This window comes from Salmo salar, chromosome ssa23 (genome assembly GCF_905237065.1).
Source record: "Salmo salar chromosome ssa23, Ssal_v3.1, whole genome shotgun sequence".
In the NCBI taxonomy this organism is placed as follows: Eukaryota; Metazoa; Chordata; class Actinopteri; order Salmoniformes; family Salmonidae; genus Salmo; species Salmo salar.
In genome coordinates, this window is record NC_059464.1 from 24005140 (window position 1) to 24108303 (window position 103164).

Sequence of the window (103164 nt, forward strand, 5' to 3'; positions counted from 1 at the left end):
TTCGGGCACGACAGCTTGATATGCTGTTCGATTTCACTTACCGGCTTACCAACTGAGCCAGGATCACAGTCAAACGGATTGGGAAGTAGGTCCCAAAGTGCTCTTCCAAGCGTTGGAGGTGAGCAGTCATCACTCATGTGGGACACTTAATTGATTCTGTATTCTGTTAGAAACATGCACAGCAGCTGAGGGAACAGGGCATGGTTCGTTTTTGAAAGACTCTCTCCAATAAATTCTTTCCTCTGAATCCACTGATTTGGTCACTCATCTGTAATGTTTTTGTATATCCCCTGCATGCTTGCATTCAGTTCATTCAGTTCCCCAAATATGTATGTTACATAGGCAAGGAGACACATAGGCAAAGAGCCCATAACTTTAGAATTTTGTAACTTTCCCAGAATGCATGAATTATTGAGTCATTAGTAGTTTTACACTTCAGACATGACTCTGCCATTGTGCTGTAGAATGTGAATTTTTGTATAATAAATTCTATACATAAATGTATACTGAATTAAGAGTACATTTCCGTTAACTGCAATCTCATTATGTTCCTCATGTTCCATCTTGTGCCAATATCAGGTATTTTTAAATCTTGGTTCCAATAGTTTATATTCTTTTCTAAGAGATTATTAGTTGGATAGGCTCTCTGTAAGGTTTTGTATAGCTTGCCTATCACATGAATATAATTTTCTGACTCAAATAGAATTCCCTCAAGATTGTTCTGACGTCCAAAAGATTTCAAATCAAAATTTTGTGATATACGTTGAATTTTAAAATCTCTGTATTGGTCAACCCAAACTTGCTTTTTAAAGCATTCATGGAAATACATTTATTTTCTAAATTAAAAGGGTACAAAATAAACAAAAATAGCTTCTTAGCAAAGAGCAATATTTTGTTTTCTAGGACTGTCTGGGAGTGTTAGGTTTTGATAATGAGGTAGGTGAAGGAGTCAAGCGCAGGAGAGCAGAGTTGTCCAATGAGCGTCTTTTAATAGGCAAGTCCACAACAAAAAAAGACAGGTACAATACCAATGACAACGCCCACAACAAAAAGAGAATACAGTTACTCACGGAAGGAGGAAAAAACAACGCTCCTCAAACTTATACACAATCGGTATATACGTGAAATACACTGAGGCACAACCTCAACGAGCAATCTGAGACAAATAATCCCGCACAACACTAAGCAGGCAACAGGGGTAAAATATACACACAGAAATAAAGCAAATCAAAACCAGGTGTGGAAAAAACCAAAGACAAAACAAACGGAAAAAGAAAAATGGATCGGTGACGGCTAGTAGGCCGGCGACGCCGAGCACCGCCCGAACAGGGAGAGGAACCATCCTCGGTAGAAGTTGTGACAGGGAGTGGTCTGAGTGGGGAGTGGAAAACTGAAAACTAGCTGTTATTGGCAGAGAGGTTTGGAACTTTTTCTTCTTGGTCTATTAACCGCCTGGTGATGTCACTCCATCTCACCAAAACAGGTTGAAATTTCAGGCGGTCTTTTCAAACAGCTCTTACACTAAAAAGGCATTATCATTTTCACAATTTCATAGTATCATTCCAACCACAAAGTGTGGAAATACACATTTGTTTTTTATGCAACATGTAACAATTTAAATGATTTGACAGTTACAGTTCATATAAGGAAATCAGTCATTTGAAATGAATTCATTAGGCCCTAATCTATGGATTTCACATGACCAGGAATTTAGATATGCATCTGTTGGTCACAAAAAAAAGTTAGGAGCGTGGATCAGAAAACCAGTCAGTATCTGGTGTAACCACCATTTTCTTCATGCAGCGTGACACATCTCCTTCGCATAGAGTTGACCAGGCTGTTGATTGTGGCCTGTGGAATTTTGTCCCACTCCTCTTCAATGGCTGTGCGAAGTTGCTGGAAATAATACGGTTTGTCCCTCGAGATGCCGTAGCAACAACATAGCCAGTATACACGTCCTCAAAATAGTCAGAATTAAAAAAGATACATCAAGAAATCTGTAATTTTATTATTATTATTAGCCGTATCGCACCAAACATCTTAGTTATATTGCACGACTAAGACTTCCTCTGCAAAAACATCTAAATTAATGACAGATTTCTTGATTTATCTTAGATTAATTCTGACTATTTTGAGGAAGTGTATACTGGCTATGTTGTTGCTATGGCGTCTCAAGAGGGACAAACGGTAATATTGCAGCTTTTTTCTCATTTTGAGCCAAGGTGTTTTCAGGGAGTATGCTACATGTAGGCACAGACATTTGCGTCACCTAGCTGAGTTCTGCTAGGAGCAAACCGAGCCTTGTATGCGGACACCTTTAAGCCTGTCACATGCTTTCCAGTTAACAGTTCATGCATATATTATGACAACATTTTGACGTTTTGGTTCAGCTATTCGATCACCACACCATTTTTTTTATTGATGAAAGTCAGTAGCTGAAGTATACGCCCCTTCGTCAATGATTGGTCAACAGAACTACTCCTAGTAGGAGTGGGAATTATGGAAGGGATTCTTCAATTAAGTGTTTGTCGTCATTCAACGAGAGGTGACTAGTTTTCATGCAAATGTTTTCCCTTGAGGAAAAACTTCAATGAAATACAGATTTCTTGATTTACAGTGCATTCGGAAAGTATTCAGACCCCTTGATCTTTTTCATATTTTGTTAAGTTAACCTCTAAGGGATCGGTATCCCCACCGCGGAACGGTTGAGCTAACATTCGCTAATGTGATTAGCATAATGTTGTAAGTAACAAGAACATTTCTCAGGACATAGACATGTCTTACATGGGTAGGAAGCTTACATTCTTGTTAATCTAACAATGTACTGGCCAATGTACCGTAGCTATTACAGTGATAAAAATACCATGCTATTGTTTGAGGAGAGTGCACAACAACAAAACACTTATCACGGCAACTGGTTTGATACATTCACCTCTGAAGGTAAATAATGTACGTACTTTCAGTAATCTTGTTCTGATTTGTCATTCTGAGTGTCCTAGAGATAAAATGTAGGATAGTGTTTGATAAAATCCATTTTTATATTCAAATGTAGGAACTGGGTTCTACAGTTTGAACCCCTTCTGTGTCAATCTACACACAATACTCCATAATGACAAAGCAAAAACAGGTATTCAGACCCTTTACTCAGTACTTTGCTGAAGCACCTTTGGCAGTGATTACAGCCTCGTCTTCTTGGGTATGACGCTACAAGCTTAGCACACCTGTATTTGGGGAGTTTCTCCCATTTTTCTCTGCAGAACTTCTCAAGCTCTGTCAGGTTGGATGGGGAGGTCTCTCCAGAGATCAAATTAAATTGTTTTTGTCACATGCGCCGAATACGACAGGTGTAGACCTTATAGTGAAATGCTTACTTACAAGCCCTTAACCAGCAATGTGCAGTTTAAAAAAAGAGTTAAGAAAATATTTACAAAATTAACTAAGGTAAAAAAAAAATGGGGCGGGGGGGGGTCAATGCAAATAGTCTGGGTGGCCATTTAATTGTTCAGCAGTCTTATGGCATCGGGGTAGAAGCTGTTAAGGAACCTTTTGGACCTAGACTTGGCGCTCCAGTACCACTCGCTATGCGGTAGCAGAGAGAACAGTCGATGACTTGGGTGACTGGAGTCTGACCATTTTTTTTGGGCCTTCCTCTGACACCGCCTAGTATATAGGTCCTGGATAGCAGGAAGCTTGGCCCCAGTGATGTGCTGTACGCACTACCCTCTGTAGCGCCTTACGGTCAGACGCCGAGCAGTTGCCATACCAGGCGGTGATGCAACCGGTCAGGATGCTCTCGATGTTCAATACCGGGCTCTGGCTGTTCCACTCAAGGACATTCAGAGACTTGTCCCGAAGCCACTCCTGCATTGTCTTGGCTGTGTGCTTAGGGTCCCACGATTGCTCAGTTTGGCCAGGCGGCCAGCTCTAAGAAGGGTCTTGGTGGTTACAAACTTCTTCCATTTAAGAATGATGAATGCCACTGTGTTCTTGGGGACCTTCAATGCTGCCAAAATTTTTTGGTACCCTTCCCCATATCTGTGCCTCGACGCAATCCTGTCTCAGAGCTCTACGGACAATTCCTTCGACCCCATGGCTTGGTTTTTGATCTGACATGCACTGTCAACTGTGGGACCTTATATAGACAGGTGAGTGCCTTTCAAAATCATGTCCAATCAATTCAATTCACCACAGGTGGATTCCAAGTTGTAGAAACATCTCAAGGATGATCAATGGAAACAGGATGCACCTGAGCTCAATTTCAAGTCTCTTTACAAATAAGGTATTTCTATTTTTTTTTTTTTTAAACCTGTTTACGTTTTGTCATTATGGGGTATTGTGTGTACTGTAGATTGATGGGGAAAAAAAATAAAAAATTTAGAAGGCTGTAACGTAACAAAATGTGGAAAAAGTGAAGGGGTCTGAATACTTTCCGAATGTACTGTATCTTAGATTAATTTGGACTATTTTGAGGGTGTTGCCTTGGCTTCTCGAGGAATTAACAGTATTATTGAAGCTTTTTTTAAATCATTTAGCGAAGTTTTTTTTTAAGGGAGTATGCAAGGCACAGACGTTCTCCTAGTCTAGTATGCGGGCACCTTTAGCCATTTCATCAGCCAGCCAGCCAGCCACCAACCAACCAATCTAGAGATACAGCATCACTGACTAGCTAGCATTAGTTATAGATTGCAGGCCATTGGCCAGTCTCATGTGTGTACCATATTCATTTAGTTGAATTGAATAAGAAAATGTTGTCAGTGAAAATTTGGATATATATGAGTGCAATGATTTAGAGGGACAGTTTGAGCAGAGCATGAACCAGAGAGCCTAGTGTGGCTAACACCTAACTCTTGAAGTCCTCATGACTTCAGAGTCTGGAATGGCTCTTTGATGTGAATGCGTTGCTACTGTAGGAGGCTGTCCTTTTACTGGTTGTCTCCTCTGTCTTTCTCATTCAAACACCCACACACAGTCCCAGAGCGCTGCCCCCTTCCATTAAAATGGTTGGATTTTCAAATCCAAACAACGAGCGGTCTCAACACCCAAGGGAAAAAAAATATGAGAGAGCCAATCAAACCCGGCGCACAATTTCTGAGCGAATATTGCATGACAAACCTAATCCTTTCTAGACCAGTGTGTTCACAGCTCTCCCTGCGCTGTGAGTCTTGTGAGCCAGGCTACCAGAGAGCCTGGAGCTAGAGGATAAGTGCACTAACTCCTGTGCCATAAAGGCTCGGACCTCTTGGCACCATTGTCCTATGGTTTGTGTAGAGCAGCCCTGAGATGAACTGGGACAACCAGCTGAGCTCCATCTTCTCAGCAGCTGATGGCAGCGTGGCCAAGATGAGGGTGAGTAACCAGTAGATGGCACTATAACATAATTATACATACTGAACTTGGCATTATACATCTCTCGTCTCCCCAGCCCTCCACCGCTGTTCTCCCCCTCCGTGATGCAGTGGGCAGACCTGGCAGCCGTCCAATCACAACTGCAGGTCCAGGTCTGTGTGTGCATGCGAGTGTATATGTTTATATAAAATAATAATTTTTATTACATACTTAAAAGGTGCCTAAATAGGAATACATTTTAAGTAATTTCTTCTTCCTCTTCTTCCTGTTGTAATGGTTTCCAGGCCCTAGAGTCTCCGACTCAGTCTTCATGACATGGACAGAGGGAGACACTCAGCAGTGCCACATACAGGCACTACAAGGTACCTATAAATGACAACACTAACAATTATTGCTCACAGGAATATAGCAAGCAATATTAATAGATTTATTGATTGAATATTGCAGATGTGTTATTCTTTTATCTCTCACAGATGAGATTCGCTGGCTGTGAGAGCAGGCGATGGAGAAAGAGCAGGAACGAGAGCGGGATGGAGAGAGAAGGTCAGGGACAGTGAGTCTGGGAGTGGAGAGGAGGAGAGAGCAATGGAGGAGAGAGGAGGGCCGTGAGCTCAGCACTTTAAGAAGGCACATCACCAGAGCCCACTAGGTAACCTGGAAGAGAAGTGATATGTACCCCGACCCAATCCTAAATCAACCATTAGCCCTTAGTGTGGAACCATACCGGTTTGGTGAAAGCTGTCCTTTTCGTTGATCCTTGTCATTTACAGTTTCAGCTCTTTTTATTTTACCCTTATTTTACCGGGTAAGTTGACTGAGAACACGTTCTCATTTACAGAAACGACCTGGGGAATAGTTACAGCGAAGAGGAGGGGGGATGAATCAGCCAATTGTAAGCTGGGATGATTAGGTGGCCATGATGGTACAGTATGAAGACCAGATTGGGAATTTAGCCAGGACACCGGGATTAACACCCCTACTCTTACGATAAGTGCCATTGGCACCACTGCCCTGGGGCATTGGGATAAAAAAAAGAATTTGACCAGAGGAAAGGGTGCCTCCTACTGGCCCTCCAACACCACATCTGAACTGCAAATGGAGGAGTTGGATCATCTGAGGAGAGAGATGGACCCACTCAAACTCTGCTCTCAGGTTGTTTCTGCAGGACTACACATCTCAGACTCAGAGCTGGTCTCTGTATGGAGGGCAAGCACAGTCTTGCTTACTCCTACTCCTTCTCTTTCATCTTACAGTATGCGTGTGACAGGGAGGCATGAGGAGGACATGTTTCTTCAGCAGTCAGAGGCCAAAGAGATGAGGGGCCAGTATGAACGCAGCGGCAAGGTATGAATAAAAGAATGGATGAAGGTAATTTGAGTGACTCCCGACCCCTAAAAAGTATCTTTCCCCAGACACTAGAGGAACTGACAGAGCTACAGAAACCACAGCTTTGACCTGACCAATACAGTCTTTCAATACACACACATTGAGCAGATCAGGTGCGTGTGTAATAATGCCATCTCTGTGTGTCCTGCAGGGCATCTGTATCAGAGCTGAAGGACGAGATCAGGAGTCTGATTCTCAAGGAGAGACAACACCGACTTTTACAACACGCACAGCAGGCAAAATACAAACACACATACTCACCTGAGTGGTTTAACCCTCTGTTTCTCTTTAACCTGCTTTTTGGCAATTCATATATGGAGCTACTAATACAGGGGTGCAAATTAACTACCATTCAACTCAACTCAAATCGAACCACTTGGTTTCAACTATGACTTTAGTCCCGTTGATACAGATGAGTGGCATGACAACTAACCCCTTGACTTGCTGGTCTGCAACCAACAAATCTGTAAACTACAGGGCGGTGTCCCAAGCAGGAACTCTAAGTCAGCTAACTTTGATAAACATTCAGAAATATAAATAACTATTGCTAATTAGTTAAAGGTCAACTTGTATGTGCTGTTGTGAGTGTTGAGTCAGTTAAACCATTACTATTTCTATCTATCTACCAGTATCTTTATGAAGTCCGAAATATGAAGTTATTTCAGAATATTTAGGAGAGTTTTCTGGCTCCCTTTGATCCTGCATTGTGACACACACAGCTAGTCTCCCCAATAAGGTGGGGGTAGGGAAGGAACGTGTAGTGGTGTTCTTCTTTCCTTTGTGTCTCACACACACACACACACACACACACACACACCTCAGTATTCACCTCCCCTGCACATGGACAGGGGAGTATCCTCCATCACATCATCCTAAACAGGGGAAAACGCAACAGGATATCAGCAGGAACACGAGTAAACGCTGAACGGTTAGCACTGATCCAGATGACAGGCGGTGAGTGAAGTAAATGCTAACAATGCCTACTTAGTGTTAGTCTTGTTTTGTGAGCTATTACACTATCACAAGTCTTCAGGTCTCATTACTGTTAAGCGTTACACTAGCTCTTCACCTAACCACTTGTGTTCTACTGTCTCAACATAGGCAGGTCCTGGAGCGTGTGGAACTCAGGCCGCTGGTCCCGTCATTGCAGTTTAATGAAATGGAGCAGGGTGACGATGGCTGCAGTGACGATGAAGGCTGACACTAGTCCAGCTAGGAGAGGGTCCAGGGCAGGAGCGCCATTATGGAACACTGGCTCCCCTGCTGAGGTTAGGGGAACATATACTATATATTCACACACATATACAGTATAACATACATTGAGTGCATAAAACATTAGGTACACCTGCTCTTTTCATGACAGACTGACGAGGTGAAATGATTTTTAAGCCTTGAGACAATTGAGACATGGATTGTGTGTATGTGTGCCATTCAGAGAGTGAATGGGCAAGACAAAATATGTAAGTGCCTTTGAACAGGGTATGGTAGTAGGTGCCAGCTGCACTCGTTTGAGTGTGCGAACTGCAACGTTGCTGGGTTTTTCACACTCAACAATTTCCCGTGTGTATCAAGAATGGTCCACCACCCAAAGGACATCCAGCCAAGTCAACATGGGTCAGGATCCCTGTGGAACGCATTCGACACCTTGTAGTCTATGCCCCGACGAATTGAGGTTGTTCTGAGGGCAAAAGGGGGTGCAACTCAATATTAGGAAGGTGTTCCTATTGTTTTCTACACTCAGTGTACTATATTAACATTAAATATACCATATTCTTTCATATAAACACAAGCTATTAACAAGTTCTACTATAAAGACAACAAGAAGAAAGAACCCCACAGGAGACGCGTCATAATACCCGTAAAACCTACCGGTCAAACACGGAAATGGTTCCAATCTTCTTTCCACTATTCATTTTCACATTGTGGATTTTAGAAACACTTCAAATTAAGTATGTTTCGTATAAGCTTACCTTAAGTTTTGATAACTGTGAAATTCTCTCTCGGACAAGGTGAGCTAATCACTCTATTCGCCTCGATTTGCTCTCAAAAATTCCAAATACTAATTAGCAACAGAGAAGACCTCAGCAAGACTACAAATTCCGGCAGGCAGCTCCTGCATGTCATCTCCAGCCAACACTGTCAGTTACCGTTCACCAGCACGCTATCAGAGACCTTTTGTGCCCAATCCATGATGAATCCATGCGCTGTACTGAAAGTAATTGAATAAAGTTTTGAACTTCTTACGTTCCCTTTCTCTATTTTAGCTCGCCACTGACTACACTTTAGCTAGCTAGTTAGCAGAGCAGTAGATCAAAACATTATTTTGTTATACTTAGCCTAGATAATTGTCTGTAAAGTATGTCAACTTTGGTGTCTAGTTCAAACCTTATGACATTTGTCAAGGATGAGCATAAGAGCGTTAAAAGGAGAGAAGACCACTATAAGTCCCTGTGCCCTCTCTGAATTGTGGTATTGAATGCATTAGCAAGATTCTTTCTCTTCACAACAGGCTACGTGATTATTGCAGCTCAATGGGTGTAACTTTTGTTGACAATTTTGATACCTTCTGGAAACAAAGCACGTTTTATAAGGAGGGTGAGATCCACCCAAAATCATTTGGATTCCTGGATCCTTTCACAGCATTATAAGGCTGCGTTGAGACAATGACTTATCAATGACCCAAGCCCAGCTCAGTTAATACCTACCATTGTGACACATTGTTGTCATAATGCTTCAGCAAATGTACATTACACCAGGGGCGTTGGTAGACACAACGTATGTCCCTCTAACTGTCCTGAATGCCTCACCCTGCACTAAACATAAATAACATGAGCATATCTACTTCTGCTAAGGTTCCCAATAAAGCAATAAAAATAAGCATCCAAGAAGAAAAGTTAACATATGTAGCTTAAGAAACAAGGCTCATGAAATCAATAACTTGCTAGTAACCAATGGCATTCCTATTCTGATCTCTGAAACTCACTTAGATAGTGGTAGAAATGCAAGGTTATAACATGTTCAGAAAATATAGAAATGCCAATGTTGGAGGTGTTGCTGTTTATATTTATAACTATATTTCTGTAAAGATTAGAGAGGATCTCATGTTAAATACTGTTGAAGTAATATGGCTACAGGTTCATGTGCCTCACCTAAAGCACATTCTGGTGGGAAGCTGCTATAGACCAAATGCTAACGGTCAGTATCTGGATAACGTGTGAAATGCTTGATAATATATTTGATATCAACAGAGATATATTTTATGGGTGATTTAAATATTGACTGGCTTTCATCAAGCTGCCCACTCAAGGAAAAGCTTCAAAGGCTGCAACCTGGTTCAGGTTATCAGTCAACCTACCAGGGTAGTTAAACAGCACAGGAATAAACAGCATAGGAATTGTGAGAGCAAAATTGCAAGATTATGTTATAATACTTTTATTGCATCAAATGGTTGTTTTATTCAATGGAATAGAGTATTCTTAACTATTGTGTGTGTGTTCTACTGAGGATGGGCCTCTGGGAGATAACACTGACAGGAGATTTACTATGTCGTTTGGGTGATAAAACCTAAAGCCCATTCCAGAGCATGAGTTAATGTTTCTGTTCTATACCGTACCAGGGAGAGATGGTTCCAGTTTGGAGTCGGAGGGCCAGACACTGGTCTATACAATGAAAACTGTTGACACAGCAGATACTGTCTGCTATGTATTGTAGGTATCTTTCATACAAATCTTAACCTTGTGACCCATTCTATATACCTGTTGTTTGTCATGTAGGTTGAAAGGGGTGTATCTTGGCTATAAAAGACCTTTGTACTTTTGTCTCGGGGCTCTCAACGAATCATCTTAGCGTGATTCGTCAATCAGCCTTCGCTATTGCAAAGCTCTCACTAATAATGATTCAGTTTAAGTATAACACTGAATTGTGTGATAAGTCTCTCCTCATTTGATAATACAGAAATTAACCACCACAGAATAAATTAGACAACATGTAACGATCACATCTTTACTAATGCTGCAGAAACTTGCTTGAAAACAGTATCCACATCCATCGGATGTAGTGATCAAAATATAGTAGCCATATCTAGGAAAACCAAAGTTCCAAAGGCTGGGTCTAATATAGTGGGTCATACAATTCGTTTGGTATTGATTCCTATGGTGTTAATGTAAAGAATATTTGTTTGTTGATGGTGTGTAATGAGGAGCAATGTCACGGTTGTCGTATGATTAAGGAGCGGACCAAAGCGCAGCGTTTGTATCGTTTCACATTTTCTTTATTAAACTGTGAAACTATGCAATACATACAAATAAACTGAATAACAAAAACAACAAACCGTGACGCAGAGGTGAAACATACACTAACTCAAAGACAATCTCCCACAAACCCACAAACCCAGGTGGGAAAACACCTACTTAAGTATGATCTCCAATTAGAGACAAAGATGACCAGCTGCCTCTAATTGGAGATCATCCCAAACAAAACCCAACATAGAAATACAAAACTAGAACATAACATAAAACTAAACTAGAAAACCCCCCTGTCACACCCTGACCTACTCTACCATAGAAAATAACAGCTTTCTATGGTCAGGATGTGACAGTACAGTAGTCGCAGGATTTCATCTGGAGAGAGAGGGGAGAAAGAGGTCAAGGCGTAGGGTAGGTCTGTGTGAGTGGGATCAGTGGACTCAATAGGCTGAGTGAATGAGGAGCAGATGTCGTCAACCTTCTTTTTAAAGTGGTTGACAAAGTCTTCTGTAGAGCGGGAGGGGGTGGAGGATTAATGAGGGAGGAGAAGATGGGGTTAGAGGCAGAAGCGTGACATTTTGAGTGATAGAAAGTGGCTTTCGCACTGGATACAGAGGAAGAGAAGTCAGAGAGGAGGGAGTGGAAGAATGATAGGTCCTCCGAAAGTTTCGTCTTCCTCCATATTAGCTCGGCTGCCCGCAGCCCTGTTCTGTAAGCTCGCAATGAGTCACTCAGCCTTGGAGCAGGAGAGGAGGGCCGAGTGGAAAGGGGACAGTGAGAGTCATAGGATGCGGAAAGGGAGGAGAGTAGGGTTGAAGAGGCAGAATCCGGAGACAGGAGGGAGAAGAATTTAGCAGAAGGGAGAGATGATAGGATAGAAGAGGAGAGAGTAGAGAGAGAGAGAGAGCGAAGATTGCGACAGCACATTACCATCTGGGTAGGGGCTAAGTGGCTAGGGTTGGCGGAAATGGAGACAGAAAAGGAAACTAGTGATCAGAGTCCTGGAGGGGGATTGCAGTGAGCTTAGTAGGTGAACAGCCTCTATTAAAGATGAGAGGGGACTGGGAAAGGTCAAAAGGCAAGGAGGGGAAAAAGAGTTAGAAAGAAATTAATCAAAGGCAGATGTCAGGAGGTTGAAGTCACCAAGTACGAAGAGTGGTGAGCCATCGTCAGGAAATTAGATTATCAAGGTCATTGAGGAACTCTCTAAGGTCACCTGGTGGGTGATAGATGACAACGTTAAGCTTGAGTGGACAAGTGACAGTGACAGCATGGAATTCAAATGAGGAGATGTACAGGTGAGAGGGAGACAAGAGAAAATGTATTTAACTTTTATTTAACCAGGAAAAGCCCATTGAGACCCAGAGTCTCTTTTTCAAGGGAGACCTGGTCAAGAAGCCAGCAACAATCAATATATTACATAATTAAAACATACAATAGAACAACATGATCCAGCCTAAAAAAGCATTTACACTCCTCTGTAACGGAGTCTCCCATCAATATTTTAAATTCATTCAGTGGCACTAACATATCTGGATGAAGCATGGACAGTAGACTATTCCATGCGTCTGGTGCACAAGAACAGAAGGCAGTCTTGCCTAATACTGTGAATGTCCTGGGGACTTTAAGTAGCAACCACCTAGCAGACCGGGTATGGTAACTGCTGCTGGTGAAGGAGACCAGACTACAGAGGTAAAGAGGGAGTTTACCCAAAAGAGCTTTGTAGATGAACACATACAAATGTATCTTTCTGTGCATATAAAGTGAGGACAATGCACAATGGTGGGTGAGTGACTTGGCATTTGTAATAAAGCACAAGGATGCATGATAAACAGAGTCCAGTCTCTGTAAGACAGAGGAGGTTGCATGAATATACAACAAGTCACAATAATCAATTACAGAGAGAAAAGTGGATTGAACAAGCTTCTTTCTAGCCATAAGCGGGAAGCAAGCCTTATTACAAAAATAAAACCCAATTTCAAGTTAAGATTTGTCACAAGATTATCCACATGAACTTTAAAGGACAACTTGTCATCCAACCAAATACCTAGGTATTTGTAGGATGACACTTTTTCAATGGATAAGCTACCAGTTTTTTGTATATTCAAGTCCAGTTTGAGACCATAAAGTGAGGCCTGCAGTAACTGAAAAGCAGTCTGGAGCTCTTCAACAGCCTGAACCAGAGAAGGAGCACATGAATATATGACTATCATCTGCATATAGATGTAACTTTGCTGGTTGCATCCCATTTTCCAAATCCTTAATAAAAATGGAGAACACAGGAGCTAAAATGGAACCCTCGTGCACACCTCTATTAATCTCAAGAAAGATAGACTTGTGATTGTCAGTATATACACATTGTGTTCTGTCAGAAAGATAGTTCCTAAACCAATTTACTGCCCCTTCACTGAGAACAATGTGTCTGAATCTAGCTAGCAACAATTCACAGTCAACTGAGTCAAAGGCCTTTGATAAATCCACAAACAGTGCAGCACAATGTTGCTTTTTATCAAGTGCATTAATGATATCGTTTGCCACTGCCATAGCTGCAGTTGTGGTGCTGTGCCCCAATCTAAAGCCAGACTGAACCCCACTCAGTATGTTCTTTTCAATTAAGAGTTTTTTAACTGAGTTCACTAGGGATTCATAGACTTTGGCCAGGATAGGGAGTTTAGATAGGACGATAGTTATTAGCATCTGAGTGATCTCCACCCTTTAGCAGTGGGAGGACATAAGCTGATTTCCAAATGCTGGGTATGGAATTGGTAAAGAGACTCAAGTTGAAAAAGGTGAGCCACAGGTTCAGTAATAATACCAGCTGCTATCTTTAAGAGGTAGGGGTCCAGGTTGACTGGAACTGCAGACTTTTTAGTGTCTATTGCCTTTAGTGCTTTATAGACCTCAGGATAAGAAACAGGCTCAAAGTTAAAATGGCTCACATGAGGGCCTATATCATAGTTGACTGTAACAGAGCTTACATTAGAGGCCTAGGCACCACCATTATCAAAAACTGAACCAGCAGATATGAAGTGCTTGTTAAAAAACCCTACAATAATCGGCTTTATCCTTCACTTCATTAGAATTAAATGGTCAGGAAGGCCAGAGGATACACTAGAACCTGACACTGATTTGATTAGCTTCCAGAACTTGGTAGGGTTGTTTAGGTTCTCTGTGACTGCATTTAAATAGTAATCTGATTTGGACTACCTGATCAATCCTGTTCATTTGTTTCTTAGCGCTCTGAAGGAGGCCCAGTCAACAGGAGCATGTGTCTAGCTTGAGGCCAAGAGATATTTATTTTTCAAATAAATTCTGCCAAGTTATCTGAAAACCAGGGATTGTCCCTTTCGCTGATTCGAAATTTCTTCACAGGGGCATGCTTATCACATATCGACACAAATTTAATATAAAAATAGTCCCAGGCAGTGTAAAAAAATAGTCCCAACATTGGGAATCAGATTTACTCTGTCAATATTATGGTACAGATCATGTAAGAACGCTTGCTCATCAAACTGTCTAAAATGTCTTAAAAATATAACAGGGTTTTGTTTCAGTACGATATGTTGGATAAAGTAATAAAGACAGACACCAATGTCAAGTTCAATAGCCTTGTTCAAGCATTGTAAAAATCCCTACACGCGGAGTCCAGGGAACAGTCCGGCTAGTCGATTACCTATCAACTAGACTCCGTAACAGGTTTGGCTTTAGTCATTTTTGTATTTCTAACAGAAGCAATTGCACAGTGATCACTGACATCATTACATAATATCCCAGTCGATGTGTATTTGTGAGGGGTATTCGTTAGAATAATGTCCAGTGGCGTTGATTTGTTAGGTGCTCTAGGATTCGGTCTTGTAGGCGCATTAATTAACCTAGCGAGATTCAGTCACACAGTTCTTTAAAAGAGTCTGTTAGGTCGCGTCAATTCGAATCTGGTATCAGAACAAAATAGTCAGCACATAGTAACTTCTGATTTCTTTGTACTTTAATTAATGCAAACACATTTATGGTAAATATGATGTTCGTATATACGGGGTCGCTGTGTCACCACGCAGGGCAGACAGAGAACTGAGTTTCACATCCTTTGCTTTTCATTAAATACTCTGACAGAGATAGTTCCCACTCACTGCTGGCCTGTCAGAGGGAGGATGAGCGTGGTTTAAATTTACTCATCCTATCGTTGGCGTGCAGGTTGGTCCCAACCTCGAGACGCCTCCTGTTGCCGGGCGTAGTTATTATCTTTGGCAGTCGATTTATCTTGTGACTGCACAGTTCTCTAAAACCCCGACACCCCTCTGCATATACATTTCACCCATATCCTGCTGCCCATATCTTTTAACAAGCTCTTCCATATCCCTGATTTACAGCATCTGCATTCTTTCCATATGACTCACCATCCCATGAGCCCCTTCCTCTCACACAGCAGTATGCTCTTATCATATAGAGTATAAACTTATTATAGCATAGCTTCTTTGTTATATTATATAGGTTATGCAAACAAATAGTTGGTCAAACTCTAACAAGTCCGATACAGATGTAAGCTTGTCCCAGTTCAAATCTCCTAAAACAATGAATTCAGGGTCATTTAGCTTGTGTAGAACATCAGAAATATGTTCTCCCGAAGCCGAGGGCAGTCTATAGCAGCGACTAGAGTGATGTGGGAGTCCATATACATGTTCACTTTAACCACAAGCAATTCCAAATATTTGGCTTTGGTAATCGAGAGAATTTCAGAGGTGTTAAACTCAGATTTCACATAAATTGCAACCCCTCCTCCTTTACTCATCCGATCCGTTCTAAAAAAACGTGTACCCATCAATAGAAATCGGGTTATTTGACACAGATTTCTTTAGCCAGGTTTCTAATAAAACCATTACGTTCGCATTTGTCGTTTTGGCCCATATTTTAATCATGTCTATTTTTGGAAATAGACTTCTGACATTTACATGCATGAGGCCAAAACCTGCTCTGTTTTAAAAATCATAGGGAGTCGGTAGAGATTACGTGGTATCTACTGGCCCAGGATTTGGTCGCACATTACCAGAGATGAACAACAAAAGCATAACAATATATCTCAGTTGCCCAATGCGTGAGGACTTGGTTGGACCAGGACAATTGTGAATAAAACGAGTCTTTCGACACAGAAAGAAAGTAATTCAATAGTTTGAGATGTTGGAAGTATGCCATCAAGTGTAGGTCCAGTTGCGTTTGAGAGTGGTACAAATGTAATTGCAGAGAGAGACCAAGTTCGTGGTGATATTGACATGATGGTCTCGTCGGCGTGTTTGCAAACTGTAGGGCATAAAGCGAAGATAATTCACTCACCCATTGATCATTCAGCCTATTTAATCCAGGATGGCATGGAGTAAAGATCAGGCACAGTAACAGATACATGATGCCGGTTTTAGAGGTATTTCAGCACAGGTGTGAAACGACCAATAGACGTTGTGTAGAACAAGGTAGATTTCCCCACCGCCCACGGTGCATCAGGTTTTCCAATTCGATAACCGCTTCTCCGCTCCTAGCCTTCAGTGCGCACCTGCGCTCGCGTAGCAGGCCTTGTGCGCAGACAGACGCTAATGACACGGCGAGCTCCAACTCCAGAAAGGTGTAAAAAAAATTATAAAGGCCTTCTCAATCTGAAATCTTTGTACAAGTAAATTTCGTAAAATAGAGACTGAGATCTAAACATAATAGTTGTTATATATAGCATCCACCTTCACATAAAAAGTATTTGAGCAGCCCCGGACATACCCAGGGTCAGAGGCCAGTCTGATGGGAAGGAGGAAGTAACAGGGAGGTCCTGGCCTGGAGGAGAGAGAATCAGGTAAGGAATTTTGACTTTTAGTTATAACAACAGAATAGGAGTGTTCTTGCTGAAGCAGTATAAGGAAATACATACAATATATTCACAATCTCTGAAATAAGTCCATCTGTGAGTTATGCATTTCTGATGTCAGTTGGTCCTCGTTTTCCAGAAGACTGGCAGATCCATTAAATCCCTTCAGGACCAGTTGGGATAATTTCCTTTGACTCCTCTATTTTTAAAGAAGTGCAGACAGACAATTGATGGTCTACTGAAATAGATGGTAAGGGAGAATAGATGTAACATGTATTATTCAACACAAGTCTGTGTCTGCTAAAAAAAATAGACATGGGGGACCTGCTGATAATCAGATTCAGTTGAATTTTAAAGAAAGACTGCCATCATGGAAAATATGCAATATGCATATTGTAATTTCCATGTAAAAGGAACCATGAGCACCAACATGTGAAGTGTATAGGAGTGAGTATATCCAGCATATCACATTTGGCATCAAATGAAAGCTAAGTGTCTATACAGTGCATTCGGAAAGTATTCAGACCCCTTGACCTTTCCACATATTGTTATGTTACAGCCTTTTTCTAAAATTGATTAATTCATTTTTTCCCTCATCAATCTACACACAATACTCCCTAATGACAAAGCAAAAACAGGGTTTTACTAATTTCACATTTACATACAGTACCAGTCAAAAGTTTGGACACACCTACTCATTCAAGGATTTTTCTTTATTTTTACTATTTTCTACATTGTAGAATAATAGAAGACATCAAAACTATGAAATAACACATATGGAATCATGTAGTAACCCAAAAATATTTTATATCTTATATTCTTTAAAGTAGCCACCCTTTGCCTTGACAGCTTTGCATTCTCTCAACCAGCTTCACCTGGAATGCTTTTCTAACAGTCTTGAAGGAGTTCCCACAAATGCGGAGCACTTGTTGGCTGCCTTTTCTTCACTCAGCAGTCCAACTCGTCCCAAACCATCTCAATTGGGTTGAGGTCGGGTGATTGTGGAGAACAGGTCATCTGATGCAGCACGCCATCAGTCTCCTTCTTGGTCTAATAGCCCTTACACCGCCTGGAGGTGTTGGGTCATTGTCCTGTTGGAAAAACAAATGATAGTCCCACTAAGCGTAAACCAGATGGGATGGCGTATCGCTGCAGAATGCTGTGGTGACCATGCTGGTTGTGTGCCTTGAATTCTAAATAAATCAGAGTGTCAAAAGCAAAGCACCCCCATACAAACACACCTCTTCCTCCATGCTTCACTGTGGGAACCACACATGCAGAGATCATCCGTTCACCTACTCTGCTTCTCACAAAGACCAAAACATCTCAAATTGGGATTCATCAGACCAAAGGACAGGACTGGTCTAATGTCCATTGCTCATGTTTCTTGGCCCAAGCAAGTCTCTTCTTCTTATTGGTGTCCTTAAGTAGTGGTTTCTTTGCAGCAATTCGACCAAGAAGGCCTGATTAACGCAGTCTCTGAACAGCTGATGTTGAGATGTGTCTGTTACTTGAACTCTGAAGCATTTATTTGGGCTGCAATCTGAGGTGCAGTTAACTCTAATGAACTTATCCTTTGCAGCAGAGGTAACTTTGCGTCTTCCTTTCCTGTGGCGGTCCTCATGAGAGCCAGTTTAATCATAGCGCTTGATGGTTTTTGCGACTGCATTTGAAGAAACTTTCAAAGTTCTTGAAATTTTCCGAATTGTCTGACCTTCATGACTGTTGTTTCGCTCTCTACCATGTGAAGTATTTTATTAGGCCTATGTGGTCTAAAAAGGAAGAACAATACAATCACGAAGATCCACTTTTATAGATAATATACAGATGCACTGACAGCGCATTGCGCAAACAACACAACCCCCGCAATATGAACTGTAATTACATGGGTCTATTACTGAACTTTTTGTTGAATAAAAATATTTGAATTGGAATTGACTGTCACTGGCAAACATGGTTACGAGGAGGGGATACTATAATATCATGTTGTTGGGTCGGTAACTTACAACCCTCCTTGTGGAGACACCAGAGCTAATTATAACACACAAAGTAAGAAAAACAATTAAATGCATCATTCTAACATTGCCTAAAATTATGAATAAGACACTAATGAGAGACTTATATAAGCAATATAACAATGCAGATGTACAAACTATGGCATATATTTGACGATAAGCGGTTTGATTAAGACATGAGCGAGCTGAGACGGATGTAGCCTAAATCCCGCCTATTTGTTCAGCACTTTTGATATTGACAGCGACAGAATTCAGAACATGGGCCGTTCTTACAGTATTCTCCCTGTACACCAAGTCAGAACTGTAGGATAAAGAAAGGGGGCAGGTAAGCAGGCAATGAAAACTGTTACAATATTCGATGATTACATTTCTCTAAAACTGGCTATAGGCTAGATGTGCACAACAAAGTCCGAACAGTAGGCTCAATTAACAGGGGAACATAAGCAGACAATGAAAGCTCTTAAAATGGGGGCAGGTAAGCAGGCAATGAAAGCTGTTACAATATTTGATTATAACATTTCTCTAAAACTTGCTATAGGCTAGATGTGCACAACCAAGTCCGAACAGTAAGCTATATGCCTATTCATTCAGCAGTTTTGAAATGGACAGTGACATAATTCAGAACATGGGCCGTTCTTACAGTATTCTCCCTGTACACCAAGTCCGAACATTAGGCTAAATTAACAGGGGAACATAAGCAGACAATGAAAGCACTTACAATGTGGGCAAGTAAGCAGGCAATGAAATCTGTTACAATATTCAAAGATAACGTTTATCTAAAACTGGCTATAGACTAGATGTGCACATCCAAGTCTGAACAGTATGCTAAATTAACAGGGGCACGTAAGCAGACAATGAAAGCTTTTACAATATTCGAAGATGAGATTTCTCTAAAACAGGCTATAGGCCACATGTGCACCACCAAGTCAAAACACTAGGCTAAGCTCTAAAGGGGGAAAGGGACCATATTCTTAGGGTGAGGCACATGGGCTACTAACTGCTTTCTACACAACATACACTTAGTATTACTTTCTTAGCTACAGTATACATATCTCCCTGTCATATTAAATCACTTATGCAGCAGCATACTAGACATATTTAAGGACTCACCATAGTTGTTCTATGCTCACTTGAACACGAAGTTCGCACGGCGGTCCTTCTTGTGGGCAAACTTCTCAATTACTTTGTCATCAAAGTCTGGCATTCTCTGGATGAAGTCATCTTTCCAACAAGTCAGTTCATAACATTTCTACCCTGCTAGAGCTGACCAAGTCAACTGTAAGTGTTGTTATTGTGAATTGAAAACATCTAGGAGCAACAACGGCCCAGCCAAGAACTGTTCGTCGGGAGCTTCATGAAATGGGTTTCAATGGCCGAGCAGCCGCATACAAGCTTAAGATCACCATGCACAATGCCAAGAGTTGGCTGGAGTGATGAATCACGCTTCATCATCTGGCAGGCCAATGGACAAATCTGGGATTAGCGGATGCCAGGAGAACGCTACCTGCCCCAATGCATAGTGCCAACTGTAAAGTTTGGTGGGGGAGGAATAATGGTCTAGGGCTGTTTTTTCATGATTCGGGCTAGGCCCCTTAGTTCCAGTGAAGGGAAATCTTAACGTGACAGCATACAATGACATTCTAGACAATTCTGTGCTTCCAACTTAGTGGAAACAGTTTGGGGAAGGCCCTTTCCTGTTTCAGCATGACAATGCCCCCGTGCACAAAGCGAGGTCCATACAGGTGTCCACATACACTACATGACCAAAAGTATTTCCTAACAACAAACCATGGGTGATCAAAGAATTTTAAGTGGTGCTTAAGAAGAAGAAACAAGTGTTTGCCTCCAGGAATCTAATCGAAAGAAAAGACGTACAGAGAGAGGTTAACAAAGAGATAAAAAGGCGATGTGCCAGTACAAGGATAAGGTGCAACAGACACTGTCACAGGGAGACTGTCTGCCTGGATGGGCATTTAACATAAGTGGTCGTGTCCTGAAACACTGTTCCACTCAGCTAAGCAGTCTTCTGCTCTCTCTTCCAGCAGTCCCCGGATACACTGGAAATTCCATCTCTGTGGAAGAAAATCAATTGCTGTACCTGTCCCAAAAACCTTTCACCCATCCGCATCAAATGACTACAGACCTGTCGCTCTTACCTCCCTCTTGATTAAATCTCTTGAAAAGATAATCAAAGCATACATCATCAACACCACCAAACATCTCCTTGGCCCCCTCCAATTTGCATACCGGTCGGAGAGAAGAACAGATGATGCCATCCTCTCATTCTTAAATCTGGTGTACATGCATTTGCAGAACCGCAAAACCCATGTGCATATCATGATCACAGATTTCAGGGCAGTGTTCTTTCTTTCTTTCAATCACCCATGTGGGTATGACCAATGAGAAGATGGCACGTGGGTACCTGCTTCTATAAGCCAATGAGGAGATGGGAGAGGCAGGACTTTCAGTGCGATCTGCGTCAGAAATAGAAAGGAGTTCTATTTTATCCCTTGGCATTGCAGACGCGTGTTGGCGCGAGCGAGCAGTGTGGGTGCAATAGTTGAATAACATGGATTTCTAAATTTATTTTGCGACGCTCGGGCACGCGACGTGTCCGGTCTGGTCAGCATGTTAGGGTTCCACGATCACAACGCCTGTGTGTGTGTGTGTGTTCAGTTATACATCTGTGTGATATGATCAATCCGTTTATTCCAGTTCAGAATTAAATTATATATTGTATTTTAACAGCAACAGTTCCAACCAAGACAAGTATGTAAGAGTGTTTTTAATTAGGAAAAATAAACATTAAAAGATATTTATGGGTATTTCATTGTTATTTGTTTTTGTCTATATTGCATTTTTTTTAGGCATATGGGCAATGAAATGTATCTGTCACAATTGTGTGTAGAGACGGACCAAGGCGCAGCGTGTTCTGAGTTCCACATAATTTATTTAGTGAAACTTCCCAAAAACAAACCGTGATGACAGCGGTGCTACATGCACTAACTCAAAACAAGATCCCACAAAACCCAGTGGGGAAATGGCTGCCTAAATATGATCCCCAATCAGAGACAACGATAAACAGCTGCCTCTGATTGGGAACCATACCAGGCCAACATAGATATAAAACAACCTAGATAACCCACCCTAGTCACACCCTGACCTAACCAACATAGAGAATGAAAGGCTCTCTATGGTCAGGGCATGACAGTATCTATATTTACGTATAGTTGCATATTTTCCTAAGCTTGGGTCCCAGGAAAACACAGAATTTCTCATTTGGATCCCAGGCTGAAAAAGTTTAATAAGAAGCCCTGCTATAGATTGACAGGATGACACTTCAGTGACAGTATCACTTTAGTGACCTGTTGACAGCATATGCAGCCCACTGCAGGCTTTGCCATTCAACTGCGTTTCCACACTCATTTACCAGCAGAAAACGCCACCCTGTGACTCTGCTATTTCCTTGTTCATTTGAGTTCCAACTTGTAGAACTTGTGACAGCATTGTGCTGCAATAAAACCTTTTCAAATGTCAAACTGTGTGCTTCCCTGTTCTTACTTAGCAACTGTAGACTATACACTCTGCTAAATAGAGCTGAGAAAAAGAAAGAGAGAGAATGTAAGATGGCAAAAAGAAGGATGGATGAGTGAGAAAGATGATAGAGGGAGAGATGAGAGTGAAAGAGAGAAGCATGAGAGGAGAGTTAAGAGCGAGATGTGCCGACAGCTAGACAAGAGTGCAACAGCTACATAAATAACTGATTGTTCCTTAGCCTACTCAGTCCCTCTCCTGCTGAACACATACAGAGAGTGTCACGTCCTGACCAGTATAGAGTATATTTGGTTTTGTAGTTTGGTCAGGACGTGGCAGAGGGTAGTTTATGTATTACGGGGTTTTTTGGTCAATGGTTTATGTTTATATTTCTATGGGTAGGTTCTAGGTTAGTTTTCTATGTGTAGGTTGGGTGCTGGACTCTCAATTGGAGGCAGGTGTTTCTAGTTGCCTCTGATTGGGAGTCCTATAAGTAGGTGTGTGTTTTGTTTGTTCACTTGTGGGTAGTTGATTTTGCACTGCTATATGTGAGTACCTAGCCTGTAAAACTGTCGTTCTCTTTTTGTTTATTGTTTTTTCATGTTCACGTGTATTGAATAAATGATCATGATGAACACGCAACCCGCTGCACCTTGGTCTTCTCTCCAGTACGACAACTGTGACACACACACACACACAGACAGAGAGAGAGGATATTGGACACACAAAACTGTAGCAATCCTTGGTACAATAGGATACAGTGCTTGCCTTGCAACCCAAGGTTCTGGTTTGGGCCTGAATTCGCTATGCTTTGGTTAGAAAGCATGCTTGACATCTTGGAGCCATGGCGGACACACATGGCGTATGTAGGGAACCTTACAGTCTAGGAACTAGGTCTAGAAACTATTTAGGAACTATGAACACACCCAGATGGCCTGCACCCTCCCTTTGTGGTTTGAGAAAACAGATATAATTGGGTGCCTCTCAAGACTCTAGACAGCGTCCTGGGGTACCCCCAGGGGCCGTGGCTGCACATTTTAGTTCCAGCACACCTTTTTGCTCTTGATTAGTTTAATCAGGTAGGTCCCTTCTGCAGGAGGGGGCAGAGGAACACTGGTCAAAGGCAGCTTCCATCCCTCACTTCCTTCATCTGCACCATACAGATAGAACAACACCATGGTAACCAGGGTCCAACCCTACCACACCCCATGTTTGTCCTCAGAAGATGACTGTGTGTGTGTGTGTGTGTGTGTGTGTGTGTGTGTGTGTGTGTGTGTGTGAACTAGCATATATGCTGAACTGTCTGTGAATAACATCTCTGTTCATTTCAGCAGACCAACAAGACAGCCTTTTAGTGACTTATTGCTCCATAAAATAAAATTGTGTTTTTCACATACAACGGGTGTAGACTTTGAAGTGCTTGCTTAGAAACCCTTAATAAAAATGATGGACTAATAGAGAACAGATTCAGAAGAAGTTAAAATGATCATGGTAGGCCTATACCACTTATTAACAGTGTCATAACCTGCATCTCTCACATGCTTCAAAATCTTTACTATGCCTGTGAGTGTCACGATGTGCGCAACTGGTTGAAGGTAAGTCAGGTGCAGGAGAGCAGAGATGGGTGATAACAGGCGCACTTTATTCATGCCCAAGGAAAACAGCGATAACGCCCAAAGTACACAAACGATACAATAAACAAAACACACGGGTCAAACACATACCCGGCGCAAACCAGCCTGATGTGAACTACACGTAACAAACAATTCCACACACAGACATGGGGGGAACAGAGGGATATATACATTTACATTTACATTTCCTGCAGGAATGTCCACCAGAGCTGTTGCCAGAGACTTGAATGTTAATTTCCTCTACCATAAACTGCCTCCAACGTCATTTTAGAGAATTTGACAGTAAGTCCAACCGGCCTCACAACCGCAGACCACGTGAAACCACGCCAGCCCAGGACCTCCACATCCAGCTTAGCATGCCTATTGCACACTCCCTCAAAACTTGAGATATCTGTGGCATTGTGTTGTGTGACAAAACTGCACATTTTAAAGTGGCCTTTTATTGTCCCCTGCACAAGGTGCACCTGTGTAATGATCATGCTGTTTAATCAGCTTCTTGATATGCCACACCTGTCAGGTGGATGGATTATCTTGGCAAAGGAGAAATGCTCACTAACAGGGATATAAACAAATTTATGCTAAACATTTGAGAGAAATAAGATTTTTGTGCATATAGAACATTTATGGAATATTTTATTTCAGCTCATTAAACATGGGACTAGTGGTGGCTATTCAGAGAGACGGGAGGGAAGAGAAGCAGGGAGGGGCAGAGAGACAGAGATGCCCTGAAATTATAATAACGAATACAGTAGATGTATCATAGTCTGTGACAGAAATAGGGAACATATGATTTGTGCAATATTGAGTGCACCCCTTATATGGCATTGCGGAGTTATATGAATTGAGGAGAAGCATGGCAGAGAAGCATTTCTGTTCTGCACAATATTCTAACAATCTACAGAATAAGAGAAATGACAGGAAAAAAATACAATATATATTTGGAAAAACATTTATGAACACCTGACATAGACTTGTTTATGAACCCTTGTTTTTCACCTGTTAAATTCCCTTCAATCAGTGTAGATGAAGGGAAGGAGACAGGTTTAAGAAGGATTTTTAAGCCTTGAGACAATTGAGATGGATTGTATATGTGTGCCATTCAGAGGGTGAATGGGCAAGACAAAATATTTAAGTGCCTTTGAACGGGGTATGGTATTAGGTGCCAGGCGCACCAGTTTGAGTGTACCAAGAACTGCAAAGCGGCTGGATTTTATGCTCAACAGTTTCCTGTGTGTATCAAGAATGGTTCACCACCCAAAGGACATCTAGCCAACAACAGGCCAGTGGTTGAAAACGGGTCATTGATGAAAGAGGACAAAGGAGGTTGGCACAAATTGTGCAGAGCAACGGACGGGCTACAGTTAGTCAATTGACAGTCCAGTGCAACATTGGTCCCCAAAGACCAGTGGTGGAAAAAGTACCCAATTGTCATACTTGCGTAAATGTACATATACCTTAATAGAATGTTACTCAAGTAAAAGTGAAAGTCACCCAGTAAAATACTAATAAAAGTATTTGGTTCTAAACATACTTAAGTATCAAAAGTAAATGTAAATGCTAAAATATGTACGGATAGCCAGGGGTACACTCCAACACTCATTTACAAACGATGCATTTTTGTTTAGTGAGTCTGCCAGTCTGTTATCATTCATTCATTGACTGACAGGAAATGTAGTAATATTGAATAGTAATATTGAAAAATATATATATAATGGATCAACTAAATTGTATATCCCACCGAAGACCTTGAAGGGTACCGTCCTGTCGTCACATAACTGGCTATGACTAGAGAGGAAGAGGAAGAGAGAGGCCAAACTTGACGGAAAATCTGTCTCCCTCCAGCAGGTGGCAGTTTTTCGTTGCAAGGAGCAAGGAGTTTTTGCATGAAGGTCAGAGTGTCGAATTTGGTTAACCAAAAAATGAATGGTTTATTTGCTACGTGAGGTTTATTTGATCCAATAGAAGATTCGTAATGCTTATGTTGTTTCGAGTGTACTGATGTTAATAGGACACGTGATATCCCGGCAGCTTTGGAGAAAACAAAAGCTATATCGGAGTTTTCTCGAGATGGTATGCATATTCATACTATGAGGCCAGCATAGGATCTCTCTCCATTGAATACAGGTGGATGACCTTAACAACCCTCATCGAATATTCAATATAGTATTACAATAATGAGATGTATCCACCAATCCAAATAAAGCATAGGTGGGAGCAAGACAGCCCGCCGTGCTTCCCATTGTTAGGGCGGAGAGACATGTAATCTTGTCAGTATATCCATAATTGTTGCGATGACATAACAGGGCGTTTTACTGTAATAACAATGTATGCAATGTTTTCAAACAGCCCCAAAGAGACAACGTTGCACTGTAAACCAGTCTACAAAGCGACGAGAACAAATAGACTAAGAACCCAATCAACCTCTCGGCTTGCGAATCGCAAGCAACGTCGTATAGGTTGAATTGCCAGAAATAAGTTACCTCTGGTTCGTTCAGCCATCCCTATGGGAAAAAATGATATAGCAGATGGCTATATCAGCCGACAGGGCTATTAAAGGCCCAATGCACTACTTTTGTGGAGGGGGCCACAAAAAAAATTGAACTCATCATGAAGGGTCACAGTTGCCTGCCGGTATGGGCACCCAGATTTATTTTTTTATGTTTTACAGCACATTTTCTTTAATTCTACACATTTTGCCATAGGGTGAAAGGGAAGGGAAAGGGGAGACATGTTTGCAGTTTTTAATATATCTGAGTGGGACTGACTAATAAAATCAATGGGGACCCCCGGCCAGTAATTCGACCATGATAACAAGTTTAGATAGCTGGTCGCTAAAATAACTTAGCAATCTAAATGTTAGCTGACATTGGCTAATTGCTGATGCACAATAACATTTTCAAATTGTACCTTCGGTATTCTACTATTGTAACTTGCAACAGTACGTTGTGTTTTTGTCCTCCGGTGGCTAGCTAGCTAGCAAAAATGGTTCCTTTCCTAAATTAGCCATGGATGGAGATAGGGCTTTGGACATGTGGTTTAACTTAATTCTCTGTACTGGCCAATGATTATAACGGCGATTCTGATCCAACCATAAATTCATACATTGTGCCCCTGGCCTGAGAGGATGGAAGTTCAATATGTAGCTAGATGTAGAAGGCTAATGTTAACTAGCTGGCTAATCCTTGCCCATGAAAGGAAGTTAGGCTAGCGAGTAAGCATTTTAGCCAGGTAGCCTAGGACAACAAAAAATAAAAGCGTGTTTTGTATGACAGAGTCATAGACCGTTTCGGCAACATGAAAGAGCGGAGGATGGCATTGGCATTTCTCTACAAGTAGGGTGAGTCAACATGTTTTTTCTACTTACGCACACACACACACAGAAATTAGTACCATGGACAGTCACATGATATTTAACTTACATGGATTGGACTAAATTGTTTTAGGAACCTTTTAGTTGTCACTGTATTAGACTAAGCATAGGTGATTTGATGATGATGAAATATTGAAGTTGAAATGCTGCTGGAATAGTGGAGTCAGCTCCTGTTGTTTTTGCAACTTGTGGTAACCCTCGGTGCTCTAAATCAATAGTTGTTTAGTAGTCCGAAAATGTCGGAAACATTAACTTGATTGACTATTCTGTAGGTCAAGTAACTGTTTGTTACATGCAATATGCTTTGTGGACTCCACCGGACAGATGTTGCTCTCCGGTTTTGTGATGAAACAAAGGTGTGGTTGAATTTATGCTGCCATTGTGTCTTCTTATTGTCTCAGCCTTAAGCCTATATATCACGGTGGCAAGGCATATGAACTAACAGGTTAAGGAACAAACAATGCAATTATCACAACACATAGGTTGTAATATGGCCTTTCCCCCCCTGGCTTGTTTTCCCCAGTGATTTTACCCACGCACAGCTACTGGTGTGTTAGCTGTGGAAGTGCCCATGGTGCTGGAGATCAGAGGTCTCAGGTGAGAGAAAGGCAGGTTGAGGTTGCCAGAGTCAGAGTAGTACAGAAGGTGTCGTATGCTGAGACAGTGAAGAGAGTAGTAGAGGAAGATCGTTAGAGGGTGAGGGATCCTGAGAGGATCCCTGTGAGTAGGCACGTGGGCCAATAGAGAATGATAGGAATAATATGTGACTCAGTAAGGTGGGTTGCTTCGCATTCATAGCAATGGTTGTCAACTGTACTCCTGAAATGGAACATAAGTCACAGAAAATAGAGGTTGTGGTGGCAGTGGCAGAGAGGTACTTGGGATTTTGAGGTTTTACTGCAGAAGAGTTCCAAAGACTGTTGAGTGGTAGTATTCTGTCCTCCCAGGCCGTTGGCCTGGTGTTGGATTAAATAGTGGAATGGGGGTAGTGTTTTTTAATGAGGGCTAGTAGTTGCCAGGGTAATTTTTCCTTTTCCCCAATTTTGAATCACCAAAGATTTTTTTTAAACCATCACCACGTATAATGGATTGCACAGTAGGTGGCGGCATGCACCTTTCACATTTTTTTGCGGACCGCCATAACTATAGAAGAAGAAGAATATAATTTACATCAGCGTCGCAGCAAAGACACAGCGACTATATACTGGATATTTAGTAACAAATAGCTACCACCAATTTCTTATGCCAACGCATGTTTGGATGTTAATGACTTATATCGTCAGCTAAGGACAGGTTTAGCTAGCTAGGTTGTTTTTACAGATATATTTCCAATCGGGTAGCGAGATGCTAACTAGCTAATGTCATCAAGCCATAAATTGTGACCCCAGACATACAGAAGAATCGGGGCTCACTGAGGCCGGTCAGTCAGCTTGCTAACAGGGTTTTGCTACGGAAGCTAACACAGAATAGCCAGCCATCCAAATCGTGGACAATTGACTAGTACCGCATTCTGTAGCTAGCTTGAGAGACAAACAAGCAGACAGACAGCTAGCTAAAGAAGCGGCTCTGTCATTTATTGACAGACCGGCCGGTTGGGCTAACATGGAGACATCGGGGAGAATAGCAACCACGCCAGACGCCCTCGACTTCACAGTGGAAAACGTGGAGAAGGTAAGAATCTTAGTGTATGGACACATTCTCCAATCAAGCATGGAAAATCACACTAATAATCACAATATCAAATGTGTGTGTAGCCTATGTGGGTCTCTGTAATGTATTTTCTATGGGGTAACGTTAGTTATGATGGTGGCGGGTCTAGCTACAACATACTGTATCATGACGTGAATTAACAGCTACTAGATAGAAAGCTACTTAACAGTGGTGCCACAAACGCGTTGTATTTTGTCCCTGCAGCTGAAAATTCCACAATTAGCAAGTCTGCGTTCTGTCCTTGCTTGCTATTACCCTGACTAATCTAAACCAATGTGACTGGAGGGCTTAATTTACATTTTAGTCATTTAGCAGACGCTCTTATCCAGAGCGACTTACAGTAGTGAATGCATACATTTCATACATTTTTTTCCGTACTGGTCCCCTGTGGGAATCGAACCCACAAACTTGGTGTTGCAAACACCATGCTCTACCAACTGAGCCACACGGGACCATTGTTGTCTCTCTGTGTAGTTGACTGTCAGGACAATACATCCATCCTCTGTCCTCCTCTCACCCGTCTGTGTGAGACACTACATCATCCAAACCACTCTTGAGTCTTAATAAGGTTGTTGTGACCGAATGTAGGCTAGAAGAGAAGGGTGGAGTGTTTTGTGAATATACTGCAGAATATCAAAACAACAGTAGATTTGAAACTATGTGGTCTTTGGTTTAGAGGTCTATAATGGGAATCAGAAGGAGAAGCAAGGCACTCTTCATAGTGTTTGAAATGCATTTATTTCTGACATGAGGTGTTTCAGTGTGGTCTTTGTCAGTGAATGAGACATGGGAAACCATCACAATGTTTTAAATCAATGAAATGTCATTTCTCTGTCATTTCTAGTAGCCTATGTAGTATTACATCTTCCTAACGTCACACACACACACACACTATCCATTCCTCTTCATCTTTAACTGACTGACAAGTGGTAGGATTCATCATCAGTAGCCTATTTTGAAAATCTAAAAGCGGTTTTAATGAATGCACAGAGGCTTGTGTGTGTGTGGTCCGACCGTATATTCCGCCACAGGGAACACCCGGTTTGATAGGCATGATTAACAGTAGCTGGCAGGTCCGACTCGCTTGCTTACAGCTGCACTAGCGTCGGACAGGCTTCCTGTGTAGATTAGGACACCGCGGGGCTGGCAAAAGATAATGGCTTGGAAAACGTACCATTAATCCAGGGATGACAAATGTGTTGTACTTGGAATTGTACCATTATCTCCCTCCTTCACTCAGTTCTTATTTTTGTGTGATTATTTCTGTCATTTTAAGTGTACACCGACCTGCTACTGTGATTTTCACACAATATTATACCACCAGCCACCTGTCTGTGTCCCTCTGCCTGTGTCTAAACTCTGTCCTAATGAGAAAGATAAAATGTGTGTGTGTGTTCCAGTCCATTACTGGCTAACTTCTGTGCAGTAAAAGTCTCAGCTAATGACTAGCCGGCTGGGCTAAGAGTTGTCAGAGAGTGGCCGAGGGGGAGAGAGATATGCAGACTATTCTGATACTGGAGGTCATTATAGCCACCAGCCAACTCTCTCCATCTGTCATCTAAGGTGTTCGTGCGTGCGCAAGGGTCACGTTAGAGTTGAGAAATCTGCATTTTCAAAAAGCAGACCATAAAAAAATATGCTTTTTGCACCATTTCACCTGCATGTTTTTTGCTGTTAGTGCATTTGGAAAGTATTCAGACCCCTCGACTTTTTCCACATTTGGTTACGTTACAGCTTTACTCTAAAATGGATAAAAACAAAAAAATCCTCATCAATCTACACACAATACCCCATAATGACAAAGTGAAAACAGGTTTCTATAAATTTTGTCAAATGTATTAAAAATAAAAACAGATGCCTTATTTACATAAGTATTCAGACCCTTTGCTATGAGACTCGGAATTGAGCTCATGTGCATCCTGTTTCCATTGATCATCTTTGAGATGTTTCTACAACTTGATTGGAGTCCACCTGGGGTAAATTCAATTGATTGGACATGATTTTGAAAGGCACACACGTGTCCATATAAGGTCCCGCAGTTGACGGTGCATGTCAGAGCAAATTCCAAGCAATGAGGTTGAAGGAATTGTCTGTAGAGCTCCGGGACAGGATTGTGTCGAGGCACAGGTCTTGGGAGGCTACCAAAAAATGTCTGCAGCATTGAAGGTCCCCAAGAACACAGTGGTCTCCATCATTCTTAAATGGAAGAAGTTTGGAACCACCAAGACTCTTCCTCGAGCTTGGTCAGGGAGGTGACCAAGAAACCTGATGGTCACTCCGACAGAGCTCCAGAGTTCCTCTGTGGAGATGTGAGAACCTTCCAGAAGGATAACCATCTCTGCAGCACTCCACCAATTAGGCCTTTATGGTAGAATGGCCATACGGAAGCCACTCCTCAGTAAATGGCACATGACAGACCAACTTGGAGTTTGCCAAAAGGCACCCAAAGGACTCTCAGACCATGAGAAACAAGATTCTCAGGTCTGATGAAACCAATATTGAACTCTTTGGATTGAACTCAAAGTACTGAGTAAAGGGTCTGGATACTTATGTAAATTAGATTTTTTTCATTTTATTTTTCATTTCTAAAAACCAGTTTTTGCTTTTTCCTTATTCGGCATTGTGTGTAGATTGATGAGGGGAAAACCCAAACACTATTTGGCTAGCAGCCACACAAGTAAATGAGCTTACAATGAAAACACGAGGTATTTCTTGCAAAAATGATGCATGGCCATCATATTTCTAATGTTTATCATAGAAAGAATGTAGCAATTTCCATTTTTTTTGCTGGGAGTTAATCTTGTTACCAGAGAAGAATTGGTTCCACTGAGAAAAGTACAGGAGAAATGTAGCTACACCGTCAGAGCGCTGTCTGCTGATAGAATGCCCGTTTGTGAATTCTCATCTGAGTAAAGAAGTGCAACTGAAGCACAAAGTTAGTCTCATGCCGAGCAGAAATGACAATGAGGCATCTTAGATCTGCGTTTACAAAAAGCGGTAAGATATTTGTTATGCACTTAATCTTTTTTTTCTGCGTGAGAAATGCAGAATTCTGCGCTAACGTGTGTGTGTGTGTGTGTGTGTGTTAGCAGGCTGTGGCTGACAGGTTTCTGTAATGAATCTCCATGTTGCTGGGTGGCCAGGGATAGGCTTTGGCATTATACTGTCTATCGGGGTATTTAAATAAAAAATTGAATATTTCTAACTACTTTTTAAGTAAATACCTGTCAACTTGTGCAATATGTTAGATGAAAAGAAAAGATTGTTCTTCATTTTACCTGTCACACAATTTGTCCTAATGAAGCTTTCTAGTTGTCCCGTCACGTGGTGATTGTTTAAAAGCGTACAACAACGAGGGACTGGAGACTTGAGTCACTCACTGTTGTGCAGCACACGCCAGGTGATCTAGTTACAGTATGGAATTCACAACTAAATGTTTGCCAGCTAGATATTTTACAACTATTACGTTAACGGTCTAAAGTGTGCTATTTTATTTTTATTTAACCTTTATTTAACTAGGCAAGTCAGTTGCGATGTTTCTTATTTACAATGACGGCCTACCCCGGCCAAACCCGGACGACGCTGGGCCAATTGTGTGCCGCCCTATGGGACTCCCAATCACAGCCGGATGTGATGCAGCCTGGATTCAAACCAGGGACTGCAGTGACGCCTCTTGCACTGAGATGCAGTGCCTTAGACCGCTGCGCCACTCGGCTCAATGCTCTGCTGTTGTGCATTTGGTTTGCTAATTTAGTAGCTAGTTAGCTATCGAGCTTAGGGCTGGGGGCAGTATACCGCATTTTACGATATACCGGTATTGTTGCATTGACCAGTTTGGGTTTTTACTTTACCTTCTATAACGGTATTTTAATGTTTGGTTTGTTAAATGTAATACACCGTGTGCAAAGTCCATTTTTATAGTTTATTATGCTACTTCAGTCATCGCTCTCTCTCTCTCCATGCCGCCATGCAGCTTTCCACATAGACCTAGCCCTGTCACTTAAGGAGCGCATTTGTTGTTCCCTGACCACAAGACACTTGCGTTCAGTCTGCATGGTCAATGCAGCACATGCAACAATGTTGATGACAATGATCCTGTTTTCACTTTGCTTCTTAATATAAATCCACTAGTGTTCTGTAATTACACTGTTTGTTTCTTATATCTGCAAACAGAGTCTATTCTTTACAAGTTGGTCCTAAATCTTGTTACCTCTAATGCTAATCGCTAGTTAGCTGGCTACCAGTGATGGTGTAGCGCTAAATCAGCATGTTTGTGCAACAGTATCTTCTAAATCAAAGAGGAATACGCAAATTATGAAAATGTTAGCTACATGATGTAGCTAAGAGAGAACATTCAATGTAGCCAAAGATTATAGTGTCCCACAGGAAACACAACACTGGTTCCTACCCTGTTATAATAACTCCTCCCTGGCATTTTCTTCCATTGTCATGTCAAACAACACTGTATTCAAAGTGCCCACTGTTATATTCTAACTATGAATTAGAATAATCATTCTATTTCTATTAATCCAAGTATTTTGAGCTAAATCAGAAGTCAAATTGCAATTGCAACAATGGTGCCCCTTTTCACGAAACTAGGCGTATGTCGCGGGTCACGATTTCACAGGAGAGCCGTTTGAACGTAAAAAATGTTTTTATCGAAACGCGTTTTTTGAGGAGAAATGCCTTTTCGAACGTGTGAACTTTCACGTGCTTTAACCTCTATGGGCTAGGTGGGACGCTAGCGTGCCACCCGTGGTGCACTCCATCAACAGCAGGTGCATTTCAAGAGCGGCAAATTTGAATCCAAATAAATGTCAAAATTCAAATTTTTCAAACATACAACTATTTTACACCCTTTGAAAGATAAACATCTCCTTAATCTAACCACGTTTTACGATTTCAAAAAGGTTTTACGGCGAAAGCATAAATTTAGAGTATGTTAGGACAGTACATTTACAAGAGTTGTGTGTAATGTTTTGTCAAGTCAAAGACAGGGTCACCAAAACCATAAAACCAGCTAAAATGATGCACTAACCTTTTACAATCTCCATCAGATGACACTCCTAGGACATTATGTTAGACAATGCATGCATTTTTAGTTCTATCAAGTTCATATTTATATCCAAAAACAGCGTTTTACTATGGCATTGATGTTGAGGAAATCGTTTCCCTCCAATAACCGGCAGTCAAGTCAGCGTCACAAATTAAATAATTAAAATTAGAAAACATTGGTAAAATATTATATTGTCATTTAAAGAATTATAGATTTACATCTCTTGAACGCAATCAACTTGCCAGATTTAAAAATAACCTTACTGGGAAATCACACTTTGCAATAATCTGAGCACTGCGCCCAGAAAAATACGCGTTGCGATACAGACTAGACGTCATGTTGGGGAGATCTAAAATCGAAAATACTATGTAAATAATCCATTACCTTTGATTCTCTTCATCAGATGTCACTTCCAGGTGGAAGTGACATCTGGTCCATAACGAATGTAGTTTTGTTCAAAAAAGCTCATCATTTATGTCCAAAAATCTCCGTCTTGTTAGCACATGATCTAAGCCAGCCGGACTTCTCGTCATGAACGAGGGGAAAAATATATATTTACGTTCGTTCAAACATGTCAAACGTTGTATAGCATAAATCATTAGGGCCTTTTTTAACCAGAACATGAATAATATTCAAGGTGGACGAATGCATACTCTTTTATAACGTATTGGAACGAGGGTACCCAACATGAACTCGCGCGCCAGGTGTCTAATGGGACATCATCGTTCCATGGCTCTTGTTCGGTCAGATCTCCCTCCAGAAGACTCAAAACACTTTGTAAAGGCTTGTGACATCTAGTGGAAGCAATAGGAAGTGCCAAAATATTCCTCAGCCCCTGTGTTTTTCAATGGGATAGGTTTAAAGTCAATACAACACATCAGGTATCCACTTCCTGTCAGAAAATGTCTCAGGGTTTTGCCTGCCAAATGAGTTCTGTTATACTCACAGACACCATTCAAACAGTTTTAGAAACTTTAGAGTGTTTTCTATCCATATATAATAAGTATATGCATATTCTAGTTACTGGGTAGGATTAGTAACCAGATTAAATCGGGTACATTTTTTTTATCCAGACGTGCAAATGCTGCCCCCTAGCCCTAACAGGTTAATAACAAACGTGTATGCCATCTGTAAATACGAATACAATTGTTAAATTACGAGCCTAGTTGGGTTAGCCACAGAAAAAGACAGCAACCTTCCCGCTAGCCATGGTTGGCTGAGATAGTGAGTGGGCTGGACATATGAGTTTGGATTGGTCTGCCATATAGCATGCTTCTGTCTATTTGAGCTGGTCAGTATGTCTAGGTAATCCTGTCTAATGTAGCTTTTTTTTAAAAGTTATTGTGTATTAAAACTGCATAAGTGTTGCTTTCCACTTTCTGGAGGACTGAGTTTTGAAATCAGTGGAATTCGAGTATGATAGCTTTCGGATTACATCTTCAAACTAAGGGCAACCATGAATGATGTGTACGGGTAAGATAGTCAGGCTAGCTACATTATCAGATATTACATGTTTCTATTTTTGACAAAGAGCCATTTACTTGGCTAGTTAGCTAACATTAAACCTAGTTGGTTAGCTACCTGCAGATTTATGCAGGGTAGTAACGTCATGAGTTGTGATTATGGTTCATTGTTTATCTAGCTAGCTACATGTCTTAACAAAAGACTACTATGCAAGGAACCATTTCGGGTGCGTTCGTAAATTCAGTCTGGCCGTCTCCTCCGATTTTTAGAGCACTCTCGTCTGTGTGCCAGAGAGCTCAGAATAACTGATGAATTTATGAACGCTCAACACCTGTTGAATATGGCCAGTGTCAGTAAACTCATCGGCCAGAGCGTCCGCTGTGCGCTCTGAATGCGAAACGCTCTGAATTTACGAACAGACGATCTGACAGCACAGTTGCAGTCACCAACGCTCTGGTTAACATAACAGCCTAAACAGCTCTGCTAGGATGAGTAATAATCAGTGAGCTGTTCTCTCTCACTTAGATGTCTGGAAGTAGCTAGCAAGTTAGCTTGGGTGCTTGACTGCTGTTAGTACATTTCGGATCAACCCTTAAAGAGATGGTTGGGGCTAAAGCTTAAGAGGGTGTGAACGATGCTGAATGGGTGTAGACAAAGAAGGGCTCTCCAATAGTAGTACCAAAACATTCAAAGGCCATTTTCTCAAAAGTGAGTTTATCAACTTTCTAAGCAAAATGATTTTCCCATTGTTCCTCAACTGTAGTAGTGTATGCTATACCATTTTGTATCTCTGAACCTCTACTTTTATCCAATGTACAAAAAACACAATTTCAAATTTTGCTACTTAAGACCGATTTTTGAGCCGATCGGTCGGTCACATTGGGTAAAAAAAAAAAAATGACTAGATTGGTTTCCTATATCGTGCAGTCCTATATCGTGCAGTCCTATGTGGCAGTGTGGAAATGATCTCAAATGAGTGCAGAAATTGCTGGAAATTATTTTTGTTTGTTTTATACTGTTTAATTAAACTTCAATCAGAATGGAGAAAGACCCATTGAAATCACTTGGGATGTATGTGTTGCCACCCTAGGGTCACGCACTACTCATTAAGCAAATGTAGAACTTATTTTTATACCGTGATATGATATGTAGTCCATATCGCTCAGCCCTAATCTAGCTAAGTGCTTAGATTCTTGCAAAATCAAGCTTCGCTTGGTAACAGGAGAGGATCCCCCTCCTGGATCAAGAGCCTAGCTGTGTAATATTTGTTTTGTTTGTGCAGGAAACTGTGAGCAGCATTTTGAGTTACTTGTATAACTATGAGCTGGGATGTCTTGTCATGCAAATACTGTTTAGGTGAGAGACCTAACTTTTACTTGTTAGAATTGCTAACCTTCGGATCTCAGATGCTCAGTGGGGATGGAAAATAGCGGCCCTTTTTGTTCTGTGCCGGTATTACCACATGTTTCAAGGTTAGTATGAAGGTATGACATTCTGAATACCGTCCAAGCTTAGCCAGTGACCAGCACCAGAGGAGAGGGGGGATGGTGGAGGGAAGATGGGATGGGTGAGACGGAGAGAAGAAGCTGTTGCTTCAGAGATGAGGTGATGAGCTGGAGGACGGGACGGGGGGGACGGGGGGGGGGTAGTGTCTGTGACACTGACGGTAAAGTAGGGAGGATGGGAGGTGCAGGGGAAATGGCTTTTCCCTGATAGAACACAGATGACGGGGGTGAGGGGGGGAGAGGAAGAAAGGTGTGTCTAAATAGATGCTGGTGGCACCTTATCATTGGTTTTGTCTGTTTCACACAATTTTAAAGCTAGTGTCAATAATTGTTGTAGCATCCTCTCTTTGTCTCCTCACCATCCTCTCATTGTCTACTCCTTTATCTGCTCTGAATAGGGATAAATAGAAAGGTGAAAGCCAAGTCGTTGGCCGGAGAGCGAGAGAGGGACTCTCTCTGTAGGCTGCTCAGATATATACCTTGTCCCCCAGTACATAACTCTATTAGCCGAGTTCACCGCACATGCAAACATCTCGTTAGTGTCCTAAAGCTAAATTGTGCTTCCAATAAGTGGATAAGGAGCGTGCGTGTCATGGAGAGGTTGGTTCCTGGCTCTGTCTTGGTTCCAGCAGTACAATACACAGTTAGGAAAAAGGATATGTGCCTAGCACAATCCCTTTGTCCTCCTGACTGTGTGTACATCTGAGCACCTGTGTGATTGTAAAATCTATATATTTTTTTATACATAAGAGCACTCTAGCCGGCGACATGCGAGGAGGGTGGTGGAATATGAAACTAAAAGGAGTCGTTGAGGAGAGGAATGAACAATATGCATCTTCTAGTGATCTATTGATAGGACAGGGTCCTATCAGTCACAAAATGAGTGATGACCGGGAAACATAGTCTGCTGTCTGTCCCGCCTCCTGGTACAACTTGTGTGCGCTGTGGTTGGTTGCGGTCTTATTTCTTTACGTGGTGGAGGGAGAGACCATGATGATTGTGAATTTGCAGCTCTGGCTGGGTCACTCAAGGACATTCAGAGACTTGACCAGAAGCCACGCTTGCGTTGTGAACCTTCGCCCCCCAGTCTGAGGTCCTGAGCGCTCTGGAGCAGGTTTTCATCAAGGATATCTCTGTACTTTGTTACATTCATCTTTCATGACTTGATCCTGACTAGTCTCCCAGTCCCTGCTGCTGAAAAACATCCCCACAGCATGATGCTGCCACCACCATGCTTCACCGTAGGGATGGTATTGGCCAGGTGATGAGCGGTGCCTGGCTTCCTCCAGACGTGATGCTTGGCATTAAGGCCAAAGGGTTACATTTTGGTTTCATCAGACCAGAGAATCTTGCTTCTCATGGTCTGTGAGTCCTTTAGGTGCTTTTTGGCAAACTCCAAGTGGGCTCTTATGTGCCTTTTACTGAGGAGTGGCTTCCGTTTGGCCACTCTACCATAAAGGCCTGAATTTACCCCAATCAAGGTGTAGGAACATCTCAAGGATGATCATTGGAAACAGGATGCGCCTGAGCTTAATTTCGAGTCTCATATACAAGGCTGCTATACTAAGCCCACTAATGATAATGACATTACTTATTATAGTGATGATGATCATAGTAATAATAATAATAGGGAGATCTAGAAAAAGAAGGGTTATTATTTGGAAAACTGTAAATAAACTCTAAATAATACCAAATTAAGTGTAAAGCCTTTATTACAAGTGACAAATTTGTTGAATTGTTTATCTGACATGTGGTTGCGTGAGGCTTGGCGCTCACGGAATCAGTAGGCTTATTAAACAGTCAAACAGGCAACAGGAGCTTTCTTATTTCGGTAGATATATATGAGTGTTTATAAAGCCAGGCACATTTAACAGTTAGGCTATTGATTATAGACCTAATTAAGTTGGTTTCCTCTGTCCTCACTTTTCTTAGACAATTAAGGCAAGGGCTGTTTTCAAATTCAAACTGCTGCTGCCTCCATCGCATTGTTCACAACACCAATATGCTGGTAAACTTTGCTATTATGCACATAGCAACATGGTCTAGGAAAAGGCATCAATTCAACAGCGCACTGATGTGTTTCAGGGCAGCGACCACTATCCAACACGGGAGAAAGCGCATCTGTTATATAATATTGTTTTTATTGGTGTTGCACTATTGTTCCTACATAATATAACTGTATACAACTTCATGTCTTAGACTGATGGACTGTGCCACCCCCACAGCCTCCACAATGGATTAGTCCACTCTGACAGACACGTTTTAGACAGTTGTCTTGTACACCATCATTATTTTGTTTTGCTACTGCTCGACTAAATAAATCTCGGTCGACCAACAGCCTTTTGACCAAACAGTCGACTAAATGGGGTTAGCCTTAATATAATTTCATCCCTGGTATAACCAGTGCACAGGCCAGTAGGCTTTGCAAGTTCACTGTCACGCAGCAGTGCCCGAGAGGAAAGACGGCTTCACGACAGGCAGGCATGCATGCACCTTTAAAGCAAAGAAAAAACGGTTTGTCTCTACCTCAAATGGTTAAAAAAATCTGAACTATACAAGCTACCTTTTTTTCTTCCTGTGGATTTGAAATAATTTCACAAACCATGTCGCTGGCCATTTTTAAACTAATCCCGGGCCGATAATTATGGTTTGATAACATCACTGAGCGACCTAGTTTGTTACCTAGCTAGCTAACAATCTAGTAACTTGACAGTAAGACTAGGCAAATTTGATTGGCACTGGAAGAAAGGAAAAGTGTCTTCTGATGTTCTTTTAAAGGTAGGATTCATATAGGCCTAATGTAAGCCTAAACTATATCAGAAATCTATCTTTCTGGTGCTTCTTACGTTCTGTTTGGTGCCTAACGGTTTAAAAGAAAGAAGAAAAAAGATAAACATTTACCATAGGCAGTAAAGAAAACGACATCAACTTTAGTATATAATCATGTTGGTATCTTGACAACACTAAATGTAACTGTATTGACCCCCCCCAACCAAAATTGAGCTCTTCAGCCAAAAATGTTGAACCCTTGGGATCTGGCTACTTCTTCTTAGTGGTGTAAAGTACTTAATTAAAAATACTTTAAAGTACTACTTAAGTCGTTTTTCGGATTATCTGTACTTTTTATATTTTTGACAACTTTTACTCCACTACATTCCTAAAGACAATGATGTACTTTTTACTCCTTACATTTTCCCTGACACCCAAAAGTACTCATTACATTTTGAATGCTAATTAGGACAGGAAAATGGTCTAATTCACACACTTATCAAGAGAACATCCCTTGTCATCTCTACTGCCTCTGATCTGGCAGACTCACTAAACATTTGGAAATTAAGTCTGAGTGTTGAACTGTGCCCCTGGCTATCCGTAATTTAAAGAAATTGTCTGGTTTGCTTAATATAAGACATTTTAAATGATTTTTACTTTTGAAACTTAACATTTAAAACCAAATGCTTTTAGACTTTTACTCAAATAGTATTTTACTAGGTGACTTACTTTTACTTGAGTCATTTTCTATTAAGGTATCTTTACTTTTACTCAAGTATAGAGGTCGACCGATTATGATTTTTCAACGCCGATAACGATTATTGGAGGACAAAAAAAAGCCGATACCGTTTAATCAGCCGTTATTATTATTATTATTATTATTATTATTTATTTGCAATAATGACAATTACAACAATACTGAATGAACACTTATTTTAACTTAATATAATACATCAATACTATCAATTTAGCCTCAAATAAATAATGAAACATGTTCAATTTGGTTTAAATAATGCAAAAACAAAGTGTTGGAGAAGAAAGTAAAAGTGCAATATGTGCCATGTAAGAAAGCTAACGTTTAAGTTCCTTGCTCAGAACATGAGAACATATGAAAGCTGGTGGTTCCTTTTAACATTAGGCTTCAATATTCCCAGGTAAGAAGTTTTAGGGTGTAGTTATTATAGGAATTATAGGACTATTTCTCTCTCTACGATTTGTATTTCATATACCTTTGACTATTGGATGTTCTTACAGGCACTTTAGTATTGCCAGTGTAACAGTATAGCTTCCGTCCCTCTCCTCGCTCCTACCTGGGCTCGAACCAGGAACACATCAACAACAGCCACCCTCGAAGCAGCGTTACCCATGTAGAGCAAGGGGAACAACCACTCCCAAGTCTCAGAGCGAGTGACTTTGAAACTCTATTAGCGCGCACCTGCTAACTAGCTAGCCATTTCACATGAGTTACACTAGCCTAATCTTGGGAGTTGATAGGCTTGAAGTCATAAACAGCGCAATGCTTGAAGCACTGCGAAGAGCTGCTGGCAAAACGCACAAAGGTGCTGTTTGAATGAATGCTTACGAGCCTGCTGCTGCCTACCATCGCTCAGTCAGAATGCTATATCAAATCATAGACTTAATTATAACATAATAACACACAGAAATACGAGCCTTTGGTCATTAATATGGTCGAATCCGGAAACTATCATCTCGAAAACAAAACGTTTATTTCAGTGAAATACGGAACCGTTCTGTATTTTATCTAACGGGTGGCATCCCTAAGTCTAAATATTCCTGTTACATTGCACAACCTTCAATGTTATGTCATAATTATGTACAATTATGGCAAATTAATTACGGCCTTTGTTAGGAATAAATGGACTTCACACAGTTCGCAATGAGCCAGGCGGCCCAAACTGCTGTATATACCCTGACTGCTTACACGGAACGCAAGAGAAGTGACACAAATTCATGTTAGCAGGCAATGTTAACTAAATATGTAGGTTTAAAAATATATACTTGTGTATTGATTTTAAAGAAAGGCATTGATGTTTATGGTTAGGTACATTGGTGCAACGACAGTGCTTTTTTTCGCAAATGCGCTTGTTAAATCATCACCCGTTTGTCGAAGTAGGCTGTGATTCGATGAGAAATTAACAGGCACCGCATCGATTATATGCAACGCAGGACACGTTAGATAACTACACATGGTTGATGATGTTACTAGTTTAACTAGTGATTATGTTAAGATTGATAGTTTTTTTATAAGATAAGTTTAATGCTAGCTAGCAACTTACCTTGGCTTCTTGCTGCCCTCGCGTAACATGTAGTTAGCCTGCCATGCAGGCTTCTCGTGGAGTGCAATGTAAGGCAGGTGGTTAGAGCGTTGGACTAGTAACCGGAAGGTTGCAAAAACGAATCCCCCCTGAACAAGGCAGTTAACCCCCGTTCCTAGGCCGTCATTGAAAATAAGAATGTGTTTTTAATCTGACTTGCCTAGTTAAATAAAGGTGTAAAAAATGTTTGGCAAATCGGTGGCCAAAAATACCGGTTGTTATAAAAACTTGAAATCGGCCCTAATTAACCGGCCATTCCGATTAATCGGTCGACCTCTACTCAAGTATGAAAATTGGGTACTTTTTCCACCACTGCTTTTTCTATTTGGTTGGCTGCTCTATGTACTTGTGGGAAACTCTGGAGAGACTAGAGGCTATTTCAGACATGACTGATATGAGAGGTAGATCACTTCCAGTTGACAGAATAAGGCATGGCGTCAGTTCTCTTTCCCTTATCGATTGTTTCTTATTTTAGTGCCTGGGGCTAGTACCTTATATCTGCTTTCCTGTTCAGGGGTTGGATGTCATCAGTCTTCTCAATGGCAACCACATAATGATCATTCAGTGTGTGTGTGTGATGACAGGTTGTCTTACTGTTGCTAACGCGAGTATGAACTGTCATCGTTTTCCGTCTAAATTGGTAACATGGGATTAGTATTTGTTTTTTATATCTCTGCGCAGACTGCAGACAGTCAACAACCACCCACGCCCCTACAAACAACCCTACACACACATGCGAGCACACACAATCTCACACACACTGTCCTCGCTTCATTCATCAAATCTCCTACTTCCTCTGCATGTTTTTTCATCTACATTTCACATCATGAATATTAATATGAACAGTTATGATATAAGAGGACATGGATCTAATCAGTAATGATGTTCAGTCAGTACCCTGTCCTTCAAGAAGAGTCTCTGAGCTAGAGGTCGACCAATTATGATTTTTCAACGCCGATACCGACTATTGGAGGACCAAAAAAAAGCCGATACCGATTAACCTGCCGATTTTTTTTATTTTTTATTTATTTGTAATGACAATTACAACAATACTGAATGAACACTTTTTTTACGTTTGAAATGCTATTAGCGCTCACCCGGCTAACTAGCTAGCCATTTCACATCGGTTACACCAGCCTAATCTTGGGAGTTGACAGGCTTGAAGTCATAAACAGCGCAATGCTTGAAGCACTGCGAAGAGCTTCTGGCAAAACGCACAAAAGTGCTGTTTGAATGAATGCTTACGAGTCTGCTGGTGCCTACCATCACTCAGTCAGACTGCTCTATCAAATCATAGACTTAATTATAATATAGTAAACACACAGAAATACGAGCCTTAGGTCATTAATATGGTCAAATCCGGAAACTATCATCTCGAAAACAAAACGTTTTTTCTTTCAGTGAAATATGGAACCGTTCTGTATTTTATCTAATGGGTGGCATCCCTAAGTCTAAATATTCCTGTTACATTGCACAACCTTCAATGTTATGTCATAATTACGTAAAATCCTGGCAAATTAGTTCGCAACGAGCCAGGCGGCCCAAACTGTTGCATATACCCTGACTCTGCGTGCAATGAACGCAAGAGAAGTGACACAATTTCAGCTGGTTAATATTGCCTGCTAACCTGGATTTCTTTCAGCGAAATATGTAGGTTTAAAAATATATACTTCTGTGTATTGATTTTAAGAAAGGCATTGATGTTTATGGTTAGGTACAGTCGTGCAACGATTGTGCTTTTTTCGCAAATGCGCTTTTGTTAAATCATCCCCCGTTTGGCAAAGTTGGCTCTCTTTGTTAGGAAGAAATAGTCTTCACACAGTTCGCAACGAGCCAGGCGGCCCAAACTGCTGCATATACCCCGACTCTGTTGCAAGAGAAGTGACACATTTTCCCTAGTTAAAAGAAATTCATGTTAGCAGGCAATATTAACTAAATATGCAGGTTTAAAAATATATACTTGTGTATTGATTTTAAGAAAGGCATTGATGTTTATGGTTGGGTACATGTTGGAGCAATGACAGTCCTTTTTCACAAATGCGCACCGCACTGCAACACAGGACAGGCTAGATAACTACACATGGTTGATGATATTACTAGTTTAACTAGTGATTATGATTGATTGTTTTTTATAAGATAAGTTTAATGCTAGCTAGCAACTTACCTTGGCTTCTTACTGCATTCGCGCAATGTAAAGCAGGTGGTTAGAGCGTTGGACTAGTTAACCGTAAGGTTGCAAGATTGAATCCCCGAGGTGACAAGGTAAAAATCTGTCATTCTGCCACTGAACAAGGCAGTTAACCCACCGTTCCTAGGCCGTCATTGAAAATAAGAACGTGTTCTTAACTTCTTATGGATGGTGGCAGTATTGAGTAGCTTGGATGACTGACGTGCCCAGAGTAAACTGCCTGCTACTTACTCCCAGAAACTAAGATATGCATATTATTAGTAGATGTGGATAGAAAACACTCTGAAGTTTCTAAAACTGTTTGAATGATGTCTGTGTATAACAGAACTCATATGGCAGGCAAAAACTTGAGAAAAAATCCAAACAGGAAGTGGTTTGTAGTTTTTCAAGTGATTGCCAATCCAAACTACAGTGTCTGTGGGGTCATTTTGCACTTCCTAAGGCTTCCACTAGATGTCAACAGTCTTTAGAACCTTGTTTGAGGCTTCTACTGTTAAGTGAGGATGAATAAGAGCTCCTGGAGTCAGAACACTGCCAGCAGGGCACGAGGCTCAGCCATGCGTGCTCGCGTGAGCGGTAGCTCAGTTCCATTGCATTTCTGAAGACAAAGGATTTCTCCGGTTGAAACTTTATTGCAGATTTACGATAACATCTTTAAGATTGATTCTATACATCGTTTGACATGTTTCTACGAACTGTAATCTGATTTTTTGAGTTTGACTGACCTGCGTGTGAACTGAAGGCGCGAACAAAAAGGAGCTATTTGGACATAAAGGATGGACTTTATCGAACAAAACAAACATTTATTGTTGAACTGGGATTCCTGGGAGTGCATTCTGATGAAGATCATCAAAGGTAAGTGAATATTTATAATGCTAATTCTGACTATTGTTGACTCCAACATGGCAGATATATTGTATGGCATGTTTTTGTGTCTGAGTGCCGTATTCAGATTATTTATTCTTCGGTAAAGCTTTTTTGAAATCTGACACCGCGGTTGCATTAAGGAGAAGTTTATCTAAAGTTCCATGTATAACAACTGTATTTTCATCAACATTTATGATGAGTATTTCTGTAAATTGATGTGGCTCTCTGCAAAATCATCGGATGTTTTGGAGGCAAAAGATTACTGAACATTACGCGCCAATGTAAACTGAGATTTTTGGATATAAATATGAACTTTATCGAACAAAACATACATGTATTGTGTAACATGAAGTCATATGAGTGTCATCTGATGAAGATCATCAAAGGTTAGTGATTCATTTTATCTCTATTTCTGCTTTTTGTGACTCCTCTCTTTGGCTGGAAAATGGCTGTATGTTTTTTGTGACTAGGCGCTGACCTAACATAATCGTATGGTGTGCTTTCACTGTAAAGCCTTTTTGAAATCTGACACGATGGCTAGATTATCAAGAAGTAAAGCTTTAAAATGGTGTATAATACTTGTATGTTTGAGGAATTTTAATTATGAGATTTTTGTTGTTTTGAATTTGCACTTTCACTGGCTGTTGTCATATTGATCCTGCTAATGGGATTCAAGCCATAAGAAGTTAACTGACTTGCCTAGTTAAATAAAGGTGTAATTAATATTATTATTATTTTTTTTAATCGGTGTCCAAAAATACCGATTTGGTTATGAAAACTTGAAATCGGCCCTAATTAATCGGCCATTCCGATTAATCAGTCGACCTCTACTCTGAGCACGCCTCTCTGTCCCCCACAAGTACAGAAGTGAAAACGGAACACAGACGGTACATTATAGTAGCTTCAATGGATACCAAACCCAGGTCTGCTGTGTGACTCAAGCATATTAGCCTGCTGAGCTAAAGCTTAGTCGCTAGATCTGGGAGCTACAACGAGTCTTCAGGTCTCAGTCAAGGTTACTCAACACAGTTTACTGAACCTCCAACATAGCCTATATGTTCATCTGCGCCCTCACAGTACCAGAGTTAGGAGCAGATTTACTATGTGGCCGGTTACACCTGTGCAATATTTGCATACTACTCCTCAGAGGTAGTACCCAATGGAAGGCAAGCTACCAGGACAAAACCGTGGTCAACAGACAAACCTGCATGTGATGGGGCTGATAGACAGATTCATGTTTATTTTATTACTCAGAAAATAGCGGGTGCTGTCTCTCTTACTATACTATTTTCTGGGACACTGTGGACGACCGGCTATTCAATGCACCAACTGCCTACTTACGGAAGACAATTGGACCGAGCGGTCTACCCTAAGCAAACAAATCTCAGTGTTGCACAATTTGCTGGGGAAACCAGTATGTCCACCTACCTTCTCCTTTTCTACACCTTGGGCTGGACGTCATTCCGATATGGTGAGAGTATCACCACCCTGTCAGCACTCTTTGACTGACTGGCCAGTGCTTCACCGGGACCTCTTACTAGGGAAGTCTCCCCTGCCTGTGGAAAATGGGACAGGACCGACTCTTCTAGAGGACCTTGCAGATGCCACAGTCTCCGATCCCGCAATGGAATCACATCTAGGGCTATTGCGGTGACCGCATTAATGCCAAAACAGCAGACATGAGTCATGGCAGCAGTAAAAGTCCACGTGACCATTGAGTCATGGTAATCTCCTTTTATGTAGTCTGGGCATGAGTCAGTAAAACCCAACTATCGAACAACCATCAGGTCTCTAATGGCCTGGTGCTCAGCGCTCTTTTGTCCCTCTAACGCAGGCCTGGGCAAAGGCTGGCCTTGGAGCCGTATGCGGCCCGTGACCTGATTCAATATGACCTGCGGAATCAGGCTCAGATCACAAAGAATTTGCTTGTGGGAGATTTATTTTGAAGGCACGTATAAATAGCAACTGCAAGAGGACAGACCGTGACTGACAGGCTGACACACACACGTCAGTTACAAATAGTAGCTAGCTAGAAATTGCGCCAAAATTTGTTTTTCAAATATTTAAAAGAAAAGGAAAGTAGACTGATTTGTAGGGTGCTGCAGCAAGAGTGGGACGTTCGCCAGGTGTACGGTGTTTCCTCCGACACGGTGTGGCTGGCTTCCGGGTTAAGCGGGCATTGTGTCAAGAAGCAGTGCGGCTTGGTTGCGTTGTTTCGGAGGACCCACAGCACTCGACCTTAGCCTCTCTCGAGGCCGTATGGGAGTTGCAGCGAAGAGACAAGACTGTAACTAGCAATTGGATACCACAAAATTAAACTGCATTGCATTATTCATCAGGAAGTGTTCTGAAAATGAGCCATGTTGGGGATAGTATCTTATGAAGAGGTTTACCACTTGAGTGACTGTATCTACTGGATACAGTCATTAAAGTGGTAAACCTCTTCATAAGAGCAAAATCTTTTAACCACAGGCAGTTTGTCTCACTGTTGGAAGAGACGTTCAGGTCATGCAGATCTCCCCTACCACACAAATGTGAGATGGTTGAGTTTGGGGAAGGTGCTTAAAAGGGTATGGGACCTGAAGTTTGAGATGGCTGAGTTTTTGCAAAACAAAGGAAAATATGTGGATTTCCCTCAACTGCAAGATAAAGAATGGTTGTCTGATTTTGCCTTCTCTGTGGACATCATGGTACTAATGAATGAACTGAATTACAAACTGCAAGGGAAGGGCCTTTTTGCACATCAGATGTACAGTCTTCAAAGGAAAATTACTCCTCTTGACCTGCCAAGTAGAAGCCAACAATCTCACACACCTTCTGACACTACTAGTCTGTTCCGTATCAAATGACCAGCGGGAGAAGTATACATCGCTGCTGTGTGCTTTGAACGGTGAGTTTTCTCGTTGTTTTGAGGATTTCAAAGTGTTGAAAAATGACATTTATTTCACCTTCAATGTGGATAACGCTCCCACTGACCTGCAACTTGACCTTATCAATCTTCAGTCTGATGCAGTGATTGTTTTGAATAGTTCTCCAATGTCACTGACGAGGTTCGATGCATCTCTTGATGAACAAAACTTTCCAAAGATTAAGAGTCATGCTCAGAAGATGTTTGTACTGTTTGGGTCAACCTATGTATGTGAACAGACATTTTCAGTGACGAAATACACTGCTCAAAAAAATAAAGGGAACACTTAAACAACACAATGTAACTCCAAGTCAATCACACTTCTGTGAAATCAAACTGTCCACTTAGGAAGCAACACTGATTGACAATAAATTTCACATGCTGTTGTGCAAATGGAATAGACAACAGGTGGAAATTATAGGCAATTAGCAAGACACCCCCAATAAAGGAGTGGTCCTGCAGGTGGGGACCACAGACCACTTCTCAGTTTCTATACTTCCTGGCTGATGTTTTGGTCACTTTTGAATGCTGGCGTTGCTTTCACTCTAGTGGTAGCATGAGACGGAGTCTACAACCCACACAAGTGGCTCAGGTAGTGCAGCTCATCCAGGATGGCACATCAATGCGAGCTGTGGCAAGAAGGTTTGCTGTGTCTGTCAGCGTAGTGTCCAGAGCATGGAGGCGCTACCAGGAGTCAGGCCAGTACATCAGGAGACGTGGAGGAGGCCGTAGGAGGGCAACAACACAGCAGCAGGACCGCTACCTCCGCCTTTGTGCAAGGAGGAGCACCGCCAGAGCCCTGCAAAATGACCTCCAGCAGGCCATAAATGTGCATGTGTCTGCTCAAACGGTCAGAAACAGACTCCATGAGGGTGGTATGAGGGCCCGACGTCCACAGGTGGGGGTTGTGCTCACAGCCCAACACCGTGCAGGACGTTTGGCATTTGCCAGAGAACACCAAGATTGGCAAATTCGCCACTGGCGCCCTGTGCTCTTCACAGATGAAAGAAGGTTCACACTGAGCACGTGACAGACGTGACAGAGTCTGGAGACGCCATGGAGAACATTCTGCTGCCTGCAACATCCTCCAGCATGACCGGTTTGGCGGTGGGTCAGTCATGGTGTGGGGTGACATTTCTTTGGGGGGCCGCACAGCCCTCCATGTGCTCGCCAGAGGTAGCCTGACTGCCATTAGGTACCGAGATGAGATCCTCAGACCCCTTGTGAGACCATATGCTGGTGCGGTTGGCCCTGGGTTCCTCCTAATGCAAGACAATGCTAGACCTCATGTGGCTGGAGTGTGTCAGCAGTTCCTGCAAGAGGAAGCATTGATGCTATGGACTGGCCCGCCCGTTCCCCAGACCTGAAACCAATTGAGCACATCTGGGACATCATGTCTCGCTCCATCCACCAACGCCACGTTGCACCACAGACTGTCTAGGAGTTGGCGGATGCTTTAGTCCAGGTCTGGGAGGAGATCCCTCAGGAGACCATCCGCCACCTCATCAGGAGCATGCCCAGGCGTTGTAGGGAGGTCATACAGGCACGTGGAGGCCACACACACTACTGAGCCTCATTTTGACTTGTTTTAAGGACATTACATCAAAGTTGGATCAGCCTGTAGTGTGGTTTTCCACTTTAATTTTGAGTGTGACTCCAAATCCAGACCTCCATGGGTTGATAAATTGGATCTCCATTGATTATTTTTGTGTGATTTTTGTTGTCAGCACATTCAACTATGTAAAGATAAAAGTATTTAATAAGATTATTTCATTCATTCAGATCTAGGATGTGTTATTTTAGTGTTCCCTTTATTTTTTTGAGCAGTGTATAACAAGTCAAGGCACAGATCATCTCTTACTGACTCACCTCTCAGCAATCCTGCGCATAGCGACATCAGAAACTATACCTGATTTCATTGCTCTAGTCAAGGACTTCACTCCTCACACTGAGTAGTTTAAGTGTAATGTTGAGCTCTCTCTCTCTCGTTTTTTTTTTTTTGTGTGTACACATTACAAAGAGTACTTTTCCCTCCGTGTAGTTCATTGCATGTTTTAATAATGAAAATACCTACCAAAAGGAGAACATAGATGGGATTTGATTTCTGTGCATGTTAAAGTAAAATAAGTAGCACATATGGACGTGATTTACAGTCGATACATCTGATGTATAATCCTGTAATATGATTCTGGCCCGCGATGGCAAAAATATATTCTAATGTGGCCCTCCATGGAAAATAATTGCCCAGGCCTGCTCTAACCACTCTGACGTCAATGCAAATTAAATTGAAATTCGCATCACACTTATCATAACAGTGTTGTGCTTTTAAAACTCGTCTCACTCAACAGTTTCCCATGTGTATCAAAAATGGTCCACCACCCAAAGGACATCCAGCCAACTTGACACAACTTTGGGTGTATTTTTGGGTGATGTGCCTTAATGTGACTAGACCCCAGGAAGAGGATCTGCTTATGGGGATTCTTAATAAATACAATACCAGGTGCTCCAATCTGGTCCACAGCTGCAGGTAGGGAGGTGGTTCAGCTGAGCAGTAGGCTGACACATTTACAGCCACAGCAGTTTAACCAGTTGCCCTGAACAGAAAGCATATCTGATCTCTGGTGGCTAATGAAACAATTGCGCTGTTAGTTGATTTGCATTTGGCTGGCTGTAGTGAGATGGGTCTCTCACCCAAGATTTTGCTCAGTCTGGAGTGTGTGTCGGGGAAGAGAAGTCTCCTTAGATCACACGGTGGACAGCGGTAATGACCTGCTTTCAACTCTGCTTTCAACTCTGGGAAATCATATCTGTGTTTAGAGAGCGAGCGAGAAAGGAAGGAGATGAGAGAGCGAGAACAAGGGAGTAAAGTAAGTTGGGTCACACAGTGACAGAGATGATGAGGAGAGGGCGCAATGATGAGAGATTTCAGTTAAGACACCGCTCCTCAGTAAAAATCACTATTGGTCAATTGCACCCTTCGAAAGACACGCATGCATGCATACATATACACAAACATATATAGATATTATGGGGAGGTGCGTGGTGGCTGCCACACTGGGTGCCCAGGGAGCTGCTGTTGTATGGGGTTAAGTGTCTTGCTCAATGGCATAACAGCAGGCAATGGCATCTAGGATTTTATACCAGCAAACCCTCCGGTTGCCCGCTCACTTGCTGACAGATTTTTCCTGTCGGACCCGGGATTCGAACTAGCAACATCTCTCTAACCCCTAGGGTACCTGCCGCCTCTGTAAAGAGGGTTTACCTGAGCTGGGCAGATTCACTGTTTAGACTTTAATAACGAAAAGCATTGGTTTCTTTGTGTGTGAGAGAGAGAGAGACGGTTATAGCAGTGTTTCAATGAGGAACAGCAGATGACTGGAATATGATTCAGGCTGTGATCTCTACCGTATGACACACACAACCCGAACCTCTTCATACTGTGTGTTTCCACGCTAGGAGGTGATTTCAAAGGGACACTGCACAGACATGTTCCTTCCATTAGACAATGTGTCAACCAGCCACCCACCACACTAGCTCTTGGTCAGGGCGCTAGGGTTAATCTACACACAGCACTGGAGAGCCTCTTGATACTGACTGTCTCTGTTGATGGCGTTCTTTAACAGCAGTCAGTCATACAAGAGTCTAGAAACACTTAACGTTCCTGTTCTAAATGACATATAATTACATTGCAAGAATTATACTGACTCTCCCTCCCATCTCTCTCTCTCTCTCTAGGGGCTCCACCAGTTGTACTATGACCCTAACATTGAGAATAAGAACCTGGCCCAGAAGTGGTTGATGCAGGCTCAGGTCTCCCCTCAGGCCTGGCAGTTCTGTTGGGCTCTGCTCAGCCCTGACAAGGTATGAAATGCCCACATGCGTTCGCACACACGCAAATGCACACACCTATATATAACCCTCTCTCTCTTCCTAGGTTCCTGAAATCCAGTACTTTGGGGCTAGTGCCCTCCACACTAAGATATCCCGCTACTGGTCTGATATCCCTTCTGACCAGTATGAGACCCTGAAGACTCAACTCTTCTCCCAGATCGCCTGCTTCTCCTCTGGGTCTAAGATGGTGGGTAAATGGATGGACAGTTGGCTGGACTGTTGGATTTATTAGATCAATAAAAATACTAGTGATGCACCGATATTATATTTTTGGCCGATACCGACCTCCGATATTTTCCTTGCCAAATAACCCGATACCGATATTGAACAGTTTAGCTGCTTTTTAAGCATTATAGTGCAGTTAAATAGTTACACACATGGACACAGTGATCTAAGGCACTGCATCTCAGTGCAAGAGGTGTCATTACAGTCCCTGGTTTGAATCCAGGCTGTATCACATCCGGCCGTGATTGGGAGTCCCATAGGGGTGCTCACAATTGGCCCAGCGTCGTCCGGGTTTGGCTGGGGTAGGCCGTCATTGTAAATAAGAGTTTGTTCTTAACTGACTTGCCTAGTTAAATAAAGGTTACACCACACTGACCAAAAGGTTATTTTGTTGGCATTTACGTATATGTCCCCATTACCAGTAAAACATAATCAAAATCAATTTCTTTCACTTACTTGCTGTGCTGTTTCGTTGTTCAGTCGTTTCATTCTCAACCAGGATTTCTATGGAACGCAGTTTGTGCCTTTGCGTGTCAAAAAAGATGCACGTCAAATAAGCTTGTTGACCAGTCAGGTCCTGAATATGACTGCACGTCACATAATAATTGAACGCGTTCATAAATGTTTTATGTAGTTATTACATTATCACTCGTATTTCATATGTCACAACGATTCATGGATACGTATGCTATGATGCTGGTAAAGTTGTCTCGAGCACCTATACAGTTCTGGTCATTAAAAAAAGCTAGATAAGCTCATGGATGCAAACAATCTGTTTCAGTAGCTATCGTTAGCTAGCTAACTATATAGCTAGGCGTCATCTAAAATAACTCTAATTTACAAGAGTTGTTATTTGATTAATGATGGTCAACCCATCTATGTTGAAGCTAGCCACAATAAGGATTAGCCACAATAGTGGACTTTGCAGTTAGCCTTCAAAATAATGTAATTGACAGTGATGCAAATGAATACAACTCATAGTTACGTCATAATTTAATAGACCATGCTAAACGAGGTTGGAATGTTATATAGAATCAACAAAAGACTAATTTGACAAAAATCTGTTAATCACACTGGATTTATATATACTTTAGAATTGCATTGGGGGCATACTCATTTCACTGTACAGCCTTACCTATGGATTGTGGATCAATGACATGAGGTATCCGTCTACTCAGTGACACCCAGAGAACGTTAGCGTCATTGCTCTTATTGCGGGACTCTGAAACAACTGAATAAAGCCACATTTATTGTCAACCTATGTGTATTAAACACTATTCCCGAGGAAAAACAATACTGTGAGGATGTTTTGGAGTCTGATAACTTTGAGGAGGACGTTGGGGAAAAATGTATTGAGTAGACTTACCCCATTTCATTGATTCCCAATCCTTAGGTAAAGCTGTACAGTGCAATATGAAGGTCAATACAAGCAATGGGCTGACTGGGGAGGTGATTTCACACAGTCACAGTCCCGCGTTAAGAGCTACAACCCTAATATTTGCGTCAACTCCTCACAGTTGTGTTCTGTGGGTGTCACCGAGTAGACTGATACCCCATTTCATTGCTTCACATTCCAACCTTGTTTAGACATTATCTAGTCTAAATATGGCATGGTTCCACAAATTGTAACCTTCTGCGTCACTTTCAAAGAGGTACTTTTATTTTGAAGGCAAACTGCAAATTCCACTATTGTGCCTAGCCTAATCGTGGCTAGCTTCACAACACATAACCCGGTCAGGTCGAGCCTCACTAGCCAGATGAAGCTAGCTGGCTGCTTATAACGTTAGCTTTGGGCAACAGGGTTAAGTAGCTGGCTAGCAATTTATTTTCATGAACTGAAGTTAAATTTTAATAGGCGAACAACAAGTGGCTACCTAGCTAATACTTACTCACTCACAAGGATTCCTAAATCATTGCTAAGAATAGTGAAAATGACTGCAGTTTCTACTGGTCATTTTCAGGCTGGTTGTATTGGTACTAGCTACGTACCAAGCTAAAGCTAGCTAGCTACCCCAGAAGTTGTGGTTGAACCAATAGTTCTATAATAGAACTTCGTTATTTGACGTGTCAAATTAAAAGCTTTTTTAACGCGTCAAATAGTGTTATTGTCAAATAGTGTTAATTGAAGTGTATCTTTTTTGACACGCAAAGACCCAAACGGCGTTCAATAGTATGTCGTGACGCTATTACTGTGTAACTCCGGTAGGGCAACATCTGAACAACAGCACACTACGTAACGTTAGTGTATACCGGTGCTCGACCAGTCACGAAAGCCAACATCACCCACGACAGGGAACGGTTGATTGTCAAGGGCAATCGTTTTCGCCTTTGAGTTGTACTCTTTCAAATGACTGCTCCACTTGTTGACTGCTCGATCCACACAGCAGACATTGTGGGCTAAGTTAGGAATGCTGTGGTGCACGTTTAGCGCAACATTTTACGTGGCGTCATTACGTCATGTACCTAAGTTTTATATAGGTATGCATGTCAACTTTGACATCGGTTTTTCACATCGGCGTTAAACTAGACATCGGGCTGATATCAGCGTTGGCATTTTTAGCTAATATCAGCCGATTCCAATATGTTCACTGATATATCGTGCATCCCTAAAAAATGCATATAACTGGCGGTAGCTACGTGCCTTAAAAACCATCAAGCATAAACACAATTTTAAAGTCGTTGACTTACAAGACGTTGTGGTCCTGTTTCCAAGGTGCTGACGCGTCTGTGTGTGGCGCTGGCCTCCCTGGCCCTGAACACCATGCCAGAGGTGTGGCCGGGCGCCGTGCCAGAAATGGTGCGTGTGTTCCAAGAGGAGGGAGGTGGGGTGGATGGCCGGGCCAGATGTCTGGCCCTGCTGGAGCTTCTGACCGTCCTGCCTGAAGAGTTCCAGACCAGCCGCCTGCCGCAGTACCGCAAGGGACAGGTGAGGGGTGCTAGACACTGAAGGGTGCCAATGGGGACAACAAAAAGGCATACGGGCACACCGATGCACACACAAAAGGACAAGTGGGGTCGGGTTAGTATTTCCTGTAACCTTGTGTCTCTGTCTGTAGGTGCGAGGTGCTCTGGGTCGTGAGTGGGGGTCAGTGTGTCCACTGCTCCAGCAGCTGCTGCGTCAAGGGGACAGTCCCGGGGCAGTGAAGGCTCGTGTCCTGCGCTGTCTGTCCTCCTGGGTGCTGCTGGATGTCCCCCTCAGTGAGAGTGAAGGACTGGTGGAGGACTGTTTCACTGCTCTACCAGACCCCGAGCTGTTTGATACCGCCGTGGAGGCTATTGTCAACGCCATATCACAACCCGACTCCCAGAGGTGCGTCCGGGCCAGGGGGAGGTTGAGTGGGTGTGTCAACCAGAGTATGTGAGCGGATTGCGCCCAATGGTAATCTCACCCCGCGCTCCAGTCAAAAGGCTGGAGCGTCGGCCTTCTCGCCTGCTCCAATTTCACTCCAGTAGCGCTCACTTCACGAGCTCAGGGCATGCCCGGCCCAGCATGCATTTGTAGTCTACTGGTGTGCTGCTATAGCCCCTTGCTTTAGCTACTGTTATGGAGTTAACAAAATATTTCCATCAAGGTGACTTACAAAGATGAGGACCAAGAGCAAGAGAGGGAGTGTGGTAATGTAGTGTCCACAACTAAAGAATCATTGTTGAATCTGAAAAGACATGTATCCGGAAAGCATGAAGGTGTACTTACTATGTGCACATGCTAAAATAAAGGAACGAGATGGGTAGATTACTGTCTCGTTTTTTTTCAATCATCTGTACAATAGGCCATAATTGATTTTGGCCCAATAGACCTGGCATATTCCCACGTCCAAGGAGCTTTACGTTTTTATTGGGTTATTTTGCCTAAAAACGTTTAGGTCTACCTAATACAAGAGAGAGAAAAAACAACTCTGCATCTCCCCAGCCTGGCAAAAGTGGCCAAAAGGATGTTTAGAATCCCTAGTTGCTCTGCGAGTGTAGAGAGGATATTCTCTGCTGCTGGCCTGCTCTCCAGGCACCATCACATGAGCCTGAAGCCACAGACTGGCCAAACTCCTGTTTCAAAGGCACTGAAGTAATATTTTGTTTAATTTGTATTTAATTCTATGTAATTCACAGCAGATGTATGCATTTTATAGACTATAATGATTTTAATACAACGAAATGTTGTTTAAATGCTGAGTGCTTTATGTTCCTACCAGCCTATTATGTCACACTCACAAATGCTTCACAATGTATTTGTTTGTAGGCTATAGCCTTGAAATAATTAAAACATCATAGCCTTAATTTTTGTTCATTCTTAGGCTCCTGACCTATTTAGTGTTTATGTTTTAATATGTCATGTAGCCTATTTGAAATGATCTGGGCTTCTTACATTCACCTTTTAATGTTTATTCAAATACTTTTCATTCAAATCCATATGTTTGGTACTTCAGAACCAAATGGTAGGTCCAGGAAGTCACAAAAATAATTGTGTGTTGGTTAAATTGTGATTTTAATGAATGGAGTGAATTTGGAGAAGCAGTTTTTCCCCCATTGTGAGCGTGGAGTGGTTTTTAGTGGAGTGGTTGGAAAGGACAAGGAGTACCGGAGCGATGCGCAAGCTCCACTCCGTGAGCGATTGAGCGGGATTTCCAACCAAAGAGAGAGGGAGAGAGATGGGAAGGGAGCAAGAAAGACATCCAGGGAGAGATGACAGCCAAGAGGACAGTGCGGGTATGGGAAGGGCATCTGAGAGAGGGGGGAAAGAGGGATGCAGAGAGAAATGCAGGCAAGGGAGAGTTGACAGCCGAGGGGAGGATGGAAGAAAATAGGTTTACTGAGGGAGAGAATGGAGGGAGTACATGGAAAGTTGACTGCCAGGAAGGGAGAAGGGAAGGAGAGGAGGGAGGGGGGCATTTCTCGGCTGGCTGGCGTTGCCATGGTTACAAAGCTGGGGAGTGACGTCATCATGCTCCGATTGGCTCCGATGGCAGGCACCCAGTACACCCTCCCGAGAGACAGGGAGGGAAAGAAAGATGAGCAAGGGAGGAAGAGGTGTCACATCCACCCGGCAGGTTGGAGCTATGATTACTCTGCTGACAGGCCTGTTCTCACACGCACAGCACACATTACTGCTCTGTTCAACTTCTCAAGTCTCCTCATCATGCATGTTGTTTCTATCGATCTATAAGTAAGGCCAGTAGGACTGTTGGAGGAATGAATATGAACCTCATATTTCTCAATCGTAGTGTCATCCAACCTGGGGCAGAAACACTCAATAACATTTGATGTTTGTGTGTGTCCTTCCTTCCTCTTTCCTTCACTTACAATGTTTCTCTTTCTCTCCCTTTTCTGTTATTCCCCCTTTTCACCCATTTCCCTCCTACTTAATTACTGGACAGGGGAAATTGGTTGCCTGGCAACAAGACCGTTGGACCAATAGCATCCTCCCAAATGACTTCACTGTAATGTGTTTAAACAGAGGAAAAGGGAGGTGAAATGAGGTGCTTTTAAAAGAAAAATCCACTCAAAACCACTCGTTCCTTTTAATTTCCATTGTTAAATAACACTATGTGGGAACAATATTTTTCATTTTAGCATTATAATAAGGTTGGTAGCAACATGGGAAATCTTTGTGGAAATCTGTTGCAGCTCAAGTCGACTACAAAATCCACAGTGCAATTCTCTCTCGATGGGATAGGTAGCTAGCTAGCAAGCAAACATAGCTACATACAATAATACCAAAGACATTATCAGCATGTAAAGTAGCTAGTTGGCTGTAAAATCGCCTAAACAAACTGCACTATCAATTTAGGAGTCTACAATCTCAACATGTTCAACCTGCAGATCAATGTGCCTCACAGAGTAGAGTCTGACATTCACAACGGCTGATATGCTTTTGTGGGGAGAGCATGGGCAACGTTTCCTATGTCAATGGGCTGCACAGTGCATTCTGTGTGATTTTGTGACAAGGAGCGCTCTCCTTCAAGGGATGAAAGGGAGTCTATTGGGCGCTAGCTCAAAAGTCCAACATTAGCACGAATTTCATCAACGAGAAGTAAAACATTACAAATCTTTTCCAGATTATGTGAGGTAGTTAAGTTGCTATCTGTAATATTGTATAGGTTTGGAATCGTGACATTATGTACTTTCGAGGAAAATAGGCACATTTCTTGACAAAGTGCATTCGGAAAAGATTCAGACCTCTTGACTTTTACCACATTTTGTTATGTTACAGCCTTATTCTAAAATGGATTAAATTGATTTTCCCCTCATCAATCTACACTGCGATTACAGCCTCGAGCCTTCTTGGGTATGACGCTACAAGCTTAGCACACCTGGATTTGGGGAATTTCTCCCATTCTTCTCTGCAGATTCTCTCAAGCTCTGTCAGGTTGGATGGGGAGCATCGCTGCACAGCTATTTTCAGCTCTCTCCAGAGATGTTCGATCGGGTTCAAGTCCGGACTCTGGCTGGGCCACTCAAGGACATTCAGAGACTTGTCCCGAAGCCACTCCTGCATTGTCTGGGCTGTGTGCTTAGGGTCGTTATGTTGGAAGGTGAACCTTCGCCCCCATTCTGAGGTCCTGAGCGCTCTAGAGCAGGTTTTCATTAAGGATCTCTCTGTACTTTGCTCCATTCATTTTTCCCTCGATCCTGACTAGTCTCCCAGTCCCTGCCGCTGAAAACATCCCCACAGCATGATGTTGCCACCACCATGCTTCACCATAAGGATAGTCCCAGGCTTCAACCAGACGTGACGCTTGGCATTCAGGCTAAAGAGTTCAATCTTGGTTTCATCAGACCAGAGAATCTTGTTTCTCATGGTCTGAGTCCTTTAGGTGCCTTTTGGCAAACTCAAAGCGGGCTGTCATGTGCCTTTTACTGAGGAGTGGCTTCCATCTGGTGACTCTACCATAAATGCCTGATTTGGTAGAGTGCTGCAGAGATGGTTGTCATTCTGGAAGGTTCTCCCATCTCTACAGAGGAACTCTGGAGCTCTGTCAATGACCATCGGGTTCTTGGTCACCTCCCTGACCAAGGCCCTTCTCCCCCGATTGCTCATTTTGGCCATGTGGCCAGCTTTAGTAAGAGTTTTGGTGGTTCCAAACTTCTCCCATTTAAGAATGAAGGCGGCTACTGTGTTTTTGGGGACCTTCAATGCTGAAGAAATGTTTTGGTACCCTTCCCCAGATCTGTGCCTTAACACAATCCTGTCTCGGAGCTCTACGGACAATTCCTTTGACCTCATGGCTTGGTTTTTGCTCTGACATGCACGGTCAACGATGGGACCTTACATAGACGTGTGTGCCTTTTCTAAATAATGTCCAATCAATTGAGTTTACCACAGGTGGACTCCAATCAAGTTGTAGAAACATCTCAAGGATGATCAATGGAAAGAGGTTGCACCTGAGCTCATAGCAAAGGGCCTGAATACTTACACTTGAAGTCGGAAGTTTACATACACCTTAGCCAAATACATTTAAACTCAGTTTTTCACAATTCCAGACATTTAATTCTAGTAAAAATTCCCTGTCTTAGGTCAGTTAGGATCCCCACTTTATTTTAAGAATGTGAAATGTCAGAATAATTTATTTCAACCTTTTCTTTCATCACATTCCCAGTGGGTCAGAAGTTTACATACACTCAATTAGTATTTGGCAGCATTGCCTTTAAGTTGTTTAACTTGGGTCAAACGTTTTGGGTAGCCTTCCACAAGCTTCCCACAATAAGTTGGGTGAATTTTGGCCCATTCCTCCTGACAGAGTAACTGAGTCAGGTTTGTAGGTCTCCTTGCTCGCACATGCTTTTTCAGTTCTTCCCACAAGTTTTCTATAGGATTGAGGTCAGGGCTTTGTGATGGTCACTCCAATAACTTGACTTTGTTGTCCTTGTATGCTTGGGGGTCATTGTCCAGTTGGAAGACCCATTTGCGACCAAGCTTTAACTTCCTGACTGATGTCTTGAGATATTGCTTCAATATATCCACATAATTTTCCCTCCTCATGATGCCATCTATTTTGTGAAGTGCACCAGTCCCTCTTGCAGCAAAGCACCCACACAACATGATGCTGCCACCCCCGTGCTTCACAGATTGGATGGTGTTCTTCGGCTTGCAAGCCTCCCCCTTTTTCCTCCAAACATAACGATGGTCATTATGGCCAAACAGTTCTATTTTTGTTTCATCAGACCAAAGGACATTTCTCCAAAAAGTACGATCTTTGTCCCCATGTGCAGTTGCAAATCATAGTCTGGCTTTTTAATGGCAGTTTTTGAGCAATGGCTTCTTCCTTGCTGAGTGGCCTTTCAGGTTATGTTGATATAGGACTCGTTTTACTGTGGATATAGAAACTTTTGTACCTGCTGTTCTGGGATTGATTTGCATTTTTCGCACCAAAGTACGTTCATCTCTAGGAGACAGAACGCGTCTCCTTCCTGAGCGGTGTGAGGGCTGCACGGTCCCATGGTGTTTATACTTGCGTACTATTGTTTGTACAGATGAACGTGGTACCTTCAGGCGTTTTTTCAGAGGTCTTGGCTGATTTCTTTTGATTTTTCCATGATGTCAAGCAAAGAGGCATTGAGTTTGACGGTGGGCCTTGAAATGCATCCACAGGTACACCTCCAATTGACTCAGATGATGTCAATTAGCCTATCAGAAGCTTCTAAAGCCATGACATCATTTTCTGGAATTTTCCAATCTGTTTAAAGGCAGTCAACTTAATGTATGTAAACTTCTGACCCACTGGATTTGTGATAGTGAAATAATCGGTCTGTAAACAATTGTTGGAAAAATTACTTGTGTCATGCACAAAGTAGATGTCCTAACCGACTTGCCAAAACTATAGTTTGTTTCCAAGAAATTTGTGGAGTGGTTGAAAAACGAGATTTAATGACTCCAACCTAAGTGTATGTAAACTTCCGACTTCAACTGTATGTAATAAGGTATTTCTGTTATTTTTTTAATCAAATTTGCAAACATTCTTAACCTGTATCTTAGATAAGGGGGAAAATGTATTTAATCAATTTTAGAATAAGGCTGTAATGTAACAAAATGTAGAAAAGGGGATGGGGTTTGAATACTTTCCAAATGCACTGTATAGGCTACTTTAGGATATATCATGGAAATAGCTTTTTGATTTCTATGTGAAAATGTTATGGTATTTGCTCCAGTGGTTTTGTTGGTAGGTCTACATTATGCTCAAATAGCCACAATAGCCTATTGGCTACTGTCTAAAACTGTAAAGGTACAGTCTCAGTGTTCACTGTAAATGCTCGCCCAAAATTCTCACCATGTTCAATTTCCACTCACAAGACCAAAAATTTGCTTAGTACCCCATAACATTATAGGGAACATTGATAGACACTCGCACTCCTAAATGCACAGGCATGCACTCCTAAATGCACAGGCACCTATTGGCTACTGTCTAAAACTGTAAAGGTACAGTCTCAGTGTTCACTGTAAACGCTCGCCCAAAATTCTCACCATGTTCAATTTCCACTCACAAGACCAAAAATTTGCTTAGTACCCCATAACATTATAGGGAACATTGATAGACACTCGCACTCCTAAATGCACAGGCACTCAAATACCCAACCCATTACCCTCTGAATAACATGCGTACACACACACACACACACACACACACACACACACACACACACACACACACACACACACACACACACACACACACACACACACACAGACTCACAGGGCTGTGTTGGTCATGGAATTTTGGATAACGGTAATTGGCCAGCCAAATGACCGCGGTCTCTGTAATAACTGTTTGAATAGCAACACAATTTTTTAAATTTTTTTACCCACATTTTCTCCTTTCCTCGGCTCATGACTGCATGTGCTGCCATAGAAATAGAATAAATAGAATGAGCGTCCCCGTTCAAGTAAATGATGGCATGATGGTTGGACTGGCGTCCATTGCTAGTGTACTCATAGGAGCAAAGCTGGAAGTAAAAGCAGGAAATATACCTTTTTAAATATGTGCTGTGATTTGATGATTCAACTCAACTGACATTACAAAAAAATACATCCTGTTGCATTCGCCACATCAGTTAACATAATTTGAATGAACATTCTACATTACCATGGATGTGATTTTTGTCACAATGCCAGGCAGCCATTGTGAGTGTACCCATGAGTTAAGGCTGGTTTATACTTTGTCTATTGACATGTCTGTCGATAGTTGGCACAGTGACTTCATGAACATTCTATTGTCGTCCGACGTCAAACTTGTCATTATGAAAGAGTATATACTCAAAAACGACAGGCTGCATGACATCAGCAGCTTGGTGGCACAAAATTACATAACTGCTGTATTTCAAATCAAATTTTATTAGTCACATGCGCCGAATACAACAGGTGCTGACCTTACAGTGAATTACTAACTTACGAGCCCCTAACCAACAATGCGGTTAAAAAAAATAAGAAATCTAAGTAACAAGTAATTAAAGAGCATCAGTAAAATAACAATAGCGAGACTATATACGGGGGGGGGGTTAGTAGGTAGCCATTTGATTAGATGTTCAGGAGTCTTATGGCTTGGTGGTAGAAGCTGTTTTGAAGCCTCTTTGACCTAGACTTGGCGCTCTGTTACCACTTGCCGTGTGGTAGCAGAGGGAACAGTTTATGACTAGGGTGGCTGGAGTTCTTGGCAATTTTTTAGGCTTTCCTCTGACACCGCCTGGTACAGAGGTCCCGGGTGGCAGGAAGCTTGGCTGTACGCACTACCCTCTGTGGGACCTTCAGGTCGGAGGCCGAGCAGTTGCCATACGAGGCGGTGATGCCAACAGGATCTGAGGACCCATGCCAAATCTTTTTGGTCTCCTGAGGGGGAATAGAATTTGTCGTGCCCTCTTCACGACTGTCTTGGTGTGTTTGGACCATGATAGTTTGTTAGTAATGTGGACACCAAGGAACTTGAAGCTATCAACCTGCTCCACTACAGCCCCGTTGATGAGAATGGGGGCATGCTCGGTCCTCCTTTTTCTGTAGTCCTGACACACTGACATGCAGGTTATTATGCATGTATATCACATGAGGTTGGTTCCACCCTATTTGGGGAGGACATGCACATGGTAATGTCTGGAGCAGAAGATTGGAATGGTATCAAACGCTTGGGTTCTGTGTTTGATGCCGTTCCAGCCATTATTATGAGCCGTCCTCCCTTCAGCACTCTCCTTTTGATGTGTATTACTTCCTCCCATTCCTCCAGTCAAATCACAGGTAGGCCTTTGCAAATATGGGCTAATCATCTGTTCTGTGCAGTATTCTATCAAACACTGAACAGTGTGAAGTTAAATTCAATGTGTTTTATTGAGTAGAAGTGTGAATTTCAATGACAGGTTTTTGGAGAACGTTTAGAAAACGTGAACAAGCGTCCGGGGGATGGGGCGAACAGGATGCTAGGCCAATGATTTTTTTCCCACTGTGGTATCTCGATACTACTCGGTATCGTGATACTTGGCCTGGTATCGTTTTTATAATTTTGGTATCGTGACAAGGTGGAATCCCTGAGCAGGTTCGTTTGTCTCCAGCAACTGAGTTAGGAAGAACGCCTGTATCTTTGTAGTGACTGGGTGTATTGATACAACATCCAAAGTGTAATGAATAACTTCACCATGCTCAAAGGGATGTTCAGTGTCTTTTTACTCATCTACCAATCGGTGCCCTTCTTTGCGAGGCACTGGAAAACCTCTCTGGTCTTTGTGGTTAGATCTGTGCTTGAAATTCATTGCTCGACTGAGGGACCGTACAGATAATTGTATGTGTGGGGTACAGAGATTAGGTAGTCATTCAAAAATCATGTTAACCACTATTGAACGCTGAATGAGTCCATGCAACTTACTATGCATATTTTTACTCCTGAACTTATTTAGGCTTTCCATAACAAAAGGGTTGAATCCTCATTGACTCACGACATTTCACCTTTTAATGTTTAATTTAAATGTTTTACCAACAAAATTCCACCTTGACATTATGGGGTATTGTGTGTAGATCAGTGACACAAAATCTGTGGAAAAAGTCAAGGGGTGTGAATACTTTATGAAGGCACTGTAAATATTCAGAAGCCAGAACCAATGATACTGGAAGGTTGTCTGGATCTGTGAACACACACACACACACACACACACCTGCATCATACACAGTGTCAATTGTAGGGTAAGATGACAAAGGCAGTTTGAGCTTAATCAGAATAGCAGAACAGGAGGACAGGGGTGTGTGTACATGCGTAGGGGTGTTGCTTCTGTACTCTGTTCACATTGTCTCTGACCTCCAGCCAATCTCTATTTCCCTCTTAGTGGGTAAAATAAAAAATATATTTTATGGACATTACTGTTCCAGTTTCACAATGAACGACCCTAAAATACCTCAAAGGGATGGAGAGATGGAGGTGGAAAGAGTGATAGACCCACAGCGTGTGTGAACATGCATAATGCAGACAGACGGATAGATGTGGGGCGATATTAAATGGGTCTGTGTGTCTAAACGAGAGATGGTGTGTAGGTGCTTCCGGAGAAAAAGCCAATAGATTTATTAGAAAGGACTGAGACGGCAGGAAGAACAGACCAGAGTAATTTAAACCTTTAAGAGAACTGGAGAAATGAAACAAAGAAACTGAGCGATGAAGCTGGTGAAAAGTGAAAGATTTGTGTGTTCGTGCAGGGGGGTTTGAGTAGAGATTTTCCCCCTGGTATGTGAACTAACCCATCTCATTAATGTGTGTGTGTGTGTGTGTGTGTGTGTGTGTGTGTGTGTGTGTGTGTGTATAGATATGTGAACACGCTACTGAAGCTGGTGCCCCAGGTATTGTCCCTGCAGGAACAGCTAAGAGAGGCCGTCCAGAACGGAGACATGGAGACGTCACACGGAATCTGTCGCATCGCTGTCGCGCTGGGCGAAAACCACTCCAGGTGCGTGTGTGTGCGCTGTCTCATCAATCAATCAATCAATCAAACCTTTCACTTCCCCTCCTCACACTGCTTGGTGACGACATTGATGCTTCTGGGTTCATTCTCACAAACCAATCAACAAATAATCAGATGACGTGTTCTGTTTCATGCTCAGGCCCACCCTGGTAAACAAGCTGTTTGTTATTGTGTGTTTCTGTCTCCGGAGGCGTCATGTCTCACTGTGTATGTCAATGGCTCCAGTCTGAACCCTTCACCTGTCACACTCTATCTGGAGAACCAGCCCTGCCTGTCCCACCTCGCCTCACTCTTCCTGCGCACTGACCTAGTTTTCCTGGCTCTGTGTCCGTTTCTCTCACTTACTCTCTCCCTTTTCTCATCTCTCCTTTTCCATCTCTTGATCTCAACCCCCCCAGGGCTCTGTTGGAGCAGGTAGAGCACTGGCAGGGCTTTCTCGCATTGGTCAACATGATCATGTTCTGTACTGGGATACCAGGACATTACCCAGTCAATGAGACGACCAGCTCCCTCACGCTCACCTTCTGGTACACGCTACAGGTATGCACTCTACACCCTAACACTGTAACCCAGACCCCTACACTGTAACCCAGACCCCTACACTGTAACTCAGGACACTTAACGTTACACCCTAAACCCAACTACCCTGTTTTAGAATAACAGCACTTAACAGTACACACTCTCGCTCTCTCTCCAGGATGACATCATGTCGTTTGACTCTGAGAGACAGGCGGTGTATCTGCAGGTTTATAGACCAGTGTATTTCCAGCTGGTGGATGTTCTGCTGCATAAAGCCCAGTTCCCCTCTGACCAGGAGTACGCATCATGGTCCTCGGATGAGAAGGAACAGTTCAGGATCTACAGGTACAAGAGTGTGGTTGGGGTCGTGTGGGTGAGCGAGCGAGGGAGGGAAACGCAGTATGCCGACAGGTCTATTGCTGGGTGTGTTTGTGATTGTAACAGCCTGTAAGTGAAGTGGCAGCTGAGAGGGCACAAATTTTGGATGATAATGTTTGAGTCACAGATCATCAGATGCTCAGAAGCGCATTACTAACAGCACATTATAAAGTGATGCCCTGCTGTTAGTTCCTGCACAGTTAAATGGCGCCACAATTTCACTTGATTTGAGGTGTAAACACAAGATTTTTTTGCGTACTACATTTACGGCAGTAGACAACAGCAGTGGACCCAAAACTGAGCCTTGTGACACCCCCCCCCCATAGCATTGATTGTTCCACCTCTATAACAAAACCTTGCCTTCTGTTGGTGGTATGTATTACACTTCTATATTCTACGACTTAACACATTTGTGTGTTCCAGGGTGGATATCTCAGACACTCTGATGTATGTGTATGAGATGCTAGGAGCTGAGCTGCTCAGTAACCTGTATGAGAAACTAGGACGAATACTGACCAACACAGAACAAGCCTCGTCATGGCAGGTACGGTACACACAGATTCAACACACACACACACACACACTGAACACACTGTCTGAAGCCTTTTGTCTCCTCCAGCATACAGAAGCGTTGCTGTATGGGTTCCAGTCTATAGCGGAGACGATAGATGTCAACTACTCTGATGTCATCCCAGGCCTGATCGGACTCCTCCTCAGAATCAACATCAACAACGTCCAACTGGCCGACACCGTCATGTTCACTATCGGTAGCTACTGATACGCTCATACGTGTTCACGATAGGTATTAATACAGTGATGGCTGTCATTTTGTTGTGCGGTGTTCATCCAGGGAAATAACAAGCGGGAAAAGAAGAAAAACAAATTGGACAGGAGAACAGGAAAAGCACCCGTCTCCTGTAGCATCAAGTGTTCAGTCTTTTCATCCAGTGTGTTCTTCTCTTCCCTCCTCCCTGTAGGAGCTCTAGCAGAGTGGTTGGCGGACCACCCGGTGATGTTGAGTAGTGTTTTACCTCTGGTACTCCAGGCCTTGGGGAACCCAGACCTCTCCGTCTCCTCGGTCTCCACACTCAAGAAGATCTGCCGAGAGTGCAAATATGACCTGCCACCCTATGCCTCCAATATAGTGGCTGTATCACGTGTACGTGTGTGTTTGTACCGTATATGTTTTATGTCTAAATTAGTGTTTTTTTTAAATAAAATGATTACATTTAGTCAATATAATATTCTTCTGCTTTTGCTATCCTCTCTCTTCTTCACAGGAGGTGCTGAGCAAACAGATTCACAAGGTCAGTCCCAGTCCTGTCTGGAGATGATGCAAGCCATAACCCCAATGTCCCGACTCACTGGACCCACTCTACTGTATACAACATCCTGGAGAATCATTTATAGTCAAATTCAGGGACAGAGTCAAACTTTCAAAGACTTTATTGCCTGTGCATTTGGTACATGCAGCAATGAGCACATTCAATATATTCAAATGAACTACAGGGAGTACATCAGACCATAGAATCTGTCACTCCATTCAGTCATGAAAACAAGGTGACAAGACTGGATGGTAGCTAGCAAAGACCTCTTATCAAGTCACATTTTATTGGTCACATACACATGGTTAGCAGATGTTATTGCGAGTGTAGCGGAATGCTTGTGAGGAGTCAACACAAGGAGTCAACCTTTCAAAAGTCCTGGAAATGTGTAACAATGTTCTGTCCTCTTCCTCTTCTTCCTGCTCCCCTCCCTCTCTCTTCCTCCCTCCCTCCTGCTCTCTTCCTCCCTCCCTCCTCTTCCCTTCCTCTCCCTCTCCAGACCAGTCAGTGTATGTGGCTGATGCAGGCCTTGGGCTTCCTGCTGTCTGCTCTGCATGTGGAGGAGATACTGAGGAACCTGCACTCTCTCATCACTCCCTACATCCAACAACTTGAGAAACTAGCTGATGAGACGGTACACACACACACACACACACACACACACACACACACACTGTGGTAACCGTGTTATTACAGTGACATATTTTCCTCTCTCTGTTGGACTGCGGCCATATGAACAGACTGTGTGTCTGCATGGATGCACCACACACTAACACACACACACTTCTCTTCTTTCTTTCTTTTATTTCTTCCCCCTCTCACTGTTGGAATGTGTCCATATGAACAGGCGTTGTGTCTGTGTGACTCCACTGCAGTTGAACATTTCTCTGTGGGACCAGATTGGCTTCATCACTACACCATTGGTTACTGAATCACAGGGCCATCACACACACACACACACACACACCACATTCTTTATTAAATGTCAGGTCTAATGAATCCAAGCCTTATCGGAGCTAAAAATAAGGATTTGACATTTTCTCAAAAAAAGAAGCTGACATTAACTACAAACAGGGATGTGACATTATCAGTGTTGAATTAGTCTTTCTCCCCTGATCTACTGTTCTGGAGTCAGCAGAGACCTGGATCAACAGAGATGTCAGTTCAAATGAAGAGTTTCATCTCTTTTTCTCTCTTGTGCTCACTTTCTCCTTGTCTCTACTGTCTCGCTCTCTCTGTCTGATGTATAGCCATAACATCAGACTATGGAATCAGGTTGTCTGTGCAGCCTAACAAACACTGGCACCCTAAGGCAAGAGATCAAACTGCACCTCCACTATATAGTTAGCTACAAGCAATGTCTGTTTTAATGCGTTTAGGGTGGTATTCTGACTTAAATACTGTGCTCTTACCTAAAATGTTCACCCATTGATGTCTCTGGATGTTTAAGGCATAAATCCAAGTTGAACATACCCATCTCAAATGAGCGTGTGTGTTCAGTTGCAACATGACCCGTTGCTCGTTAAGAGAAGGGTCGTCAGCCCAGCCACATGACTCCTCCCTTGTACTCCACAGCTCCGTTGTCATGGATACCGAGCGGTGATTAAATGGTTGCTAATGAAGCTTTAATTAGTGTTGTCACCCTAGAGAGAGAGAGAGAGAGAGTGTGTGTGTGTGAAATCTGCAGAAAAATGAAGCCATTAACTGACTGATGCACCGAAACCTGTCTTTCACTGATCCCTCTTTCCCTTCTGTCCTTTTCACTTCATCCCTCTCTTCATGGTCTTTCACTTCATACCTCTCTTCATGGTCTTTCACTTCATCCCTCTCTTCATGGTCTTTCACTTCATCCCTCTCTTCATGGTCTTTCACTTCATCCCTCTCTTCATGGTCTTTCACTTCATCCCTCTCTTCATGGTCTTTCACGTCATCCCTCTCTTCATGGTCTTTCACTTCATCCCTCTCTTCATGGTCTTTCACTTCATCCCTCTCTTCATGGTCTTTCACTTCATCCCTCTCTTCATGGTCTTTCACTTCATCCCTCTCTTCATGGTCTTTCACTTCATCCCTCTCTTCATGGTCTTTCACTTCATCCCTCTCTTCATGGTCTTTCACTTCATCCCTCTCTTCATGGTCTTTCACTTCATCCCTCTCTTCATGGTCTTTCACTTCATCCCTCTCTTTATGGTCTTTCACGTCATCCCTCTCTTTATGGTCTTTCACTTCATCCCTCTCTTCATGGTCTTTCACTTCATCCCTCTCTTCATGGTCTTTCACTTCATCCCTCTCTTCATGGTCTTTCACTTCATCCCTCTCTTCATGGTCTTTCACTTCATCCCTCTCTTCATGGTCTTTCACTTCATCCCTCTCTTCATGGTCTTTCACTGTCTTTCTTTTTGCTTCACTCGTTAACTCGTTCACAAAAACCAACAGATAGAAAATGAGTGATGGCAAATCTTGTTTCAGCCTTTCTTCGTAAAGCTATTGACTTACCCTCTCGCTCCCTCTTTCCCTCTCTCCAGCCCAACCCGTCCAATAAACTAGCGATAATCCACATTCTAGGTCTGCTGTCCAATCTCTTCACTACGCTGGACATTAGCAAACAGGAGGACGAATCAGGAGAGAGCACTGCTCCCCCTGTCAAAACTGCCCCGCCCCCACCAGGACCTAACCCGGTGAGATGCACCTTCATCATCATCATCATTATTATCATCAGCAGTGCTCAGCCACACGCAAGCTCTTTTAACGGGAACGTTCATCCCGTTTTCATAATTCGTTCCTCATTTAGCTAGTGTTGTCAAATGAACCTGTGTCTTCTAGGTGGTGGTGGTCCTACAGCAGGTCTTTGCTCTCATTCAGACGGTCCTTAGCAAGTGGCTCAACGACTCCCAGGTGGTGGAGGTGAGACACGAACACAACAAGAAAAGTGATGCGTTGACGCAACAGTTTCAATAAAATGATCTGCACGTTCATGAACTGAAATCCAACCTGAACCAGCTGAAATGAAACTCTCATTTCACTCCCCCTTCCCATCTCTCTCCCGCCTTCCTCCCAGGCTGTGTGTGCTATCTTTGAGAAGTCGGTGAAGACTCTCCTCCATGACTTTGCCCCCATGGTGTCTCAGCTCAGTGAGATGCTAGGACAGATGTACAGTACCATACCACAGGCCTCAGCACTGGACCTCACACGACAGGTACATACACACACACACGTGCTTGAGAACACTCGCATACATGATACACACTCGCATGCATACACGATACACACTCGCATGCATACATTGAGGCGCACCGATGTGAAACCGTCTGTGGTTGTGTTTGACAGATGGTCCATATATTTGCCAGAGAGACGGACCACTTCCCTCCCATCAAGGCTCTATTTGAGCTGGTCACCTCAGTAACACTCTCCATCTTCCGGCAAGGTAGGGGGTCCTGCAGGGGAGGGGGAGGGGGGTAATCTCTGCCTGTTTTTGTTTTGGGTGATTTTGATTGACAGACAAACCTGCACACACTCCTGCTTTCACAGGAGAACAAGGAACATGGAGAATGAACATGGCTTCCATGAGAAATGCTTTGTGTGTGTGTCAACTAATACCTGCATAGCACAAGGGGAAACCAGGATGGCTGCATCTCAATAGTCTAAAGTCCTCGTCTTCTCATATTGCTTTCACCTGCCCTGTGTTTTTGGATGAGGGCAGATGAAGGGGAGGAAGCCACGTTAGACTGTTGAAATGCATCCTCTGTCCTCCTGTGCTGCTATGGAGAATTACACAAGAACGTTTTGTTTTTGAAGCTGATAATATCCAGTGGGTCTTACCTGAATACTGTCTGCCTCTCTTCTCCCCTTTCAGTTCTCCTCTCATACCCTTCTCCCTCTTCTGCTTTGTCTGTGTTTGATTGATACTGTCTGCCTCTCTTCTCCCCTTTCAGTTCTCCTCTCATACCCTTCTCCCTCTTCTGCTTTGTCTGTGTTTGATTGATAATGTCTGCCTCTCTTCTCCCCTTTCAGTTCTCCTCTCATACCCTTCTCCCTCTTCTGCTTTGTCTGTGTTTGATTGATACTGTCTGCCTCTCTTCTCCCCTTTCAGTTCTCCTCTCATACCCTTCTCCCTCTTCTTCTGCTTTGTCTGTGTTTGATTGATACTGTCTGCCTCTCTTCTCCCCTTTCAGTTCTCCTCTCATACCCTTCTCCCTCTTCTTCTGCTTTGTCTGTGTTTGATTGATACTGTCTGCCTCTCTTCTCCCCTTTCAGTTCTCCTCTCATACCCTTCTCCCTCTTCTTCTGCTTTGTCTGTGTTTGATTGATACTGTCTGCCTCTCTTCTCCCCTTTCAGTTCTCCTCTCATACCCTTCTCCCTCTTCTGCTTTGTCTGTGTTTGATTGATACTGTCTGCCTCTCTTCTCCCCTTTCAGTTCTCCTCTCATACCCTTCTCCCTCTTCTTCTGCTTTGTCTGTGTTTGATTGATACTGTCTGCCTCTCTTCTCCCCTTTCAGTTCTCCTCTCATACCCTTCTCCCTCTTCTTCTGCTTTGTCTGTGTTTGATTGATACTGTCTGCCTCTCTTCTCCCCTTTCAGTTCTCCTCTCATACCCTTCTCCCTCTTCTTCTGCTTTGTCTGTGTTTGATACTGTCTGCCTCTCTTCTCCCCTTTCAGTTCTCCTCTCATACCCTTCTCCCTCTTCTTCTGCTTTGTCTGTGTTTGATTGATACTGTCTGCCTCTCTTCTCCCCTTTCAGTTCTCCTCTCATACCCTTCTCCCTCTTCTTCTGCTTTGTCTGTGTTTGATTGATAATGTCTGCCTCTCTTCTCCCCTTTCAGTTCTCCTCTCATACCCTTCTCCCTCTTCTTCTGCTTTGTCTGTGTTTGATTGATACTGTCTGCCTCTCTTTTTTTCTTTCTTTTTTTACTTTCTTTCTGAGCAGGTGTCCTTCAATGTTGCTCTGTGGCCAGTATCTTATACAATATGGTGCAATGTTACAAAACATAAGAGAATGTGGTTGCAGAACAACGTTCATATAGAAATGTATTGTGTAGAACAGACATCCGTCTTTTACAGAACGGGGAATTGTGTGGGCTCTATTCGTTGCATTTTTGTCAGGGTTGCGCCCCACTGAATAAGCCTGTAAGGTGGGGGCGTGTATGGGGAGTTGGGGGATGGGGTCTTGTGTGGAGTCTAGGAACAGCGAAGGGAAGGGTTGCCTCCTAAGTGTTCACCTTTTTTGGGGGTGGTTAATGGTCAGGGGTACTATCCCCTAGGCGCATGGTGGTTGTAAGCCACACAGAAAAAAATGATCTTGCCTATCGTATTACACGGTGGAGCTATTAGCAAGCCCCTAGGGTGTAGGGTCTAGGGGAGATGCCTAGGGCTTTGGGTGGCTAGTCCAAGGGGCGAGGGATTGATTTGGGACTTGACGCCCCTTTTCTCTGAAGCGTTACAGTTACAGTTACCTCCTGGGTTCCCCACTCCAAAACCACTTTTGTTATTTTTAGGTTTATTTTTCTCTCGTTATTCTTTCCTTTTTTTTAAATCTCCAAATGGAACCCATGTCTCCTCTTTCTCTGCCTGTTTTCTGTTCGTTCAACCGCTCACTGTTTTTCCCAAGACTCTTCCAAAGCTTCACATGCCCCTCCTCCCTCTCTCTCCCCCTTTGTTTGTTCTTTACTCACGTGTGACAATTATTTCAATGAGATATTTTCTGTTCTCTTTTCTTTCCACATGACTGTTGAATCGGTTGAGTTGCTGTTTGTATATTATTATTCTCTTTATTCTTTATGATTTGTTAAGTTTCATCTTTATTATATTTTAGGACCCAGGGATCATCCTGATATTGTTGATTCATTTATGCAACTCCAAGCTCAGGTGTGTTTTTGGTTTCTTATTTCATTCACTTTGGGTTTCTCTCTCGTTCTCTCTTTCTCTCTCTCGCTCACACACGCTCTCTTTCTCTTTCTGTTCTTTGTTAAAGGGTCTGAGGGCGACCCATCATAATGGCATGGCAGAGAATAGACAGTAGGTGGTGGTATTGAAGGATGGACTCTGTCTCCTTCAATACTCAGGGCTCTATCCATTCTGATGAGGGAGTAAAGGGTCAGCGTTCACCAAGGTCTTGTCCAGTAGGCACAAAACATGACAAAATGCTTTGTAACGAGGAGGGACTACCAGAATGTGTCCAATAATAAACATGTTCATGTTTGGTTGTCTTCTGAACATGACCCTGGGATGTAGTTCCCTGTGACCTCACTGGTTAGAATCCCCTAGCCACGCCCCTTTTCTGATGTCATTCCAACCCATAGCCAATCAAAGCCACAATTAATTAATATTCCATTAATTAATCAATTCAGGCGAATTGGGTGCCCTCTGTTTTTTTGTTTGTTTTTGTCTTCCTTCTACATTCTTCCTTTAATTTCTATCTTTGGATAGAGCTGATCTCTCCTCTCCTCTTCCCTCGCTCCCTCTCTTTTCCTCCGTCCTGAATGAGTTCATTACAGTATCAGTTGTATTTATCCGTTCATGTACCTTACTTACTTATGTTGCATATTCAATCCAACCAGGCCAAAAAAAGGGAGAAAACATTGTGTATCAGAATGAAATTGATACAAACAGCAGCTACAGATCCATCATTGCCTTTAGTTTGACTTAAGTTTTAAATAATATTTGTTTGATTTCCTCCAGTTTGCTTGCTGAGTTTTCATTGGAGCAGAGTTCTGTACTGTATGAGTGATAGTTTATCGTAGAGAGAGAGAGGGAGTGAGTTAGACTAGCCTGGTAGCCTCCACTGTTTATCTGCTGGAGATGACTCCTTTAGCCCAGTTCTCATTCACTCCTCAAGAATTTAAAAGCATTGGAATTGGTGTAAGAAACACTTTGTCCATACCAATCCAATACTGTTAAATCCAAAAGGGGGAGTGAACGAGATCACACTAAAGGGAGAAGGGGGACAATCAGAATTTGGCTTTTGTTGTCATATCTATGTCCAGAATTTTTTTTCCTGACCTTGTGGGCAAACAGTTGTACATGACAATGACAAAGGAGTTATCTAATGCAGACACAGTTCTTTCTACGAGGCTAGGAGAGTGGGGGGTTCAGTATTTTCCGGGGTGGGAGGTAGGAGTTGGGGTGTACCCCTGGAGTAGGGGAATCGACTCCTGCCCTGTGTCATGCCTCTGTCTGCCTCCTACTGTAGGCACTCAAACGGAAGCCAGATCTCTTCTTGTCTGAGAGTCTTGACGTGAAAGCTGTGTTCCATTGTGGTAAGTGTGTGTTGCTTTGCTCCCGCACACACACTGCTCATTGTATGTGTTGCCGCGTTTCTCTTAACACACACACACTTTGTCAATCGTCATGCCTCTGAGATCCACAGAGATTGTGCTGGAAACATCTGAAGAGCAGAAGTGTTAGTGTTTAAAAGAGGTTAAATAGAAATGTGTATTTGGATGTTTCTAATACCCTCCCCTCTCTCTCTCTCTCCTATGTAGGACTACTGTCACTGAAATTCCCAGAGGCTCCAACAGTCAAGTCTACCTGCTTGTTCTTTGTGAGTGTACACACTAGGGATGTCAAAAATGTACAAATATTCTTAACGTTTAAAATGCTATTTTCTTTAGTGTTTAAATATATATTTTTTCTTCATAAAATGACCTGAAATTAGAATCCAGATATGGTTCTGCGTTTGACCCCTAGGGGGCAGTGGAGTTCAATCTACCACAAACCTGGCTAACTACCTACTGGTCGTCACTAGTTACCACACCCACAAAGTCCTAAAGCCTGCCTATTTCTACAATTTATCTTCTTAAAATGTGATTTTTAACCCTAACCTAAACCCTAACCACACTGCTAACCTTATGCCTAACCTTAAATTAAGACCAAAAGATCATTTTTGTTTTCATACATTTTTACAATATATCCAATTTTGACTTTGTGGCTGTGGTAACTAGTGGAAACCCACCAGACTGCGCTCACCTTACTGCTGTCCCCCACCCACTCAGCAACAATGGTATTAATGCCATTTTAGGTTCCCTGTTGTGTGCCTCTCCTCCATGTCCTTAGTTGTCAGTACGTACTTCATGTCCCACTTTTCATCAATGTGAAAGCTCGTCGCAGTGATTTATGACCGCTTGTTCATATACGTCCATCAGGGCTGTCGTGTTTTTTTCATATGGCATCTTGTGGTCTGGTTCTAGATAAGGCATCAGGGTGTTGAAGCCGAGCTGCATATCAACTGAAATCATTTCTATAATCAGCTCTGTGATTTTTCTCACGCCGTCCCTTATCACACTGCTGCCCAGCAATGGGTTGGGTCCCACGGTGCCACCTTTCAGAATTGCACCTGTACTGCCACTGTAGCTCAATTCCACCTCGCAAAGTTTGTATTTCAATAGCTTCTCATTTAACATCTCAAAGTATTGCCATACAGGACATCGCTGCGTATGCCATTTTTCTAACTGTTAACAACGATGACGTGAGGCGCGCTTTATATCCATGGCAAATACATGAAATAAAAATATAAATGCAACAATTCTACTGAATTACAGTTCATATAAATCAATTGAAATGAATTCATTAGGCCCTAATCTATGGATTTTACATGACTGGGCAAAGGTGCAGCCTTGGGTGAGCCAGGCCCAGTCAATCGGAATGAGTTCCTCCCCAGAAAAGGGCTTCATTACAGACAGAAATACTCCTCAGTTTCATCAGCCGTCCAGGTGGCTGGTCTCAGATGATCCTGCAAGTGAAGAAGCCTGATATTGAGGTGCGGGCCTGGTTACACTTTGTCTGCGTTTCTGAGGCCGATTGGACGTACTGCCAAATGGACATTCCTGCAGTCAGCATGCCAATTGCACGCTCCCTCATCTTGAGACATCTGTGGCATTGTATTGTGTGACGAAACCGCACATTTTAGAGTGGCCTTTTATTGTCCCCAGCACAGGAGAAATAAGCTTTTTGTGTGTATGGAATATTTCTGGGATCTTTTATTTCAGCTCATGAAACATGGGACCAACACTTTAAATCTTGTTTATATTTTTGTTCAGTATATCTCCTACTTACAGCGTTGTTGCATTAGGAATTTGTTTTATTTTTATTTTTGCCTTTATGATGATGATAATGATCGGGACCTGTTAATGGTAGTTTTGTGATAACTGCACAGTTTTTTTTATTTATTTAAAAATAAAATAAATGTAATCGTTTAAACGTCACATCCCTAGTACACACACACACATTTTTGGTTTAGAGGTGAGTCTTGTTGTTGAGATGTGATATTAGTGTTGTGGTTTGTTCTGATAGTCCCTGTGTGTGCCATAGACGGAGTTGTTGCCCCGCTGCTCAGATATGCCCCCAGTGGCCAGAGTGGTGCAGGAGAACGGAAAACTACTGCTGCAAGCCGTACTAGAGGTAAACCTACATACTCACATCCTCGCTAATGTCTTTTACCTGTCCTACTGTATATTCAAACACATCACCTTACTGACTGGTCTTTGCCCCCTCGCTCTCCCCCCCCAGGCAATCGGTGGAGGTTCATCTCGTAGTCTGATGGAACAGTTTGCTGAGGTGCTGTTCAGTCTCAATAAGCACTGTTTCCCTTTGCTCACCGTGTGGCTGAAAGAGGCGCTGCAGGCACAAGGCTTCCCCTCTACTAGGGTCACCACAGAACAGAAAGACACCTTCACCCAACAGATACTCAGGTACTACACGCACGCACACACAAGTATAGACCGACAGACATGCACACACACATTGGTTTTCTGTCTCTCTGTCTGACCCTCTGTCTTTCTCGCTCCCTCCTCCCTTTCTCTCTCCTCCCTTTCTCCCTACTCTAGAGAGCGATTGAATAAGCGGAGGGTGAAGGACATAGTGAAGGAGTTTACACTAGTCTGCAGAGGTCTTCACGGGACCGAGTATGCTGCTGAATACTGCCTCTGACCTTGCCACGACCCCTAGGCCGGACGCCACATTACTACAGTACCCATAAACCCCTCAAAACTGGAGTTTCCATTGGATGATAGAAACAAGACCCTCCGCCTAGAACAGAAAACAGCTCCCCATAAAGGTCTGCCATTGATGGAGCTATGTCACACCCCACAGCGGTCTGAGGAAGGTTGCTCAACCCCCCCCCCCACATTTCTGTGACTTCAACTACAAGCATGCCCTCTGTTTGTCTCGCTTTGACTTTTGGTTACGATCTTCCATGGCTCCAAGGCTGTTTCTCTGCTGTTTCCTGGTTGTTTAGCATCTGAGACGATAGTGGTACTGTACCTACCGTACGTAGCTAGCTAGTTGTCCTTTGTATCTTTGGAAAGAGAACCAAAATAAATATATCTAAACATATATATATATATATATACACACACACACACAAACACCTATGTAACGAAACACAGCCAGTCCTGCTGCTGCTAAACAGGAAGAAAGAGGGACCAATGACAGGACAGCATTCTGTGGATAGACACATATTTTCAGCATAATGTATATCGTACAACACTGACTCCCGCACCCCCATGCTCTTATGTTTGCCAAAATAATTGTGGACCGTCATGTGAACTAGTCTTTTATTTTGTGTATTTGATCGTTGCCTTGATGGGGAAATTATGAGGTGATTGTTTGAAGATTGAACCACTGACGAAGGAGACTAAAGTAGAAGATTATACACTCTGCTCTCCAGCACCTGCCATACACACACACACACACACCCAGTCACCCACACACGGTCACAAAACTGTAGTTTCCTCATGAATCTAGAATGTATTTTGTTCAGGAGAGAGTGATAGAGGTAGGAGAGATGATGAATGTTGGGAGGGGATAGATGGGGGGGCGTGTAGGAGAAGGGTACGTTGTCCTAGCTGTGGACTACAGTCACTGTAATCGTGCAAATCTATTAATCATGTTGTGCGTATTAACAGTCATATTACTGAACATTTCCGTGCGTGTGTGTTTATGGGCGCATGTTTTTGCGCGAGGGTGCAAATGTCTGCCTCCCCACTTATTGAGTGCACTTATATCGGCCCTACATCACTTTCACATACCCCCCCATGGCCCCGCCCCCTTTAGAAACGGACCCCACCCTCCCATTCGACACTCTTAGTCCTCCCATACATACAGCACATGTCCTGAGTACTCCACTTCAATATTCTCCGCTTGCCACACAGAACAAAATAATAATAATAGTCCACTAACCTCCACATGGCCTGGATTGACTGACCAGTCCTAACCAACGACTAGATGAACTCATCCATATGATCTATAAACCAGTAGAACAAACTGCACACCATACTGCTCTTAACCGGTGCCTGTCAACCAGTGTCTTATCAACCAACCGGTTGCCTGCCTAGACTGAAACCAGGGGAGAGGGGGGTAGTCACTGATGTCAGGAAGTATATTTGCACTGGGCGTCAGATGAAATGGAACTCCTCTCAGTGAATGGAATTGAGACTGTGTCTGAAATGAAACCAACGTGCACTACTTTATGAGAATAGATGGAGATCAGAGAATAGGGTACCATTTAGGACGGATGAAACGATTGGTGCAGCCGGCTCCCATGTGTATTTCCTGGTTCCTTATTACATCAACTGGGTCCATTCCCTCTTTCTGTCACTCTAGGTGCCTGCAGACATGTAGCATGTGTGTGTTTTTTTGGTAAGGGGGTGGGAGATGATGAAATACTGTGAGTGACACTGTGAAAATTCTCTGGGTAGAAGTTGGCCTTAGACACACAGATCTTGGATCAGCTTAATCTCAGTGGATCCTCTTAACCTTTACTGACTGAAGATGCAAGACTGACTTTAGATCAGTGTCTAGGGTTGACTTCATCCAGCACCGAAGGGTACAGTCTTGGAATATGTTTGTCACTGAGAGAGGAGGTTGAGGGAAGGGGGGGATAAAATGTACATTGTTTCTTTTTTGTACTTTGTTTTAATTTATTAAATATATCTTAAGACGGCACGTCTGGTGTGCGAATGTGTCCATTAAACACTTTCAGGCACTTCCTACTGGCCACTATGTTAGGTCTGTGTTTAATGTAATGTAAATAAAAAATGTTAAATGAAACATCTGTTACAGTTATAGGGCACCAATCTGTATTAATTCAACATGTTCATGGTCATCTTTCTCATTTTCCAAAGCGAAGAAGAGAATAACATTTTCAAGATCACAATTAAAGGTTCTGATTCGGGCATTTAGAAAACCTTGAAATGGATGGGTTTGTGAGCTATGTCATCTTATTTACATCACTGAATAATCGTACACAATTTATCAAATGTTTTTTTTTCTTCATACCAGCAATGGTTACAGTACAAGTAATGCATGCGCAGTCTTCCTAGTGTCAGTGTGTGAGGGCGAGTTTTGTGCCAGCGTCCTCACGTGCAGAGTTGCCATGTCCCCAGTTTTCCAGAATATTTTGGCTGCTTAAACAATGCCGCAGGGGAAAATGTATTGGTTGTGGGTTTTTGGGATACTTCTAATGCCATGGAGCCCATGGTGGAACTTTATATATTTTAAGATTCAGTACCAGTCAAACGTTTGTATATACCTACTCATTCCAGGGTGTTTCTTTATTTTACTAATTTCTACTTTGTAGAATAATATTGGACATCAAAACTATGAAATAAAACATATGGAATCGTGTAGTAACCAAAAAAGCGTTAAAACATTTTTAGATTTGAGATTCTTCAAGGCAGCTACCCTTTGCCTTGACGTCAGCTTTGCACACGCTTGGCATTCTCTCAACCAGCTTCATGAGGTAGTCACCTGGAATGCATTTCAATTAACAGGTGTGCATTGTTCAAAGTTAATTTGTGGAATTTCTTTCCTCAATGTGTATGAGCCAGTCAGCTGTGTTGAGACAAGGTAGGGGTGGTATACAGAAGATAGCCCTATTTGGTAAAAGACTGAATCCTTATGGCAAGAACAGCTAAAATAAGCAGAGAGAAACGACAGTTCCATCATTACTTTAAGACATGGTCAGTCAATGCAGAAAATGTCAAGAACTTTGAACGTTTCTTGAAGTGCAGTCGCAAAAACTATCACGAGCTATGATGAAACTGGCTCTGAGGACCGCCACAGGAAAGGAAGACCCAGAGTTACCTCTGCCGCAGAGGATAAGTTCCTTAGAGTTATCTGCACCTCAAATTGCAGCCCAAATAAATGCTTCAGAGTTCAATTAACAGACACATCTCAACATCAACTGTTCAGAGGAGACTGCGTGAATCAGGCCTTCATGGTTGAATTCCTGCAAAGAAACCACTACTAGAGGACACCAATAAGAAGAGACTTGCTTGGGCCAAGAAACAGGAGCAATGGACATTAGACCGGTGGAAATCTGTCCTTTGGTCTTATGAGTCCAAATTTGAAATGTTTGGCTCCAACTGCCGTGTGTCTGTGAGACGCAGAGTAGGTGAACGGATGATCTCGACTTGTGATTTCCCACCGTGAAGCATGGATGAGGTGTGATGGTGTGGGGGTGCTTTGCTGGTGACACTCAGTGATTTATTTAGAATTCAAGGCACAATTAACCAGCATGGCTACCACAGCATTCTGCATCGATACGCCATCCCTTCTGGTTTGCGCTTAGTGGCAATATCATTTGTTTTTCAACAGGACAATGACCCAACACACCTCCAGGCTGTGTAAGGGCTATTTGACCAAGAAGGAGCGTGATGGAGTGCTGCATCAGATGACCTGGCCTCCACAATCACCCGACCTCAACCCAATTGAGATGGTTTGGGATGAGTTGGACCGCAGAGTGAAGGAAAAGGCAGCCAACAAATGCTCCGCATATGTGGGAACTCCTTCAAGACTGTTGGAAAAGCATTCCAGGTGAAGCTGGTTGAGAGAATGCCAAGAGTGTGCAAAGGGTGGCTGCTTTGAAAAATCTAAAATATATTTTGATTTGTTCCATATCTGTTGTTTCATCATTTTGATGTCTTCACTATTATTCTACAGTAGTGTAACATGTAGTGTGGGGCAGGGTAGTAATATGAATGTTTCTTACCATTTCAGAAGTGAAAAAGACATCCAAACCGAAGTTGGACTCCAGTGTGAGAGAGCTGTATTGTCTGGCTAACTCTCTCACTGTTGATGACTACACCAGGCAGCAGCGTTAGTAAACATGCGTAGACCGGGAGATCACTTGAGCTGTCTTTAACGTTCCAATGTTCACGCTACTACTAACACAGAGTTTGATTGGTCTGCTGTCTGTCAATGGTACTGTTCAATTATATTGGAAGATTAGTTATTGTGTAATTTATTGACAAATGGTTTATGAACTGTTCTTTCAAATTGAGAACTAAATAAATACATTTCAACATGTGGAGATGCAATAATTGACACTCAAGGACAAGGAACAAACCTTCAGAACAATAAATACAACATTTATAGAATTATACGTGTTTTACAAGTATTCACAATGTTAAGTAAGGGATAATCAACGTGAGGGTGTTCTATGGAAAATAACAAGCTACTTGAAAGGTGTTCTGACCTTCCACGGAGTTGCATCATTTTCCAGAGAACATATAGAGCCCCGAGTTGATTATCCTTTTTATACCATGGCTATAATTTAACATTCACTTTAGACGCTAACAAGTTTACTAGATATCTACAATACTTGCAGTGGTAACCAAACCATCAGTCCTAGCTTGACATTATGAACATCCAGTGGTGGAAAAAGTACTCAATTGTCATACTTGAGTAAAAGTAAAGATAGCTTAATAGAAAATAACTCAAAAGTGTGAGTCACTTAGTAAAATACTACTTGAGTATACTTTAGTATCAAAAGTAAATGGAATTGCTAAAATATATTAAGTATCAAAAGTCAAAGTATAAACCATTTCAAATTCCTTACCAGACAGCACAATTTTCTTGATTTTTTAAAAATGTTTTACATTGATGGATTGCAAGGGGCACACTCCAACACTCGGACATCATTTACAAACAAAGCATTTGTGTTAAGTTAGCCTGCCAGATCAGAGGCAGTAGGGATGACCAGGGATGTTCTCGTGATAAGTCTGTGAATTGGACAATTTTGGGTGTCAGGGAAAATGTATGGAGTAAAAAGTACATTATTTTCTTTAGCAATGTAGTGAAGTAAAATATAAATAGTAAAGTACAGATACCCAAAAAAATCAACTTAAGTAGTACTTTAAATATTTTTTACTTAACACCACTGTGAAAATCGAATTCAACATTGCTTTCAATTTGACATTGGCATTCAATTATTTGTTTATTTTTTAACCTTTTATTTTACCAGGTAAGTTGACTGAGAAAACATTCTAATTTACAGCAACGACCTGGGGAATAGTTACAGGGGGGAGAGGGGGATGAATGAGCCAGTTGGAAGCTGGGGATGATTAGGTGGCCATGATGGTATGAGGGCCAGATTGGGAATTTAGCCAGGATACCTTGGTTAACACCCCTACTCTTACGATAAGTGCCATGGGATCTTTAGTGACCACAGAGAGTCAGGACACCCGTTTAACGTCCCATCCGAAAGATGGCACCCTACACAGGGCAATGTCCCCAATCACTGCTCTGGGGCATTGGGATATTTTTTTGTTAGACCAGAGGAAAGAGTGCCTCCTACTGGCCCTCCTTCACCACTTCCAGCAGCATCTGGTCTCCCATTCAGGGACCGAGCAGGAGATAGGACAACCCTACTTAGCTTCAGAGGCAAGCCAGCAGTGGGATGCAGGGTGGTATGCTGCCGGCAAAAGCAGTTCAAACATACTGTATAACATTTCATAATTTAGCAGACAATCTTATCAAAACACTCTTAACATGTAAGAATGAACTATATCTATTGAATTCTACTGTAAATTATATGGAATTATACAATGGGTGGGTCTAATCCTGGATGCTGATTGGTTAACACCGCATTCCAGCTGGTGTCTATTTAAGCAATCAGGTACAAGGGGGTGTAGTATATGGGCATCATTACATCAAGTGTATTTGTGGTCTATGCTATGTAGGAAAAACAAAATGATCTCTGAAAACAAGGATAGCAGAACTCAGGAGTAATATCAGGACCCTTGACCAGAGAAACCCTGTGGCTGCGCATTTCATGGAGGCTCGTCACAACATTAGCTCTTTGAGATACATTGGCATCGAACATGTTAAGACTCCTAGAAGGGGGGGAAATACTGATAATCTATTATTGAGAAGAGAATTGTATTGGATTCAATGTTTGTGTACCATGTACCAAGAATTTGATATCAGACCATTTCTTACATGAATATGTCACTTTGATTTGTCTTGCCTTCCAGGTTACCCACTTGGTCATTTTGTAAATATTATTTTCTGGAACTACTACATGTACCCATCTCATTGTTATTCAATTATTAGAGATACACATTGTTTTTGCACCCACTATGTGTCATGTCCACAATGGTCATGTGAGGTGAAATGTGTATATTTTGGGATGTGAGCACTCAGTTTATTTGACCTGACGAAGATTTGTTTCAGATCGAAACGTTGTCAATAAATCTGTGAATTGGGAGCTTTAACACTGTGCGGGCCTTCTTGTTCTATGCTAGTATTCTTTATTAGCCGAGCACCTATGTTTTTAAGGATGTGCGTATGACCACAAACCTTTCTTTATGGCCAAACTATCAGGGCTAAGGGCTGTTCTTATGCACGACGCATCGCGGAGATACAGCCCTTAGCCGTGGTACTGTATATTGGCAACATACCACAAACACCCGAGGTGCCTTATTGCTATTATAAACTGGTTACCAAAGTAATTAGAGCATTTTCAAATAGATGTTTTGTCATACCCATGGTATATGGTCTGATATAACACGGCTTTCAGCCAATCAGCATTCAGGGCTCGAACCACCCAGTTTATAATTCATAAATGACCACAGGCTAAATCTATACCTATTTACTCCATCTGACTGTGCATCTGACTGGATAATCAGTTCAGCCAGGCCATTTATATACTAGATCTACACTGTAAAAAGTATCTAGACATTATCTCCCATTTCTTTTAGACTAGCATTTGGTTTTCAACAGCGGAGATTTGTAATAACCTTGCTGTCTGTCTCTCCAACATTCAAACATTGTTTCAATATTAAAATTCAATCTCCAGCTGTTGTATGGTAATGAACGTCTCGAGAAAGACAGGCTTGCAGATTTTCTCAGCCAGCCGAAATCATGAATCTGCATAATTTCTTTGGATATATACAAAGAAAAGAAAAACACGAAATGCAGCTCATTCGCTTTCATTCCAGCTTCAGTTTGAAATTATTGTGTTAGCTGTGTAGTTGGCTATCTATTCTGAACAGTGGCCTGGCAAGAGGGCAAATGTTCTATGCCAGGCGAAATCGCACATTATTAGTTCATTGTTATGGATGTATCCACATTCAAGGTCTCTAGAAAACAGCTTAAACAAATGCAAATGCAGTTACTTTGGCTGCACTTTTTTTGGCGTGAATGTAAGTTAGCCATAGTTGGCTAGCTAGCAAGCAAGGGATAAGAATGTTGCCAGCCAGTATGGCAATAGAACATTGAGAATGTATACCACGGATATGATAAATATAAAAGGGATAATCAACTTGCGTTCTCCAGAAAATAATGCAACTCCATGGAAGGTCAGTTCCACTCCGCTAGTGGTGTGTCGTGGAACACACCTTCCACGTGTTCATTATTTTCCATAGAAAGCATAGCCCCTCCTTGAATATCCCTTACATAATGCACGCTCTAGAATGCCAGTCAGAAGCAAGTATTCAACAATGCCTTGGTAAAATATCTAGTATTTACATTTTAATTTTATAGTACTGACATCACTGAAAAAACAGCAGGGTTGCGTCGACAGGGTGCAACACAATAGGCCTCCATTTAATCTGCACCCTCCTGAACAGACCCCAGGTCTCACTGAACCACTGAAGGCCAGTGATAACCATTACTGTCTCCAAAATAAAGACTACAGGTACTGTATATACTGTAGGAGTAGAAATAAACACTACACAAAAAAACATAATAAAATGCTACATAAAATACTACATCGTAATCCATCAAACATGCCCACTCTCAAATGAGTTGAGTAGGACTCAGTGGAGGCTGGTTGTAATGGCTAGAATAGAATTATGTTAGATACCGTTCCATAAATTCCATTCCAGCCATTATAATGAGCCTGTCCTCCTATAGCTCCTCCCACCAGCCTCCACTGGTAGGCCTACACCGCATGTATGGAGAAACTAGTTGTGTAGGTTCCACCATGTAGCTTTCACCATCTCACCAGATCACTGGTCATGAAGGAAAGAAAGAAGGCAAGGTCTGAGACGTTGAGACACCTACGTCAGCATACATTCATCAACGCATAAACTGGGCCCCTGGTTAGACTGCCTGCTGTTCGCCTGTAATTAGCTGTAAACCTAAAGGTTGTCTATGCCAGTGCTACAGTGAGTCCAACACCTGCTAACACCAGGATGAAAACCAGCAGACGGACGCTGCTGACATTCTGCTAGGTCTCGCTCAAAAATCGTTTCTTCACCTTGAGATCTCCTGTTGAAACAAAGGTGAAATCACTGCAGGTTATCATCTCTGCTGCTACAGCGAGTTACTGAGCAGACCTACTCCCTGTGTGGCTGTGTGTGCTGAGGAGTTCCCACTCTCTGGCGTCATTTGCTGGTTGATGTTGATAACACAGGTGAGCAGCAGGAAGACCACCACCAGGTCATCCAGGACCCCCAGGAGGCTAGACAGGGAGGATGGAGTGTCCAGGGGGGCAGAGGAGAGGGACACCATGGCCCCAAGACAGCAGAGCACCACTCTGAGAAAGAAGAGGCACACGAGCCCCCCCATAGCGCCCAGGCCGCGGGCTAGCAGCTGCAGGAACAGGGGCGTGTCACACAAGTAGTCTGTCACCTAAGGGACAGAAGACAAGACAGGGGCACAGGTGTGAGTAGAGGGTGTCACGGTCACCTCACCTGGCTTCAGGTGGGACAGAGATCTGGCTCGTGTTCACTAGAGTAGAGCACAATGTAGCAAAAGGTTTTGTAACGTTTTCTTATTTTAGATCAGTCCAGATTAACTAAAGAAAATGAGGAGAGGTGGCCACTTTAGAGTATTGAGATGTACCCAACAGGATCAACCACAGGAGTGAGAGAGAATTGTATTCTACTTTAGTGTGATTTCCTTCCATTGTCCTTGTACAATACAGTCTCTATGCGGTGGTTGCGTAAGCAGTATTCCAGTTACAAAACCATTATCAGAGGGATGGGAAAGGAACTCACCTTTATTATCATGTAAATACTGCCATCTTTTCTGCAGCCACATTCAAGGTCAAAATGAAATCACAGAACCTGATATGTTCATAAAAGGTGAGAGAGAGCAAGCTATCTACAGTATAACAAAGGCTATGAAGCTCTAGTCTAGAGAGCGAAAAATACCTGCAGAAAGACCCTTGAGAAAGTGTTGTATGGTTTAATTGGTAAAGATTATCTGAAGGTTTTGTGTGTTACTAGGTTGTAGTGTGGTTGTAGCATGTTTTAATAAATGTTGTGTGTGGTACTCATAGAGATAGAACAATGTGGTCTATGGTGGTACTGACCCTTCGAGGGGTTCCTGAGTAGCGTTTGTTGTAGTCGGTAATTTCTCCCAGAACCTCCCTCTCCTTTCTGTCTGACTGACCCTCACCGAATAGACAACACAGGACACTGACCTGAGAGAGAGAGAGAGAGAGAGAGAGAGAGAGAGAGAGAGAGAGAGAGAGAGAGAGAAAATCCATTCCAGTTACATTCAATCAATTCTGAACCATTATTTATCACTTTTATTCAACATAGTTTTGCTATTTTTCTTGTCGGATAACAAGTGTAATATCATGGTAATAATGGATGTTTCTACAGTTGGGTGTGTCTTGCTTACCCTTTGTCTACACAGAGGGCAGCTGATGGCATCCAGCCAGGACCCAAGTCTCCAGTACGAGATCAGACAGGGAGCTGCAGACAGAGAAACAAGGTAACATAAATAAGTACTCAATCACTACTCTTTCCATTAATATTTGTACCCCAAAAACTACGATTCACCATTAGGGAAACTGTCATATTGCTAGTGTAATGTGTTCATATTATTGTGGGATTGAGTAAAATGCGGGTATGAGCAAAATGCTGACGGCAGCATGAGAAGCTTTTGTACTAGTGACATGACCTTGTCTACTGAATGTTAATTAACTAAGTACAGCTCCTCTCTCTCTCTTAGGGGGAGGCATGGGTAAGAGGGGCAGGTCGGGTGGAGTAGTTATTGCATCACGTGATGATGACACAGACACTGGTGAAGGACAGGGAGAGGAGATTGACATATGCTACTACCATTATCAACCACTATCTGAATCCACCACTCATATAGCTGTCTATCACTGTTGTCCCACTTCTGTAATGAGATTATGGCCAAAACAGACAGTTTTACTTCAAAATACAAAACTGATGATGGAATTACTCAACTGATCCGTTGCATACTCAGGGATAGCAAACAGAACTGGGTCGAAAAAGTATTTAAAATGTGTAAAATACTTGGTACTCTTGATTTAGAAAATTTGTATTTTGCACTTTTGGGAGTATTTATTGGTTCTATTAAGCTTGACAAACTAAATCCAGCACACGTCAAATATTACAAGTATTACAGCACGCAAACGAACAGACTAGCAACCAGGTTAGCGTTGTCATAACAATGCCATATGATCACCATATCCTAGGACTCTTTAAGACCGTGGATGGCTGGGGGAGTTCCTCTTTTCCATGGTTTCCATAGATACCCTCTGGCCAAATGAGAGAGGTGTGCGTGAATGATCAAAGCCTGAGTGTGTGTGATCTCTTTCAGGTGGGAGCCACACACTCGTTCACTATAGCAACGATTGTCAAATATTAACCCCCCAGGCTAGACAGGTCTTGGGGCTCTCATCACATGACACAGACGGAAAGTTTCATTGACCAGACAGCCTCATGATGGACAGGCAGATGGACAGACAATAGAGTTAATTAATGAACAGATCCCCCCCTTGACCTGCTGCTGTAGTCAATATGTTGTATGGCATTTTCTTATGTAAGCTACTCACTTAGGTTTTAACGACCTTTGCTTTAGGAGATCTGAGGGAGGACTACAATTTTTATATAAACACCATCGCTAGCACAGGGAAGAGAATAATTATCTCTGGCCCCGTCCCGTGTTTTTTTTTTAAGGAACTCAGCCCGGCTTTAAACTTACTCTTGAAAGTTGTAGTAGTAAAATGCACAAGGTGCAATTTGAAATTGGGTAGTGTATCATCAGTTCCTCTTGTCAAGTCAGACACTTCATTCCTTAGAGAGCTATTTAGAATAATATAATGCCCAGATCAACTAGCCCATGTCAGTTTTTTTAGCCAAATGTAACGCCCTGGCCATAGAGAGGGGTTTTTGTTCTTTATTTTGGTTAGGCCAGGGTGTTACATTGGGTGGGCGTTCTATGTTCTGTTTCTATGTGTTTGTATTTCTTTGTTTTGGGCCGTGTGTGGCTCCCAAATCAGGCACAGCTGAAGTTCGTTGTTGTTGATTGGGAGTCACACATAAGTGCAGGTTTTTCCGTTGGGGTTTTGTGGGTAATTGTTTCTGTTCGTGTTACTGTGTTAAACGTGACAGGACTGTTTTGGTTGTCTGTTTATTGTTTTGTATTGTATAGTGTTCTTGCCGTAATTAAATATATGACGAACATTAACTCCGCTGAATTTTGGTCTTCTTCCGACGACAGCCCTTACACCCAAAGATATTGTTGTAATTTTTGAGTCATTCAAATACCACATGAATACACATTAGAAAATGTGCTTTAAAACTACAAAATGATTTTTGCACGCCATGATAAAATGTGTAGAATTGCAGGAAATAAGCTTTAAACCTGCAAAATTCTCTCCACCAAAAAGAGAGGTATGAACAGTTTGTCATGAACAGCGCTTGTGCTCATAGAAATAGACGTGGATCCCCAATGCTGGAAGGGGGGCCCTGATTTAAAAAGTTTGGGAACCCCTGCACTTTTTAAAAGAGAAGGGATTTACCATAACCGCAGGGGTTCCAGGAATATTTCCAGCTTCATTGCAAACTGTTTTAGACACAGACCAACAGGGTCTGGTAGTGCTCTAGTTCTCCCGGGCAGAATAAGGAACAGAGGATTTGGAAAGCATCAACTTCTGTAGAAACGGCTCTAGGGTTATTTTGAGTAACTTAATTTATGTTCCCTTAACTCTGCCTTCTAGTGAGTTTATGCAAACTGTCATCTCCTACCATTCTGATAGATTGGAGACTATCAGAAAATGTGGTTGAAACGTTAATCATTTGGTTGTTATTCCATTGGTTACCTTGAGGCAGTTGCCCCAGGGGCAGAGTGGCCCACACTCATTGAATATGTCGCTTTTAAATGTTAGAGCAATCACTAGTAAAACCTTTCTCATGAATGACCTCATTACAGAGCTCAAAGTTGATTACATGTTTCTCACTGAAACATAGATTTCTTCAGACTGTAGTGCCGCTCTTATTGAAGCCTCCTCCTGGATTATAGCTTTTTGTACTCTGTCAGAAAAGGGGAAAAGGGTAGAGGACAGCCTTTTTCCCTTTTCTGACAGAGTATGAAAAGCTGTAATCCAGGGGGAGGCTTCAATCAGAGCAGCACTACAGTATTTACAATATTTATCTATTTTAACTACTGCTCTAAGCTGTAAGGACATTTTGTTTGGCGACTTTGGGTCTTTTGAGCATCATGCCATACTGTTTCAATGTCAGCCACCAGTGCTGTCCACCGAAGCACGGCCACACTTTCTTTAATGTTTCTCTAAACTATTGTCTATTGTGCTTGAGAACAATGATAAAATAATTGTGTTTGGTGGTTTTAATATTCATGTTGACAAAGAGACTGACTCCAAAGCCATTGAATTTATTCATCTTTTGAGCTTTATGGACTTTATCCAACGGGTTACTGGGAATACTCAGGCCATACGCTGGACCTGTTATTACCAAGGAGCTTTCTATTGACATATCTTCTATAGTTGATGTTGCTTTATCTGATGTCCACTGTGTATTTTGTACTACCTTGTTGCCCATAGCACAGGGTAATATTGAACGCATTATTAAGAAACGCCATCTTACCTCTGAAGTAGCTACAGATTTTATTGAGTGTATGAACAATACTCGATCACCTACTCTGCCTTGTAGGTGATGATTTAGTTGATCACTTTAATAGCAAATTAAGTGCAACCATTGATACCACAGCTCCAGTAAGGTTGAAAAAGGCCACATCCAAACAGAGAGCCACTTGGATGAGTGAGGAAACGAATCAATTCAAGAGAAATTGCAAAAGGAAGTGAAGAAAGTCAAAGTTGCAGCTCCATTATGATATTCTGAGAGAGCAACTTGGCACATGTAGCATGGCAATTAGAAATGCCAGATGGGGGCCTCCCGAGTGGTGCAGCGGTCTAAGGCACTGCATCGCAGTGCTAGAGGTGTCACTACAGACCCAGGTTTGATCCCGGGCTGTATCACAACCGGCCGTGATCGAGAGTCCCATAGGGCGGCTCACAATTGGCACAGCGTACCTGAGGGGTGCCGGAACTGTGGACATACTATATTTAAACCACACTGTTTTAGCTTTGCTTTTCCTTAGGGTGATTTTTAGTCGTTCAGTCTTTATGGTTTTTCTTTTGTTTTTTATCCTCTTACGTTTTGTTGTGTAATAAATATTTCATTTTTTATTTTCCTCATTTTTTAAAAATCTTTTTTTTCCTGGGAAGCACATTGCGTTGCATTCCATGTCTGAACTGTGCTGTATAAATAAAGCTTGATTGGATTTGATTTGATGTAAATGTTAATATGCTACCTTCTGGGCCCTGAAGACCTCTTTCTTTCTGTACAAGTCTCTCTTGACCCATAGATAAATCCGATCAAATTCTGGTTTCGGGGGATGGTGTGTGGTGCTGTCTTACCACAGAAGAGATGGCCACAGTTGGTCTGTACAGGAAAGCTGGCAGTTTGCAGACACACAGGGCAGAGCCAGTCTCTGTGGTCCGCAGATGGACAGATCTGAGAGGTGTCCTTGAGAAAGAGGAGTACATTGGTACAGTTAGAAATAAATATAACAAAGGTTTCTGTTTCTCCTCTGCACTTAATTGATCACAAAAGAGTGATTGGACACTGTGGCCCTCATGAATATGAGATACACCCCCCTGGAATAGCAGGACAATAACAGAAACAAACACGTGAAAAGAGATGAAGCCAAAGTCTTATAAATCACAGTGGACCTCATCATAAGGACATATCAGCTCTGAAATTATCAAAGTCTAAGTTAGCTTGCCAGCTGGATGGAGCTCTACGATCTCCTTCACTCCATACTGCCTCTGTTCTCAGCATTATTAATAACATTAATGGGTATTAGTGAGAGTTATCAGTTAATTTAGAGATTTTTTGGTCCATTAATTAATATTAGTATTTTCAAAAAGTACACATTTCAAAACCTTGATGAAAATGTACATTTCCGTTAGTTTATCATACTAACGTAATCAAAATGTCATGAATTGTAACCACTTTTAAATGGACATGCACTGAGTGTACAAAAAATTATCAACACCTTGCAGTGTCTATTGTATCTTTTGATTGACACTGCTATGTGATTGTATTGGTTGTCACATTAGGGCTTAGAACCCTTCATGGCATTTGCATAAAACATCTTAAGTGTTATCCTTAAAGGGACATTTAAAAATCTCCAGCACCACCCGAACATCAACATACAGTTGAAGTCGGGAAGTTTACATATACCTTAGCCAAATACATTTAAACTCAGTTTTCACAATTTCTGACATTTAATCCTAGTAAAAATGCCCTGTCTTAGGTCAGTTAGGATCCCCACTTAGTTTTAATTGTGAAATGTCAGAATAATAGTAGAGAGATTTATTTATTTCAGCTTTTATTTATTTCATCACATTCCCAGTGGGTCAGAAGTTTACATACACTCAATTAGTATTTGGTAGCATTGACTTTAAATTGTTCAGTTTTTGGTCAAACGGTTCGGGTAGCCTTCCATAAGCTTCCCACAATAAGTTGGGTGAATTTTGGCCCATTCCTCCTGACAGAGCTGGTGTAACTGTGTCAGGTTTGTAGGCCTCTTTGCTCACACACACTTTTTCAGTTCTGCCCACAAACTTTCTATAGGATTGAGGTCAGGGCTTTGTGATGGCCACTCCAATACCTTGACTTTGTTGTCCTTAAGCCATTTTGCCACTACTTTGGAAATATGCTTGGGGTCATTGTCCATTTGGAAGACCCATTTGCGACCAAGCTTTAACTTCCTGACTGATGTCTTGAGATGTTGCTTCAATATATCAACATAATTTTCCTCCCTCATGATGCCATCTATTTTGTGAAATGCACCAGTACCTCCTGCAGCAAAGCACTCCCACAACATGATGCTGCCACCCCCGTGCTTCACGGTTGGGATGGTGTTCTTCGGCTTGCAAGCCTCCCCCTTTTCCTCCAAACATAACAATGGTCATTATGGCCAAACAGTTCTATTTTGTTTCATAAGACCGGAGGACATTTCTCCAAAAAGTACTATTTTTGTCCCCATGTGCAGTTGCAAACCGTAGTCTGGCTATTTTATGGCGGTTTTGGAGCAGTGGCTTCTTCCTTACTGAGCGGCCTTTCGGGTTATGTTGATATAGGACTCGTTTCACTGTGGATATAGATACTTTTGTACCTGTTTCCTCCAGCATCTTCACAGGGTTCTTTGCTGTTGTTCTGGGATTGATTTGCACTTTCCGCACCAAAGTACGTTCATCTCTAGGAGACAGAAAGCGTCTCCTTCCTGAGCGGTATGACGGCAGTGTGGTCCCATGGTGTTTATACTTGCGTACTGTTGTTTGTACAGATGAGCGTGGTACCTTCAGGCGTTTGGAAATTGCTCCCAAGGATGAACCAGACATGTGGAGGTCTACAATTTTTTTTCTGCGGTCTTGGCTAAATTTCTTTGGATTTTCCCATGATGTCAAGCAAAGAGGCACTGAGTTTGAAGGTAGACCTTCAAACACATCCACAGGTACACCTCCAATTGACTCAAATTATGTCAATAGCCTATCAGAAGCTTCTAAAGCCATGACATAATTTTCTGGAATTTTCCAAGCTGTTTAAAGGCACAGTCAACTTAGTGTATGTAAACTTCTGACCCACTGGAATTGTGATACAGTGAATTATAAGTGAAATAATCTGTCTGTAAACAATTGCTGGAAAAATTACTTGTGTCATGCACAAACTAGATGCCCTAACTGACTTGCAAAAACTATAGTTTGTGAACAAGAAATTTGTGGAGCAGTTGAAAAACGAGTTTTAATGACTCCAAGCTAAATGTATGTAAACTTCCGACTTCAACTGTATATAAACACCAACATTGTATGTGAAAATGGCAAGTTTGAATGTTTTGTGTGTGTGTGTGTGGGGAGGGGGGGTATTGTATACTAGTTAGTTGGTGATGTTAATTGAAACACCTATCTTCCTCTCTTTTTTACTACAAAACATATTAACACGTTATTTTCATGTACAGTATGTTGGTGCTGGAGATGATGAATATGAAGTTGAACTTATATTTTTCCCTTCTCTAAGGGAATTGTGTAAGGGTGTTGCATCGAGCCTCTGAAACATTTCCTTAGGTAAGTGCATCATTTAAGGGTTTTATGATAGTTTGAAGGCATGTATGCCATAGAATTAAAAATTAGAATACTAGAATGGTCATTAACCTCCTTCTGATGGTCCAAATGTCAGCCATATTGGTTAGGGAGTTGGTCTACCATGGTTTGCCAGTGCTGTGATAAGATATTGTGTAAAACAATGAATGTGAAGAATTGATCTGCACTGTACAGTATGTGTGTTAGCTAGCTAGCCAGGCAGTTTTAGAGGAATGATTCCATAAATGTTTTGAATTAACTGACAATATGTTAACATTACATTCCAACAATGCAGTCAATCCACAGCCATACATACACTGGCTCATATCAGTTCATGATAGGACTAGTTGTAAATGCAACAAGTACTGATATTGTATCATACAATAGCACTCACAGCTATATATAAAAACAAAATCTGAGACATTTATGGTCTGCTTACATATATTTTAGATGCTATTTATACAGAAAATGTTCATAAAACCTGTATGAACTGTATTTATTATTATATGACAATATTTTAGGTTGACTATAATTCCATTACACAATTTCTGATACATAGCATGCCTTACTTTTATTTTCCTGTCTAAGTAAAAGCAGGAAATGCATCACCTATGGCCAGGGGTGAAAGTATTTTCACCTTCTATATGTGCACGTCGTTGCGCATAATTCAATGGGATCACTGTGGGCCTAGTTGTATATATTTGTCATTTAACTTTTAAAATGTATTACTTTTATTGTGGCATAAACACAACCAGTCATGATGTTTTCATCTGATTGTCAAACAATCACTTCAAACGACTCCTACCCAAGCAAGTTAAGTAAAGGTTAAATAAAAAATACAAATTTTGTTAATCCACTCGCAGCATATTCCCAGTCTCCAAACAGTGGTGAATGGAAAGAGACATCTCTTACACAAAACACCACAAAGTGTAATGAAATTTGGCGATTCTCATTAGGCCAGAATTTACGCGTCCACTGCTGTCCGTGCGCGTTTCTGAGTCGGCCACTCATCTCTGCCTTGGCAAAATGTCAGTGTTTTAGTTTAACCACATCGCATTTTGGAGCGTAGGATATACCACCTGTTTTCAAGTCCATTCGCTCATTTTTATGCCTCTGATATACGATATTGATAAATAATGGTGTAAATAAAACTGACTATCCTACCGATCCTCGACTTCGGCGATGTCATCTACAAAATAGCTTCCAATACTCTACTCAGCAAACTGAATGCAGTCTATCACAGTGCCATCTGTTTTGTCACCAAAGCCCCTTAAACCACCCACCACCGCGACCTGTATGCTCTAGTCGGCTGGCCCTCGCTACATATTCGTCGGCAGACCCACTGGCTCCTGGTCATCTATAAGTCTATGCTAGCTAAAGCTCCACCTTATCTCAGGTCACTGGTCACGATAACAACATCCACCCGTAGCACGCGCTCCAGCAGGTATATCTCACTGGTCATCCCCAAAGCCAACACCTTCTTTGGCCGCCTTCCTTCCAGTTCTCTGCTGCCAGTGACTGGAACGAATTGCAAAAATCGCTGAAGCTGGAGACTTATATTTCCCTCACTAACTTTAAACATCAGCTATCTGAGCAGCTAACCGATCGCTGCAGCTGTACATAGCCCATCTGTAAATAGCCCACCCAATCTACCTACCTCATCCCAATATTGTTTTTATTTACTTTTCTGCTCTTTTGCACACCAGTATTCCTACTTGCACATCATCATCTGCTATTTATCACTCCAGTGTTAATTTGCTAAATTGTAACTACTTCGCTACTATGGCCTATTTATTGCCTTACTTCCTCACGCCATTTGCACACACTGTATATAGACTCTTTTTTTCATATTGTGTTATTGACTGTACGCTTGTTTATTCCATGTGTAACTCTGTGTTGTTGTTTGTGCCGCACTGCTTTGCTTTATCTTGGCCAGGTCGCAGTTGTAAATGAGAAATTGTTCTCAACTAGCTTACCTGGTTAAATAAAGGTGAAATATATATATATATTTTTTTAAATAGCCTACAGTTTTCTAGGACATTTTGTTTTAATTATTGTGATAGGCTCATGTTTTACCGGTACGGCATACCTCTATTCTCTTTTGACTGAACGCCATACCGAACTGTACCGCCTTACTTTCACCCCTGCTAATGCCTCTACTGCCATTCATTCCAATTAGACTGGTTTTAGATTTTTCCCTGACCAATATGGCTGCCATTTTGGCCCCATTTTGGAAATTTGACAGTTTATGACATAGCCCCTATAGTAATATAATAGGATCTCTATGTAAATGGCAGAAAGAGTTTTTGGTTACCATGAAGATGACCTGATTCACTGAATAAACTACTCATCAAAGAGATGGTATTTATTTTGGGAGATAGCAAAATAGAACTTCTAGCTACATTTAAGACAGGAGAAACAAATTCATTCAGAAGATAATAAAACACGTTTCTTTTAGTTACTTTTTTCTCAACTTGTTTTGATTACGTTTCACTTTTTTTCACTTCAAGCTAATTTACACATAGCCATCTAGCTATGTGGCCATGGATTGTGTACCTTCCATTGTTTAGCTAAGTAGCTAAAGTTACCTAACTAGATGGTGGATGTTTTCCTTTTGAAACCAGGGCAGAGGAAAGCAACATTCAACTCCCCAAATGCTGTTTACATTTATATCCATACTGAATGAAACACCCTCTCTCTCTCTCTGTGTGTGTGTGTGTGTGTGTGTGTGTGTGTGTGTGTGTGTGTGTGTGTGTGTGTGTGTGTGTGTGTGTGTGTGTGTGTGTGTGTGTGTGTGTGTGTGTGTGTGTGTGTGTGTGTGTGTGTGGCCTCACCTTGTTGTAGCTTACATGTTTGAGGGCTGTTCGGTCCTGTGTGTGTTCTGAGGATCTATAGGAGGTGCATTCGGAAAGTATTCAGACCCCTTCCTTTTTCCAATTCTGTTTTTACATTACAGCCTTATTCTAAAATGGATTAAATAACTCTACACACAATACCCCATAATGAAAAAGCAAAAATAGGTTTTAAGACATTTTTGCAAATGTATTACAAATAAAAAACTGAAATACCTTATTTACATTACTATTCAGACCCTTTGCTATGAGACTCAAAATTGAGCTCAGGTGCATCCTGTTTCCATTGATCATCCTTGAGATGTTTCTACAACTTGATTGGAGTCCACCGGGTAAATTCAACTGATTGGACATGATATGGAAAGGCACACACCTGTCTATATAAGGTCCCACGGTTGACAGTGCATGTCAGAGCAAAAACCAAGCCATGATGTCGAAGGAATTGTCCGTAGAACTCCGAGACTGGATTGTGTCGAGATACATATCTGGGGAAGGGTACCAAAACATGTCTGCAGCACAGTGACCTCCATCATTCATAAATGGAAGAAGTTTGGAACCACCAAGACTCTTCCTAGAGCTGGCTGCCTGGCCAAACTGAGCCATCAGGGGAGAAGGGCCTTGGTCAGGGAGGTGACCAAGAACCCAATGGTCACTCCGACAGAGCTCCAGAGCTCCTCTGTGGAGATGGGAGAACCTTCCAGAAGGACAACCATCTCTGCAGCGCTCCACCAATCAGGCCTTTATAGTATAGTGGCCAGACGGAAGCCTCTCCTCAGTAAAAGGCACATGACAGCCAGCTTGGAGTTTGCCAAAATGCACCTTAAGGACTCTCAGACCATGAGAAACAAGATTCTCTGGTCTGATGAAACCAAGATTGAACTCTTTGGCCTGAATGCCAAGTGTCACGTCTGGAGGAAACCTGGCACTATCCCTACAGTGAAGCAAGGTGGTGGTAGCATCATGCTGTGGGGATGTTTTTCAGCGGCAGGGACTGGGAGACTTGTCAGGTTCGAAGGGAAAGATGAATGGAGCAAAGTACAGAGAGATCCTTGATGAAAACCTGCTCCAGAGTGCTCAGGACCTCAGACTGGGGTGAAGGTTCACCTTCCAACAGGACAACGACCCTAAACACATCCAAGACAACGCAGGAGTGGCTTCGGGATGAGTCTCTGAATGTCCTTGAGTTGCACAGCCAGAGCCCGGACTTGAACCCGATAAAACATCTCTGGAGAGACCTGAAAATAGCTTTGCAGCGACACTCCCCATCCAACCTGACAGAGCTTGAGAGGATCTGCAGAGAAGAATGGGAGAAACTACCAAATACACATGTGCCAAGCTTGTAGCGTCATACCCAAGAAGACTTGAGGCTGCGAAAGGTGCTTCAACAAAGTACAGAGTAAAAGGTCTGAATACTTATGTAAATGTGATATTTCATTTTACATTTTTTTTTTTAAATAAACTTTGGATCATAACTGGGATCTTATGGCTAACTACCCAGTGCAAGTTTAGTTAGTTTTGTATAAAAGTCAGTAACCAGATACTACTGTAGATGCCCCATTATGTTCCCCCTATACCAACTACCCAAACTAGTTAACCGTGAAAATCCTAAGATACCAGACCGTTACAGTCTATGTACCAAGCACCCACATTTTCTGACACCCATACATGAAACACCCAACCACACCTCCACTAGCAGCCTCTGCAGTGTGTGAGTGGGTGGTGTGTAGAGGAGAGGGTATAGATCCTCTGTTTATGCCCAGAGAAAAGAAGACTTACCTGGGATGAGAGCTGTGGGAGGGTTGCATGGTCTGATTCATCTGGCAGCTGTCTGATCTAGAGCTAGAAGTATAGGTATGGTAGCTGTACACAGGCAGAGAGCCTGAGAGTGTGTCTGTAGAGTGTGTGTTTCCCGGACAGGCTAGAGAAGGAAATGCTTCCTGACAGCATCACTGTACACAATAAATCTGACTGGTATTGTTAATCATTAACTAGGCCTTTCGATCTGGGAGCTGAGGGCTGCCTGCCTGCCTGGAAGTGACCTAGAGAGACCATTGAGTGACAATGTACTAGTATAACATAGAAGCAGATTCTCTCATATGTGATAGATGTGACTGGTAAATTTGATTATAACATGAAATCAATAAGGGCTCAAAACAAAATAACTGTGACCACTCCCATCTCCACATTCTATTTTGATCATGTGACCACCCACGCAAGGTCAAAGCTATCCTCTTTGACCCCACCTTTTTAGTCCAACTTGGTCAATGATTTACTATACGTTTACTCAGCCCTGACCCACATATTTTTTATATTTTTTTACCATAAAACACCAGCTCTGTGGTGGTGAAATAGAGTTGTGAAATAGCTTATTGTTGTCTATCCATATGTATTAAACTACTGTTAAAGAGCTACCCAGTTGAAAGGAATATCAAACCCTCTCTAAATTCACTAGGATTGGCATCATAATAGTCTTCATACATAAGTCTGTCACATTGGTACTGGTAGATACAGATTAGCAATGCCCAAGGTCAAGACTACAACTGAATTCCCAGTCTGCCATGATAATGAGTAACAACATTTACACAAACGTTTACCTTACAGTTCTTGGCCAAAAGAAGAAGGTCAAAATGCCTCAGAATGTCTAATTACAACAAGAGTTGATCGATGTCACAAGGGCCACTAACAGTGACTTTGCCGCTGGAGATGGCTAAGGTCCCATGTCACACAAACACACACACTGATTACTAGCGGTTTGTCCCAGATTCCTTAATAAGGCATCATGGCTGGCCAGCAAGTCCAGGTTAAATATATGACATTACAAAATACACTACCGTTCAAAAGTTTGGGGTCACTTAGAAATGTCCTTGATTTTGAATGAAAAGCCAGCTGCCCGGAGTCGCCTCTTCACTATTGATGTTGAGACTGGTGTTTTGCGGGTACTATTTAATGAAGCTGCAAGTTGACAACTTGTGAGGCGTCTGTTTCTCAAACTAGACACTCTAATGTACTTGTCCTCTTGCTCAGTTGTGCACCGGGGCCTCCCACTCCTCTTTCTATTCTGGTTAGAGACAGTTTGCCCTGTTCTGTCAAGGGAGTAGTACACAGTGTTGTACGAGATCTTCAGTTTCTTGGCAGTTCTCGCATGGAATAGCCTTCATTTCTCAGAACAAGAACTGACTGACGAGTTTCACAAGAAAGTTATTTATTTCTGGTCATTTTGAGCCTGCATTCGAACCCACAAATGCTGATGCTCCAGATACTCAACTAGTCTAAAGAAGGCCAGTTTAATTGCTTCTTTAATCAGAACAACAGTTTTCAGCTGTGCTAACATAATTGCAAAAGGGTTTCTAATGATCAATTAGCCTTTTAAAATTATAAACTTTGATTAGCTAACACAACGTGCCATTGGAACACAGGAGTGATGGTTGCTGATAATGGGCCTCTGTACACGTACAGTATGTAGACATTCCATAAAAAATCTGCCGTTTCCAACTACAACAGTCATTTACAACATTAACAATGTCTACACTGTATTTCTGATCAATTTGATGTTATTTTAATGGACAAAAAATGTGGTTTTCTTTCAAAAACAAGGACATTTCTAAGTTACCCCAAACTTTTGAACGGTAGTGTATATATAGTACACATACAAATAACAACATACAGACGCTCACAAACATTCACATCACACCTGCCCAGACCCACCTGCTCATCACTCTTCGCCACATGGCCTCAAACTGCATCATTTTGTTTCTCTCTGTTGCCCACATACTTTCAACACTTAGACAATAAACAATTTGACCATTCTATTGTGTTATCGATTGAGGATTGTTTGATTTCCAGTTTTTAACTATACGTTTTTTCAAGATGAATATCTCACTGCACTCTCTTATGCCATGTCTTGAAATATTCAGACAGACGGATTAAAAGTACATTTACATTGTAATATCTGACAGACAACTTTCTAACTCCGCCCATAACTTTTGGACTTTATAGCATTCCCAGAACGCATGGTTTATTGAGTCATTTTTTGTTTTACCATTGTGCTGTAGAATTTGTTAATTTTGTCTCTTGTGTAATAAATTCTATGCATAAATTTATATTGGATTAAGCGCACATTTTTTCGCTAACTGTTTGTTATGTTCCAACATTCCCTCCATCTTGTGCCAATATCAGTTCTTTTTACGTCTTGTTTCCCATAATGTATGTTTTTTTCTAAGAGATTGTTAGTTGGATAGGCTCTCTGTAAGGTTTTGTATATCTTACCTGTCATATGAATATCCTTTTCTGACTCAAAAAGGAAACCTTCAAGATTGTTCAGATGTACAAAAGATTTCAAATCGAAATTTTGTGATATAAAACTTTTAAGTTGAATGTATTTGAACATATAGTATGTACATATGTCAGTCCAAAATGTATTTGTAATTCTGTAATAGAAATACATTTATTTCCTATTATCAAGTTATTTACAGTTTCTATGCCTTTAGTTTTCCATGTGGACCAATTTATCGGTTAATTCTGAAAGCTATCCAACAATTGTTCCATAGGGTTGTGTTTTTAGGGACTGAAATTGGCTCTTGTAGAATACGTTTCATTTTCTTCAATATTGTTATAGTGTTTTTAACTATGAAGTTGAACAAAAGGCCCCAGCTGTTCTAATATACTAGAGAACATCAGAGGTTTCTCTCAATAAGACCCTCAACAATAAAATGGACTGATGAGTCCATAGCTGTGTTTGAATACCCATACCAACATACTGTATACTACATACCTAATGAGTATATACTACAAACTATATACTATTAGTTCATTTTAGTATACTGTAAACTAACGGTGTCCTTTTAGTTGAGCGTACTAGTGCTACACCTGTCTACCAGAAGTTGATGCTGTTGCTATGCAACCTTTTGCTAGCTTTTTAGCGTAACAAATTACTAGGGGTGTGTTCGTAAATTCAGTCTGGAGTGCCAGTGTGCTCTGGGTGTGCGTAAATTCAGAGCGTTGTCAGATTGTCCGTTCCTAAATTCATAGTGTTTCGCTCTCGGAAAGTTCAGAGCGCACACTGGACGCTCTGGCCGAGGAGTAGGGTTGATCTAACATTGGCTAGCTGGCTAGCGTTGGCTAGCTTCAGATGAGAGTGCAATGAAATTGAAGTAGCTAGCCAGAGCGAATTTACGAACGCACCCTGAATTAACAATGTCCATTGAGAATGCACAACGACAACACCACTTAGCTAGGCTAAGAATGATGTGAATAATCAAGTCAATAAACGTTGGGTTATTAGTTAGATTGCATATAGTTAATATACTGGCAAGTTCAATGTATTAGTAGCCAACTAACGTTATATAGCTAGCTAACATACCAGTACATACTGCTGTACTGATGTGCTATGCGGTTCGTAAGGATAGCATAGCTAACCAAATGTCAGCCAATATAACGTGTAATGTAACTTGTTTGAAAAGTCATTGCTCAACATTTTCTTAACATTAGTTAACGCAATGAATTTGTATCCGCTCTTGTCGGGCTTTGGCTGCATATTTTACAAAATTTTCTTCAAATCTGAAAACGTTGTGAAGCCACGCCCATTGTCTGAAGAATTGCTTTATGGGCCCTAAAAGCATGGAAATAGTGTCCACTGCGTGTATACTTTGTATTTTGGCGAATGTAGTACGACATTGGTATGCTAACTATATCCATACTATGACCAATAAGCATACTACATACTCAATTTATGTCACAAATAGTATGGTTAGTTTGATTAGTATGAGTATTCGAACACAGCTCCTATCTTTTCAAAACAGCTTTGTGTAGAACAGTGATGCCAGAGGTGCAATGGCCACCAATAATATTTATATTTCACATGCCAAGACATTACTCAGCAGACCAGAATGCTTTGATGCCAGAAAAGTAAAGTGATGTGTTGCCCCTGACACAGCACTAACATGTTCTATTAGATAAAGTAAAGTACTAATATTCAGTCGTTTATCTATTTATGTATTCATAATATTTGCCCAGACCAAGATTAAGCCTACTCCTGGACTAAGCATGCTTAATAGAGAATCTCAAATGAAAGTGCGTTTTTTGTCCAGGATTTAACTCAATTTGCGTCTGCGAACAATGCCTAATCCGGCCCTGGGTTTGGTAAAGGACGGGATTTTCTTCTCATGATACCAGGCACCTGAGTTTCCCTTTATTTTATCTGTGTCAAACTAAACTGTAATAAAAAGTTAATTCCTCACATGA

General features: G+C 42.1%; 2 protein-coding genes across 4 annotated transcripts; one reads left to right on the plus strand and one right to left on the minus strand.

Annotated features, from left to right (window-relative positions):
* Nucleotides 1–28054: 28054 nt before the first annotated feature.
* Nucleotides 28055–79359, plus strand: LOC106584288 (importin-13). Of its 2 annotated transcripts, XM_014169361.2 has the most exons (23): nt 28060–29039; nt 51907–52032; nt 52106–52249; nt 55001–55213; nt 55344–55597; nt 65047–65187; nt 65601–65742; nt 65900–66066; nt 66523–66643; nt 66719–66866; nt 67077–67258; nt 67380–67406; nt 67924–68058; nt 69947–70099; nt 70245–70325; nt 70480–70617; nt 70749–70845; nt 73232–73284; nt 74609–74675; nt 74901–74959; nt 76726–76815; nt 76924–77105; nt 77241–79359. In XM_014169361.2, the coding sequence occupies exons 1-23, from the start codon at nt 28971–28973 to the stop codon at nt 77341–77343; spliced, it is 2892 nt and encodes a 963-aa protein (XP_014024836.1). In that variant the 5' UTR covers nt 28060–28970; the 3' UTR covers nt 77344–79359. The 2 variants fall into 2 exon arrangements, 1 of the variants encoding a protein (XP_014024836.1); XR_006761477.1 differs by lacking the exons at nt 73232–73284; nt 77241–79359 and having other exon boundaries at nt 28055–29039; nt 76924–77067.
* Nucleotides 79360–84330: 4971 nt separating this feature from the next.
* On the minus strand, nt 84331–98876 carry LOC106584289 (E3 ubiquitin-protein ligase RNF170). 2 transcript variants are annotated; one of them, XM_014169362.2, is made up of 6 exons: nt 98701–98876; nt 96907–96961; nt 91346–91454; nt 87274–87347; nt 86960–87070; nt 84331–86274 (listed from the first exon to the last, which is right to left on the minus strand). In XM_014169362.2, exons 1-6 carry the CDS (start codon nt 98739–98741, stop codon nt 85957–85959), a joined length of 708 nt encoding a protein of 235 aa, XP_014024837.1. In that variant the 5' UTR covers nt 98742–98876; the 3' UTR covers nt 84331–85956. The 2 variants fall into 2 exon arrangements, with proteins under 2 accessions (XP_014024837.1, XP_045562271.1); XM_045706315.1 differs by having other exon boundaries at nt 96922–96961; nt 98701–98864.
* Nucleotides 98877–103164: the final 4288 nt, after the last annotated feature.

Bases quoted from the DNA above. Each gene is read 5' to 3' on its own strand.
- LOC106584289 (XM_014169362.2), bottom strand. From the start codon at position 98,741: ATGAATCAGACCATGCAACCCTCCCACAGCTCTCATCCCAG. The intron at 87,348-91,345 runs GTAAGACAGCAC...CTCTGTCTGCAG, and splicing joins CTGTGGCCATCTCTTCTGTG to CTCCCTGTCTGATCTCGTAC. The intron at 87,071-87,273 runs GTAAGCAAGACA...TCTCTCTCTCAG, and splicing joins GCCCTCTGTGTAGACAAAGG to GTCAGTGTCCTGTGTTGTCT.
- LOC106584288 (XM_014169361.2), top strand. From the start codon at position 28,971: ATGGAGACATCGGGGAGAATAGCAACCACGCCAGACGCCCTCGACTTC. The intron at 76,816-76,923 runs GTAAACCTACAT...CTCCCCCCCCAG, and splicing joins TGCTGCAAGCCGTACTAGAG to GCAATCGGTGGAGGTTCATC. The intron at 77,106-77,240 runs GTACTACACGCA...TCCCTACTCTAG, and splicing joins TTCACCCAACAGATACTCAG to AGAGCGATTGAATAAGCGGA.